We start from the raw sequence: 121,896 nt of genomic DNA, 5'->3' as shown, positions 1-121,896 counted from the left end.
GCTCACAGAACAAAAGCATCCAGGAGCGGTGAGCACTGGTCCAGCTCATCCTGTAACCACCCGCGTCCTTTCAGTGGAAGGCAGACAAGGTGTAACCTTACACAGAGAGGCAGCAAACGTCCTGGGTCCTACATTGAGGCCGCTACTATTACGGTTGCGGCTGCTCCTCCTCCAACAATGTAATCGGGTCTGCGTTCGCGCCCTGGCCCACGCCCCGCTACCTCCCCAGCCTTCAGTCCACCCATCCATCTATCCATCCATCTAGGGTCCAGCCAAGCCAACCCACAGCTTAAGGGGGGGTTGGGTGGCTTGGGGTGGGTTCGGCTGGTGGGGGAATTCACCACTGAAAGGTCCAGAAAGCTCAAGCCCAGAAATCCCAACAGAGCGGCAGCTGGAGGCGGCCCGACTTGGGCGGTCCGGGAGCGCGCGTCCCCGAGGCCGCGCAGGGTCCCCCTGTCTGGCGCTCAGGTGGCTCCGCCGCCCACTCCGCCACTCCCCTCCCCTCTCCCGCGAGGGTCGAGTTTGGCTGTTGCGCGCGGGGAAGGAGGGGCTACGAGGGATTTGAAAGTGCACAGGCTGCGGAGTGGAGCTCGCATCTGTTCCCGCCGCCCGCGACCGGATTAAATTTCTGCAAATTCAAACTGAATGGGGCTTTCTTCTGCTGCCTTCCAGAGGGCGCCTGCAGCCCGCCGCGCGCTTCTCTAGGGCGGGAGCCGCCACTGGGCGCACCGCTAGCAGCGAGCGAGCCGGACCCGAGCCCAAGCGGGCCAGACGGCGACAGCGAGGGCAGAGGCGCCCGGGCTCCGGGATCGAGGCCACCAGGCTCCGGGATCGAGGCCACCAGGCTCCGGGACCCAGCCTCCCGACCGCGCCCCTCCCGGGCCAGCGCCGCTCCTTGTGCACTCCAGCAGGGCGACTGTCATTAGCCTTCTGGACGGGACCAGGGGCGGGATCCCGGTGTCCTGAAAGGGGTCGGGCGACCCTCTGAGGAAGAACTTCTTGGGGGCGGGTCCCCGGTCTCCCGATCGCCTGGGCGGCCGCTATTGTCTGCGCGCCGCGCTCGGTGGCGCGGAAGGGGGCGTGAGCGCGGCGGTCCGGGGCGCTGGGCGCGGAGACCCGGGCCGGGCGGGGCCGGGTCCAGAGCGGCGGCGGGAGGAGCCGGGGCAGCCGGGACGCCGGAGGAGGAGGAGGAGGAGGAGCTGCGAGCCCGGGAGCCGAGCGGGAGCGGCGCGGGCTGCGGCCGATCGCGATGCCGGCGGCGGCGGGGGACGGGCTCCTGGGTGAACCCGCGGCGCCCGGGAGCGGCGGCGGCGCGGAGGACGCGGCCAGGCCGGCGGCGGCCTGCGAGGGAAGTTTCCTGCCGGCCTGGGTGAGCGGCGTGCCCCGCGAGCGGCTCCGTGACTTCCAGCACCACAAACGCGTGGGCAACTACCTCATCGGCAGCAGGAAGCTGGGCGAGGGCTCCTTCGCCAAGGTGCGCGAGGGGCTGCACGTGCTGACCGGAGAGAAGGTGGGTGAGCGGGGTTTGCGGGATCCCGGCGGGGGCGCGGGCGGCGGGACCTCCAGAGAGCGCTGCGCTGCAAGCAGCCAAACGGCGTCCCGGGCCGGGCGCCTCCCCTCCACCTGGCTTTTCGCTCTGGTTAAAGGAGCTGGGGAACCCAGCGCGCGCCCGGCCCTCCAGCGGGTCATCAGGCTCCTATTGAAAGGTGGTCTGGGGTCCGTGTCTTGGTGGTGGTGGTGGGGGGGACTGATTTAGCCGCGAAGTGGTCCCGCATAGCCTGATTTTCGAAGGGCGCCGCCTGGCGGCCGTCAGTGCGGGGGGGAGGGGGTGGGGGGGGCTCTGTTCTCTGACTGTAGGGGCTGCAGATCTTGGAGACAGGAACCAGAGCTAGAGGGCCTGAGCCCGTTTGTGTGTGTGTGTGTGTGTGTGTGTGTGTCGGGGGTGGGGGTTAGATCGGGAGGAAAGCCTTGTTGCTTAAAGTTTGATCCCTTCCTGGGTCCTGCAAATGAGTTTGTGGAGGGGGGAGGCTGAGACCCTAGGGACATTCCTCTTCTGGTGTGGGCTGGAATAGCTAGGGAGTTTTCCCTGCAGAAGACAGTTTCATGCACCCCGTCCTAGCCTCCAGCCCATCCCTTAACCCGTGCTTCTCTCCACCTACCCCTCTCACACCTTCATCACCCACCATTCTCAAGCCAACCAACCACTCTCGTCCCCCTTCTCTCCATCCCCCTTACATCTCCATTCTCTCCAGCCCTGAGATGGTGGGAGCTGCACCAAAGACCCTGCCTCTGGCAAATACAGAACTACAGGGATGCACCCAGACTTTAGAAGATGGGTGATGCCTTCTCTAGAAGAGGGAAAAGCAAAACAAAGGAGGATTCCCCACCACCACCCCATGACCTGGAGGGTCACCTCTCCAGCCTAGTTAGAAGTTAGATGGTGGGAAACCTTGCCAGGCCAGGTGCAGGTAGATCTCAGGTGTAACTCAGATCTGTTAGAAGAAACCTAGGAGACTCTTCTGACTTTTGAGGCTGGGTGGCCCCAGGCTGTGAGGCTGGCCCAGTCAGGGAGTTGCCTCACACTTAGAGCCACTCCAGGTTGCCAAATTCATGTCATCTCAAACTCAAGAATCCCCTTCCCTCCTAGGCTAGAGGTTGCTCAATTGGAGGGGGTGTAGCCCCTTTTGAAGAGACAGGAGGGGAGCTCAGGGTGTCTTAACTGAGAAAGTAGCTTGAGAACCAAAACTTCTGCCCAGCGTGGGGTTCACGGCAGGCCTGTGCTATGACCATCCTCTGGTGACAGGGCCAAGGTGCCCTGCCCTTCCCCTGGCCTCATCTTAATTTTAGTTTTCCTTCCTGTTCCCACATTGACCTGGAGACCTTTGCATTTGAGCAAGGGTCACTCACTTTGTAATTTGTCCTCTATTTCTATAGACATAAAGGAGTAGCCCTTTTTTGAGGGGGACGTAGGGTTAGAGTGACTAATTTTTAAAAGTGCCTCTTACCTGAATTTCCACGCAAGAAGGGAGTGTTCAGTATGAACTCACATGAGTAGCTCTTCAAAGAAGAAAAAAACCCTCCAGACATCTTTCTAGTCCAAGGAGAGTGAGCAGTACTTTCCTCCTGGGTGCATAGTGGGCTGTCTGCCTAACACATCGGGTCCGTGAGGGCACGAAGACGCTGTGTCAATCAGTGAGCTGTCCCTGTGGAGACCGGTGGTGGAGGTTGATTTTCATTTGAAGCCTACAGGATTCAGTCTGGTCATGCATATTTCCTCTGTAAATTAGAGGTGAATCTGTATGCTAAGAATAAAGTGGCAAACATGAGTTCGTTCATCCTGCCTGCCCTGCTCACAGCTTCCCCTGGCTTCTCTCCACTTTCTCTTGGTGGGCTGTGCCTCTGGCTCCTCACCAGTGCATTTTTGCTCCTAACGTAAAGCTCTTTGCCCTCACTGTGCCCTGGGATGTAGTCAGAGCTCAGCTGCTACCCCCCTCCACCCCCGCCCAGTGCTTCAGCTCTGGAGTCTTAGCTGGGCCCCCTGGAATGCAGGGAATTACTGCTCAGATGGGGTGCACAGGAGGAGCCCCCCTTTCCAGTTCCTTTCCATCCTCTGTCATCTTCTCTCCATCTTTCCAAGGGCAAGAGGTATTAATTGGATGCAAAATGATTTCCCTGGACCAGTTGATTTAATCTAGTTAAAGATTGGTTCCTAACAGGGTAGAGGTGGCTAGCCAGGGATGTTTATGTTGAAAAACTTGGTTTTCCTGCTGTGTTTTTCTCTAGCCTGGGGGATCTGAGCTCCAGGGATTGCAAGCATGAGGAGAAATCTGGATTTTAGCTTACTCAATTGCTGGCTTTAAAGAAACAATGGTGTCATTCATAGCAGCTATCTCCCAAATCCAACACCTTTAATGCTTAACTAATAGCTGTGGGGTTTAGCTGATGTAGCGATTAAAGTGTGTTTTTTCGGGGTTTGTGTGTGTGTGTGTGTGTGTGTGTGTGTGCATGGCTCTGCTAGGATCACTGAGTTAACGAATCCCCATCTCCACTCTTGTTTTGGGTATTGCCTTACTAAGCAAGGCCAAAACAAAGGTGAAGGAAACCCCAGGCTATTTGCGCCCTAAGTTCTTTTCATCCTGGGAAGAGGTGTTCATGAGAGCAGAACTGGGAGGCATTGACGTGAAAGGCCTGGGGGAGGCACTTACCCCCCCATCACTTCCTCCGTTCTCGGGGTACATATGGTTTGCTTCTTTCTTTCTTTCCTTTCTCCCTCCTTCCCTTCCTCCTTCCTTTCCTCCTTTCTACCTTCCTACTGGAGTTTGAACTCAGGGCCTCTCCCTTGCTAGGCAGGTGCTCTGCCACTTGCATCACACCCCTCCAGCCCTAAGGGGTACATACTTTTGGATAAAGCACTTAGCGTTTCTCTTTTCCTTTCTTTTTTAATGGACACAGCCTATTCCTGAAGTTGTGAATACTCTAGCAAGAAATAGGTGTATCCTCCCCAACCCGCTCTGAGGAAAAGGATTCAGGGCAGTGTTTCTTGGGAAATCAGTTCATGAAACAGGCTAGAGAAAAGGAAGAAGATGAGGGGCATTTCAAGTTTTGCCTGATCTAGCTGGTCACAGCTGCCATATAAAACTCTGCACTGTTTTGGGGGATTTGTGCCCAAGCCCAGAGGATTACTGGCTGAAAGCATTTGGGAGGGTATGTGTGGTGTTGTGTTTTAACTTAGTACGCATCTCCAAAGTGCTTTCGGTGAAATCCTCCATGGTTTGCTGGGAAACCAGACCGCCTGAGTTCAGTTGACAAAAGAGCCACTTTTTCCTGACTTTCATTTCAGGTTCAATTCTATCTTATCGAGAGACCCCTTTTGCTCCCACTACCCACAGGACAGCATTTGACCTGCCTGTCCTCCGAAGTTGTTTGTTTAGAAGTAATTTGAATCTAGATGGCTTTTTTACTGATTGAAAAGAAAGGACGGCTTTGGGCTGAGACCTAATTTTGTCTTCCTTTGGCTTGAGTTAATGGGATCTCTGTAAATCCGGCTTTAAAATAAATATTTACTTGATCATATGAAATCCTTAATTGGGATGTTCTCAGTCGCAGGGAATTAAGTTGATGTGTGGATCAGAAAAAATTATCAGAGAATGAGATTCTGAAAAGAATCACTTGCTTGGAGACAGAGAACAAAGTTACTGAGGATGACTGTGAGAGATTCAGAGAAGTCTCACTTGCTGTCCCTGAAAATGGTTCTTCCCCTCTTCCCCTGCCCCTCTTTTTTTGGTAGTACTGGGGACTGAACTCATGGCCTCAGCAGGCTAGGTAAGTGATCTACCCCTTGAAGGGACCCCAGTCCTTCTGTTCTTAGTTTGTTTTTCAGATAGGATTTTGTGTATTTCCCTTGGCTAGCCTTTGACTGTGATCATCTACCTCTGTCTCCTGATTAGCTGGCAATACAGACTTCACCACCATGTCTGACTCTCGCTGCAAGTGGTTCTGTTAACTATGAAATGCACAGTTTCTGGCATATGATAGGTTATAATTATATTTTCTAAAAGTTGATAAAAGACAGTTGGAAAAACTTGATGGAGGGAAGTGGCAGTATATCTTAGGAACAAAGATAGTCTGGTAGGCAAGAAAAGCAATAGTACCAGGGCAAAGAGTCAGTGCCACCATTACCTTCTTTTGTAATTTAGAGACAAAGTTGGGTACATAAAATAATTGGTTAAGATGTTTAAAAATCTTGTTCTAACCCTTGTTTTTTTTTTTTTTGTTTGTTTTTTTTAGCCTGCTTTTCACTTTCATAGAGCTATTTTTGGGCTAAAAATAAGGGTTGCCTGCTTAGTAAGTTGCCCATAATCACGCACAGAGCATGGCAGTGCCAGATACCTGGAATGAAGGAGTTACTAAAAATACCCTTCACTGTGTTTTGCAGAGCAGGAAGTATGACTAATTTTAGAGGTGGCCTTTTGGCAGATCTGTTTTTAGCAAGTATTTCTGAAACAAACAGGTGCTAAATCCTGTTTTTCTTTTTAGGTGCTAGAAATTTCAGGGGTGATCTCCGTGAGGAACAAGAAATGCCTAGAGAACTAGAAATTCCTATTAGTCGTCAGCAGGGGCTTGTTGGTAAGAAGGAGGCGTTTGCAAAAGCACCTGCCTGAGTGTCCTCTGTGAGGAGCCAGTGCCTATAATTTCCCGACTGCAGGCTGCAGTCACGAGCACATTCTTTTGAACTTCCTGCCCTGCTTCCATCTTTTTGAAGTACTTGAGAATGATGGAAATTGGTACATAGGGCCTACTTCCTAGCGTTCACTGATTCAGGTCCCGTGGACTTCAAAGGGGACTGTGAGCACACTGCAGAATGGTGCCCGCAAGGAGGGGCACAACCCTACATTTTCTCTGCAGGTGTTGACTCCAGCTGTGGGCTTAGTTCCTGTGCATACTGGTCCAACCATGAGACTAGAATCCTGCATGCTGCCAGCTGTTCACAGAAAGTGTGGCAATCAGCCATCTTAGTGGTTTTCTTCCCAGAAGGGTTGGGCGGTGACCCCTACTTTACCCAAAGAGATGAGCAGGTTGATGTTCTCTGTGGGAAGGTGACTGATTATTCATGGTATAGCTGAGAGACTTACTCTCTTGGCTACTTGCAACCCAGTTGGGGAGCGTCGTTTTAGCTAACTGCTGTGGTCTCTTCCACCGGTTGGCCCAGGCTCTGGCCAAGTTCAAGTGCTGACCTCCCTCTTGCTCTCTGCTGGGGGTGCTGCTAGCTGTGGAAAGATGACCAGCAGGAAAGGGGTAGAAGCATAGGACCAGAATACTGCCTGCATAGGCTGATCCCTCGACACACTTGAGACAGCTACTACGGCTCCTTTACCGTGGATACCAGCCCAGAGGTGCTGTGTCTTATGGTTTATTCAAGATCTTGTATGCAGTTTTCTCATTAGATGCAGGAAGCAACCTTGACAGGTGAGAACCAATTTGCTAGGGTTCTCACCTTATTGACAAAAATGGAATGCGCTGAGATTTTTCTCTTTGACTTTATTAGTTTGCTAGGGCAACTGTAACAAATGACCACAAACTAGGTAGTTAAACAACAGAAATTGTATCTCTCATGATTCTGATGTGAGGTGACTTGTGAGCAGATCCTGTGTTCCAGCCCTTGGCATCTGGCCCCATGTTTCTCTCCAGTTACCGTCCTTGGGCTCTATGGTGTTTTCTAGATCTTGTGGGGCTGGAGGCTCATGTCCTGCATTTCTCATAAGGACTTTAAGGCTACAGAGCCCGGCTAATTCATCAACTTGCCAGTCTGATCCAGAGACAGTGCTGCTTTCCTGGAAAGAGGCCTTCTCTCCCCCATCACTCTTGAATGGAGGGGGGGAGTTGCTGAGGCAATCATGGGAAATTGGATGTTTTGACAGCTAGAGTAACAGTTGGGACATTCTGATGGACTAAAAGATGACTCAAGATAGAGCCATCTCTAAATCCTTGGATCACCTCCACTGTGTCCCCTCTGCCCTGGCAGTACAATTTCTAATTGCTGGGTTCTTTTTGGATTTTAATGCTTTTTGTGTTTTTAAGATGCATTTGGTGAAGTTTTAGAATAGGTCATATAGACACTGGTCTGAAATTTAAAGGTTTTGAGAGTGTTTGCAGTGAGAAATAGCTGACTCTTGTATGTGTTCCTCAGCTCCTGGGTCCTATCTTTAGATGAGGCCCCTGTTTCTGGTTTCTTTTGATCCTGCCAGAAATGCCCTAAATATATGCAACCCACATATATATTTGCAAATGTGTGGGTATAGACAGATACATTTTTACCCTGTATGTGCTGTTCAGTATGTTGCTTTTTTCAGTTAGAAATATGTTTTGAAGTTTTTTCCCTTAATTATAGATTGCCTTTTTTTTTCTTTTTTTTTTTTTGCTGTACTGGAAATTGCACTCAGGACCTTGCTCTTGCTAGGTAAGCTCTCTGCCACTTGATCCACACCCCATCCCTTTTTGCTTTAGTTTATTGTCAGATAGGGTCTCACGCTTTTGTCCAGGCTGAAACCTCTTACCTCTGCCTCCCAAATAGCTGAAATTACAGGTGTTTGCCTAGTCTAAGAGTTTTTGGATGGATTAAATAACGCTTTGATCTTCCTAGGACAGGGGCAGCCTCTGGGTGGTACGTGTTGGTAGCTGTGGATTCACAGATTCTCTCTCTTACTCCCCTGCTTGCTGCTTGTGGGGATGCCTGAGGTTGAGCGGGTGGTTTGGCTGGCACTCTGTAGAAAAATTCTGGCACAGAAATAGCTGTTAACATAAGCACCTGGGTATCAGAGCGACAGGTGATCAACCAGAAAAAAGACAAATGGTTTGCTGTGTCACAGGATTGCTAATGGACCCTCGGCTCTTTCCTGGGAAAATGTACCAACACTGCAACAGATGGGAGAAGTTGCTATTTGCAAACATACATTTTTTTGGGCTGTCTCCCATGGAGATATATGTAGCTTTGGAGTCTGTCTCTTTGACTATCATTTTTGTACATAAGTTTATTAGTCTTCTAAGCCAAATCCTGCATGTGCTTTTCTTGTCCACTTGCTGAACCATTTGATTCACTTTGATCTCTCCCGCCTGTGTTACCTCTGCCATTGTCATCCTCTGTTTGAGTTCTGGTTGTCTGATATCCTCCCTCATGGTGTTTTGGTAAGTTATCAAGCCTTCTTTCTGCTCCTGTCTGGGTGCTTTTGTTCCATGAGGCACCTCTTTTGATCACCTGCTTGTTTATTTATTTATGCATTGGTACTAGGGTTTGGACTTAGAGCCTCTTGCTTGCTAGGTGCTTTACCACTTGAGTCGTGCCTCCAGCCCTTTTTGCTTTAGTTCTTTTCCACCTAGTGTCTCAAGCTTTTTGCCTGGGCTGACCTCAGACCACAGTTATCCAACCTCCACCTCCTACATAGCTGGGAAAATGGGCACGTGCCATCATCCCCAGCTTGGTTTTTGAGATAGGATCTTACAGTATGCACCACCACCCCCCTAGCCAATCACCAGCTCTTCCCAGATCTCTGGGTACAACACCTTGAGAATGGGGCAGCAAAAATGAGTGTTTACTAAGCACTGAGCCACCAAGGAGTTTTGCTCTGTGTTAGGGACAATGGGATGAAGGTCAGATTCCTAGCAATTCCCTTGTCTACCTGGAGCAGCACAGGGATTTTGTGTCCCCCTGAGTTACTAAAATCCTACAAGAAAGAATGAATGTTCAAAGCCCTTAGCATAACTGCGATGTTCGTTATGGGTAAAACCCTTCACGTGTGGTAAGGGACACTTTTGCACATCTGCAGTCCTGGCCTGCTATCTTTTATGGGTTCACTGTGAGGTGAAGAGTGTGAGCTAATATGTATTTGTGTGTGTGTGTAAACACACTCAAATATACACACACATAGGTATACATGTATATATACACAAATGCATATGTGCATATGTGTACATAATATTTAATATAAATTACATGATACTATGCTAAGTACAAATATAAACAAACATGCCTTCTGGCCGCCAGATTTTCTCCCTGAAGAAAGTAGTGGGGACTGGTAGCTACGTTGAACAGCTCAAGTTAGCATTCTGTGTAACTTCAGTACTTTTCTTTTTCACTGGAAGGAGAAAAATCAAGGAGAGGAGAGAGGTTTTTGAATTAAATGCAAAGTTACAGACGGATGTCTGATGTAGCACAGTGATGTGTCCTTGTTAAACCAGCCTTCTGCAAGAATGAACACAAAAGGAGGGTGCTGGTGGCTCATACCTGTAATCCTAGCTCCTTGAGACCAGGGGAATCACAGTTCAAAGCCACCCTGGGCAAATAGTTTGAGAGACCCTATCTCAAAAATACCCAACACAAGAAAGGGCTGACAGAGTGCCTCAAATGGTAAGCACCTGCCTAGCAAGTGTGAGGCTGTGAGTTCAAACTCCAGTGCCACCAAAAAAAAATTGAAAAAAGAAAGAAAGAAAGGAAAGCATGAAGACAGAGTACTTATTCAAAACCAAACAGAATACCCAGTGCTTTTGCCAAGTGTATGAGACAGACTTTCTGGAACTACACCAGTGCTTCCAAGCCTTTGCAGAGTTCTCTTTGGACTGAGAAGAAGGGACATCAGAGGCAAAAGGAATGAGGAAGTGCCTGGGGTCGACATAAAACCAGGGAAAGGTTGAGCTCAGAATATTTTAGCATTTTATCTGAGCCCTACTTCAGTGAAACCAAATGGATAAAGATAAGCATTATCAGGGTGCAATCTGGTTTCCAGTTGGAATTGCTGCTACTCTGATGTAGAAGGCTAGCTCTCTAAGCGTGTTTGTTCTTTATTCCAGGTTAAAAACTTAATTAGAGAAGCTCGCCTATGAGTCAGTTCTCAGTTGAATATTTGCATTTAATAATACTAATAAAAAAAGCTTATTTTGAAAACACTTCTCAAGGTTTGTGAAGTTTCATTCCCATAGGATGACATTTTATTCTATTAAAAACTAACATTTATGAGCAGGAGTTGCAATTTCAAGGCCAATTTGATGTAATAAAATTTGAATTTCCCGCTGGAGGGAAAACACTATGTGGCTTTTGTACTCCCACCTAATTCATTACTCAAAGAGGTTTTTCTTATGTCAGGAATGAGTGTCTCTCCTGTATTCTTTCTTTCTTTCTTTCTGTCTCTCTCTCTGTCTCTCTCTCTCTCTCTTCCTTTTATTTTGTGGTACTGGGGTTTGAACTCGGGGCTTTGGGCTTGATACACAGGTGCTCGACCACTTCACTGTGCCCCCCAGCCCTTTCTGCTCTGGCTATTTTGGAGATAGGGCCTCACTTTTGTCTAGGCTGGCCTGGACCACGATCCTTCTTCTTTATTCTTCCTGCTATCACTGTGATGGCAGGTGTGCACCACCACGCCCAGCTTTTTTCTGTTGAGATGGGATCTCACAAACATCTTTTACCAGCTTGGCCTGGAACTTTGGCCCTCCTGATCTCAGCCTCCCCAATAGCTCAGGATGACAGGGGCACGTGCCACCATGCCCAGCTTATTGGTTGAGATGGGGTCTTGCAGACTTTTTTGCCCAGGCTGGCATTGAACTGCAATCTTCCTGATCTCAGCCTCCCAAGTAGCTAGGATTACAGGCATGAGAGTCATCAGGCATTAACTTCTTTGCCTGTATTTTCTAACTTGCAGCATAGTAACTTAACCTGTTGGTGTCATGCACTAAGGCACAGACTCTGAGGGGCTAACAGCTTTGGTTTTCCATCTCTTGCTACTTAATACCTGTATGATCTTAGCTCAGATATTCAAACCCTCCTAACTTCAGTTTCTCAATGTATAAAATAGTGATCATACCTCATGGATATCCAATGGGAATTAGCATGTAGTTAGCCTGAAAATATGTTCATTAGTGTGTGTAGTGAACAAGTGAAAGTTGGTTATTCTCTTCACTTTGACTCTCACAGCTCCTTGTGCCACCTAAAGTCTGTAAATCAGCCAGATAGCAAGAAAGAGATGCTCTCTCACTTTCTCATGGGTGAAGGAGTTTCACCTTAAGGATGGGTTGGGGAGAGGGGAGAAAGCTGTGGGCACTTCTGCACCATCACCTCCCTGAGGGCTGGGATGCCTCTCAGGACAGGCAGGAGCAGGCAGGGCTGCATTCTTGGGATTCCACTTCCTTCCTATCTGCCTCTTCCTTGAGCCTCTGTGCCTGGAGAACATTCCTCTAGCAGCCCTGATCTCTGCCTTGTGGCTTCTCTGCCTCCTGGTTTTTACTTTTTTGCTTTGTTAGGCATTGTTGGGTTTTCTTGTGTTTCTAGAATTGATGACATAGTGCTAGAAGGTGTGATAATTAAACCCTGGCCTCAATTCCTTGATACCTTCTTGGCACTGAGAATCCCTTAACCATAGAGAATTATTTTCAAAATGGAAGTGAAATAAATTTATAGGTGCTTGTCCATGAGTTAGATAGGTATGGTTTGGAAAGATTTATTGGACAACTACCCCATGGTTTTGATTAGCTAGCTAGCTACCTACGTCCTTTCTCAGCAGTCAGCAAAGGGGCTATGATTTCTCTTGTGTTTATGGTTTCCGGGGTACCCTAGTTCATTTGTTAAATGACCCTTTGTTAGAAGTCCTTGTCATTTCCAGTGTAATCTAAGACCTCTATATAGAATATGGGACTGGGCTGAGAGAGTTTTGTCTTGCATTATTATTTCCAGAATTTCTGTGTTTCCATTTCCTATGACGCTCCCCAACCCTCCCTTTGCCCAAGGCTACGTTATTCTTGTACCTTTTCAGCTACATGTGGCGGCCAGTTGTCCTATGATGTGAGACCAGGGTATTGATTGTTTCCTGTTGCTTGTGGGACAGGAATGCTTCTTGAATTGGAGCTAATTTTGGAGTTTAAGTATTAAATGTCACATTTGAAAGAAAGCATGTCTAAGACTTCTTTGTTGTAGAAAGAAAGGTCATCCAAGGCCTACGGGAAGGGAATAAGTGATGATTTCTCTCTTTTCCAAATCATCCCCTCTAGACTCATGGAAAAGTCTTCCTAGTTTTGTAAGATTTAACATTTATTTCTTACCCTGAAAAGCCATTTGCTAGGTAGACTTCTGGGGAAATTTCCCTATTGTAACGAGTTAAAAACCAAATCAAACAAAACATTGTTGTTTTTATTCAAAGAGTTTTTTATTTTCCACCTGTATAGACTCTTGTACAAACTAGAAAAGCTATGCTAAGATGGACCAATTAGAAAAACGTATCACTTTGGGGGGCAGGCCAATTAGAAAAGGCATCCCTCTGAATAGGCTGATAAAAAAAAAACAAGCCTATCTTCAAGTAGACCAATTGGAAAAGGCTCCGTGTCTGGGTAGACCAGTTGGAGGAATGACTCTCGTTAGCAGAGGTGGCTGGGCCATGCGTTGTTTAGCAAGCAGCCAGCATTTCAGGAGGAATCACATACCCTTTCCTCACAGCGTTTGATGAGACGCTCAGGGTCTGGATTTCTGCCCCCACTTACTCTTCTGATGGGTGCTGTAGTTTAAGGCACCAAAGACTCTGCTACCAGGTACAAGAATCAGACCTATGCTCAGTGGATCCTGCCTTCCAGAGTTAGAACTGAACTGTGAATTACAGACCCAGAACTTCTGCTGTTACAGTGAAAAAGGAAATCTTCCCTGCAAGAGTGACAGATTAAGCATCCTTGGAGTTTGGAGAATCACAAGTAAAAACCAGCAGAATCGTCTGGATCCCTCTTTGGCAAAGTCTATTTGGTTGCTTGTTCTATGAAAGAAGGAGAAGAAAGACAAAGAGTCTGGGTGAGAAGTAAATTCAGTGTGTTTGTGTCATTCGCTGTCCAGAAGACACAAGACATGCTGTGGCAGAGGGAACAGTTAAGGCCTTCGGGAAATGCCCTATCCTGTGTGCCCCCGACCCATAACCTTTGGTTTCCTGAGTCATCACTTAACCCAATACAGAGACCCCAGGGCTCAAACTTCCTGTGTGTTAAGAGCTGAAACAGCTGTTCAACCTGGATCCGAAAGACCCCTGTCTACAAGTTCAAAGAAGAAAAAAAATCTCCCAAAGTGCTGATTGCTCATTAGCCCCCTTGAACAGTTCCTTCCTTGGATGAGTAAATAGTGTGACAATTTAATAAGGGGCCTGTGACGATTACATGCAAGTGGAAAGAATGGAAAACCAGAGCCTTTGAACAGGGATTTTTTTTTTTTTTTCTGGGAGAGGAACGTGGTGGTTTTGGGTTTCTCTGTGTGTAATCTGAGAGGGTCATCCATCTCTTTGCAATGGAGGAAAAATTCAGCATCAGGAAAGGAACTTGTGATTTATCACAAACAGCTGGGTGGGTCATGCCTCACTGGTACCCAGGCATAAGCAGCCTTTTAAATATAGTTGCCCAGCATGGCTTCTGACTCTGAAAATGAGTGTGTGAGTGTGTGTGGCGTGTGTTACGTGGAGTGAGTACTGTCATCCTGATTCTGTGCATACGGAGGCTCAGGTGGAGGATCCGTCAGTCTTGTCAAAGTGTTTGTCATAGGCTGTATTATGTTCCCCCAAAAGTCCTGTGTTGAAGTGCTATCTCTTAGTACCTCTGAATGTGACTGGGTTTGGAGCTGATAAGGTGAAGTGAGATCACATGTCTAATATGTTCCTATAAGAAGAAGAAATTTGGGCACAGATGTGCTCTCACGGACAAAAGGCCATATGAAGGCACATGGAGAAAGAGGCCATCTTGTTACAAGCCAAGGATAGAGGACTCAGGAAAAAACCAACCCTGCCAATGCTTTGAACTTCTGGCCTACAGAACTGCGAGAAAACACATTTCTAGGGTGTAAGCCACCCAGCCTGTGGTGCTTTGTGATGCTAGCAGACTGGTACTGTGTTTACCTCCAAATTCACTGACTGTCCCGAACGCCCAGGCCAGGTTCACCAGTCATGCCAAGAAACTTGAGTTGGTTATTAGACTGCTTCCTAACCAGATCCTTTTCCTTGTTCAGTAACTTTTTTCTCTCTCACACCCCTTGCCTCACTAAATTCTGCTGTGTAATGAACCTGTGTGTCTATCTGCCCCAGTCCCTGTACCTGGAAGCCACCTTCTCTGGAGTAAGAAATGTGGTCTGGCTCATCGGACCTCTCATTTGCTCTGGTTGTATGGTGCAGTTGGGTGGATGGATGGGGAAGGTTTGAAAGTTCTTAGTCCCAGTAGTGGTTTCTTAATTTCTCTGGCATATATATACAACCATCAAAACAATGAAGAGTTTTAAATTCCAATTCGAATTTCTTAAGGGACACATTTAGATATATGAAATTATTAGGATGGCCTACAAAGGCATTAATGTTTAATTGTTTGTAAGAAATTTAATGTGACTCATGAGTAATTTGCATGTGATTTTTGTGACCTATGTGACTTCTAAAGTGTTTATACTAAAAAATGTTTTTCTTGCTAATTGCATATTGTCATGTGCATTCATTTCCTGGGGCCATGAAACAAAGGACCACTGACTGAGTGGCTTAAACAGCAGAAATTTATTGTCTCATGGTTGTCATGGTCCTTCCTTGTGAGGACTGGGAGGGAGCGGTCTTCCCAGCCTTTCTCCTTGATTCTGGTAGCCCCAGGTGGTCTTGGCTTGTAAATGACACCCCCCCACACACCCCGAGTCCTCACATAGTTTTCTCTGCATGTCTGTTTCTTGTATACTGTCACATTGGGTTCGGGCTCATCCAAATGACCTCATCTTACCATGACCCTATTTCCAAATGGGGTCATATTCACAGATACTTCGGGTTAAGACTCCAACATCTTTTGACAGGACACTATTCAACCCATAACCTAATGTTAGGATATTTTTTATCTTATTAGCCTCTCCCAAAGGACTTTGGCCCCTCAAAGCAAGGAGGAAGAGACAGGCAAGGTCAAGGGGGCAGTGAAGGAGATAGGGTGGCCAAGGCCAAAAGATACACAGTTGTCCCTTGGTATCTGCAGAGGCTTGGTTCCAGGATCCTCCTTGGATACCAAAATCTGAAAGATGCTCAATTTACATACTATTTATGTGGTGCAAATAACCTGTGCATTTCTTCCTGTCTCCTTTCAGTCATCACTAGATTGCTTCCAATACCTAGGACAATGTAAATGCTAAGTAAACAATTGTGCTGTATTGTTCAAGGAGCAATGACAAGGAAAAAGTCTGTATATGTCCAGTCCATATGCAGTTTTTCCCCTGAGTATTTCCCATCTGTGGGTGGTTGGATCCATGGATGGGGTAGGTGGGTGGATGACTGTCCTGCCTGGGCCTCGGTCCTCCTTGGTTTCACGGAAGAGCGCCTCCTGTACTCCCTGTGGCTTCTTTGTCTCTGTTTTCTGTGGCACCCAGAAGCTATTCAGTGTTATGGTCACTTAGGGAGTGGCAATTAGCCTGGAGAGAGAAGCAGGGAAGCCATGTGGAGGATAGTTGTGCTGTAGAGATGAGAGCGGTTATCTGATGTTCTGTCAAAGAAGTTTCTGGACTGGTAACAGACTGGTGCTCCCAGCCCTTTGGCTGGTCTGGCTTCCCAGGTAAGACAGAGATGTGAGCAACACCAGGCAGTATTTCTCAGCCTTATTTCTCACTCACATGCCCTGTAGTGAGTCCCCATCTGCCAAAACCTTTGTATGTTTTACGGTTATTATTAGGACAAAGCTTTATACTTTGTGGGTTTTTTTTTTTTTTTAACTTAGGGTAAAAATAGCTGTCTTGAATATGCTATTTGCAACTCACTTTTCTTCTGGACTCTGAAGGCCTCACTCCTGTTTCTTGGTCATCCCGTGCATTGAATGTTGTTCTGTGGTGGGGTGGGGTTGGCGTGAGGTGGAAATGGGGTTGAAGCTCCTGGATGTGAGAATGAGCAGGATGACTGTGTCACTCTAGCTCCTCATGGAATGATGAGATTGGGAAGTTGGAGAGAAAGGGCAGCTTTTATTGGTACTAAGAGAGCTGATATAAAAGTGAAGCCTTTAATATCCACAAAGCATCTGATCTATTTGGCTGAAAACCATTTGGGAGTGTCTTCTCTTTTGTGGTTTAGTGTCATAAACATTTATAATGGATGTTATTGTGGAAGCTTTTTTAATGGTTCAAATTGCCCCTAAGTTATCACCCTTGTCTACTGTTCTTGAGAGGCAGATGAGTGTAAGAGGGGAGAAAGCCTACTGTGTACGTGGAACCTTTAAGAGAAGGATTTTGAAAGTCAAGGCTGTGACAAGAGTCCCCTTTCTTAGATTTGCCTTTTTTACATTCCTTATTACTTTCCCAGGACTTCTATGTGGCAGTACCACAAACTGGAGGGCTTAAAGCAACAGAAATTTATTCTCAACCCTCTGGGGGCATGGGTAGGAAATCAAGGTGTTGGCAGAGCCAGTTCTCTTTGTCTTGTTCTGACTTTTAGTGACTGCTCACAGTCTTTGGCCTTTTGTGACTTTTAACTACATGCTGCAGTTTGAATATGTTCCGTGGGATTCCTGTGTTGAAAAATGAGTCCCCAGTGTGGCAGTATTGACAGGTGGTGGGACCTTCAGGAGATGATAAAGTCAGGAGCACCACTGTCAGAAATGGATTAATGCTGTTCTCGCAAGACTGGATTGGTTGCCAAGAGAGGGGACTGTCCCTTGTGTTTTTTGTCTTCTGCATGCGTCCCCTTGCCCTTCTGCTTCCCTCCATGTTATGACACAGCACAAGGTCCTCATCAGAAGATAAGTGATACCAAATAGTTCCAGGCTCTTAGGTTTCCCAGCTTCCAGACCAGGAGCTAAATAGGCTTCTTTCCTTTATAACTTACCCCGTGTGATGGTTAATCTTGACTGTCAACTTGACTGGATTAAGAAGGGCCTAGAGTCAGTAAGGTGTACTTCTGGGTGTGTCTGTGAGGGTGTTTCCAGAGATGATAAACTAAGGGGGACACCTGCCCTGCCTGTGGGCAGCACTATTCAATAGGCTGGGAGGCCCAGCTAGAATAAAAGAAGGAAGTCTACCACGCTTTTCCACCCTGATGCTCTGCCTCACCACAGGCCCAGAAACAAGGGAGCTAGCTGACCATGAAATGAGACCTCTGAAACCGTGAGCCAAAAAACCCATCTTCCCTTTAAGTTGTTTTATTAAGTATTTGTCACTGGGACAAAAAAACTAATACAGCCCAAATGGATTAAGACAGTACAACACTCTGAACTCTAATCTTTGGCTTCTGTTTTCATGTGGCCTTTCCTCTGTGGGTCTGTGTCCCCTCTTCTTGTAAGGACACCAGCCATAAGAGGTCCACCTAAATGGTCCTATCTTAACTGATTCTATCTTCGATGACCCTGTTTCCAAGTGAGATTATATTTGGAGGCACTAGAAGTTAGGGCTGCAGTATTTCTTTTCTGGGGAGCACAATTTAGTCCAAGGTGTTGTAAACCAAACATGTGGTCTTCACCACTGACCGCTCTCATCCATTTCCCTCTGTTCTTTTCTGCTTCTCGAGCGTGGCATTTTGACTTGCGTCTTCCATCCTCCTCAGCCTCTGCCAGGTTATTTGGCACCTGTGAGTCCTACCTCCACGTTGCTTTCTGGCTTTTTTCCTGCTGATCAGTCTGGTTCAGTCCTTCATTCTCCCCATCTCCGGTTCCTCCTGGCATAACCATCCTGTCTAGAAACAAACCCTAATCAACCACATCCAGCTCAGAAAAACCTGGTCATCCATACAGCACATTCCACATTTGGTCCTCTGTGTTCAGGCCTCTTTGATCAGTCCCTAGGCTACATTTTGGGTTTCTCTCCCAATGCTGCTGGTGAGTTCTCTGTCCTCCGAGTGTCATTGGTGGGAGGCCCACTGGCCACCTTTGCTTTCAGCTGGCACCTTTGCCAAGGGGACCCTTCTGGGTCCGCTGAGATTCATCCATGGAGCCTACGCTCGTCCACCCAGCCTGGAGTGGCTTCTCCCACCTCTTTGCTCTGCCTCCGTGTATCACCTCTCATCCTCCACGGGGCCTCCTAAGCACTAACAGTTGTGTGTTGGCTTCTGCATCAAATGGTGGAGTTATTTAGGATACAACTGGATCTTAGTGAGTTAAGAAACCTATCTACTATGACCAGCATGACTTTTCCCAGAGTGGCTACTGGATGAGCTTGGTAGAGTGAAGCTGTCTCTGCACTTCTGAGGTTCTGTGATAGTCCAAAGGTCTCCTCTAACATCCCCTGCTCCTGTCCCCTGAGACTGTATACACAGTGACACCCAAGTTAATCAGTATCTGCAAGTCAGCCTTTATCCAGAGGTGGCTGAGCATTTATTGTGGTTTATTTTTTAACTTCCTGATGGACTGGATGCAGAGCAGTTGAAAAGTATTTTCCAGAAATGTTTCAGGATAGGCCAGGTGCAGGTAGCCCTATCAGATTCCTGAAACTGCCAGAACAGCGTCCCACAGTGCAGGGCAACAAGAACACACCAGTGCACAGTTCTGGAGGCCTCACGCCCAAGGTCAAGGTGTCAGGAGAGCTGTGTGACCTCTGAAGGTGCTGGGAAGGATTGGCTCCAGCTTCCTGTGTTTCCTTGGCTAACGGTAGCTTAACCCCAGTGTTTTCCCTGTGTGTGTCTGTGACTAAATTTCCCCATTGTTATGAGGACACCGGTCACACTAGGTTGAAATCCACCTTAATAAGCCCATTTTACCTTTAATTACATTTTAATAACCTTGGTTCCAAAGAAAGTCGCATTCTGGAGCCCTGGTGGTAGACCTTCTGAACTGTTTTAGGAGACAGCTCAATGCACATCAGGCGTTTGGGCTCTTCCCAGATATTGGGGTCCATCTGCTGGCTGATGTGGGCCGGTCACTGACATTTCTCAGGTGAGGAAGGGGAAGGGGTCACCGTCTCCATCCGCACAGTTCCCTCTTGTCCTTAAGTCGGGCCCAGGTTTGTATGCCTGGCTGTTGAGATGTTGCTGGCAGGTCTCCATGTTGAGGGTTTAGGCTGATGGCCGGCAGTGGGCAGCCTGGCCTGAGGATGGGATGGTGGTCAGCCCATCGGTTCTGCACCAGTGATTGGGGGCAGCTTTGCAGATCTGGAGGTTCAGGAGTTATTAGTGTCACTCATATCTGTGTGTAGCTAATGGTTGAAGTTGCCAGTCACCCTTTCCTCTTGCCCTGTTCCTCCTGTACTATTCTGGTGGTAACTGATGGAGTCACTTTCCCTCTGTGTGCCCGATGGTGGGGACTTGGGAAGAGGCTGTGGACATGACCAATTTGGGTAGTCAGATGTTACCGTTTTGAAAGATACAGCTGTCCACAATGGCCTAGCAGCCCCTGTGTGGTCAGGCCCAGCTCTCCTCTGTGCCAAGAGTGGCTTGAAAGTCAAGAAAGGTCTGTCTTAGGTGGATGACCTTAGAGAAAGTTTCTTTTCTCTCCCTTTTTTTTTTTTTTAGGTTGAACTGGGGTTTGAACTCAGGGCTTTGCACTTGCAAAGCAGGCACTCTACTGCTTGAGCCACACCTCCAGTCCATATTTTTCTGTGGTTATTTGAAGATGGGATATTGACCTATTTGCCTAGGCTGGCCTTGAACCAAGACCTTCCCGATCTCAGCCTGCCAAGTAGCTAGAATTATAGGTGTGAGCTGCCAGCACCCAGCTTGGACGAGTTTCTTATTCTGCACCCCTGTGTGAAGAGGGGAACCCTAGCATCTTTCTCAGACGACGTGGCGTGTGCAGGAGACATGGAAGACGGGCTGCAGGGCTGAGGGTGCTGAATGCTGCAGGAATGGGGCTGGTCCCATTGTGAGATTTCTGTGGTTGGTGGCTGTGGGCTACCTCTGTGCCTTTTTCATGCTATGCAGTTGATAAAGGGACAGCTGTCCAAGTCAATTTTACGCTTATCAGACAGCTAATCTAGATAATTGAGAGCAGTTTGAATGCAGTCATCCCTCAGTATCCACTGGGGATTGGTTCTAGAACCTGTGTCAGTACCAAGGTCTGTGGCTGCTCCCGTTCCTTATGTAAAATGGTTTAGTGTTTCTTAGAACCTGCTCGCGTCCTCCAGTATACATTCACTCATCTCTAGATTACTTCCAAAACCTAATACAATGTGCGTGCTGTGTACATAGATGGATAAGAAGAGAAGGAAGTCTGTACACGTTCAGTACAGGCACAACAATCGTAGGCCTAACTACATAGTACTTATAGTACTTGTGGAAGACTGCAGGCAAACAGTGTAGTGGGAGAGACTGCATACAGAGCTGGATTACAGGTGGGAACCACCATGCCATGCTTGTTTGTTGAGATGGGGATTTCAATAACTTTTTGACTGGCCTAGAACTGCCACCCCCTTGATCTCTGCCTCATGAGTAGCTGGAATTATAGGTGTAGATTTTTGTTGAATCAGTGTAGTGCTCACTGTCACAAATTCAAGTTTTTGCTTCTTGGAACTTTCTGGAATATTTTTTCCCCAATATCTTCCATCTCAGGTTGGTGGCATCTTTGGATGCAAAACCCATGGATCTGGAGGACTGAGAGTGTTTACAAAGCTTAAGTTGCCTGCGTTGATTGATTGACTAATTGACTGACTGACTGATTTGGGCCATGGAACCTCGCCCTGTGTGTTATTTGATTAGAACCAAATCTTGCCAGACAGATGCTCCACCACTGAATCCACACCCCCGCCCCGCTTTACTTATGTTTTAGGTAGAATCTCCTGGTTTGGAGCTGGCCTTGGACCACGATCCTCCTACTGCTGCCTCCTGTATGGCTGGGGTTACAGCTATGTACCACCATGCCTGGCTTGTTCTTTGAGATGGGGTCTTGTGAACTTTTTGCCCTGGCTGACCTCAAACTTTCATCCTTTTGATCTCTGCCTCACGAGTAGCTGGTATTATAGGTGTGGGCCTCCACACTCAGCCTACATGTTACTGTTAAGTCATGATAACATTTAAGAAAGTGAAACAAAATTAACTGGAAAAAAAAGCATCGTATTTTGGGGCAGTTGTGAGTTTATCATTTAATGACTTTAGTTACTGTAGGAGTTTTACACTTCCTTATGGGGTTGGTGCCAGCAATCATTCCTTCCTAGAATCAGCTTGTGTTCCCCCTTTCCTGTAAGCTAAACACTTAGTCACAGCTGTCTGTCCTGCACACAAACCTGGGCCACTTATCACAACAAACTGGTGTTTTTGTTCAGATATTGAAATCCTGGATGATTTGTTTATTTAATTTTAACCAGGGTTTGAACTCAGGGCCTTGAGCTTGCTGGGCAGGTGCTTTACCATTTGAGCCTAATTCTTTGACATCACAGGGTTTTTTTGTTTTTTTTGTTTTTTTTGTTTTTGCCTGACCAGCCTGGACTGAGATCCTCCTACCTATACCACCTGCATAGCTGGGATGGCAGGCACTTGCCACCATACGTGGCTTATTTGTTGAGATGGGGTCCCTTCCCCTGTTCCTCCCCTTCTCTTCCTCTCTCCCTCCCTTCTTTTCCTCCCTTCTTCCTTCCTTCTCTGTTCCTTTCTCCATCTCTCCTTCTTCCCTCCCCACCCAATACCGTCCATCTGTCTGTCCACAGCAGTCCACCCTATCCGGCTCCCAGGCATGTCACTATTGCTCTCAGTTGTAACTGCAGGAATGGATGGTCACCGTGTGCCAAGGGCATTGCATGGTTGACCTTGGCCGTTGACCCCTGGTCACTGATGGTCACCACCTGAGGTTCTTGAGCTGAGCTTTCTTGCCTGGCATTTCTCAGTGCTGGGACTCTGACCTTGATCGGATCCTAAAGGCACAATTTAGTTCTCCTGCGCGTTGCAGATGAGAAGATGGAGACTGCTTCATCCTTTCCTTCCTTCACTGGGCTTTTTCGGTCTTGGAGATCCGGACATCTCCAAAGTCAAGACGCTACAGGAGCTGCCCTCAGATGTGATTAGCAATACCCAGAATCAGGACTGAAGTCAGCTTAGCCCGTGTCCACTGCGGCTGCGCCAGCCACACGTGGAGTTTTATATTTTCTTTTATTATTCATATGTGCATACAAGGCTCGGGTCATTTCTCCCCCCTGCCCCCACCCCCTCCCTTACCACCCACTCCACCCCCTCCCTCTCCCCCCCACCCCCTCAATTCCCAGCAGAAACTATTTTGCCCTTATCTCTAATTTTGTTGTAGAGAGAGTATAAGCAATAATAGGAAGGAACAAGGGTTTTTGCTGGTTGAGATAAGGATAGCTATACAGGGAGTTGACTCACATTAATTTCCTGTGCCTGTGTGTTACCTTCTAGGTTAATTCTTTTTGATCTCACCTTTTCTCTAGTTCCTGGTCCCCTTCTCCTATTGGCCTCAGTTGCTTTAAGGTATCTGCTTTAGTTTCTCTGTGTTAAGGGCAACAAATGCTAGCTAGTTTTTTTAAGTGTCTTACCTATCCTCACCCCTCCCTTGTGTGCTCTCACTTTTATCATGTGCTCATAGTCCAATCCCCTTGTTGTGTTTGCCCTTGATCTAATGTCCACATATGAAGGAGAACATACGATTTTTGGTCTTTTGGGCCAGGCTAACCTCACTCAGAATGATGTTCTCCAATTCCATCCATTTACCAGCAAATGATAACATTTCGTTCTTCTTCATGGCTGCATAAAATTCCATTGTGTATAGATACCACATTTTCTTAATCCATTCGTCAGTGGTGGGGCATCTTGGCTGTTTCCATAACTTGGCTATTGTGAATAGTGCCGCAATAAACATGGGTGTGCAGGTGCCTCTGGAGTAACAGTCTTTTGGGTATATCCCCAAGAGTGGTATTGCTGGATCAAATGGTAGATCAATGTCTAGCTTTTTAAGTAGCCTCCAAATTTTTTGGAATTTTATATTTTCTACCAGCTACTTAAACGAGTACAAAGAAACAGGTGAAATTAAGTGACAAATTTTCTGTAACTCAATTTATCTACACTCTTATCATTTCAGTCTGTAATCCATATTTCACAGTTTTCTTTTTGAAGCAGGGTTCCCCTATATTGCCCAGGCTGGTTTCAAACTCACGATCTTTCCACTTTAGTCTTCCTTCCATACCATGACCAGCTTTTTTTTTTTCTTTTTCTGTGCTGGGGATCAAACCCCAGGACCTTGCTCTATCACTGAGCTATATCCCCAGTTCTCAAAATTCTCTTTTTTGTTATATTGAGATTTGAATTCAGGGCCTCATGCTTTTAGGCATGCCTTTACCACTTGAGCCATGCCTCCAGCCATTCTTTTGCTTAGGTTGTTTTTCAGATAAGTTCTACTTTCTTCTAGGGCTGACCTCAGATCTTGATCCTATTTTATTCCTCCCAAATATCAGGGATCACAGGTGTGTACCACCACACCTAGCTTGTTTATTGAGATGGGATCTAACTAACTTTTTGCCAGGGCTGGGCTCCACCCTGATTCTCCCAATTGCACCTCCTGAGTAACTGGGATTACAGGCGGGAGCCACCAGGCCTGCCCTCAACCCTCAAAATTCTCAATGAGCTTTTTGACATGTTCTTTGTAGGAGGATGTCTTTGAAGTTTGATGTGCGCTCTACACTTACAGCATGTCTTTTACAAAACTCAGGCCCATTTCAAGCACTGGACACCTCCTGTGCTAAGAAGCCACTGCTGTAGAAGGGCGAGTTCTGGCTGAGGGGCTTTATGCAAATCATTTACCCTCTCAGCCCAGGAGTCACCATGATGCCTGCCTGCAGTCCTAGTGACTCCACAGGGGCTCTTTCGCTGGGCTGGTAGTGTGGACAAACCCAGAAAGCAGCACTGAAAGTTGAGGTGCCCTCACCGCCATTTCAGCCTACTGAACCCCACTGAACCACACACTTAAAAATTATCAAAGATGCTGAGTTTATGTTACGTGGTTTTCACCACCATAAAAAAAAGAGGATGAATGAAATGTAAGGAGAATGTGTTCCTTTTTGACTATTGTGTAAAAGCATTTAAAGAATGAAAACTTTATTTGACCAAAAGCAATGGGGCTGAATGAAAATTGATAGACTGTAAGCCAGTCAAAATAAAATGTGTTTCAAGGAAAAAAAAAAAAAAAGTGGAAGTTGAGGGGAGAGGGACTGGTGCCAGACATGAAGGATTTTAAATTTCTCATCAAGGAGTCTGGCCTTTAATTCAAAGATTTCCTGGCTTGAAAGACGCTCGGGACCAACCTTAGAAAGACAACTCAATGTGAGAAGAATGGGAGAGGAGAGGTTCACAGGAGAGCTGGGAAGCTCCGTAGGAGGCTGGCCTTGTGAGGCTGGCCAAGAAGGAGCCTTCTGGAAGGGACATGGTTTTGCAGAGAGAGAAGAGGAAGGAATCAGCCACTCAGGCAGCAGGTGGTGATGACAGGACCTCAGCCACAGGAGCTCAGAGAGGTTTCCTAGCCAGGAATGGTGGCAGCCATGGTCTCAGGGTAGGGACACAGGCTGCCCACCTTGACATGTGTGACCGAGGGGCTTGGGGCAGCTGCTCACCTCAGTTCAGTGGGCTGGCAAGAGACAGTCATGCAAAACCAGCCATTGTCTTGGATTCCTTGAATTTGTTTGCTTTCAGATTATGTCATTTGAGAATTCCTGTCTGTTGTCACCAGTTTCCACTCCAGATAATTAAAAATGGAGCCAAGATGAAAGAGAATGGAGCAGAAAGACTGCTGGAGGGAATTGACAGGAACTTTTAACTTATTTACTTATGGATCAGCTTCAGATGGGGATAGCGACATGAAATCACAGAGGTTTGTTGGAAGCTGGGCCTTTTGGGGACTTCCAAAACTGAAGAGAAATGATGCTTGCAATACGTGTTTTAATTAATAGCTCATTTCCCCGCAAGATCCCTGGGTGTTGGTGAACTTGACTGGGCAGGAGCTCAGGTTTACTCAGGCCTTCCTTATCCCTGTGGATGATAAGAGCATCTTGGCTAAGAAGAAGCAAGAATGCATATTTAGGTAGCTGGGCTGTGCAGCCTGGCCTCCTACCTTGCTGCCTCCCAATTCACCGCTTTGCAGTTTTGCTGTCTTACAGGAGCTGGTTTCTCATTTCCCAACAGCAGGATGTGTCTCCAGGGTGACAATTTGCTCAGTGAATCCAGGGAGCACAGAACATCCCAGGGCACGTGGCCTCAGCCCTCCGAGGGGTGGGCATGGGGGGACTTCCCAGCCCTGCATGGGAAACTGCCTTTATTTTCTGCCTCACATAGGACTGAGTGTTTTGTCTTTGCCCAACTTCACCTATGTCAGTTGTCGCTGAGATCCGTCCTAATGAGCTATGTTGTTTCAACAGGGAAGGAAGTTTTTCTCCTTTTCAAAACTTGGGAAAGGACACTTGTTCCCCTCATTGACAAAAAGATGAATTTTAGCTTGCAGCAGCGGGAGAGTGGCCAGCGGGGAGCCAGGGGTCAGAAGCAGTTGAGTTCAGCTACATAAATAGCACAATTAATGGGCCCCCATAAAAGCCAGCCATGTGTGTCTGTCGTCTTGCATCCTTTCCTGTGAATTGGAGCAACACTGAAATTAATTATAAAGCCAGCAAGGGATATTTTTCTGCTTCCTGTTAAATTCGTATCATCCACACAGGAGCACGTTCCACTCGGATGCATTTACACACAGTGTTTTTTTGGAAGAAGGCGTGAAACCAATTTATTTTCAAACATCCCCCTGGTGATTGCCTGTCACTGCACTAAACTCAGGCTTGGACTAGAGGGTAGAGCCCTCAACCTCTTTCTGGCTTTTGGGAACATCTTTTTTTTTTGCCCACCCTGCTCAATTCATTTCATGTAGCATTGTCACCCAGATTTCATTGTTTATAATGAGATATTTTGTTGGACAAGCCACGCTAGTAACTTTGGTAGTCTACTTGGGCTGCCATCACAAAATACAGAGACTGAGCAGTATTTATTTTCTCACAGTTCTAGAGGTTGCAAGTCCAAGCTCAAGGTGTTGGCAGGCTTGCTGTCTCCTGAGGCCTCTTTGTCCTGCAGATGGTTGTTTTGTGCTGTGTCCTCACATGGCCTTTTCTCTGTGTGCACATCACTGGCGTGTTTCTACTTATAATCCTGTTGGGTTAAGGCCCCACTATTAAGACCTCGCTTAACTTTAATTTCTTCTTTTAAGGCTCTTTCTCCAAATAGTCACATTTAGAGTTAGGGCTTGTTGTGAGTGAGCTGTGTGAGACATGTAGATGGATACTCTGTGTTTTTCCTCAACGTCAGAATTATTGAATGACAATAAATACATATGAATATTGTTGACTTTGATTTGCCAAGCACTACTGAGTTCATTTGACAGCCAAGGCCACTGACGGCCGTGTTACTAACATTAACTCTCAAATCACATGTCACACCTCCCACGATAATCATATCCAGGGTACAGAATGTCTATGAAAGACTGAAAGGGGCACCACTCTTAAGTGGCTGGGCAGGTGGCACATGCAGAGAGCTGATATAGTTGAAAGGAAAAGTTTCTACAGGAGACCAGATAAGAAATTTTACAGGTCCAGAGTTGTCAAATGCAGGTGGCAGGAGAAACTGCACTTGAACTGGAGCCCAGGGGACAGAAGCAGAGGTCCTTCATTGTGGTGATTTTCCTGGATGAAGCTTGTGATGGGCACTGGGAGATAGGTCAGTGGTCTGCCATGTCTCAGTCTTGGGGTGCTCTTTTTGTAGACTCAGGTGAGGTGGTACATGTAGTATGATTGCTAAGTGTTTCTGAAATGATTGATATATTCAAAGGCATACTTACTTACTAGTCTAAATAAATTATCAGTTTGTGCCTCAAGGTGTGCTGGCAGATGATGGTTGTTTACTTGTATAAACAAGATGGAGTATCATTCTGTTTTGGCACTTATACTCAAAATGGAGTAGCTTAGGGCAAAACTGTTGCTTTATAAAGTGGAGTAAGTCAAGGCTAGGCCCAGCCTTAAAGCTGCCGTTCTGTACAACATAGACTAACTCAGAGCAGGCCCAGCCTGTTCTCCTTAGGGCTTCAACCTATAAATTTGGCAGGCAACACAATTCAGCCTAAACAAGTTCTAGTTAATAGAACCTTTTAAATAGAATCTTGACTTTCCACGTGCACGTGGATCCATTCATTTATTCAAGAAATACCATTGGGGGCCATCTGTGTGGGTACCGCTGGAGATGCCAAGGACAGGTGAATGAAGAGGAACAGGACTGTCCCTTCCTTCCCAGGACTTGCATGGGTCAGGTGGCTCCCATACTCAGTGAGTTTGGGAGGGTTGCAGAGATAATAAGTGCGTTATTGGAAGTAGACTAGAGAAGGTGACTGTGATTCCCTGAATAGGGTCAGGGATGCCTTTCTCAGAAGGGACATTTCCACAACCTCTTGGAGGTGAGGGAGTGAGTGTGTCACCAAGGCCCCCAGGTGCCAACACACCTGCATGGCCTGAGAACCAGTGGGGAGCTCAGCCTTGGAACTGAGGGAGGGGCCCCTGAAAGCACCATAAGGACTTTGGCTTTTCCTCTGGGGAAACAGAAATGTGGTTTTGTTTTTGTGGATCTTCTTTTTGGGACATTTTTTCCTGTCCCCCTAGATTAGCTGCTCGGACGAAGGTGGCAGATAGCCCGGACAAGTCTGGGAGGGAGAAAGGGTACCCACCGGGATTACAGCCCAGAATTAGATGTCAGGGTAGATGGGACTTTAGAGGCCCACGAGAAGGCAAGAGAGAAGGATGGGTCCCTCTATAGTGGAACCTCAGGTCACTGACAACCTGCTTTAATGCTGGCAATGCACGTTTTCCTCAACACCCCCTTCTCCCTGGTGACATATCCCTAACTCTCAGCCACACCTTTATGAAGAGAGAAACCACTTTCCACATAGGAAAGGAGGATGGTTCCTCTGTCTTGAACTTGGCAGTGATCCTGAATCTCTCTGCTCGGACTCACCCAGAACCATTCTGCTTCCTGTTACCCACGTTCCAGCATTTAGCCTAGGTGGTATGGCTGCTGTCCAGTCCAGAGTGGAGCCACCAAGCATGCACTTGGTTGGGGAGGGGTGGGTAAGAACCTTCCATCTCTCCTTCCTGTCTTCCTCTGTCCCTCCTCCCTTTCCTCTTTCTTCTCTTCATATGCACAGGCTCTGTCATTAGTTCAGAGCTTGCTTATTGAGCTCTGTTCTTAACACTGCTGGACACTTGATGTTGAAATGACCATGGGAAGGGTGCTGGGTAGGAGTCTAGAAGTGCGTTCTAGAAAACGGGTGAGCCTGGAATAAGGGCATGAAGATCCCAATAGGGCTGACCCCAGAGTCTGGGAGGAGTCTGGAGGCGGAATTCTGGGTGGTGAAGGAGACATCTTTATTGCAGCCAGTGTTAAGGGAGAAAGTAGAGTAGGGCAAGTGACCGATGAGTGCTGTGGTGGAGGATCCAGCTATAATTAGGCTGGTGGTGCCCTGTTAGAGTGTGCTGTTTCTCAGATGGGGTTCTGTGGACTGAGTATCAGTTACTTGAAAACGGAAGCTTGTCGTCGGTTGTATCACCATGCTACTGTGTGCGTGGCTGAAGAGGAAGTCTTTGCTCTGCGTGTGTTGTAATGGAGGAAGTGGAGGCCTCAAGGGGTTACACTCACTCCAGGCAGCAGTAGCCATGACCAAGAACTTTCTAACCCCCTGTGGAGGGCTGCTGGAATTTTCCATTTGTTCTTCATTTACTCTTGTCCTCCCTTGCTGTTGACAGCCAAATGCTGTGCTCGGTACTAAGAGGCCAGACAGAATCCCTGCCTTCTGGAAGGTATAGTGGAGGGTATCAAAAACAGCTAAGCAGGTGTGTGTGTGTGTGTGTGTGTGTGTGTGTGTGTGTGTGTGTGTGTGTGAGAGAGAGAGAGAGAGAGAGAGAGAGAGAATGAGAGAGAAATGTGTGTGACTGGGGAGCTTCAGGAGAACTGGAGCCAGTTCAGTAGGGAGCAAAATGTCACCTGAAGCCAGAGAGAGGACAGGGCAATGGAAGCCTGTGTGCAAGGGTCTTCTGGGTAGGGATGCATGAGAACCAGAGCAGGAGGCAGGCACATTACTAACAGGAATAACCCAAGTGTGTGTAACAGTGGGGGGGGGAGGGGAAAGGTAGGGAGAGTTTAGGAGGTGGACGTGGAGGTGACAGGCCTGGCAATCAATTAGGAGTAGAACTAGAGATGGCGTGGGTAGAGGAGAGCAGGTGTGTCAGAGTGCAGGTCAGGTATGAGCAGGATAGGTGTTGGCACTCACCACATGACCAGTCACCAGAGTCAGGGCAGTTTTGGAGGGACAAGGCCTGGGACAGAGCTTGTGGCTTGGGTGGGAGGGGCAGGCAGGAGGTAGTGAGTGAGGGGTCAGTAAGTGTGGCTTCTTGGACAAGGTGTCCACTGGAAGGGCACTGGGGACCTGAGTAGGGCAGTCACAGAGGATGGCGGGGTGGGAGTGGGATGGCAGGGGCTTCCTAGCTTCTGTTTCTACCTCCTCCTCCTGTGTAAAATGTGAAAATCCTATTGACTGCCACCTACCAAGGACTCTGATGAATGCTCGTGGTGCCACAAGGCTCTCACGGGGTCCCTTACTTATCTCTCACATCCTATGAGATAGGTGCTATTATCCCCCCTCTGTTTTTTAAACAAGTGAAGAAACCAAGGCTTAGAGAGGTCTGAGCTACAAAGTGACAGAGGTGGAGTTTGACACGATGACCACCAGCTTCAGAGCCCAAGTGCCTGTTTCTCTGGGCGCCCCTGGACCTGCCATGGAAAGCAGGGTGGGATCACGAGAGGAGCTGTGACTGTGACCTGGCCCTCCATGAATCTTTCCTGACTCTTAGTTCATACATTTCCACTCTTCTTCCGCCTGGAATCCTGTAGAATTATAGGATACTCCCGTGGTTTACAGTTGGCTCGGGCTTCCAGAACAACATATCACAGACTGAGTGACTTAAGTAAGGGACACTTATTTTCTCCTAGTCCCAGAGGCTGGAAGTCTGAGATCAGACTTCCAGAGCTGAGGGCTGTCTCCGTGGCTTACAGATGGTCTTCTTCTTGTGGGCGCCTCTCATGGCCTTTTCTGTGCACAATCGGACAAATTCTGCTAGCTCTTCTTCTCATATGGACACCCACCCTACCAGAGTAGGACCCCACTCTTACGACCTCGTTTTACCTTAATCACCTCTTTATTTATTTTTTTTTAAAATTATTTTATTATTCATATGTGCATACAAGGCTTGGGTCATTTCTCCCTCCTGCCCCCACCCCCTCCCTTACCACCCACTCCGCCCCCTCCCTCTCCCCCCCACCCCCTCAATACCCAGCAGAAACTATTTTGCCCTTATCTCTAATTTTGTTGAAGAGAGAGTATAAGCAATAATAGGAAGGAACAAGGGGTTTTCCTGGTTGAGATAAGGATAGCTATACAGGGAGTTGACTCACATTGATTTCCTGTGTGTGTGTGTTACCTTCTAGGTTAATTCTTTTTGATCTAACCTTTTCCTTAATCTCCAAATACAGCGACAGTAGGGTTTAGGGCTTCAACATGTGTGTTTTGGGGGAAGACATAACTTATTTTATGACAGATAGTAATCTGGAACCACTGCAAAGAATCTTCTTGACTCTTTTGTAGCATACACTTGTTATCTGGAACAGTATCAGGTATATTAGAAGTGCTTGATCAATGTTCATTGAAGAAGGAAAAATTAATTTCAGTCCAGCATCTAGTGTTCTTCAAGAAACCAAAGCATTCTGGAAGGAAAGTTCTTTTCTGGCTCATTTCCATGTAAAAAAGAGAATTCATCTGATCAGACCCTCTCCTTTCCTGTGCATTTTGATTAGTTCAAACATTTTGGTGCAAAAGTGGTTTGATGAGGTATGAGCTTTCTAAAATACAGCCTCCATTGTGTCATGTGTAAAATATGTATGTATATTTTTGTGATATTAAAAAGGAGTCTGTTTGATCAATACTGTTCTGGAAGTTTCTATTTTGCATCTGACTTCATTTTGGAGATTGGCTACATTGCAATTCTTGAGATGGCTCAGAGTAATGAATTTTAAAAGGCAGAGGAGGCTGATCCAGGATGAAGGGATGAATTTAAAATCCCGTTAACGCTGATCCTGTGTAGACAGTCTAAACTAAGTCAATATTTAAAGAAGATGAGAGACTAGACTGGTAGACCAGTGTCTTGGGATTTAAAAGGAATTCTATTGGAGAGAGTTCAAAACACTGAAATTCAGATCGGGCTTGCTTATATGCCACAAGTGTGGGTCAAGGAAGTCAAGGAAGTCATATTTTGTTCATCAACTGACTTTGACATTGAGGGCTTTTTCATGCTCCCTGCAGGTTGATTCATTGAAAGTGAAGTGATAATGACAATAATGGGATCGATTTAAGGAGTACTTATGAGGTGCCAGACATTGCACTGAGTGCTCTGTGTGCATTACCTCAGGGACCAGCTGCCTCATGGAAGCGTGTACCATTATTCTGCCCACAGGGTTTGGTACGTCCCGTGTATTACTCATGTGTTATTTTTTTCTCCTAATATGTGACAAAGGCATCAAGCTGAACCCTTTTCTGCTACTGCCCCCCTGTCTTCATGGCTGGGGACCCTACCTGTGTGCATCTTTTCTTCCTCTCTTGGCAGGGCAAACCCTTTTGCCTGTTATTTCAGTCCTTAGTGTTCTGATGTCACTGTTGTATCTTTTATTTCTATGTAGCTGCTGCCTAGTGACTTTCGATCTACTCATTTTTTAGCCCTGGGGGGTTTCCATTTCTTTCTTAGGAGCTTAGCTATTTTTTTAAAAGTAGATTTGCTGATTTTTATCCCTCACCAGGAGGCATCTTTTTGTAAGCAGGGAGGGGAGGAAGATGGAGAGTTACCACATTGTAAGACAGGCAACTTCTTAATTAATGATGGAAGTTGATGAATAACCTGGGTTCAACGTTCATGTATTGGAACTTCACAAGACTTTGTTGGAAATGGGGAGGGAGAGGGTGGATCTTTGAAAACAGATCCCTTTGTAAAATTTTGGGAGGCTTTTCACCTTGGATCCGTTGAAGAGCTGGAGTCTTGATTTTATCGACTTTTCACAGGAAGTTTTTTTCTCCATGGGCTCAGGACAGCATCCAGGCTTGGAGCCTCCGCTGATGTTGCCCTTCTTGTGCACGCATGTGCACACCCCCCTCAGGCCAGGTTGGGACTTTCTACACAGCATTGACCGTGGCCTTGTCCCCCAGGCAGTCAGAAAATCTGCAGCACTGGTTTCAGCTGCTGGTGTTGCCGCTCCTGATGTCTGGAACGTAGTTAACTCGCTTGTTTTCTACCATCTGATCACATATTTACTTTTTAAAACTCTCCCGCCTATCACAGTTTATTTCCAGCTAGAGATCCCTCATCACACTGGGCTTTTACCCCAATCGAGTCACTGTGAGCACTGTTTTGCCTCAACTTTCTGATCACCGTCGAGTTTAATTAGCTCTCTCCTTTGCCGATCATTGATTGCCTTTCCCTTACACTTTTTTCCCCATTTCAGCTGTTATAGATGAAATTGATTAAACGGTTTCGTGCAATCAAGGATGTCATTCCGTTTTGAGCGTTGTCAGAGTAGAGCTTGGCAGTGGTGGGGAGGGGTAGAATGAAACAAGCTAGCGAGGACCTGTCTTTGAAAGTGGAGAGAGGGCTTGACAGGCGACCTTAATCCCAGGCCAGGCGGCTTGAGTGCTCAGGGATTTCACAGGGCCTTCTGTTCTGGGCCAGCAGAACTTAAGAACCAAGACACGAAGTGATAGTGAGACACCCAGCTATTAGCTGTGTCAGCTTCCTGGGACTGTGCTAACCAATTACCCACCAACTTGGTGACTAGCAGCAACAGAAGATTATTCTCTCTTAGCTGGAGGCTGGAAGTCCAGATCAATTTCATTGGGCCAAATCAAGAGTCATTGGGAGCCCTTAGGGGACATTTGGACTTTGTCTCTTCTACTTTCGGGTGGGCGGCTGCTGGTACTACTGATGTTTGAACTCAGGGCCTTGGGCTTGGTAAGTCAGTGGTTCACTCTTCACTCTTGAGCCACACCTCCTGCTTTAAGCTGTTTTTTTTTTTTTTTTCCCCAGGATATCCTGTTTTTTGCCAAGGACTGGCCTCAGATCTTGATCCTCCTCCCTGTGCTTTCTGCATAGCTAGGATTACCACACTTGGCTTGTTTGTTGAGATAGGGTCACCCTAACTGTGTTTTCCTCAACTGGCCTCAAACTTCAATCTTCCTGGTCTCCTACTCTAAGTAGCTGGGATTACAGTAGGGATTACCACACCTGGTCTTTGTTTCTCTTTGATCTTCTTCCTCTTCTAAGGTTACCTGTGATGGTCTTTGGGGCTCACCCCATTAATGCCAGACAGTCTCCCCATTTCAGGGCCTTGAACTCCATCATGTCTGCCAAGACCTTTCCTAACTTAGTTAATGTTGCAGGTTCCAGGACTTCGGATAAGGATGTGTCTTTGGGAGCCATTTTCTAGCTTCACAGAAGCCTCTGTAAGCTGGCCCAAGGCCAGGGCTGGACTGGCTGGTGATGGGGAGGGATGGCTCTTAGATCACACCAAGGTCTTGTCCATTCACCTTTGGGAAAGGGAGGAAGACAGGCAGCACCTGGGAGACTGGAAATACAGACAGTCCCTGACTTACGATGGTTCACATTTATGGTAGAAAGTAGAAACCATCTTTTATTTGTGTGGTACTGGGGATTGAACCCAAGGCCATAGCACTCTTCTGTGCCCCCAGCCCTTTTTTGCTTTTGTGTTTTGGTTTTCAGATAGGGTCTCACTTACACCTTTTGTCTGGGCTGGCATGAAACTTGGATCCTCCTGCCTCTGCTTTCCAAGTAGCTGGGATTAAAGGCATGAACCACCATACTTTATTTTGAATTTTGTTCTTTTCTTGGGCTAGTGAGATGTGGTACAATCCTCACTTGATGCGGGGCAGTAGTAGTGGGCTCCCCAGCCCACCAGGCGATCACAAATACGGATGGTTGGTAGGTTAGGGGCACTCAGTGTATTTTCGATTTACAATATTTTCAGTTTACCGTGAGTTATTGAGACATAGTCCCATAATACATCCAAAAGCATTCCAGCAATAGGAAAGTACCAGAAAAACCACTCAAAGAAAGACCAGGTAAGCCCCCTTGGCATGTTGTAACTAAGCACCGGTTGTTATGGTTATGACAGCCTCATGGTTGTTAGTTATGTTCATCCACCTACATGGAGTGTCACCTACCTCCTTCCCTTTCTGCTCAGAGAAGTCCTTGTCCTACATAGGTGCTGACCATTCATGGGAGCTGTGTGAGATCCCACCTTGTACCTGCAGGGACCTTGGAGGTATAAAAACCCAGTCTGGTCTGCTTCAGCCCTGCCGTGAGGCTCTAGTGGCGAGCTCATGGTGACCCCAACCCCTGGGGTTCACATGGGCACAAGGGGAGCAGCAGGGATTAATTAGGAATGTCAGAAGCCCCTGAGGTTGTGATGAAGGGGAAGGGGGGGAGCAGAAAGAGGCTACAGGTAAAAGACGATGTTTCCAGCCAGGATCTCACAGTGCCTGCAAAGGTACCCCAGAGGGGCTACAGCAGTAAAGACACCTGTCTTTTTTTTCCCCTGAGAAGGTATTAGTTTCTTGTGGCTGCTGTAACAAACTTCCACACATTTGGTAGCTTAAAGTAGAAAATTAATTCTCACAGTTCTGGATGCCAGACATTTAAGATCAAATTACCAGCCAGACTTATATGCCTCCTCTGCGGGCTGCTGGGGATGAATCTGTCCTTGTAGCTTCTGGTGACTAATAGTGTCCCTTGGCTTGTGCCCTGTCACTGTAATCTCTACCTCCTCCTTCACATGGCCTTCTCCTCTGTGTATTTGGTGAGGACACTTGCGAGGATATGTAGGGCAAAGTCCTTCCCTCCACCATATCTGCAAAGTCTCTTTTCCCAAATAAAGTCACATTGATAAGATCCAGGGATTTGCACTTAGTATCCTTGGGTGGCCATTCTTCAACCCAGTACAGGCAATTAAGAGTGAAATAAATTATGCTTACAATAACTGTGTGATCTGTTTAGAAAAAAATAAAAGGCAGACGGTATTATTGCTCACTCTTGTTTATTCACAGCACTTAGATTAAGATTTCACTGCCAAAGGGTGTACTTTTTAAAGCATTGCAACACAGAGTCAAGCAGAGACTGTACTTTTCAACATCTTTTTCCCCAGCCCCTCAAGGGTGGTGGGAGGGGTTTAAGAATAAGCACAGTTTATTAAGCCGTTAGTTTAGCATCCATGGTGGAATGAGATGGGGACAAACCACAGTGGGCTGGGAACTTTGCAGGTTCCCTGATGTGAGGTGCTAGCTGGGCAGAGACTCCCCTGACCTTGCCCGGCTCACTTGGCTGACTGTCCTAGGCTGTTCTCCATATCTCTGGATTTCTTAATGAGAGAAAACTCATTCTGTGAAGTGACAGTAGATTCATCTGTGTGTAGCTACTTGATGAATGCATTGATTAGTCACTTACTGTTTATAAAGTACTGTGTGGGGTGTAGGAAGGTGGGTTCTGTGTTAAAGTGATGAGTTCCTATGTCTTACAAATGCTGTATGTGCAGGAATGTGGGGATGGGGGTTGGAGAGTTCTCTCTAGTCAGGAGATGGCTCGAGTTGGCCTCTCAGGACTGGGTGAGAAGAGTGGCAGGAGTATTTGGAGAGTGACAGAAGACATCCCTGAGGAGTGAGGAGACTGCCCACTGGAGACAGCCTGGGGACGGGGTGTGCCCATGGTGGGGCTGACAGATGATGCTGGAGTGGGTGTTCTTGGTGGCAACAGTAAGCCCTGAAGAGCTTCAGCAAGAAACCAGGGTTCTGAAGCCAGGCATGGTGGTGCATGCCTGTAATCTCAGCTGCTCAGGACATGGAGGCAGGAAGATTGGAGTTTGAGGCCAGTCTGGGCAAAAATAGGGGACCCTATTTCCAAAATGAAATATACACAAAAGGGCTGAGGGTGTAGCTCAGGTGGTTAAAGCACTCGCTTAGCAAGTACTAGGCCCTGGGTTCTATCTCCAGTACTGCAAAACAAAACAGAACAGACCAGACCAAGAAATCAAGGCTCTAGAACCATTATCTTTAAGGCCGAATGTGGATGAATTTAAGGAGCACGGGTGAGGGTTTTGGGGAAGTTAGAGCATTGATGACGTAGGCCAGACTTTTGTTAATGTAACTTCAAGTTTGCCTTTGGTTTGCACTGTTTTTAAATTTCCTTTTTCCAAGTTTTTTTTTTTGGCAGGGTAGGGGGCACTGGCAGAGTGGCTCCAGCTGTAGAGGGCCTGACTAGTAAACATGAGGCCCTGAGTTTAAAACCTAGTACTGCAAAAAAAAAAAAAAAAAAGCCCTCAATAAAGAAAAGAGTTTTTTTCATCTTAAATGAGGCTTGATTGACAGTCAAAATATGCACGTATTTACTGGGTAGTGTGTGGTGAGAACATCTAAGATCAACTCTTAGAAGTTTTCAAGTACACAATACATTATTATTACCTGTAGGCTCCATTACACCTGAGACTTTTGCTCATTTATTTTATCATGAACTATGTCCATAAAATAACATTTAAGCCTCTTGCTGCCAATATATGTTTGTTTAGTTACCGTCTACTAATATATTGAGTGCCCTGTGCAACAAGTACAAAGTATACTTGCCAAAAAAGGAAGAAATGGAAATGGAAGGTCCACTGTCTTCCTGCCGCCCTTGGTGTCTCCACAGCCAAGTAGGAGAGCATCCCTTAGAGAAGTGACTCTGGGTGCTGGGAGGCAGGAGGCTGAAGGAAAGGTGTGGGCGGCATTGGCAGACGGAATTGACATTGACTCAATGGCCAGTCGCATCACAGAGGAGAGTGAAGCCATAAGAACAAGCCATAGGTGTAAATGGTGGGGTGTGGAGGGCCAGGAAAGTGGAGAGGTGACTCCCCCAAAGAAAAAGAGATCGTTCTGGGTGGTGCAGAGTTAAGTGGAAAAGACCATCTTCCCTTCCCCTCCATTGTTCCTCCTTCCCTCCCTCCCACCCTGCCTTTTAGTACAAGTTCATTGCAGGGGAATGGGTCACGAGGAGCTTCCTGTTAGGTGGGTGAGACATGAGGCTGGGTCCTTGACACAGCAGGTGAGAGTTCACCTAAAGGTGATTCACCAAGGGAAAGAAGTCACTTTGGCGCGAGAGACAGCTTGTCTGAGGGCCTGTGCGGGATAGAGAGAGGGCTGGGGGTGGGGAGACCAGGGGAGCTGTATCCTTGGGTAGTGCCTTCCTGACCACATCCTAGAACTGAAGACTGGGGGATAGATGCTTCTGATTGCAATGTGGGGGGCTGGAGACAAGTCCTAAGAGTGAGTGGGAGAACTCTGGGCTCCAGGAGAAACCAGGACTTCACTCTCAGTCTCTTCTCTGGAGGGAACCAAGTTTGACATTGACCTTCTGCTGAAGACTGGTTATGTCAGTTCCCTTCTCTTCCTTCCTGAAGGACTTTTCCCTTGCCCCTGATGTCCTAGTTTTTCCTTTGATGCTGTTTTATTTACTTAATTATTTCTTGGTTTATTTGCAGTGCTGGGGGTAGAACCCAGGCACTGCTAGGCCAACGTTCTGGTGCTGGGCTGCACCCCCGGCCCTGATGCTGTTTTCGATCCTGTGTTTCTCCCGGCCTAGAGAAACTGCATTTCTGTTTGCATTTCGTTTATTTTTATTTCTTTTTTGCGGTACTGGGGTTTGAACTCAGGTCCTACACCTTGAGCCGCTCTGCCAGCCCCTTTTTTTGTGATGGGTTTTTTTTTGAGATAGGGTCTCATGAGCTATTTTTTCCCAGGCTGATCTCTGCCTCCTGAGTGGCTAGGGCTACAGGCGTGAGCCACCAGTGTCCAGCTGCATTTTGTATCTGTCCATCTGTGTCTTAAGAGAGTTTTTGAGAGCAGTTGAAAAATAACCGTGGCCTTCAGTGTCTGTTAACAGCCATGTTCTTGGTTTCTCCTTAGGTGGCCATCAAAGTCATCGACAAAAAGCGAGCCAAAAAGGACACGTATGTCACCAAAAACCTGAGGCGGGAGGGACAGATTCAGCAGATGATCCGCCACCCGAACGTCACCCAGCTCCTGGATATTTTGGAGACGGAGAACAGCTACTACCTGGTCATGGAGCTGTGCCCCGGGGGTAACCTCATGCACAAGATCTATGAGAAGAAGCGGCTGGACGAGGCTGAGGCCCGCAGGTACATCCGGCAGCTCATCTCCGCCGTGGAGCACCTGCACCGGGCCGGGGTGGTCCACAGGTAAGGGCGCTGCTGAGTGCGTGCTCCCCGCAGGCCGAGTGACAGTTCCGCCCTGTAACTGACCTCTCGGAACGTCAGTCTGTTCATCTGTAAAATACTGGCAACAGTGGTGCTTCTCTGTCCGGTCAGGATGGAGAGGTAAGAGCAGGGTCAGGACTATCCCACACACCAGGGAAGTGTTAGCTGCTCTTCTCGCTGCTCGGGTGCCCCAAAGAAAACTCATGGGACTGGGACCTGGGGTTTGTCTTCAGCTTGTGTGGCCGTGGCATTTTCTTTATGTTTTCTTTTATGTGGCAGCAGCTCCGTGTTTTGTTCCATGGAAGTGAGTCACCATTTGAATTCTGAACTTGCCCTTGACATTGAGCGGTGTTGCCTGTAAGCCAGACAAACCTTACAAATAATTATGAAACCAAACGTGTTTATACCAGCTTGTTCCCTCCTGGGAGGGAGCTCCACAAAGACAGTGAGTGGAAATATTGTTCTTTAGCAATATTTAGTATATTTTATATATATACTAAAATATACCATATTATATATGATATTTAGTATAAAAATAAAATATGGTAATAATATATGGTATTTAGTATAAAAATAAAATAAATTTAAGAAAATGTTCTCCTTTCCTCTAAGAAAGTATCGACTTCACCAATAATTACTCAGTTGTTGAGAAAAATTAAAAGTCATCTTTAATTCTCATTTTAAAAAGCAAAATCAAGGTGTGTAATGTGTGTGTGTATATATATATGTGTGCACATATATGTTTAAACATGTTAAAATTGAGATGTAATTCACATACTATAATCCATCATACCAAAACATATAATTCAACAGTTCTTAGTATATTCAGAGTTGTACACCCACCACCACAATCCAATCTTAGAATGTTGATTGCCCACACAAGAAACCCTGTTCCCACTAACAGTCACTCCTGTTTTCCCTTCCACTTCCTGTCGACTACTAATCCACTTCCTGTCTCTCTAGCTTTGTCTGTTCTGGACATTTCCTATTAGTGGAAATGTCATTGGTGCTTTTTGCTAGCATCCATATTATAGCATGTATCAATACCTCCTTCCTTTTCATGGCTGAGTAATGTTTCATTGTATGGACATACCACCATTTGTTCATCTCTTCCTCAATTGATGGACACTTGGCTTGCTTCCACTTTTCCCTATCATAAATAGTATTGTGATGAGCATTCATAAGCAAGGTTTTGTGTGAACATGTTTTCATTTCTCCTTCTTTTGGAGACTTCCACCGTTAGGAGTAGAATTCTTGTCTTATGATACCTGTCAGTTTAGCTATTAGAGGAAACATATTTTTAAAAAATTCAATATCTGATGGTGCCTTTTATCTGTCTGATGGCTGTTCATTTTCTGATCAGCTCCAGGAGTTTATTTAACAGAATTCTGACATTCTCCAGTGGACAGGGCTGTGTCCTCCCTAGTGAGACTGGCACTGTGGGGTGCAGTGCCCTGACTTGCCTAGTCCCAGGGACACTGTGGGATGGCTGGCTGTTCAAGGCTTTCCAGCAGCCAGCCCTGGGTAGGTACCACTGAGGCCCGTCACTTCCTCCTGGCTGAGGTGAGAAGCCTCTTCACATTGCTATCTTTAGTCACACGTATTGTCCTGCAGTCACTCTGTTAGAACTCGGAGCTTAGATCAGCAAGGAAGGGAATGTTCAGAAATTTGAAGTACATGACACTATTTTTGGCTTTTTTCAACAACACAGTGGGTAGAGCTGAGTTGTAGCTCTGCCATCATCAGGAAAATGATGGTTCCGGGGAGGGGGGTCTGGCCTGGTCATGGTTTATTAAGGTGACAGAAACTGCAACCAGAGGAATGAATCAACTTGAATCACTGACTACTCGGGTCACAGCAGAAAACAGATGCGGGGACTGCAAGTGATGATGCTTTCTGTGGGACACGGATGCTTTTGTAAGAGTTTTGTCCTGTCACAACCAGGACAAACACTGAGTTTCCCAAGATGGCGAGGACAACAAAGGATAATCAAGTGAAACCCACGTGTCACATCCTGGTCTCTCCCACAGGAAAATTCTCAACAACCCTTTTTAAGTAATTTTAACAAAACCCAATCCTTCTCAGTGCAATTACTGTCAGAATGTCAAAGGAATGATTTTAATAATGTTTTGATAGCCAAGACAGGTCCGCTCTTTCTCTCTTTCATCTCCAGCTTCCGCCTTCCTCTTTCTCCTTGGAAATAGGTTCATAAATTCCTAATCCAGTAGTAGTGAGGACTCAGATCTTTTAAAGTTAGGGGAGATTGGAAATACAGATAAACATAGATTTAGGAGGATTTCTTTGGTTTTTTGTCTCTCTATAAGTTATGTTAATTCATGTCACCACACCTGGATATCGGTAATCAGGTCATTGAGACGTCATCAGATGTTTTGGTCCATCTATTCCATTAAAATGCTTGCTTGGAATGTATTTATGGGTGACTTTTACTGAATATCTTAACTTTCAAAGATTCCATTTGACTTATTTTTAGTGTTTATAATTTAGTGACCACTGGTATATTTTTTATAATAGTCCTTTTTATATACTTTTTTACTCCAATGGTGGAGAATTTTCTTCTCCATGTCACAGAGGAGGAATGAACTTTGTTAGTTATTATAAAGTTAGATTTTTTTTTTTCCAAACGAGTAAGAGCATATCATATTTCAGAGAAGTCCTGGAGTCTCTGTTAGGAGGACATCTGGGCAGATAGATTAGATCACTCAGAAGGCTTCTGAGCCAGTGTTTCTGGCTGCTGGGACACAGTGACTTAAAGGGTTCTTGGCCCTTGTGTCAGAGGATGTTTTAAACACAGGCCACCATGTCAGCACAGCCTGATGCTAGCAGAGCCCTCATTTCCTGTGACTGTAAACCTCAATATTTAACGATGTGCCCAGAACTGCTTTAAATATCATTAAAAAAAAAAGCAAATCACTAAAAATCCTATTAATAGTACAAGTAGAAATTTTTTAAAAAAAGGAAACCAAACCTGTATAAAGTAGAATCTCAACTTCACATGCAGCCGGACCTGCCTGGCATCTTTTGCTACAATGGGGCTGTTGTAAATGTTGATGCAGGTAGAGTGTGGTCTAACTTCTTCATTACTCCATTCTAGGATTGCCTGAGATCCTCCACACTTAAAGTATAAAATATAAAAAGTTTGTTTTTCCCTTTTTTCACCTCCAACATGCTCTCCCAGCAGGAAGTCAAAATCTGATGATTTGCTATTGCATACAGAACCGTAAGGCTTAGCACGGCTCAAGCAAGAACTCTGATTTGCTGAGGAGCTAATTGGAGTTCATCTGTTCATTGAAAATAAAATCCGATCGAACTACACAGACATGGCAGGGTAACATAATGCTGTATGCCTGAGCAGGGAAAGACCAGCCCGGGGGCACAGGACTAGGAGGAGGGGACCCATGATCAAAAGGACTGGAGCCTGTGCTTGGATGTCAACATTGTGATTCCCAGGGCATGACCTTAGTCATTTGTCACGATTGCATGTAGGAGGAATTCAAGGAGGAGCAGGGCCCGTCTTTGTTCTCTTGGGCCTGACAAGAAGCAGGCACAACCTGGGCTGATGGGAGTTTAGAAGTTCTTTTAACTTTAGGGCTTATTTTTTTGGGAAGATGAGAAGGGAGTAATTCTGCTCACACCCATGAGCTGTTGGAAGCACATATCTAGTTTTAGCAAAAGTTTTGTGTTTAACTGGGTTTTGAAAATTATGCTTACAAAGATTTTCAAAGCAATAGTCCAATCATTTGACAGATTGGCTAGACAGTGGTCAGGGGTGTTGACTCTAAAACCAGACCGCCTGCGTTCATATCCAGGCCCTGCTACTTACAAGCTGTGTTGGGAAGATTACTTGGGTTTATTGCCTTTCTACACCTCTGTACAATAGGTACAAGGACCATCTCCTCTATAAGGTCATTGTGGGGCGTCAGTCAATCCATGTTAAATGCTCGCATCGAGCCTCTCTGTGAGGGCCAAGTTTCTGTAATTATTTCCGAGTCCAGCTGACTTGTGAATTCTGGAAGCTCAGGGCCCCACAGCTGTTCTCTGCTGGTGTTACCCTCGCCGTTTTTGACTGGCTGAACCCCAGGTCCATGCTCACCTTCTCCAGGAAGCCCTCCAGTTTGGGCGTCCTGGTCACAGACTCCCACAGTGGTTGCCATTTGCTTTCCAAACACTTACTCATGACTGCTTAGTTGGAGCTCTGTTTTTTGCCCAGGCCATTCAAGGCTTGGACCTGAGCCCAGTCCAGTAGGGACACAGTAAATCACTTGTGAAAGGAATGAAAGGAAATGGAATGAAAACAGCTAGTGTCAGAGTCAGCACTGCCATGGAGGCTTTCTGGTAGTCAGTCCCAGGTTCTTTCTGGAATAGTCCATATTCTCCCTGGAGGGTCAAGGGAATTTCTTCATTGACTTAGTGTCAGGTTGTTTATTTTTCAGGTCACAATTTGTAGAGTGGCATCTTTTTAGTGACTAGCTCTTTCATTTTTATAAAAGGAACTCAATAGAGGTTTTGTTTTGGAAAATGAATGAGGTCCAGGCTTAAAGAATTATTCTTATGTCTTACCAACATGCCCACCCTGTAAATAAATCAAAGATTCAAAAATCATTTGTTCTTAATGAAGTGCTTTTGAAGATAAGATCTAACCAAAAAACTCTACAAAATGCCTGTTCCTTGGGGGAGCTAGACGCTTTCTTGGACGCTTTATACTTGGCTTATTACTAAAATCCATCTTGCGGCCGTCCCCACGAGCAAACTTTCTCCTCCTGCAAACTTAATCCTGTCTGAGTTTGGTCTGACCCTCCCTGGGCCTCATCCCTCTCTGACTTTTCAGGGTGGCCCCTGGCACTGTTTACTTATCGCCAAATTAATCACCTCTTTTAAGTCTTTTCTGGAGACTTCCCTCTTCTCACCTTAGAATCATTAGCTTTCTTGTCCTCACTTCCCACCTCTCACCTCATGACTATCAGCATTAGCACTGCGCCCTCTCAGAGGGCCCACAAAGCAAGTGGAATTCATTGTCCTGTGTCCTTGACTAATGTCCCCCACCCCCACCCTAGACCATCTGCTTTCACCCCCATCCCACTGTTCTGGAAGCATGTGATACTTCCTGCATATAACCATACCCATGGTGTGTGCACACGGACACATAAATGACCCCGTGTACACGTGTGCGTGGAACACGAGTGCACATTCACACTCATACACACATGGAAGGGTGCACATGCATGCACACGCCCCCACACATGCATGCTCCTGTCTTCACTCACGTGCACACGCTTACATGAATGTGTGCTTGCAGTGCGCACAAGAAAATTCATATGCACACTGTCACCGTGAACACACGCATAGCCACACCTGCTCCCCCTCCCCAGCACAGCACCTGTGGGCTTCTCTCCCCCAACCCCCCAACTGAACACATGTCCCAGCCAGCCAGTGTCCTCCCTGACTTTCCTCCTTTATGATACTCTGTCTGGATGGGTGGTGACTAGAGGTCCTTGGGCCAGTCTCCAAACCTGTAAGATGACCATCTTTTAAAAAAATGCGGGGAAGTCTGGGTGGGTGCAGAAGAAAGGGAGGCACAGAAGTTCATCTCTGCGTGAACTCGTAATTGTTAGGAATGGCTGTTCTTTGGAAAGACCTGGAACAAAGGGTCAATGTACTCATATCAGATGATATCTGGGTGGGAGTGGAAGATTCCTTCCTCCCTTTGGTCCTTTCTGCATTGTTAGATCTCCACCATGTACCACCACCCCCCCCATTCTCCATCTCAATATTGGTCTGTGCCATTGGGCATTTCTCCCTGGAACTGCCCCATTAGCACAGAAGGGTCCAGGGGCTTTTTAGACAACAGGTCTGGGCCCACTGTCCATCTGTCTGGCTTTGCCAAAGGGTTGCTCCAGAGGCTTCTCCTCCTTGGGATCCTTTCCTCTGTCCTGAAGTCCCTCTGCCTTCCTCCAGCACCCTCCCAGCAACCTGGCTTCTGCTGCTACCTTAAACTCTGGCCTGCCCACCTTTTTCTTGATTTCCCTAAGTCCTCTTTTTTTGAGTATAAGAAAAAAAATGAGGGGGGGGGTAAGGGGGAGAAATGACCCAAACATTGTATGCACATATGAATAAATGAAAAGAAACAAAATCAAAAACAAAATGTAAAAAGAGTCAGAAAGCAACCAGAAAAAAAAAGAAAGAAAGAAAGAAAAAAAAATGCTTTTCATTTTTCTTTGCCCTTCTTTTCCAAAACTTTTTTTTTTGCTTTTTTTTTTTTTTTTGTGATACTGGGGTTTGAACTCAGGGCCTTCACCACGAGCCCTTTTTTGTGATGGGTTTTTTGAAGTAGGGTCTTGCCAACTATTTGTTCAGTCTGGCTTCAAACCACGATCTTCCTGATCTCTACTTTCTGAGTAGCTAAGATTACAGGTGTGAGCCACCAGCACCTGGCTTCAAAACTATTTTTAATTGACACCTAAGCATACACATTTATGGGGTGCAGTGTGATGTTTTGATAGATGGATACAATATGTAAAGATCAAATCAGGATAATTATCATATCCATCACCTCAGACATTTATCATTTCTTTGTGATAAGAACATTCAAAATCCCATCTTCCAGTGTTTTGAAATCTATAATAAATTATTGTTAACTGCAGTCACCCTGCTATGCAATAACACTAGACTTCTTTCTGATTTTTTTTGGTGTGTGTGGTCCTGGGGATTGAATCCAAGGCCTCCCCCATGCTAGTGCTCTACCCAGCCCTTTTGTTTGTACTTTGTTGCTGAGATGGGATCTTGCTAACTTTGCCTTGGCTGGTTTTGAACTCAAGATCTTCCTGCCTCTGCCCCTAGAGTAGCTGGAATAATAGTTGTGGCTCTAACTGTATTTTCATGCCCAATCACTAACCTCTCCTTCTCCCCTCTCCCTGAACCTTTCCAGACTCTAGTAACTCGTATTCCGTGTTCTACATCTATGAGGTCAGCTTACTCGACTTCCACAAATGATTGAGAACAAGCAGCTTTTATCTTCTAGTGTGTGCCTTAGCTCCCTGTCCCTAACATCTATCAAGAGATACATCCGAAGGAAAGAAATCAGCATGTTGAAGAGATAACTGCACTCCCATGTTTATTGTGGCACCATTCACAATAGCCAAGATTTGGAATCAACCTAGGTGTTTATCAAGAGATAGACAAAATGTGGTACATACACACAAAGGAATACTATTCAACCCTAAAAAAGAGTGAAATCCTATCATTTGTAACAACATGGAAGAGCCTAGTGGATATTGTGTTAAGTGAAGCCTTTTGGTTAAAAAAAAAAAAGCTATTTTCCATCCATCCTGGGGCCTACTCTTCTTTTTCCCTCCAGTTGTAAATTAACACTGAACTTCAAGTTTACCTGCAATGGGGAGGAACTCTTAAGATTGTAAGACTGAAGGAAGATCTTCCAAATTTCCTCTTGCCTCCAAAGAGTGGCTCATCAGCAATTAAGGACACTGATGTGAACTGAGCACTCCACCTTCCATTCCCACCTGTACACCAGTCTTCTGTCAGCACCTTCCTCCCCATAGAGCAAACCTGACTCAGAGCCCCATGTTTTGCCCTTGGGATGGAGCCAGAGTCAATGCACTAGGACCCCAGGAGGTTATCTGGTAGAGTCTGATTTCTTGGATAACAGTGACCTGCTAGTATTGTTTTTAAAGGTACATTGTAATAACAAACACCAAAGCCTATGGATAAAGTCACCCTTCTTTTCTTCTGCAAGATGGTGACTCTCACTTTCGGGATCACTTGGGATCATTGGTGGTCTCTTGATCATTGTTCAGTAGCTGGGCAGAGGGTCTGGGTGGCCCCTGTGCTGAATGGACTCTGGCTGATGATACTGTGCAGAGAGACAACACATTTTCAGCACGAATCTCTGAGGAAAGGGAAACATATCCATAAGTTACTTCTTAAAATTCATAGACTGTGTGTACAGGACAGAGCTCCCACATGTTCCTCTCCACCTGCCCACCCGCCACCTCACACGTTCTTTGCCCTATTAATGTATCTTGGGTAATTAGCATAGCATATTTGTTTCAATTGACGAACCAATATGGATTTGTTATTATTAATTAAGGTCTGCAGTTTATATTGGGGGCTCACTCTGTACTGTACATTCCTATGGGTTTTGACAAAACCGTGATGTCACGTAACCATCATACCAGCTCATTAAGAATAACTTCACCTCCCTAAAAATCCTCTTCATCCCATCTTTCCTCCTTCTCCTGCCCCAACCCTGGCGTATACTGATCTTTTTCTTGGCTCTATAGGTTTGCCTTTCCCAGAAGGTCAAGTTGATGGAGGTATACCAAAAGGGAGCATTTTCAGACCAGCTTCTTTCACAACTCTCTGAGGTTTCTCCATGTCTTCTCATGACTCCATACCTCATGCCTTCTCATTCACTGAATATTCCTGTGTACCACGGTTTGTTTTTCCATTCTCCTACTTCCAGTTTTGGGAAATTATGAATGAAGCTGTTATAAACACTGGTGTCTTACATTTTCCACTCATCTGGGTAAGCATGGTGGTCCCTCAGTATCTGCAGGGGACTGGGTCTAGGAGCCCCAAATCTACAGATACTCAGGCACCTTATGTAAAATGTTACAGTATTTACATAGAACCTGTACACATCCTTCCGTATACTTCAAACCATCTCTCTATTATTTATAACACCGATCTCATGTAAATGCTGTATAAATAGTTGTTAAACTATACTGCTTATTGATAAGGAAAAAAAAAACTTCGTATAGGTTTAGTACAGTGCAATCTTTCCCCCTCCTTTCTTGAATATTTACGATCTGAGACTGGTTGAATTTAAGGATTGAAATCTTTAAAAAACCTGGACAAAAGGGTAACCTGTGAATAAATCCTGGGCTAACCAGTTAACCAGGTTGGTTTTATCCGTTTTTCCTGGGAGTCAGAGGTTGTGTACTTTGAGATGTGGTGGGTGGGAAGATAGTGGCTTTGAACTGATGTTATTTTTCTCATTTTTGCCTAATAATCATATTTTTATACTTCCTCCCTGGTTTTGTGACATTTCCCTGGTTTCAAAAGTGTGTGGTTTTTTTTCATTTTCATTTTCTCTTATTTTTGCCTTCCATTTATATCATTGTTCTAATCATTGTAGTTGTTCTCCAGGATTTTATGGCCCCAGAATCACCAAGCTTGGTTTGATTATTCTGGGTAGTTATTTCCTTTTACTTCATCTTTTTAAGCTGGTTTTCTGCACAGTACTTGTTCTGAACCAAATTTCTCTTTAATGCTGTACTGTGACTTCCATTCTTCCCAGGCAAAGAGGCTTAATTTCACTCAAACCAAACTGTGATCTTGCTTCAGATTTTAAATGCTGGTATACAGAATCACAGTTTGGGTCATTCCCCACACACTAGTTGGTATGCGTGACCATCTGTTTTGGAATTACTGTACATGTTTGAATAGACATCTTAATTATCTTTGGAAAAAAGGAAGTGCCTTACACTGTCCTTGCAAGTCTATTATATCTTGGGGGCACAATTTTAATTCTTTTATTTTTCAACATCAAAGCACTAGTTGAAAAAACACATTGCAACCTTGATTTGACTCTGCAATGATTTTGGGAGCCCTAGAAGTCACCCAAGGAACCTGAAAGAAAGGAGGGCAAAGACATTTGAGGTGGCTTTAACAGTAACTTCCAGATGTGTGGCCTCACAATGGAGAGACCACATTGAACAGAATTCGGTGGGTGTTTAGTTTATAAAGATTTTATTTTTTATTGTTTATTCATTTATTCATATGTGCATATATTGTTTGGGCCATCACTCCCCACCCCCCCCCCGTCCCCTCCCCTTCCCCGTGTCCCCTTTGCTTCCAGGCAGAACCTGTTCCTGCCCTCTTGTTCTCCAATTTTGTTGAAGAGAAAACATAAGTGATAATAAGAAAGACATAGCAATTTTGCTAGCTTAAGATAAAGATAGCTATACAGAGAGATTCCTAGTGTTGCTTCCGTGCACATGTGTATTACAACCCGAATTGATTCATCTCTACCAGACCTCTTCACTACTTCCTGGTCACCTTCCCATAGTGGAAGATTAATTTATTCGCTTCTCTGCAGTGGACACATCAAATACTTTCAAGTTTTAGGTTTCCTTCCCTTTCCCTAGTCCTCCTGTGCACGTTCTTCCCTTAGTGTGTGACCCATGTCCAATAATATTACTGCATTTGTTTTAGATTTATAATCCACATATGAGGGAGAACATGCTATTTTAGGCCTTCTGAGCCTCGCTAACTTCACTTAAGATGATGTTCTCCAGTTCCCATCCATTTACTTGTGGATGACAAGATTTCATTCTTCTTCATGGCTGAGTAAAATGTCATTGTGTATAAATACCACATTGTCTTGATCCATTCGTCAGTACTGGGGCATCTTGGTTGTTTCCATGACTTGGCTATTGTGAATAGTGCTGCAATAAACATGGGTGTGCAGGTGCTCTGGAGTAACCTGAGTTTCATTCCTTTGGGCATATCCTTAGGAGTGGGATTGGTGGATCATGTAGCAGGTCTATGTTTAGTTTTTTAAGAAGCCTCCATATTGTTTTCCAAAGCGGTTGTACTAGGTTACATTCCTCCCAGGAGTGTATGAGTGTTCCTTTTTCCCTGCCTCTTTGCCAATATTTGTTGGTGGTGGTGTTCTTGATCTAGCTATTCTAACAGGAGTGAGGTGGAATCTTAGAGTGGTTTTGATTTGCATTTCCTTTATGGCCAGGGATGGTAAGCATTTTTTCATGTGTTTTTGTGGCCATTTGGATTTCTTCCTTTGAGAAAGTTCTGTCTAGTTCAGTTGCCCACTTATTTATTGGTTCACTGTTTTGGGGGATTTAGTTTTTTGAGTTCCCTATATATTCTGGTTATCAGTCCTTTGTCTGATGTATAGCTAGCAAATATTTTCTCCCATTCTGTGGGTGTTCTCTTCAGTTTAGAGACCATTTCTTTTCTTGTGCAGAAGCTTTTTCATTTCATGAAGTCCCATTTGTTCATTCTTTCTCTAAGTTGCTGAGCCTCTTTTTTGGAGGCTCTGGGCTTTGAACTCAGGGCCTCATGCTTTCTAGGCAGGTGCTGTGTCACTTGAGTGCTCATGGCTTGGGATAAGAGTTCTGGTAAGTGTATAATACACAGAGTCAAAAGTGCTTTACTGGCTGGGGTCATAGCTCAGTGATAGATTGCTTGCCAAGCATGTGTGAGGCCCTGGTTGTCCCAATGCTGCCACTTTACTAGAAACATGTAGTCAAGGATGTATGCACATATGAATAATAAAACAATTAAAAAAAAAAGAAACATGTAGTCAAGGGAAAGCTTCTTCCATTGAAAACACTATACAATGACTCAAAGAACCATCCTGGTTCTGCCTCTTATCAAATTGGAATAATAGTATTTTCTGAAATGTGAGGGTGTGGAAATAATACTTCTAAAATTAATTATGCTTTCATATAGCTGCACCGTAAATATGATGATAGAGCTTTGTTAATAGCAGCAATGGATATTTAATAATTCCATCGCATTCCTGAAATTATATATTTGTGTCTTCTAAAATCTCTTATCTAAGGGGCAAGATCTTCCTATTGAGAGAAAGGGGTGCAGTCACCTTATATTTGGGGTCACCTAGTATTTGGGTATATGTGATATCTATTAAAGGCACAGTTTTTTTTATGGTGAGTGTATTTTTATTATATGCTTGTAATTCCCTTTTATTGCATTTTCAATTGTTGTGCTGGGGGTACATTGTGGCTTTTAAAAAAGTTCTTACTAGAGATAAGGTTAGTTTGAGAAGAATCAATTTAGAAAGTAACACATATGTGCATGGAAGCAAAACTAGGAATCTCCCTGTATAACTATCCTTACCTCAACTAGCAAAAGCCCCTGGTCCTCCTTATTAAAGTTTATACTGTCTCTTCTACAGAATTAGAGATAAGGGCAAAACAGTTTCTGCCTGGAAGCGAGGTGTGGGGGTGGAGGTGGGGAGAGGAGGTGGAGGGAAAAGGAGGGGGTGGAAGGGGAGAGTAATGACCCAATCATTGTATGCACATATGAATAAAGGAAATTAAAAAAAAAGAAAAGAAAAAAAAGTTCTTACAATATATCAAGTATATCATAGTTGAATTCAGCCCCTATATCATTCTTCTTTATCTCCCCTTCCCCCGTTCCTGGAATAGTTTCAGCAGGTCCTATTTTTCCATTTTCATACATGTACACACAGTATTTGCACTGTATTCACCCTCCTGTACCCTTTCCCCATCTCCTTTAGTACCAACTAGTACCCAACTAGTACCAACCTCCCAGACAGGACTTGTTCAAGGCAGACAGTTTTAAAGTATTGCCGTGTGTGGTTTCATTTGAACTGAAGTGAAAGTATACAATTTTTCCCAATTGTGAGTGCATTCAGATGGGGGGGTATCTAGTTATATTTCTTAGCTGTGCTTTTAACAAGGATTCTCCTTCCCATCCAAGCATTTGGCCCTAAGGCTACAAGCAGCCTTCAGTTTGAATCCACTGAGCTTACCCGTTTTCTCCATTTGACTGCTGCATTCTTCCTGAATTGAAATCTTGCTCTTGGTTGTTCTCATGATAACAGCATCCCTGCCTCCCCACTGTTCCTTCCCAGCCCTTTGCAAGTGGCGGAGCCCCCCAGCAACCCATGCTCCTTGGTCTTTTCTCTCCCATTCTCTACCCTCTCCCTGAGAAATCTCACGTCCTTTTAAGGCTTTGGCTCCCACCCAGAGTGAGGTTGAAAATTGGTAGTCACAGACCAGATCTTGCCAGTGAGGGGTGAGGTTGGCCTGCATGGTGTTCTTATGGTTTTAAATGTGGGTTGTTGCCAGTGTATAAAGTTGAGACCAAATCCAAATTTCTGGCTTCTCTTGTAAAGTAGTATGGGTTGGCAGTACTGGGACTGAGCTTTGAGCTACCATTTTTGTTTTATCTTAATTAGATCATTCAGTTCCTTACAATAGAGATAAAGAATATTTATTTTGTTCATCTCTGTGTTTGAATGTAGAAAAATCTTTAAAGCTGAACCAAAAATGGAGTGTTTAAAAACAACAGAGGAGAATGTGTATTACATATATGTATGCATATGTACATATATACATAAAGTATTCTCCTATAATTAATATTCAAGGTGTGTCTGGGTTGATAGGCTATAATTTAATTTGACAGTTTATAGTCACGGACCTAGATGACTTTGATGACCAAATACATTCTTTTGCCCATATTCATACTTTTGTATAAATACATACTTTGCTTTTGAAATCCAAAATGATCTCTTTGGTAATATAGATTGATTGTTCTTTACTGAATACCTGGATGTGCAAAGCTACTAAGGTATGATGATGAACAAGACAGACAAGTTCCCTGCCCTCAAGGAGTTTATAGTTGGCTAATACAGATTCCACAGGCACTTCACATTTCAACCTACCCCTAGGGGTTTTTCTCCTTTTATCCCTGTCACTTCAGTGTCAATGAATGGCATTGCCTGTTATCTGATTAACAGTCTTCATTCCATCTGTGCACTCAATTTCAGGTTAACCCCAGGGATCAGGACCCTGGCCTCTCTGGAATCCATTACTCTGCATGTGTTAACGTCTGCTAAACTCTGTGTGCTAAATTGGCATATTAAAGCACCTGCCAATTTGTCATGACACTGGGGCTCCAAACATGCTGGGACTGATGAATGAAGTCAGCTTTCATTTTTGTTTTTAACCTGCTTTCCCAAATCTGTTTCTGACTGGCTGACGTTGTTCATAGTGTCACAGACTGTGGCTTCATGCATAGTTCCCTAAGCCAGGCAGCAGTGTGTTCTGCCTTGTTACCCTGGCTCTGTGGAACTTCCAGGTTCTGGTTGCAGTCCACTTCTGGAAACTTCTCATGATTCCTCTGTCCTTTGTTTTCTCTGAAATCCTCTAGCCAGTGGCAATTGATTATATCACATCTTATAAATACATGCTGGATGCTGGAGTGAGTTTTGGCAGAGAGCTTTATGGGTGGGTGGCAGGTGGTCCCTCCAGAAGCAGAATGTCATTTTTCTGTTTCCAATGCTTATCTGAAATGTTTTGTGATTTTGTTTATTTCAGAGACTTGAAGATAGAAAATTTGCTACTGGATGAAGACAATAATATCAAGCTGATTGGTATGACTTTTTTTTTAAAAAAACAAGATTATCTTTTAAGTGTTGTGTTGTTAATTCTCAACTTTGAAAATTAGCCATGATCTTTTTCTCAATCACCTTCTTTTACTTCTAATTAGTCATAGTTTCAAAAATGAAAAATTAACTTTTAATAGAATTTTATATTATTTAAGTAATAATTTAAACATAACTAGGAAGATAAAATACTGTAATCAGATTGTGAAATGAATTTCATAGTCCCAAATAAGTATTTGTTGGTTACACATTTCATTGGATTATTTAGAATTAACTTCTGAAATTCAGATGGTGTTAACTTTAATAGAGTTTATTATTTTTTTTGAAGTAACAAAGAAATGTCTTAAAAATAGTAGGAAAAAAGTTTGGCTCCGGAATGCTGCCCATGGCTTTGCCATGTTTCATTTTATTTCTTAGTGAATCTAAGGATAACCAAAATAAAGAAGAATAAAACTAGCCTTCTCTTTTTAATATGATATTTGTCTCAGCCCCATGACACAATGTGGCTGTGTAGAGAGGTGTCCTCAGAGGAAGACTCTGGACCAATTGGGAAGGAAGCTCCGGACAGTTTTGTCCTCATTGGTTCATAATTCCAGATCCGTACATGACTTAGCTCTGTGGCTCACTCTCTAGAAGAATTAAGGTGTTTCGTTTTGCCTTTATACGGCCATCATTTTTACATCCAGATATTAACACCATCTGTTATTCTTCTCTCTTCTTTCTTTTTCTAACTTACATGCAAGCAATTTCTTCCATGTCAGTGGCTTGAAAAGGCTTTGTACTAGGTGACTTATTGGATTGCGAGGAATCATAGTCACTTACCAATCCAGGAACAGGCAGATGGCTGCAGGGACCCCAGCCCCCTTGGCTGGGTGATGAAGTACCACTGACAGGTGTTAATGGATTTACCCATCACAGAACAGTAAGGATTAAGAGGAACCCAATTCCCTGCTCCAAAAGCATTTTAAAAGATCTCTTCTTAGACCATTCACAAGATTTTCTTTTTGATAAATTGTTTTTCTATTGCATTTCAGTCGTCCTGGGGGGTCACATACAGAAACAGTGAAACGAGGCAGTGCAGAAAGGCCTGCAGGATGTCTTTCTGGCCCAGCTTTCTGGGCTCTTTGCCTTTACCAAAGAAACCTCCTGGTAGGGGGTAAGGAACTTAAGGAACTGAGGAAAGGAGTCTTTTTTAGGTTTTCCTGATGGGAATGACCTGTAATTTGTCTTTGGAAAACATGGGGGTGACAATGGCAGAGTTGTCCTAACAGCACAGATTTTAAGAGAACAAGCTTGGTAAAGGCCAGATTTACCTTAGGGTAAAAGTTATAATAATTCATTTCCCATCATGCAGACAGAGCCAGTGGGTCAAATGAAGAGCCAGCTCACAGACTGGCTGAGTAATAGAACCTCTTAGAGGAGACTTGTATAAGTATTCCGAAGAAATTATAAACTAAGTTAGAGCCTGCAGTTCCTGCTTTGAGTGAGTGTGATGACTGCCTTTGGAGAACAGAAAGTACTTTATTCAAATCCCTGAGTCCTGCCTCTTAGCTGGCAACCACTGGGTTGGCACATAGCAGGTATTCCAGATCACTGGGACTTTTAAAAAGACAAACTTGCAATAATTACAGTTTTTCACATCTTATTTATTTTTTATTTTTGGTGGTACTGGAGTTTGAACTTAGGGCCTCATGCTTGCTTGCTAGGCAGGTGCTCTACCCCTTGAGCCACTCCTCCAGCCTTTTTTGCACTGGTTATTTTGGAGGTAGAGGTCTTGCTTTTTGCCCAGGTTGCTCTGGACCATGATCCTCTGAATTTTATACTTCTCTCTGTCCCTAGGATGACAGTTCTGTGCCATCTCACCCAGCTTTTTTCCATGGAGATGGGGTCTTGTGAGCCTTTTTTTGGGTGGGCTGATTTTATTTAGCTTTATTTGTGATTCTAGAAATGGGCACCAGTCCTGACTAAAAGTGGTTCAAAATGCCGGGCCCACCATCTGGCAAGGTTGTATGTATAGCCAGAGAAAAGGAAATGACATACCAAAACGGAAATGAGACACAGAGAACCTGATTAGTTGCAACTCAGAACTTTCTTCCAGGAACATGGTTTGAACAGTTGGCCACTTGTGATTGGCTGAGACTCTTGTTATAAGAGTAGGTTACAAGTCTGTTTACCTATCAAGTTAGGTTACAGTTCATAGTGTACAGAGAAAGCTTTAGGCCATACTCAGTTCCTCAGTACAAAATAGGCCCAGTCTATTGAAAGATGACCAGGTGTAAGAAGCCACGATTTCCCCAAACTACTAGAAAGAATACTCTGGTATTTGGATTTCCCTGTTAGAATTCTTTCATTAGCAACCCATTTCCTCAGAACCTGTCAAAGCTACCAAGATCTAATTTATACCTATAAATGAAAGACATACTGTACCACCCTACAAGGCAACTGAGGATTGCATTTTGCTTAGCAGTCCCTCAATTTCCAGGGAAGAAGGCCCAGGGTGTTGGGGGTTTCCTTGCTGCTGGGCTGGGCAGTGCAGATCAAAGGTCCTCACTAAGTCTTCTTGTAACTTGAAAGACTTTCAGCCTCTTTTTCTTCAAAGGAATTACCTAGTTGTTTTCCAAGGTGATTATAGCCATTAGCATTTCCTCTTAATAGTTTCTCTTTCTTTGAGAGAATTTGGCTTAAATACATTTACCTCAGCCATGTTTCAAATTAATTAGAATTACTAGTAATAATATTTGATTTAATCAGGATTTTTCCCCTTTAAAAAAATAAATAAAAGCTGTCTGATATTTGATAAGTTTAATATAATCTCAAAATGGAAGAGCCACAAGTTAGAACAGTTTTGTGCATATTCCAAGCAGCATTTACTTAAGTATTCTTTTGAGGTTCATTTTGCAGCTCTAAAAAAAAAAAGAGAGAGAGATAATTAGCTTATGTATTTACCAAATCTCATTGAGGCAGACCTATGTGACATTACTGGGAGTCGAATCTCTCTCTAGTTTCACCATTCTAATTATAGGTCTATGTGTAAAATTTTTAATAATTGCAATTATGAATTGCAAATCATGACATATGCTAGTTATTTCTCTACGATGTATTTTAAATCGAGTTCTTTTGGTTAGAGTAATACAAGCCACTTCAAATGCAGTTCTGTCCCTTCCATGAACCCCCCTACACCCCCCCCACCCCTCCCATCCCCTGCCCCGCCAAATCCTCTGCTAATTTATCTTCTTGAAATGTGCTTAAGATAAAGCCAGGCTCTGTTCCCTTACTTGCCTGGGACAACAGAGGGTGAGCTGGTCTCTTATCTCGCCTTTCCCTGCCTTTCTTGATAGATCCAGATCAGGGGAGTTGAACTGAAAGAGGCTGTGCTATTGAGAAACCCTGCTGACCTCAGAAATTTACAGGCACATTTTTCTGGAACTCTTAGGAGATTAGGCCTCTAGCATGACAGTTCAAAAGGCTTTCCTTAAAATGTCACCCCTAACGTAATGTCATGTTTATGCTATGGCATAAAGATATACCAGTTTCTCCCTGGTAGGTGCAGCGAAACCAATCCTCCAAGGTTAAACACCACACGATCTTTCTTCTTAGAAAGATACTCACCCTTCACCAAGTATGGTAGTACATGCATATAATTCCAGCTACTCAGGAGGTGGAGATTGGGAGGATCAAAGTTTGAGGCCAGCCCAGAGGAGGGGTAGGGGAATTAGTGTGACCCCACCTCAACCAATAAGCTGGGTGTGATGGTGCATACCTGTCATCCCAGCTACAGAGGTGTAGATAGGAGGATTGTGGTCTGAGCCTGGTGAGGCAAAAGTGCGAGATCTTAGCTGAAAAATAACTAAAGCAAAAAAAAGGCTGGGGTGTGGTTCAAGTAATAGAACACCTGCCTAGCAAGTGGGAGCTCCTGAGTTCAAACCTCAGTACCAAGTGGAGGCTGAGGGAAAGAACCCTTTTCCTTCCCTTTTCATCAGTGATACTGCAGTCTGAGCTACTGGGGTCTGAGAACAAGGTCCCTCAGGTTTTTCACAACAGATACCTCATATGATGGGACCCAGAGACCCTTTGTGTGTCCTGGAGGGCTTTTAGGGGCAGGGCATGTGGGATCTGCTGGGGTTGTTTGGCCACTGGGAAAGGAAATGGGGAGTGAGTAAGGGTGCGGTGGGAAAAGGAATGGAGCCCAGGAGGACAGGAGAAGGGGAGGATACGGCAGAAAAATCACAGCAAAACAAAACCAAAGCCGGGTTCAGCATGCAAGCGTACAGTGTTCCTGGTAGGTGGATTTAGTCAACCTCATCTCAGGGTCTGACTCTGCCAGGATCCTGAGCTGAAGAATTTAGTGATCTTCAGAGCCTGAGAAGTTTTGGAGCTCTGCCTGGGTGGGGTCTCGGTAGAAAGTCTGTTCCATTGCCCAGCTCCATGCTGTTGGGAAACCCAGTGGTGTCATCTTGAACCACGGTGTGCCAGTAGCTTCACAGCTCCCAGCTTTCCCCTGTGCTGTTTCTCCTTTCCTGGGGCTTTCATAATAGCCACGCACGTTGCAGGTGGAGACTTGTGGAGTGAAGGGAACAGCAGTAATGAAAGGAGGCAGAAATAGGGCTGATCAGAAAGTACAGGGTTTGGTTCCAGACTTGGAGCCAGTCTCTAAGTGAGCCCAGCAGCCTGGGCGGCTCCTGTCTGGGGGCAGGACCACAATATTTACACTGGAGTTCAAAGGATGACCTGGGATCTTAATTCTGAGATCCCTGATGATTGAGGAAAGATAGCAGAGGAGGGCATAAAGCTAACAGCTCTCTAATTACCTGTCAGGAGCAGTATCTTTGAGATCAAAAGTAAACACATCACAAAAGGCCTAATCCACCCCAAGTAGCTGCAGTTGCCTCCATCATCCAAGAACAAAGCAACAACCAACGCCATGAGGCCACTTAGTCTAGGTAGCATCGCCATCTTCCCCTGTTTTTTTTCCAGCTAACACACAAGGCTGTTTCAATTGTTGGGCATATTTTTTTCCCCTCTTCAGTTTGTCCAATGTGCCACGTACATTTGGGAAACACTTTTAAAAAGCTTTTATGAAATGAAACATTGAGATGAAGAAGTTACCCGTAAGCGATGGGATTGCATGTCACCGAGGTTAGTGACAAGAACAACCAGCAAAGACTCAGCCTTCCTTCATTTTTTTTCCCCCACTTGTCCATGAGGAAGCCAGAAGGTGGACTCCCAGCCTCTGCATGTTCCCTGTTCCTGCTTCAGTCCTAGAAAGCCCAGCCACTTCTCTCCCTGATGACTCATTTCCAAAAGTTGATGGAAATATGTTTTGGTTCAGCGGCCTGTTAGCTCAAGCTGGATTTTACAGGGAGGCTTGATGTCAAATGTTCCAGTTAAAACCACCACCTGACATGCCTTTGTCTCAGGCCTCATATCCAGAGGTTATGGCTTGCAGCTGCTGGCTTGCCTTGGATGCTAAATTATGTGTTAGCCTGACCCAATGTTTCCTGTTGTTTTTTTTTTCCCCCTCCCTTTTTTTCCTCCAATGTTTTCTAATCCAGAGTCAATTTTGTCCTCTCTTCTTTTGCAGACTTTGGTTTGAGCAACTGTGCTGGGATCCTGGGCTACTCAGACCCGTTCAGCACACAGTGTGGCAGCCCCGCCTATGCTGCACCCGAACTGCTGGCCAGGAAGAAGTATGGCCCCAAAATCGATGTCTGGTCCATGTGAGTTATCAAGCTTATAAAAGTCCATCTTCACCACCACCCCCCGGTCCCCCACTGTCTCCACTGCTCTTTTCTTAGGAAATAATTCTTCAGTATTTGATGAGAGTGTATTTAGGACTGGCTCTGGAATCTGTCACCTGTGATTCCTTTTATCCTGGCTTGCTTTCTCCACTTTCCAGGCTTTTCTGCATAAACTGGGAAGAAAAGAAAACCAAACCCTGCCTTCACAGACCTCACATTTGGGTTCCACAACCCACTAGTATTCCTACCTGAGATCCCATCATCATTTCTAAAGCATCAGCATAAAACTCCATTGCTCCCTCCCGTCTGTCCCACCTCTGCATGCCTACCTTGTCCCACCATGGCTCTTCAGGCTCGCTGACCTCCCCTCCACCTTCCCCACCTCTAGGTTTTTACCTGCTCCTTCCTTTGCCTGGAATGCCATCCCCAGCCCTTTCCTGACTCCAGCTTTAATCCAAGGATTCCCTGCCAAGGGGTTCCATACTCTGTCTGCATTACCTCCTGTCACTGTGGGCCATTATCCTCTTCATAAACCTCTTATTGTCTCCCCCTGTAAGAAAGACCAGTTCTGGAACAATTGGGGAACTCATAGATGCTAAGTGGAAAGCTATGCTAAGGTGAATTTGTGCATAAGTCAATAAAAAGGTCTTTGGGAGTCTGAGGTACCGAGAGACCCTCCAAGGATGTCACATGACTGTGGTGATAGGGCAGAATATGTGATGACCAGAGAAAAAGAATTGGTAGTTTGGGGAACAGGTGGCAGTTTGCTCCTGAGGGCCTACTTTCAACGGGGCAGACAGTACTGTGTGGTCCCAGCTGTCAGCATGAGGCTCAGCCTGGGACAGGGACTCTTTCCAGACCATGTCAGGTGAAGCAGGGGTTTTCTTTAAGTTTAGGATGTAAGTAGAGGGAGCTGTGGAGTATAATCAGAGCTGTGGAAGGGAACCCAGGCTCAGGCTCCCAACGAGTGTCACAGCATGGCCCTTCTCTCTTCTCCTTCCTGACTGGGAAGTGAAATCACTTACCTGTGTGGAGAGATAGAAAGGGAAAGAAAAGGTTCAGGCTGCAGAAAGGCTGGGCCTGGTTTTTGCTCCTTCTGCCAAGCCCCTTGACCAGGGAAAAAGAATTCATATTTAGTAAACACAGATGCTCTATTTCTCAGTTTTAGGCTCCATGATTAAAATAAAGAGCCCTGCTCCTCCGGGAAGTTTCTTTCCAATCTACCTGGGCCCTGCCACCTGTTCTGTGTATATGCATTAGGCAAAAGCAAGGATTCCAACTGGAGGGAGTGACAGCAGGTGGAATCTGAGGGGAGGGATGGAAATGATGCCAGATGAGACTGCTTGGACACAGCAGGGGCTGCTGCCTCCAGCCAGCCAGCAGCTTGCTTTCCTCCCCTGGCCTGGATCCTGGTGTAGTTGGGCTGCTCCTGGGGCAGCTGACACTTGTGACAACTTCCACTTAATTGCATTTTTGTCTCAGGCTATGCACAGCTGCAGGTGTTCTGAGAAGCTGTAATGAGGCCACTTTCTTAGTCTTGATCAATGACAAACTCCATGTTGACACTGGCCTTTCAGTTCATGGTGGCACATGGAGCTTATTGGGAACAGACACAGAGAAACACACTAAAGATGTTGAATTTACTCACACGATGGTGGAAGAACCTTCTGGAGTAAGAGTAGGCAAGTGCTAGTGCACAAGGCCTTTCCAGGTGCCTCTGTGTCACCTTTGCTCATATCTCATTGGTCCATCCTGGAGTCGTGAGATGTGGCCAGAAGTTGTGACTTTTTTTGTTTGTACTGTGACTCATTTACCTACTGCTGTGGACTGAGTTGTGATTCCTCACCCCAGTTAATATACCCTGATGTCAACGCTCACCCTCCAGAACTGAGAAAATAAATGCCTGTTTGTGAGAGTCACTCAGTCTGTAATACTTTCTTATGGTAGCCTGTGTTAGCTAGCTTTTTGTCACTTCAACAAAATATCTGAGATAATTAACTTATAAAGAGAAAAGGTTAATTTTGACTCACAGTTTTGGAGTTGCCAGTCCGTGATCCATTGGCCCTGGAGTCCCACAATCCCCTCCAAGGGCACACTCCCAGTGACTTAAGAACCTCCCACTAGGTCCTACCTCCTAAAGGTTCTACCTCTACCAGTAGTACCATCCTGGGGACCAAGCCATTAGCACACAGCCCCTTCAGGGGACATTTATCCTAAACATTGTATAGCCTGAATTAAGACAATTGCTTACTTACAAGCCTCACCTGTAAACAAATACAGTGTGTCAGGTGGAGTGGAGGATGCAGGTACGATGGCATACGAGGGATGATGGGGGAGAGGTGGGAAAGCTTTCCAGGCAGAGGTACAGCATGTGCAAAAGCCAGGAGGGTGAAACATCTGAGTCCCATCACTTCTGGTCTGGGAGAAAACATAAAACTTCAGAGCCTCTTTGAGATTAATTTTCCACTGCTTTGGAGTTTTGTGTCTGAGATATGGGTTAGGGTTCTGTTTGGTACCCACAGTTTTGCTGGCAGAATTGGAAATGGAAAACCCGAAGAGAATTTAATTTAAAAGGCTGCTTAAGATGAGAGTGAAAATGGAACCAATCTTCTCCCTGGCTTAGACACTGTTATTATAAAATGTCTTTTCTTTTTATTGCTCTGAAACAACACAATAAAGAATTCACTTCCAAAATCAAAAGAAAACTCCTGTCTCCAGAGGGTTTTGACCCTGTAGGCTGATACGGATTTGCTCCAAGACTTTTGAGCATGGCTGAAGAAAAAACCCAGCCTGTCTTGCAAGGAAACCTTGAGAAATTCTCCCCCAGAGATAAGCCCCAGTGAAGCAGGAATTGACTACGGAAAAGTATTGGGGTCTTAGGGTTTGCCATTATTTACAATGGCTATTATTTTCAGCACCATATAAACTATCCTTAAAATCACCCACTTCTTTCCTTTACCTCAGATGACTGAAACACTCACACACACACACACGTACACACACACTTATCTCCAGTGAACTTTGAAATTTCAGACACAATACCAAAATGTTCGTTCTGGTGCATCAAACATTTATTATTGCTCATTGACTTTTTTCTAAAAACTTAAAAAAAAAACCTTTTAATTCAGATATACTTTTTCATTGGAAAGAATTTAAGTTAACTTTATTTTCAAAAATATTATAAGGCTATTTTGGGAACTCCAGTGAGTCCCTACAAGGAAGGAAAGTCAACATTGAAGATTCTGTCCCCAAAGAATTGAGGATGCAACATTTTTTTCCACTATAGTTGCTCTTTGCTCTCATGGTGACCTCTGGGACAGGTGAAGTATGGGTGCATAGTGGAGAGTCATGCACAATATACCAGGCCACCTCCACAGCTCACTGAATTTGTTTTTACCAAGTGGGGAAACAAAATCTTTGCTCTCAATGTCTTTGAATAGACAAGTTGGCCAAGAGGCACCATCTTGTCTCCAGCCCTCCTCCTGTCACTATAGTGTTTAGGAGGGAGGGTGAGAGAATTCTTTCTGGTCTCAGACTCAGTGTTTTGTGAAAATGCTACAAAATAACCATTAGTTACTGTAAGGGTCAAACACAGAAGGATTTTCTCTCCGTTCCAAGTCCCCATGAAAGATGGCAGAATGTGGTAGAAAGAGATCTATGTTCCTTCTGGGACGTTCAGGGCTTTGGATTTTAAAAAAAAGAAGCTTCCTTCAGTTTCTGAGATTTTTAATTTATAAAATCAAAGATTATGGGTTTTTTTTTTGATAGCTAGCACATGCATTTCAAATAGAAGAAGGGAAGGAAAAGAAACAAATGTTTTGAAGTCTATAAGAAAATAATTTCTTACCAAACACTGACTGTTTAATGGAGGAGGTTAAAGATGGAGACTTTTTTAAATGGATGGCTGGGTTTCTGTTCTACTTTTATGACCTTAAATTGGAAGTTGTATTACTGAAAGCTGCTACTGAAAGATGAAAGGATATCACTTTCTCAAGGAAAGTTAGGTTAAATTTTCCAAGGCAGTTCCTTCCTTGAAGAACCGTAAAGTGTGTTTGAGAAGGTCCTCTTGGCTGCACTTTGGTGTAAGTCAGGTGGTTCCGAGATTCTTGGGAGAGAATTGCTCAGGAATTGCTGGGAGGACAAGCAATTTCATCTTCTTCCTGCTGGTTTCCTTGTCCCTGACCTCTCGGTAAAGTTTCTTGTGACTTCTGCACAGAGCAGTGACTCTGTGTCTTTCCTCTCTGGGATGACAGGTGACACCCCAACTTTTCCTCCATGGAATATTTTTGTGTATTAGACTCTATATCAGGACCACCATTTGGCTTCTAACTTAATTCCAGAGATTCACTTTATGGCCCCTTTTCTTTTTCCAGCTGCCCTTTCACTGCTCTTTCAGCATCACTCTTTCTTTCTCTTTTGACATCAGAGGATTTCACACCACCCAGTATTGTTTAGGTTTTCTTCTACCCAACAATCACTCACCCTTACTTCTTTCTGCTTGGAAAAACACCAGTAGTATTTGTTCCTCTCCCTGATCCCTGTCTTTAATCCCTGTGTTTCTTTAAAACTATCTTGATTCCTAGGGGTCTGTGTCTGCCACAGAGAACCTAAAATGCCCCTGGGCCATATTTCAAAAGACCCATCAGGAAATTCTGAGCATGTTTTGAAACTCCTCGTAATGCTAAGAGATTACAGAGGCTTAGAAACCACATTCCACATTTCCCCTCGGTATTCTTGCATACTCGTGAAATGTCAAAGGGACGAGATTTCTCTTTATCCAGGTATTAAACATGTATGAAACGTTAGGGGAGAGGAATTAAAATGTCCAGTCTGATTTCCCTTTTAAAATGTCCTAGGACTCCCTCACTATTCATGTAGCTTTCCACTATTATGCAGTAGAGCACAAATATAATTGAAACTTTTTCCTGTTATTTTCTTAAAGGTCTTTTATGAAACAATAGGTCACATTTATTGAGTACTTAGTTTAGGCCAGGCACAGCCTTTCTCTGGTTTCTCTTTCTCTGGTTTCACTGCTATTTATGTCTTATAGATGAATGGTCTTGGGATGAGAGAGCTAGGTTCTCTTTAAGGATTTGTGGCTGGTTTTGGTGATGATGAACTCCAAAAGAACTAGAATTCTGGGTCAATCTGGTAGAGTAACCAAGAGTTTCTACATACACCACCTGCTGGATCCTGGTTGGGCCAGAGTTCCCTTAGAGCCATCTTTAAGATGAGCTACATAGTGGTGCTTGTCTGTAATATCAGTACCCAGGCCAGCTGGAATACACAGTAAGACCCTGTCTCAAAAAACAAACAAACAAACAAACAAAACCCCCCCACAAGTACCTATCTCTCTTATTTGTGGTCCAAGTCAGATAATGGAAAGAGGCAAAGACCAGTGTAATACGAAGTGCCTTGAGGAGACTTTTGTCATCTTTTGCAGCTATTCAATGATAAGAAGACAAGCCATTTGGTATCTCCAGGTTTCCTTGAAGGAAGAAGCTTTTAGAAGAATTTTAGAGTTGGTCTTCCCCTACACTACCACAGCCTCCTGCTTCCTGGAGGTGTTTTGTAACATTTAATGCACCTGTCTTGTTAAAGTATGTCATGTGTCCCTTAAAGATAAAAGGGATGATAAAAGGTCACAGAGCATTATTCTTCCAACTTGAGTCTTGTATATTGTCTGTTGAAAGGAACACCATTATTGATAATCTCACATGGTGTGTTTGGTTGTTTTTATTTAAATGTTACTTATAAGTGCATGAATCCAGAATTAAACTCCTTTAATTTACAGCCCTATAAACCTAAAAAACAAAAATTAATTTACAAGTCACTTTCTGAGACTAAAAGAACTCCAACATATTCCAGTGGAGCACATGAATTTAACACAGTGGCTGGTGTGGTGGGGGAACAGAACTGCTGTCTACCATGTGAACAGGGTCCTTTCTGCTGAGCACAGGTTCTTTGAGCTCACCTGGCCTGTAAGGTGATGGATCGACTCCACCACCACTGGCTTCTCATCCTTTCAGTGCCTTGCAAACTCAGGTGTGCATCACCCAGAGGGCTTGTCAAGCCAGACACAGGGCCTTGCCTCAAAATTTCTGATTTGCTGTGTGTGCAGTGGGACCCAAGAATGTGCATTTTCACCTAGTGTCAGGTGGTCTTGATCCTTCTGGACTAAGGAGCACACTTGGGAAGCACCACATTCTTCTAATTAGCAGGGGATGTGCGTTTATACAGATATAAACTCAAATGCTCCATGGACAAGTGAATTCCCTGTCTTCTTTTTCATTAGGCTCTGATAATAAAAGAACAGGCATTGATAAACACCAGCACCAAAGCAGACATGACAATTGAGTTTGTGTACAGTGGAGGAGATCCTTAGTCAGATGGTGGTCTCCCTCATGTCCTGGTTCTAGTTTGTAAAATAGTTTTACGTTGCCAAAAGGAAAATCAAACTTTGAACTGCTGAACCCTAGAGAACATGGCTGTGTACCTCAATTTGAGAAACACTGCATGGGTGGAATATTATACAACCCTTATATGGGGTAAGTGATATTGTATCAGTACCAGGCTCCACAGTTTTATGTGTGAAGGTCAGAGACAAGGTGGGAGGCACACAGAAGTGAGCAGAGACAGAATCTTTTTTTTTTTTGACTATGAGCTCGAATCACTCAAATTCTATTGAGATGTTAGGTCTTTGTTACATAGCATGAAAACTTTAGGACACATTAGCTACACAAGCCAGCTGTTGTGTATTTAGGGCAGACAGACAGGTTGTTGAGGGGACTCTGAGCCATGTCACATGAAGCACAGACATAGAACCCAAGGTAGAGAGGTCCTGACTCCAGTTTTCAAATATGCAAGATGCTGGCTAGGGTGGAGCAACTGGTCTTGTTCCAGAAGCTTCTACATGCTGTGTAGGAGATATAGATTTTGGCTTAGCATTGGGAAGCCCTTCTTTACGAACTGCCTTGGAGTTTGGAAGCAGCTTGTTTTGGAGGCTGTTCATCCGTCTCTACCAACTTTGTGGGATGTGCCACAGGGTTTTCATCTGTTAAAGCCATGTACCCAGGCCTCTTTGTATATAGAAATTTTACAGTTTTGAGCCCATCTTAGCTTTCCTTCCTACCAATCTCCAAAAGTCCTCCAAAAACAAAGTAGGTCCTCAAACATGTTACCACGCCACAGACTCCTTCCTTTCACCACCAAACTTCTTCTTCCAGCTTTGTCACTTTTGTCTCTGTTGCCAGCAGTGGTCCAGCTTTCCAAGTTTACAGCTTGGTGCATCTCCTTCAAATATCTCTTTTGCCTGTTTGCCTTCTCTTGCCATCATACTCCATTGCTTCCATCCAGACATTAATAGCAACACAGTTCCTTTGCTATCACAGTCTACCGTTCCCACTTCTGAGCCCTTTCCATCCACTTCTATGAGACGAGTATTTCCCAACTCATTTGGCCTTAGAACTGTTGCTCACTTCACGTCTACCTGTGTCCTGGGGATGTTCTCCACTAAACACACACTGAGAACTGGTGCTCTAATCAGCTCTTCGTGCACTTTTATATTTCTTATTAATACAGTTCATCCCTTCATTCTCAGATCCAGACAGCCAAAGACACATAAGTTCATATGCACAATACTCACACCCGAGAGGCCTTCCCATCTTCAGGTGCTTGTTTAGAGTTCTTTGGCATCCTTCATTCAGCATTTTCTTACTCCTTTTGTACTCATTATCATTTGAAAGGAGTGGTGCTTATTTATTTGTATATTTGTTCATTGCCTGTTTCTCCCCAACTTTAAATCCAAGGTGAAGGTCCCCATCTTGGTACTCAGTACTTATAACCCTGTGTGGGTCAGAAAGGCATCCAGCTAGTATTTGTGGAATGAATGTTTTTGTATCTGTGAGTTCAGGGAGGGAGCTGGTCTTAGCCTATGTCTGAAATTTGAGAATGATTTAAGCCAGAGTCTCTGGGCTCCAGTACCTGTCATTGTCTAGAATACCACAATTCAGATTAAAAGTGGATTAAAAGTCTTAACTTCAATCAGTCTCATTGGATTTGTTTTGACTGGAAATCCTATTGCCTATTTTAAAAACATATTCCCCTGGGTACTTTTGAACATGGCGACCTCTTGGCAGGAAGGCATTTCACCTCCATCAGGAAAGCTCTTCCAAACGATAGTAGGTTTGCACATCAGGAAAATAAAATCTTCTAGGAAGACTTCACTGTTTTCTAAATCAGCCTTGGATATAAGCAGTTAAACCCACTCAGAAGTTTTCTCAACAACACCTGCAGTATTAGACCAGGGCTGAATGGCGAGTCTCACAATAAATAATAAAATAAGCAATAAGGGAGAGAAGGAATTTCTCTGGTGACAAGCCAGAACAGAATTTAAGAAAAGAGCAGAACAAACTGGTTCTTGGTGTGAGGCTTTGGTTTCAAAGGGCTAAGTAGTCACCTGCTGGACAGGTTGGCCTGGGTCTGGTCCTCCTAGGTGGGTCTTGCTCCGTGTCTTCTGGTCTGACCTCTTTCCTGTTCTTCCTCATAAACCAGACCTGGAAAACCACATAGTGACAGGGTCACTCTTACTTGAGGCTCCTGGCGAACTCCAGGCATTTTTCGTATAACTCGGCCTGGAATTCCTTTGACTTTTTTCAACTACAAGTTGAGTCTCTCTTAATCAAAATGCCTGGGACCAAAATTGTTTTGAATTTTTCAGATTTTGGAATATTTGCGTATACATGAAATATCTTGTGGAGGGAAGCTAAGTCTCATTACAAAATTGATTGATGCACACGTTATACACGTGGCCTGAAGGTAATTTTATACAGCACTTTCCGTGCCTGTGTTTGACCTCTGTTTGAGGTCAGAGGTGGATTTGCCCCTGTGGCTCAGAGATTCTCAGAATTTGTGAATTTTCACAATTCAGAGAGAGGAAAGGGGCACAGCTTCCCCCTGTGAGTACCTAGCTCTGGAAGCCCTTTTTGCTCCTGCTTATCTCTGAGTCTGCCATGTGAAGTCTAACCATTACATGTCCTCATCCAGCCTTTCGACGTCAGTGCCTCACCATGATACTGAGGCGCTAGGAAGATGCCTCAGAAGGAGGCCTGGTGGGGTCGGTGCAGCACCGAAGTTTCAGCTGAGCCTGTGTTCTCCTTGTCCTCCCCACCCTGGGGCTTCTTTCTGGTCTCATGGTTTGGTGTGTCTCTTTTCAGAGGTGTGAACATGTATGCTATGTTGACTGGGACGCTGCCTTTCACAGTGGAGCCTTTCAGCCTGAGGGCTTTGTACCAGAAGATGGTGGACAAAGAAATGAACCCTCTCCCCACCCAGCTCTCCACAGGTAACGTACCTGTTGCTCCGGATTCAGGCTTTCAGCCTCTTTGTTCTGACCAGTTGGGTTCATTTATGAAGCAGTATTTGGTTTTGCAGCAATGTTACTGTGACTGTCTCATGACTCCATTTCTTCCTGTGGTTCAAATGTCAGTTGGGTTTCCATCTTTATCATCTCACCTGCGTCCTTTCTTTTTCCATGGTAATTCCACAACCCTAACTTCCTCCTTCTGCACAAAATACATTACAAAAGGGCTTTCTATTGCTGCCTTAATTGTTTTAAAACTCACCCTATTACAGTGCCGGCTGGGAGAACAGGGTTTATAATCACACATCTATTGTATTTTCTTTAGTCAGTCCACTGTAAAGAAATACTCGTTTCATTCAAGTTGGATCTGTGATTTGTTTTGTTGTATGAGTTTTTGAACCTATGCAAAAGCTTTTACATGTCTATAGGTTCAGTGGCTTCGTTAGACAGAAACCATCAGGTGTGTTTGAGAAGTGCTCTGGAGTGGCTTTACATTTCAGTAAACAGAGTGTGCCGAGGTTTGCTTTCAGATGTGGTGAGTTAGTTGAATTTGATCTTTTGTTTGGTTCCTTATTCACATCAAGTTTCTGGCCGGAGCTTGGCTCTGATGATCATTTAATTGTCATCTTAGAATGAACTCAGCTTCACTGAGATGAGACTTTTGACCAAAAAAAAAAAAAGATAGATTATTTAGCTTCAGTTCCTGGCACATGGTTAAAATATAGCATTTCACTCCAACATTGTTAGGTATTTTTCTCTTGAGTAGAAAAGCAACCATGAAGCAGACCCCAAGTTTATGCTTTTCCATGGAGTCCAAGCTGGAATGAGTTCTTGTATGTAATTATCTACTTCTGGCCATATGTTCACCTTTGTGAGGGAGGGTGGGCTCTGGAGTCTGAAGGCAAGGGAGACATGTCCTTGAAAGATCTGATACAGTTCTGTCTCCTAAGTGAGATAGTTCTGCCCTGAGAGCCATAACTCTTAGAGTTAGAAAATTTGTAAAATGTTGAAGGAATTCTTATATTTAGGCTTTAGGGCCGTCAGAAGTATTGGAAGTGCTGCAAAGCACTGTGAGGAGGTTCCATTCATTCATTCATCCGTATTTCATATTGATTCACGTATTCCGTGAACAACCAGTCATGTACTGGATGTGTTCTAGGAGCCAGGGAGACAGGGGACAAGCCAGCCATGGTCTCTACTCTTGTAGAGCTTATAGGTAATGGGAAAGGCAAAAAATAAACATTGTCAGGTAGTTGGTAGTGTGAGTGTTCTAAATAAAATAAAATAAGTCAGAGTAAGGGATAGAAAGTAAACATAGTTTTTTTTTTTTTTTAACAAATAAGATGGGTTATTTTGGGGAGGGGTGTGTGTAGGCACACACCTGTAATCACAGCACTTGGAAGGTGGAGTTAGGAGAATGGTGAGTTGGAGACCAACCTGGGCTACATAGCAAGACCCTGTCTAAACAAAATAAAATAAAACAAAAGAAATTTTAAAAACTCACTTGACAATTCTGTAGATGTACACATAGCTGTAAGAGATAATAGAGAGATATCCATGTATCTGTCTTCATCCCATTTTCCCCAGTGGTAGTATCTTGTATAACTGTGGTCTGATCACCATTAGAAAATTAACATGGACTAACTCTGTGTGTGGGTTGTGTTTAGTTCTATGCAATTCTGTCACATGTGGTCAAGGTACAGTTCTACCACAAGACTCCCTTGTGCTTTACCTCTCTAGCCATAGCCACGCCTGCTCTCCACTCCCCCTAACATCTACTTGCCACTATCTCTATAGCATTTTTTTTTTTGGTGGGGAGTGGAACTGGGGTTTGAACTCAGGACGTTGTGCTTGCAAAGCAGACACCCTAGCACTTGAGCCACATCTCCAGTCTATTTTGCTCTGGTTATTTTGGAGATGGGGTCTTGTGTATTATTTTCCTTTTCCTGGATGGCCTCAAAATGTGATCCTCCCAACCTCAGCCTCTCAAGCAGCTAGAATTTATAGGCATGAGCCATCAGGGTCCAGCTCTATAGCATTTTTGAAATGTCAAAATTATAAAGATAGAAAACATATGTAAATGGCTTGTTTCATTCACCATAATTCCCGTGAGATCCATCCAAGTTCTTGTGTGCCTCAGGACTTTGTCTCTCTTTATTGTTGACTGGTATTCCATGGTATAGATATAGCATAGTTTGTTTAACTATTTACCCATTGAAGGATCATTGGGTTGTCTCGAGTTTGGAGTTACGATGAATAAAACTGCTGTGACCATTCATGTGCAGGCATTTTTATGAACGTGGTTTCATTTCTCAGGGACAAATGCCTAAAAGTGAAATTTCTGGGTCAAATGGTAAGCACATATGTAGTTTCGCAGAAAGTTACCATACTCATGTTCAGAGTGGCTGTGCCATTTGGTATCCCCTCTGGCAAATTACACTTGTAGCAGCTTTAGATAGTCCTAAATATTGCCATCTCTCAGTGATTCTGTTGTGGCCTAAATGACCCATCACTTAGGAAAGTAGAATATTTATGCCTGCATACCTGAAAAAGGCAAACAGTGTTCACTGTTAATCCTACCACGACTGCAAGAAGCTGGAGAATGGCTGGTCTGTTGCCTTCTCATTTGTATTAGTCAGGACCAGCTGGGTTGAGTTGCAGTAACAATTAGCCCCCAATGCTTAGTGGTTTGAGACTACAAAAGTTTACTTCTTTCTCATGCTATGTTTGATTGTACATTGGATACAGGATTAAAGGGTTCTGCCCATCCCAGGGCCCCAGGATGATGGAACAGTCATCATCCCAACATTGTTGATCCATGTGGAAGAAAGAAGAGAAAGAGAAAGAGGAGGTCTCTCACCAGTATTGAAATCTCCAACTCCATCTCTTAGCTTTCTAAAACATGGCACACAGCTTCCCTCGAGTAATAGAGATGGATCATGCAGCCCTACTGTGGGGAGTGGATTATGAGAAGCCTGTGAAAACTTGACATAAGCACAGCTGTGCCCAATAATCAGCAGGCTCAGTTTGGCACAGCCCCAGCCACAGAAGAGAGCAAAATGCAGCACAGCTGTGTTTCTCCACCTCCTTGTTTATAAAAGACTCCCTGAAGGAGGACTCGGAGGATTGATGGGATTGGATTAAAGGATGGATTGATTGATTGGCTGCTGGAGAGGGGTGGAAGCTACTGTAGGGGTAGGGGGTGGAGGGGGAGGTTGGGGGGGTGGCTTGTGAGGTGGGATGCTTGCAAGAATGATGCTCCTGCTGGCTGTTCTGGGTCTGTGAGTCTGAGGACCAAGACTTTAAGAGAGAACACAGGACAGTGCAAGTCTGAGGGCCAAGATTTTAAGAGAGATTAAAGGGAACATGGGAAAGTATGAGTCTAAGGAAGGAGACTTTAAAGAATAGAAAAGAAGCAAGGTTTTAAAGAATAGTAAAGAAGTAAGGCCTTAAAGAATAGAGAAGAAAAGAAGCAAAGTAAAAGAAGAGTTAACAGAGAAAAGAAGTGAAGAGGCTGTTGTGCGTCTCCATCTGAGCGCCCAGCACACCTGACCCCAACTTTCTGCATGTCTGTCTTCTATCCTTTGTTCTTTCTGCATCTCCAGTCTCCCCCAGTTAGACTGGTAGAACAGAGCTCGAGAAAGCTCTCAATGCCCTACCATGTATATGGAAAGGATTTGTGATATTTGAGAACAGATTTATGAATGGCTCTAACATGTGGTAGGAGGATCAGACAATGTGCTCTGCATTTCTCACGAGCCTGGGTTGGGCAGTCAAGCACAGTGGGTAAGTTAATAATACAAGAAAGTCAGTCTTATCACTTCAGAGCCATACCTTATTTTTTACTCCAAATAATCTTACCCATCCTCTGCAAGCTGGGCTCTCTTTCTCTATTGGGAAAATTAAATTTATTCTTGAAGAAGTAAAATATGGGTGCCTTAAAATTTTAGGCAGTAGTCCAAAGGTCATTGCAGAGAAGGAGTGGTAAAAATATTGCACACAATTTCAGCACCCCTGGAGTTGGTGTCTGACTTCACATAGCTCCTGGTCTGAGCAGAGAGCTTAAACTTTGGCCTCACTCTGTGTGTTTGTTAAGATCATCACACTCCTACAGACTTCCTTGTTTTGACTTGTCAAGCATGAATTGCATTTCTAGATCTGATTTTTCCAATTAAGGAATCTGCCCCTTAACTAGTGGGATATATAAATATCTCTCCTCATTTAGAACTTCATAATCCTCTATGCCAGGTATGGAGTGTAGTGTTTGCACACGATCAATGCCCAGGGAATCTATGCTGCTGACTCTGCTGTTAAAGTGTGTGTGTGGCCTGGGAAGGCTGCCCATCGATTCATTTCATTACCCAGGGTTGGGAATTGGCCTCACGTAGGAGGGGCCAGAGCTGTGTGCCAGCTGCTATGGTGGCCCAGGACATCATATCTTGTTTATAGTCAGAATGATTTCAGGGTTTGGGATCAGCTGCTACCCTTCTGAACACCCTAACTCTTTGTACCTCACTAAGCTTATCTCTTCCCTTCTAATCAGCCTAGTCCACCTTTATATTCCCTTATGATAGGGTCTGCTTACATCCAAAAATAGTAGTGCTTTACCAGTAACGAGAGAAGCTGCATTTCTTGAACGACTACGTGTAGCTGTTTCTCATGTTGTCTTGTTTCTGTGCAACCATGCAGGTAAGTACCCTTGCTCTCAGTTTACCAGTGGGTAACTGAGTCTTGGAAGGATTAAGTCTTGGAAGGATTAAGTCTGCTTGACTAAAACCTTGAATTTTCCTACTGTACCGTGCTACTTCTCTCCCTTTATTTTATTGAGTATAAGATACTCCCTACCCCCAATTTGGGAGTATTATCTGTTGGCTTTAGGTCCTTGTGTTTTGAGTAATGTCAGTCCAAATTGAAAAGATGCCAACTTTACTCTATCTCACTAACACATCTTTATTAATTTAATGATTCAATCAGTCCTATTTGTAATGATTATATCAGTTATATCTTAGTGCTTGTTTAGACTAAGTTCAAAGAAGTTTTAGTAAATTTGAGTGGAAGAAAATCTAGCATTATTGCCCTTGTGGATAGAACATGTTTCCAGAAAATTGTCCCTTGTTTGGGTCATATAGTTGGAAAATGGAAGCTCTGAGAGTCTCTCCAGTTCTCTGTTCTGTGGAAGACAGTTTCCTCTTTCTGCAAGTTGGCACTTGTATGTCACCGAGTCATGAATGTCTTTCAAGGCTTGGAGATTTTTCAGATGTTTGCTCTTTCATCACTGTATCTCAACGATCGTACCTACAAGACATTCCAAGGAGTCACTTGCAATTAAGATGAGGTCAAGTGAAGTAAGCTGAAGAAGTCCTAGCATTGGGAACGGTTGAGCCAGGGCTTTCACGAAGGGTTAGCTATCAGACTCAAAGAATTCTGTTGGTGGGAGGTAATGAGTATGCAGGCTCCAGCAGGAATGGGCCTCCACTTGTACCCAGTGGACTGATGGCTTCATCTTTCACCTGCAGCTCTTGCCCTGGGCATGGCGTCAAGTCTCATACAAGCAAGCCCAGACTTGGGAAGCTGACAGCTTGCACCACTGCAGTGTGTACCTTGTGTTAGGTTGAAGATGACGTAGCACCCCACGTGGCCTCATCCCGGCCCTCCCAGCTGGAATGGACAGGTCAAGGATTAGCTCAGAGAGGTAGAGGGTGATGTGTGACCATGCTAGGCAGGACCTTCTGGGATAGTGGGGAGTGCTTTAGTCTCTTTTGTCCCAAAGACATAGGGACTTTCAAGACTACTGCAAACTAAGGATGTTCTCAAAGTCCCTTCAGAATAGTAATGCAATGTTTGTGATATCCACAGATATCAAATTCATCAGCAGAGACTTGAACTAAAATTATTTGTGCTCATCAGCAATTTGTGAAGACACAGAGGCTTGGTTGTGAAAATAGAACAAAAACATACATCCAGTTTATCTTTAGCCCTTCTGGTTAATCATCTCCAGAAAGGCCTGGTCCTGGGTAGTGGTTCAGGTCTTTGGAGAGTGAGCAACAGAGAAGTCTCAGGAAAGACCTAATGCAGCAGCCACCCCAGTCTGATTCATTAAGCCCACATCTTTTTCCTTTACACAGTAGATACCCTTACTTAAGATCCAAGTGACTCTTGCAATATCAAGGTGTTAAGGGAAGGGACATAGAAGTTCCAAATCCAGGAACCTTTGCCTTGGGAGATCAGTTTATTTTCTGTTCCATTGGAGAATATTTTAGGGAAGTTTTATTTGGAGACCTAGCTATAAAACTTAGAGTACTAAAGGTACCTCATGACTGTGATGACCTTGGTACACGTTTTTGTCCACTATATTCTAATAGGGAGATAACCTTCTATGACCTCATTAGCTGCCTGCGGACCTTCCCTGGAAGAATTACTTCCTTGCATGACCTAGCAAGGATTGTCTCTCTGGAGTCGATTCAGGCTTCATAACTGGCTCCTCTATTTTTTTTTTTTTTTGTAGTACTGGAGATCGAACTCAGGGCCTTATGAGCTTGAGCTTGGTAGGCAGACATTCTCCCACTTGAACCAAGTCCCCAGTTCTTTGCTTTTAGTTTAGTTTTTTTTTTTTTCAGATATGGTCTTGTACTAACCTTGCCTTGGCTGACCTTTTCCACAGTCCTCCTACCTCTGTCTCCCAGGTAGTTGTGATTACAGTATATACTACCATATCTGCAGCCCCCCCATCATTCTTTTAAAAACAATATTAAAATGACAATTTAAACCCAATAAGAAAGTGAAAATTTTTAGAAGTTTTTCTCAGAAAGCTAGATTCTCTTACAAAACCATAAACTAGCTTTGGAGAAAAGGATAGAAAAGTTTGGACTCAAGCCAAATTAAGATTATCTTCCAGGACTTACTATTTGTTACATTGGAAATTGGATGCCATGTACAAAGCTATATGAAAGAATGTTTTTATATTGCAAGATGTTTTAATAGCCTTCTACAAAATGAGGAATATAGAATAAGAAAATACGACAGTGCCAGAACTCAAGCAAGAAAGAATATCTTCATTTTGATGGAATCCCTGGAATTTTCTGTCTGTGTGTAGATGATATTCTGTAGCCTGTGACCTTCATGCTTGTAATTTTACATGTTCTACAATTGTCTCCCTTCTTATAATCTTTCTTTTTTTTTTTTTTTGATGGGATTGGAGTTTGAACTCAAGGCTTTGTGTCTGAAAGCGCTAATACTTGAGCCACACATCCAGCCTATTGCTCTGGTTATTTTGGAAATGGAGTCCCTCAAACTATTTGCCTGGCCTGACCTTGAGCCCTGATCCTCCGAATCTCAGCCTCCCAAGGTAGCTAGGATTGTAGGCATGAGCCAGGGATGACCAGCTTCTCTTGTTATAGTCTTAAAGGATGCAAATATTCTGTTTCCAGATGAACTAGCTCCCTGTCTCTGGTTCTTGGGTAGACAGCAGGTGAGCTGTAAATGTTTGTTTACTAGGAGACCCAGAACATTTAAAAAAATGACTTTTGAAAAGGTATTATTGGTATTTCATAGTTTTGTCAGTGGTTTCTCTTATCCTTCTTTATACACCATGCTGAGCATGACTGACATCACTGCCCTAACTCTTCAGGCTAAAAGATAAGGACAAAATCAATTACTCTGTGTCCAGTCACTCTCCAGTCTGAGGGACAGCACAGAGATGGGAAGCCCACTGCAGACATGGGTTTGCAATGTGGGGCTTGCTAGAACTTTGTTCACAAACTAGGATTTTAAGACCTGAGTCACTATTACATAGTTTACCTAACGCTAACAAAAACACATGACTCTCTAGTGTCACGTGAGCCTGATCTGCTTGACTTGGTGGACCTGGGCTCTGTCTGTTTGGTACTACAGCAGCTGTTCACAGAGTTCCAGGAAGAAGTGGGCAGCAATGGAGAATGACTTTAAAAGAATGGACCAGAAAGAGCCTTCTGGACATGGTATCCCACGTAGAGGCCAAGGTCCAAAGTCTAATTCGAATGCCTTAATCCTTTTGGCTTCTTCCTGAGTGTTCAGCTGCCCACTTTGGGAGCAGGCATTTTCTGTTTTTTGTCTTTCTTCCTACCAGTGTGTAAATAGTTCATCTCTTTGGCTTATCTCTAAGTAACAAGACAAGACCCCAGGTTGTACTGGGAAGTACCTGGCCTGGGAGACCAGTTATATTTCCAGGACACATACCTTAAGCACTTTGTATATGCAGTACCTCTTTTTAGAAAAAGAGAAAAAATAAGGCTTAAAACCCCACCTGTCTGGAGGGAGTTGAGCTAAATTCACACTCGATGAATCACTGACTCGAAGCCCCATCCAGACCAGACACACAGAGAATAGATCACCACAGCAGAGGCTCAGGAGGGGCAGGTAGGGCAGCGGGGTCACTCTCCGTGACTGCCTGCAGCGTCTGCACTTGTGTTCAGTCTATAACATGGGTGTGTGTGTTCTTTGCCAAATGTCTTCCAGGGGCCATCAACTTCCTGCGCTCCCTCCTGGAACCAGATCCTGTGAAGAGGCCAAATATTCAGCAAGCACTGGCGAATCGCTGGCTGAATGAGAATTACACAGGCAAAGTGCCCTGTAATGTCACCTATCCCAACAGGTAATTTAGTGCACACAGAGGGACTCTTTCTCAGGTAAGATGGGGCCTGCCCTCTGAGCCCTGAATAATTTTGGATAGGAAACTGCCTGATTCAAGACAAAGCTATATTCTTTCTTGTCTGTCCTTCCCTGCCTCTGCAGCCACACATCATACCAACGCAGTTCAGTGCCCAAGAGAAAGGGTGGGAAGTGTGCCCTGAAGGGGGCACCTGGCTGAGGGCTGAGTGGAGGCTGAAATCCCTTGCCAAGTCTTGCTCTGAAATGCTGCATCCGCCCCATGGGCACTTTTCCCCACAACGGGATCATTTAGAGAAACTGTGGCCTGAGCGTGGGTGGTTTGTGTTTGTGACCATGTGTGTGTCTGCCTGGATCTATGTATAAATGTGTGTTTGTGTGTTTATGGGTGTATATGTCTGTGTGACTCACTCAAGAGCCTACCAACATTAGGCATGAGGGCTGTGGAATTGACTCTTTCAAACCACCCGGTAGATTCTTCTTCTGTTTGGTTCTAGATGTTTCTTTCAGCCCCAAGTTTCCTGCCTTAAAGTGCTTAAAGGGCAGTGAGAGGCAAAGGGGATCCCATCATTTGCTCCTGACTGGGCTTCCCTGTGAACTTCCTGCGAGGGCTTGGCCTACCAGTGTCCAAGAGAAGGGACCTAGGAGGGAGGGTTGCAGACAGAACCCACAGTATGGGGACACTGCACGTGGCCACACTTCTCCACGCTGGGATACTGACTACAGATTTGAAAACAAGTATAAGAAAGCATTTCCTTGTGTGTTTTCCCCCTTCATTTGTCGTACTGTTAGCCAAATTGAGTAAGGGAACGAGGGTCCCCCCTTGGCTGCATCCAGCACCTTCCAGGACTGGGTCCCCCTTCCTCTTTCCTTTAGACCTACAGAGGCCTGCATATCCAGCCAAGATTGGATGAGGACCAGAGAACCACTGATCAAAAGGAAGATGGGAGACTGAAAGGGTAGAGAAGAGCTGTGTCCTTTGTGGTCATAGCTCCAGAATATTCCAGGAAGTTCTAGAAATATCCACCAAGCCTTATCAAAGCAGAGCTCTGTCTGTGAGTGGAAGTTCTAGAAGAACTTAAAGGGGCAAGGGTGGACATTCCTGGAATCTGTGTCTGTGCTCCTGGGCCAAATTCACCCTCCTGTGGGCCTTGGAGAGGATGCTTTTGCTCAGCTGCCAGCTAGAATTCTAGCATTTGGCTCATGGGTGGTAATTTAGACAAAGTCTAGATTACTTAGGTTACCAAGGGAACTTGGAAATAGATGCTGTTTTCCAACACCTGCTCAATTTGGGCCAGTTTCTGAAATAGATACCAGAAATATTATCCCAACATGAGATAGGAAATAGAGCCGAGGGCCCACCCTCATTACCAACGACAAGTAGCACGGGGGTTTGCTTTCTGTTAAGGGAGGGGCCTGTGGCAGCCAGGGTCATTACGCTAATGTAGTCGCCATCTAAATGAGCATAATCAACCCATTCAACATGGCAGCCGTGGGAGGTGGTAGAGCTGGTGTTAGAAATACGGTTACCCCACGCCCTGCCACCACCATTGGCCACGTCTCCGTTGGCAGAGGCATGATGTGTTGTGTCAGTTCTTAGACTTCCACAGCTGGTAGACACGCTTCAGAGGTCAAAACTTAAAATTCAGTCTCCTACACTTTTTTTTTTTTTGCCAGATTGCACTTGAACTTGGTCAGAAACAGAAAAACTAAACGTAGAACTAGTTAGATAGATTGTAAAAATGGGGAAGGTCTTGTGTATTAGAGAAAACAGCCACTCAATGTCTTCTGTTTATGTAAGTCATAGATATCCAGAGACAAGTCCGTGTTTGGTTTTTAAGACAGGAAGCCAGAATTCTAAGCTTCTGGAGGAGGTACATGTTATTTACAGTCTTAATTTTGAAAAGCATTTCTCTTTAATGCAAAAATGTATTTTTTTGATAATTATATTTCTGGTTTTACCAGCACCTAGATAAAAGAAGAAAGAACATGCAAGCAAAGAAAGGAATATTTTCTTTATAAAGTATGTTTTATAACTTCCCAAAAGTCCTAGCCCTAGATTTAATAATTTTAAACGTTGTCAATGTTTTCCCTTTGAGAAAGTAATGAAAACAAAGACCCCAAGCTTCCCCACTCTTTTATAAAGATTTCTTCTATGAAGTCGTCTGAATCTCCAAATTGATCTTCGAAAAGGCAAGATGAAATAACATTAGAATTAAAATTTGTATAATGAATGTTCATGCCAGTCAGTTAAGAGATGTTTGCTGGGTACCTGGTTGGTTTTCCTCGGCTCAAATATTTTGACAGCTGGTGTTGCTACTTCTTTCTGTCTCCCTGTAGAGCCTGGACAGTGCCCCAGCCCTCCAGTTAGCTCTGGAGATGGGTGGAAGGAAAGGAGGTTTCAGGTAATGCAGGACAGAATTAGACCAAAATGGTATAAAAATGGATTTCATGTGAATTTACTTAGTTCAAATTATACCTCATGTTTTGGATCACTTTACCATTTCCTGTATCATGCAGGTATAATATAAATTCAATAACATATTGGAGAGCACCAAATTATTTATTGGAAAATGTTTAGAATATGTATTACACTCAGTCAAGAGTCAGTTGACAGCCTACATTTTGGCAGGGCTGGTTCTCCTGGTTTTGAAGACAATAGACACAAAGGACAGAGATGGGATGGCTGCCTCTGCTCTGTCCCTCCTCTTACCTCCATCCCCCTGCCATGGTGGCACCCTACACTCTTCCATCCCCTCTGAGGCACTTGTTATAGACAGCAGGGAGGACCATGCAAATTTGGCTGTGATTTAATTGGCCAGCCCTGGGGTTACAGATGGAGTCTGATTGGCCAGGCTGGGCTACACCCACATTGGTGGTTCCAGAGATTTTCAAACAGCCATGCCCTCATGTATTAGATGCTTTGGCAAGTGTAGTTGTAATTCAAGGAATTGTAGGGCTGGGGTGTGTGGCTTGAGTGGTAGAGCACTAAAGCCCAAGACCCTGCATTCAATCCTAAGTAAGTAGGAAGGAATGGAAGGAGGCAGGGAGGGAAGGAAGGAAGAAAGGGAGGGAGGAAGGAAGGAAGGAAGGGGGAGGGAGGAGGGAGGGAAAGAAGGAAGGGATGGAGGAAGGGAAAGAAGGAAGGAGGGAGGGAAGGAAGGAAGGAGGGAGGGAGGGAAAGAAGGAAGGAAGGAAGGAAGGAAGGAAGGAAGGAAGGAAGGAAGGAAGGAAGGATGAAACCCAGAGCCTCCTGCATGTTACACAAGCACTAAGCTGCACTCCAAGCCATGTGTTCCTTAAAAAACAAAGAACAAAAAACCCCAAACATGTATTCTGTTCTACTCATTATCTAGAATTTGTAATCTTGTGGCAAACAGGAGTGAGGAAGGCTGATTGCGGTTTCTCCTTGGACAGCACTTGTCCAGTGTAGTGGAGGGCGAGCTGATACGAGCTGCCATGTAGGTGGGTGATGGTCAGGATCCTTAGTTTGACCTTTGCCCCCCCCCCCAACCTGCCACACGTACTGGACAAGCCAGGCTCCTCTTCTGTACCATTGCGGGCCACACTGTGAGGTTTCTCTGGACCTTCTGGTTCTGAGGTCTGAAAATCTTCAGACTCTGTGGTGGTGGCTCCAGAGGTCTCCAGCCGACATGCTTGCTCTCGCAAAGCACCCTGTTAGGGTCTGTCTTAAGGAATTTCCATGTCCTATCCCAAGGTGTACCCCATCACCAGTGCACATTCAGCCTGATTCTTGTTCTCTTCAGCCATTCCCTTGTCTTTCGGGTGACACTGAGTGCACAGGTTGTGTCCAGACTCAGCCAGGCTGCATGGGTTTTCATTCTGGGACTCCCACTTCCTCCCCACCACTGTGGGCCTCAGTTTCTCCGTCCATAAAATGGGGATAAGGACAGTACCTGTCACAGGGCTGTCAGGAGGACTGAGTGGATTTGTATTATCTCTTCCCCCCTTGAACATCAGCTTCACCAGGCAGGGTGAATGGATGAGTGTGTAAATGAATGTTGAGTTATTTCTTTGGTATTTTAGCCCAAGAAGTTTATCTTCACAGCACTCCTGTGAAGAAACTTCAGCCTCTCTTTCTCTGACACTGCCCACTTTGCTGCTGAGCTTCAGGCTTCCCAAGTGTGAACTTGTGAGCAATCTCTGGTCCCTAATCGGAGCTGACTAGTTTCTGAACACCTTCCTTTCTGAACACCTGTCACCCAAAGACAAGTGACATGTGAGCTCCACCGACAGCCAAGAATGACATTTTGTGGAGAGAATGTCTAACTGTAAAGATTTGGGGCATGGTTGGGGAATTGGACTGTAATTGGGATATTGCTGTATTAAGGGCTTATTAAAATTTTCTTATGAGTCGCTTCTGTAGAGGATGTTTTTGGGCTTTAAAAATGCATGCTGAAATGTGCATTAGAAGTAAAATGTCATGATGTCTATAATTTAAAATACTTTAGTGAAAAAATAGATGGCCAAGTGTTCATTGGTACGTCCAGATGTCAGTACACAAGGTGATTACAGTTTCCACTTGGTACCTGTGGGAGGTGGTTTCCAAGAAACCTCCAAGGATACCAAAATTCACAAGTCCTCAAGTCCCTGACATAAAGTGGCGTAGTACTTTGCACAGAACCTGTGCACATCCTCCTCCTTACTTTAAATCACTTCTAGATTACGTATAACACCTATAAATAGTTGTTATGCTTTATTGTTTAGGGAATAATGACAAGAAGAAGTCTTTACATGTTCAGTGCAGATACAGTTTTTAAAAAATATTTTCCATCTGAGGTTGGTTGAATTCTGGGGATGGGGACCCATGGATATGGGGGCTGGGTTGACTGTGTACTGTTTCTTCCACCTTTCAGTGTACATTTTTCATGATGAACAGAAAAGCGAATGGGTAAACCCAACTGTCCACTGGGGGCCTGTGTGGGTAACTGTGTGCTGCCATATTTGTGAGCCTGTCTATGAAGCTGGCGAGGTGACTGGTTCTCTGTGTCTCCACCTTGCAGGATTTCTCTGGAAGACCTGAGCCCAAGTGTGGTGCTGCACATGACTGAGAAGCTGGGCTACAAAAACAGTGATGTGATCAACACCGTGCTGTCCAACCGCGCCTGCCACATCCTCGCCATCTACTTCCTCTTAAACAAGAAACTCGAGCGCTACTTGTCAGGAGTAAGCCCTTTGAGGAGGTTTCTTCTGTCCTGTTTGCCCAGTTGCTGACACTTAATCCAGGCTGATAATTTAACCTAATGTGAGATGGGGTGAAGTAGTAGCCAAACCTGCTTCTCAGGTAGTGCTTTCTGGGATGTTTTTCAAATGGTCCCCTCTAGAATTAAGCCCTAGACAGCCCAAGTTTCATTTTCCTTCAACTTCTCAGTTGCCTGGTTTTGTTCTGCCACCTTCTAGCTCTTTGGGTTCCTCACATTAGGGACTTTGGGGGCTTCTCTGCTCTTAAAAGTTGGGGAGCAGCAGCTTACAGGTAGACACTCATCTCTAAAGTGTGGTGTTTGAGAAAGCCACTGCAGCCAGTCCTCTGTATCTGAGAGTTTCATATCCCTGATTCAACCAACAACAGATCAAAAATATTTAAAAAAAAAATTGCATCTGAACTGGACATGTACCAGTTTTTTTCTTGTCACTATTCCCTAAACTACTTAAAGCATTTATGTTGTATTAGATATTAAAGGTAGTCAGAGATTTAAAGTCTGTTATGGGGACATGCATTGTTTATATGCAAATGCTCTACCATTTTTAATAAGGGTCTTGAGCATCCGTGAACTTGGTATCCATGGGTTTCCTGGAGCCAATCACCCAAGGATATCAAGGGATGATGGTGTTTACATTTATTTTTCCAGAAAATTGAGCTTCACTAGCTTGAACCTGGCACCGTCACAGTTTGGGCATCAGAAAGTCCAAGTGTATTGTGTTACAGATGAGGTGCCATTGGGAGGACCACTATGTGGAACCCCAACATCTTGATCCCCTTCATCTTTTTGGTCACAAGTAGTTCATATGTGCCTGGGAAAGGACATTGACACACTTCAGTTTCTAGTGTTGACTGAGTCATCCATCTCCAAATGGATAATGACTTAGGAAAGAATTCCACAAAGAGAAGTAGATTCAGAACAGCATGAAGTTCTGCACACAGCTACTCCTGCTTCTCCCCAGCATGTGAGCACAGACCAGCTCTAACAGGAAGTTAGGTGGCAGGCAGCACATCTGATGTTCAGTCGAGTATTCAGTGACCTTTTTATATGACACCTTGAGATCCCACGATGCATAGTTGTCTCTGTTAGGAAGACATTTTGAATTTAGATGGTAAAAACAAACCTTTGGAGTTTTTTTGGTGCTATTTAAAGTCAAGTGATAGCTCAATATGTCACAAAACTTCACCAAGCAATAGGTTTAGAAATCCTTTTTGAGGTTTCTATAGAAGAACAAAAAAGAAAAGTCCACCTGCATTTGGAGAAATGATACTCACTCTGCCATAGCAAAAATAAGCAGTATAATAGCATAGTCGGAGTGTGTCACTTGTTAACAGTTAGAAAACATTGCTCAATAGATTAAGAAACTTGACAAGAAGTTTGTTAAACAGTTGGAAAGTACAGATGTTTCTGAGCTGATTCAGCTGAGAACATTTGCTAGCTTTTGCTTCCATAGGAAATTATCCACAGAACTTTTTTTTTTAATCTGATGAACTAGCAGAGGAAGGATGTACATGAGCAGAAACACTGTCAATAGCAACAGGCTTTTCAGTAAGAATGTTTATGGGAGGAAAAATACTCTGGGTAAGCAGTGATGACGTGGTATTTCCGATGGGGGCAGATTCATAGTTTTGAGGTTACATTTCAGAGAGGTTTCACTGTGGCTGCATCACTCATAGGAAAGCTACTGAAGGAGAACTGTCACACCCAGAAACACAGGACTTTTGACACATAGTGTATGTATTGGTCCATTTTCTATTGCTGTAACAAAATGCCTGAGGCTGACATGTTAGCTTCCCTTAGCTGTGATCAAAATACCTGAGGGAACAACTTGAAGGTAGGAATTAGTTATTTTTGTCTCACGGTTTCAGTTCATAGTGCTTGGCTCTGTTGACTCTGGACCCTTGGTGAGGCAGAACATTACTGTGGTTGGAGCATACGGCAGAAGCTATGACCTCATGGTGGACAGGAAAGAGAGAGAGAGAGAGAGAGAGAGAGAGAGAGAGAGAGAGAGAGAGAGAGAGACAGAGAGAGACAGAGAGAGACAGAGAGAGACAGAGAGCGAGAATGCCTGTTTGCCTGTGGTAGCACTAGTGGACTTTCTCCTTTACCCCTTTTATTCCATCTGGGTCCCTAGCATATGGGATGATGCTTGTCATATTTAGGGCGGGTCTTCTTCCTTGGTTAATCCTTTCTGGAAACGCCCAACAGACACACCCTGAGCTGTACTTCACTAATCTCTTAGGCCATCTCAATCCAGTCAAGGTGGCAATCAAGTTTAACCATCACAGCAGGGTACTTCACAAAGAAAAGAGGCTTAATTTAGCTGCAGTTTTGGAGCCTGCAAGTCCAACATCACGCATCCTCTTCTCTTTGACCTCTGATGACAGCTTGCACCACTCCCCCCCATTGTGTTACAACACGGCAGACAAAGGGATAGGTAAATAACACATACAGAAGGGCCAAGTTCGTGGAGTGGTCTCATTTTATAACTCCCTCTGCAAGACCATCTGAGGCCCATGCTCTGATCACCTAATTATCTTGCACCAGGCCCTGCCTCTTAAAGGACCCACCACTTCTTAACATTGCAAACTTTGGAGCAGGCTTCTAGCCCATGAGCTTTTGGGGGGTCACACTCAAACCAAAGCATTATACCTATTATTATGTGATAAGAGAAGATGAAGAAAATGTCTGTACCACCCAGTAGTTCTCTGTTGTCATCACAGACAACTTAAAGACATAGCGGATTTAAAGCTGTTTTATAAGACAACATGTTTCAAATTTCTTTCTGATCTTATCCTTTTAAACTCTATCTTTTATGTATTTTATAATACAGAGGCTGTATTAACACAGTGCTACATGATTACAATTTATAAATATGCAGTTACAGTTGGTGCCTGCAGACTACTTTTTCATAGGGTTCAAGGTCATACCATTTGGGCTACCATGCTATAGAGGATAAAAATTAAGCTTTCAAATGGGTCTCAATTAAGGAAAGAGAGTTAATAAACTCATTTTTTTTCTTTTCTCTTTCTTTCCCTTCCTTCCTTCCTTCCTTTCTACCTTCCTTCCTTTTGCAATACTAGGGATTAAACTCAGGCTGTTATGCTTGCTAGGCAGGTGTTCTTTCTCTTGAGCCACTCCACTGGCCCTCATTTTCTTTTTAAAATGATAAACATTATTCAAAACTTCAAAAGTATTTTCATGAAACTAACCCTATTATAAAGTTCATGGTATCACATATTACTGAATGACATTCCCAGTTTCCTAAGGTAACAGACTTAAACATTCTAATTCTTTGGGTGCTTAACCAAGTAAGGAAGAGGGTTTATTTTTAAAAGTTTCCTTTTACTTTTTCCACATCTACAGATAGAAATTTTGATCATGCACACTCTTCTTAAACACTTATATAGGTCATCTGAAGCATGGGAGATGCTGTGTTGGAAGCTCCTTGGCTGTGTCTTGGCTTGTCTTGCTTTTTTTTTCTGCCCCTCCACTTTGCCTAGCATCAGAGTTTCAAGGGCTGTTTAGCTAAGCAAGGAAAACATTTCCCAGAAACTCCCCTGGATACGGTTTGAACTGGAGAAAGTTTTTATTTTCCTGAGTCTGTTTTACATTTCAGTCTTTTATCACAGAACATAGCTGGGGTGAGAATCCAAACTCCAGGCGAGTGAATTACCTTGAGAGAATTAATCTCCACAGATAACTACAGCTGGACTGCTCAGTAATTTCCAGACATAGCTAATTTAATTGCACTATAGTCACTGTCCCAGTTATTAATCTTATCAGCCAATTTCTAACAACTCGTGTATAATTTTGAAATCCAATCTCGTGAGCTAAAAAGTAAAACATTCTTCCATAATTATTTGTCATTTCTCTTGGTTTACTCTTTTTAAAACCAAGACACATGTGTTTTAAGTGGAAGAACCTGTAAGGACACTCATTAATGATTTGTTGGTTGATACATTAATTAACCAGTCACTTAATTTTCTCTGTCTCCAGCCAGGATTGTGTGTCTATCATCTTAGGTCACCAGAAGCACCTTAACCTCTATTATGAATTGCTGTGGCTTTTCTTTGGGGTGGTATGTTTGTGTACTGTTTTAAAATGAGCAAACAAGCAAGATCCATGTCCTCCTTAGTGATTGGATGAGGTAGGCTGTTCTTCCCAGATTACCCATTGGTTTCTGCTTTCCTGTGTTAGAGTGGCCTCCATGGCACAGATGAAAGGACTGAGGCCCGGCAAAGAACGTGACCAGTCCGATGTCACCTGGCCCTTTGCTGCAGAGCCCACAGCAGAGGTAGACTGCCAGATTCTAAGTCCAGGGCTGTCCCTCTTGCTGCATCCTGAGATGAGATTTTGCATTGTAATTGCCTGGCTTGCCCGCCATTTGGGGCATTTGTCAGCCAAGAACCAGTTTAAAATTTCATGACTGCCTAATGGACATTTCTATTTCCCGAGACTGAGGCTTAAACTGAACATCTTATTCTTTCCTCCTCGTTAGAAAACCGACATCCAGGACAGCGTCTGCTACAAGACCCAGCTGTACCAGATAGAGAAATGCAGGGCCACCAAGGAGTCCTATGAGGTGAGTGACCCTGAGGCAAACTCAGGGGCTCTTAGGGGGAGGAAGTTTCCATTTTGAAGGGAGAGTGGAATTTACCCAATTACTGTGGGACACAAACACCAAAAGACAAATGATCTTGTAACTGAGCCTGGACAATTGGTTTGCAATGAAGCCATCATTGCTGTCCCCAAATCATGGTTCAAGAGCAGAGAAAGTTCCAGATGAAAGCAAACTTTTCCATTCTGCTATGGCTGATGACTTGTGGTTACCTAGAACATACCAAGAGGAAAACATCAAGGTCTTTTGATTCCAGAGTAAAAACTAGTGTCCTATGGCAGATTGTCATAGCCCCAAGTGTACATTTGTGAGGAGATTGTGTCTGTGAGTTCCAGATCTGGTACCAGAAGCACAGGGCGTTCCACTCAGTGGTCAGATGAACTCTTCTTCTTGGTGGCTTTCCATCACCTTCTGGAGCCTGTCATATCCCCAAAATCCCCTCCCACAGGAACCTGTCCTGGGGCACTGAGGAATTCCTTCATTGGAGGAAAGATGAGAAAGAGCTCCTCCTCCATGTCATGGCCACTGCCCTTTTTCCTTTTCCTATGCCACATTTTCTTCCTGAACCACGAGTCATACATGCCACTAGGGAAGGTGGCATCTTCCATCCCTGTCCAGAGAATGTAGTGACTTTGGGTGCTGAGCGTGAAGCACCTCATTTATAGATGATGGGAGTTCAGGAAAAGGGCCAGTCCCGAGAGTCAAGACCAGAGACAGTGGCATGGCTGCCCATTCTAGACAGAGCCTGGGACAGAGGAAGACCCAGCAAAAAGATAACAAGGAGTAGTCAGGGAGGGGGCAGGACAGCCAGAAAGGAGGGACACCAGGGAGACCTGGGGAGCAGAGGAAAAGGTTACATGCAAAACTCAGCAACCAGGAGTTGGTGAAGTGGCTCAAGTGGCAGAGTGGCTCAAGTGGTAGAGTGCCTGTCTTGCAAGCGTAGGTCCTGAGTTCAAACCTCAGTACATCCAAATAAAAACACAAAAAAGAAAAAAACAGAGTTCAAGCCCCAGTGCCACCCAACAAACAAACAAAAAAAGTCAGCAATCACCTGAGAAGTTCGTGGTCCTGATGATGCTGGGTGAGCAGCACTGTGGAAGTAGAGAAGGCTGAGGACAGATTGCCCAGATTTGGGGGTGCAAAGAGGGAAGTGACAACAGTGGACACCAGCCTTTCTGTCACTGATGCTCAAGTGAGAGGAGAGAGGACATGGTCTCCACTGAAGGACACGTAGGCTGGGGGAGGAGGTGGGGTGGGGGGATGGGATTCAGAGCAGCTATGGAGTGAGGGGTTAGCCTTGACCTCAGGCTGTATGCCTCCTCCTTCAGCCCAGCTGTGGGGCACCAGGGTGACAAGATGGAGATGAGCTCTTTGGAGGGTGGGTTGTCTCTGGCAGTAACTTGCTGGTCAGAGATAGGAAAATGGTGTAGTATGGGACCCAGATGCCCCTTGACCTCCAGGGCCCTCTGACCAGTTCTGACTGTGTTAACCTCCTTTTGCGTGAGCAAACGTCTCCAGTCTAGCATGCCCAGAACCAAACTTTCTCCCACTTACAGTTAGTAGTGGCCCTGTCCACCCCGCCCCCACCCCCCACCCCAAGGAACCCAGGTGTCCTTCTTAAAGCTTACCATTCGTCAGAGCCAGCCCCTTCCAAGTCTTGCTGACTTGATTCCTAAGCCCCTTAAGCCCTCTGCTGTCTCCAGCCCCAACCCCTACTGGTCCCAGCTTCATCCCCTCTCACTCAGGCTGCTGCTACAGCCTCCTGACTGGCCCCCCTGCTTCCCCAATGGCCACCGCTACTCTTTCTGCATTGGAGTCAGAGCGAGTTGCTACTTTTCAGTCACATCAGATCACTTCCCTGCCTAGCACACACCCAGCCTTGCTTCTTGCTTTGTGTCCATTCCCATAGGCCTTTGCGCTTACTCTGCTCCTCTTCCTGCCAGGGCTGTGCATACACTGTTCCCTCTTCTAGGCTGTTCTCTCCATCTGCCTTTACCTGGTCAATGTCTGTGTGCCTTCAGATCCCAAGGCAAGGTCAGCTCTCCATGGACCCCTGTTAGTCCCTGACCTCTGTCTGCCATTATATCCCATCCCTTCAGAACAGCTGTCACACCATCTTCTGCAGTTTCTCATTTAGGAACTATTTGATTAATATTTCCTATGCTGAGCTATGAGTTCTATAAGAACCGAGTGAGTATCTCTAGAGTCTTTGGGATGCCTGGTACAAAAATGTTTGCTAAATGGACAAATGAAAGAATCGAGTGGACTTTGTCCTGAATCTCAGAAAATGGGTAGAAGTAGGGAAGACAGGACATTCCAGATGGGACAACTGGCTTGATTAAAGGAGATACCCGAAGCATCGCACATAGGAGGCATGATTGCTGGATGGCAATGATTTATGTGTGACAGGGAATCGCCTGCCCTGAGGGTGGTCACCCCACTGGAATCCAGGGAATTCAAAATTTGTGGTTAGGCTCCTCGCCTCTTGGCTTGTGTGTGACTCATAGAATAATGCCCTCTGCTGCAGTGGGTGCCCAGTGTGTTTTCTGGGTGGTCACTAAGCCTCTTTGCTGACAGCCTTGTGTTCACCTCTCTGCTGCTCTCACACCCAACTCCCTGTGGCTGTGTGGCCAAAAGGGCCAGAGCCCTGATGTAAAAGGGACATTCATTCGGATTCTTTTTCTCTAACAGTTATTTCACTTGGCTTGAAAACACATGGTAAATGTTTTAAGCATTTGTTGAAATATTGAACAGTTAGGATTTAACTAGGAACTTTAATGGGCAAACAGCAGCTCAGTGTTCTATGATCCATTTGTTTTCTGCAAACTTCAGTGGTACTTCTGCTAATTGAATTACAGGCTGTTACTAGAATGCCCAGCTTGTCTCTGTTGGAACCTAGAAAGTAGAATAGGGCTAGTTAGACAAAGCACTAGAGCCAGGCATGGTGGTACACGCCTGTAATTCCAGCCCTTGGGAGGGCTTTAAAGACAGAGAATATACTTACAAAAGTGGGACTCACACCTCACCTGAAAACACCTCTACTTGTACCCAAGGGACCCTCTTCCTGAAAAGAGACCCTTGGGATCCATGAGGGTAGAGGCAAGGCAACTATTTTAGGCACATAGGGCCCCAAACCATTTTTGTTAAAGTCTTTTTTAAAAGTAACATTGGTTTGTACAAAAATGTGAAACAGAAATAAGAGGTCTCTAAGACATAAAGAAATACTGAGTTTTAGAGGAACCCTTGTCTAGTAGGTGGCAGAAGACTTGGATTAGTTTGATCAGTTTGCTGTTCCAAACACCACAACTGGACAGGAATCTGTGGTCTCAGAGACTTTGTTTTCCAAGGTCAAGGTGTCAGCAAGACTAGTTCCTCTCTTGACTGTAAGGGGCGATGTGCTGCAGGCCTCCTCTTAGCTTCTGTTGGTTGTTGGTGATCCTTGGTTTGTACTGCATCGTTCTCGTCCTTCTCGTTTGCACATCTGTGTCCAAATTTCCCTCTTTGTCAGGACAGCAGTCTGTTAGATTAAGGCCCACCCTAACGTCCTCATTTTAACTTGATCATCTCTGTAAAGACCCTGTCTCCAAATAAGGTCAAATTCTGAGATCCTGGGGGCTAGAATTTCAACATACAAGTTTTGAGAGAATCTGATTCAACCACACCAGGGAATATAAGTTTAAAAGTCAATGTCAGGTGTGCATTTTGTGTCTTATTTAAAAATCTCTACAACTTTTTAAAATAAAGTGTGGAATCAGGTCAGACAATCTGTGCTTCTGGTGGTTTCTTTCGGGGATGAAAAGATGCAGAAGACACAAGGAGAACTTTGCAGGTGCCAGCTGGGTTCTGTGTCTTGATGTGGGTGCTGTTTCCATGGTCATTTTTGCTGTTTAAGAAACATATCGAACTGCTTGCTTGGTGCACTCCTGTGCTCTGAGTCTTCGTTTTTAATAAAATGTTTCCCTAGGAAATCTCTCTGGCCTATGCATTAGGACATTGGCTGTCTACTTCCACTATGATTTAAGGGCTTGATATTTTTGTCTATAAACATTGAAATGAATAATTTTCGATCAGAGCTGCAGGGGAAGTAGGAGGTGGTAGACTCTGGGGAATAAATAGCAGGTGTAGCTTCTTGAATTATTGAATAATCTACTTTCCACAGGCCTCCCTGGACACCTGGACAAGAGACTTTGAACTCCATGCTGCTGTACAGGTGAGACTTTGGGGGGTTCTGGTATGTTAGTCAGGGTCTCCAAAGAAACAAACACATACTCTCTATCTTTCTCACTCACAGATATGGAAAGAGAGATTTGTATGGAATAAGCTCCCATGATTCTGGGGGCTGGCAAGTCCAAAATCTCTAGAGCGTACCAGTAAGCCCAAGACCCAGGAAAGGGTTGATCCTATAGTTTCAAGTCCAAAACCCATCTAGAGGCAGAATTTATTTTTCCAGAAGAACATTTTTTTTTTTCTTAAGGCTTTCAACTGATTGGGTAAGACCCACCACATTATTGGAGGAGAATCTACTTAATATCTGCAGATGTAACTGTTAATGATATCTACAAACTCCCTTCACAGTAACAGATAGACTGGTGGTTGACCAAACAAATGGCCCAGCCAATCAACACATGAAATTAACCATCACACAGGATCCTAAGGATTGGCCTGTCTTTCCCCCACCCATGAGGTGTTACACACCCCTGTCCTCATCCTGAATTAAAACATGTAGAATCCTGCTGTGAGTGGGCTGGTCTGAGTCTCCTCAGGTCAGACCAGTGCTTTCTGTGTTGAGTTCACTGTGTCTCTGTGTTATAGGATGCTGTAACTTCTTGGCTATGCGTTCCTGTTTCTGCCTGTATGAGAAACTAGGTTTGCAGCAGTCCAGGGTTTCCTGACTCGGTAGTCTAACTTATGAACCAAGCCCTCTTTCTTTAAATTTATACACAGTTTTCCCTCCCCTCACCCTGTGGTAAAATCAGGCTTTCTCTTATATGATGGGCAACAAGGAACCAAAACCAACCAGCCAATGACACCTGGGCACCTGCCAGGTAGTGGGGTCAGTACCTGGTTCTGATGTTCCAAACAACTGGGGAGGCTTCCTGACCATCAGGCTAGCCAGTCAACTCCAGAAAAGCCCCCAGTGAGCTGAACTTGATACAGTAACTCAAATGAAAAAGCTTCAGCTGCCTTCGGCCCCCAGGACCCTCTGCTGCCAGAGTCACTTTCTGCCTCCATTTTTCATTGAGTGATGGGAAGGTAGTGGTTTTTCTTCAGCCTGGGATGGTGGTGAGTCTCAGAGCATCCATCCTTGTTAAATCACTGCATTTGCTGTTCAGACAAGGAATAGGGCAGTGTGGATTTTTGTTTATCCTCACAGAACTGGGAAGGATCCCCAGTTTTGGTTAATAAATGGGAGAACACTTGCCCGAGGTCACCATCAAGTTACAGAGAAAGGCAGGAATGGAGTCTGAATTTCCAGACTGCTAAGCTATCACCACACAGCCATGGATGTCCCAGGACCTCCAGGAGCCTGGAGTCATCCTTCAGTGACTATCATACCCCCAGTGGCACAGCCAGCAGGGGAGACTCTGAGGAGGGCTCAGAGTCTGAGCTCCAACTGGAGCCTGGTGCTTATCCCCCTGGCTCTTTTCCATCAAATGATACAAGACAGAAAGAGTTTGGGTAGCTAATCCTTCATGTGGCCACATTTTCTGAATGTCCAGTTTTGTAAATGTCCATGCACAACTCCCGTGGGTGGAAACAGTTGACAGAGATCAAGAAGCTATATTGTGTACAGCTTGCACCCTGGACCTCGTATGTCTTTTCTCGTATCTGACCTGAGAGTGAAAGACTGTGCTGCTGGGATGCAAAGAAGTACTTAGAGCCAAAAATCCGAATTCCTTCACCAGCTATTGGGTCCTTATGGGTGTGGGGACACTGGGTGAGGAGATTCAGTGTCCTGGTGAGGAAGCCAGGTCTCTGCAGGTAGCAGCATTGATGGGTGGGGAGGGAGGCCAAGCATCCTGGAGCGGGATCAGTCCCTTGGAAGATCTTTTCTGTTACATAAGGTGTAAGGCAGTTGAGCATCCTGCTCCCTGGGAAATTTCTTTTGGAGAAAATAGGCCATGCAGACAAAAAGGTATAATCAGGTGATCATTTGCGTTTGATAGCACGTGCTTGGAGGGCAATGATGTCAGCTGGTTCAGCAGATTTCCTCTGAGCTGCTGACCCTCTTCGTGGACTGGGCCAACATTTTCCCTCCTAGAGGATGGTCAGCTACGAATTCTTGCTTGCTCCTTGGAAACTGGTTACTGTTAAATCACTGCTTCCTTTTTTTTTTTGGCAGGACTGAGGTTTGAACTCAGGGCTTCATGCTTGCAAAGCAGGTGCTCTACTGCTTGAGCCACACCTCCAATTCATTTTACTGTGGTTTTTTTTGGAGATGGGATCTTGTGAACTCTTTGCTGGGGCTGGCCTCGAACCTTGATCCTCCTGATCTCCCAAGTAGCTAGGTTTACAGGCATGAATCATTGTCACCTGGCCGAAGTCACTGCTTATTCTTGTCAATCTAGCCTGGAGAAACTGGTGCTGGGGAAGGACATGCTAGGTGCAGCATTCTGGAATTCAGCTCAACAAGGGTGATCTCAACAGAGTTCCCTGGAATTGTAGATCCAGCAGTGAAATTTCCCTTTCTTTGCTCCCATAAAGGGCTTTCTGCTCTTTGCCAAATATCCCTCTGTTGGAACATTTGGTTTTACAGGCCAATCTCAGTCTCCTTTCGTAGCAAACTCTTGTGGAGCAAGCTTTTTCTCACTTCTGGTTATTACTGAACCTAACTGGGCCTAACTAGGACAATGAGAGCTGCAGAAAGAACACAGGATAGACAGACAGACAGAAAGTTGGGGCCAGGTGTGTTGGGCACTTGGTTGGAGACACACAACAGCCTCATTGCTTCTTATCTCTATTAATCTCTTCTTTTTACTCTGCTTCTTTTCTCTTTCTTTATGCTTTAAGGACTTACTCCTTTAAATTCTTTAAAACCTTGATTATAAAGTCTTTCCTTAAAACCTTGCTTCTAAAGTCTTCTTTTCTGTTCTTTAAAGTCTCTTTTTCTTAGACTCGCTCTGTCCCATGTTTTCTCTTAGCTTTTCTTTAGCATAATCTCTCTTAAAGTCTTTGCCCTCAGACTTGCACTGTCTCATGTTATCTTTTTAGCTTTAGCAATTCCCCTTTAGCAATTCTCCTTCAGCAATCCTTTTCCCTTCAGCAATTTCCCTTCAGCCAAAAACCCTCCATCAAAAAGCCTCCCTTCAATCCAAAAGCCTCCCACATCCAAAACCCTTCCCCATCAAAAAGCCAAAAGCCAAATGCCTCCCATCCTCCTTCAGTGAGTCTTTTATACCCAGAGGTAAACAGAGTGGAGCAGCAGTTCTCCAGGAGGGGCGTGACATTGTAACAAGAGGAACCTGCGATCTACCTTTCTGGTTGTAAACAACTTAGGAAAAGTAGCTGTCCTGCATTTTTCCTTTTCTGCTGCTGGAGCTGTGCCAAACTCAGACTGCAGAACACTGAATGAGCTGTGCTTACGTTCGGTTTTCATAGGCTTCTCATAGTCTGCTCCCCACACTCTTGAGCCTTATACAACTCTTGTTGCTACTGAATTCAGTCTGGGCGGTGATGCTGGCCCCAGAAATTTTGTTACTTGATTTTTAAGCTTTCAAGACCCCCAAGGAGGGTTGGGAAGGAGCAGAAGTGGACCCCTCCAGCTGCTGGCAGCTCTGTAAGCATTGGGATCACAGACAAGTTGAAGGAGCATTTGCTGGTCACTAAAAACATCCTGAAAAGGTCTGAAGGCAGTTTGATCTTTTCTATCCAGTATTGTTTTAAAATACATCACAAAAGTACATTTTGTTTTCCTGTTTTAGGTATTAACAGGTAGAAATGGTGACTTTCACATCAAAACACAGATTGAAAACTAAGCAAAAGGAAGGAATTCTGCCAGACTTTTCAGGACAGACTGATCATATCCCTTTTGATGCTAGACACTGTGTGTTTGTGTGCTGTAAAGCTTGTTTTCCTTTGCCTTAGACAAGGTGGCCTGTTAGTTTCATGGAAACAAAGGAGTGAAAAGCAATGGAAAATTTTTATTGTCCCCTCCTGACCTTGGCCAAAGTGACCTGGAGCACATGGTCCCTTTTGGAGCATCCTGGATGTCTTAGTTCATGTTTTGCTGCTGTAACAGATTGCCTGAGACTGGGTAATTTATAAAGAGCAGAGATTTATTTCCTTAGACTTCCTGCTGGGAAGTCTAGTAGCACAGCCCTGGCACCTGAGGATGGCTTTCTTGCCACATCATCGTGACAGACAGCATCACAAGGCTGGGAACCATGTCAGAGAGTCAGAGGGAAAAATATGGCCAAACTCATCCTTTTTCAGGAGCCCACTCTTGTGATAACAGTGTTTGTCCTTCCAGGAGGGCAGTGCCCTTGTGACTCAGTCACCTTTTAAAAATCTCACCTTTTTTTTTTTTTTTTTTTTTTCTGTTTGGAGACAGGGTCTTGGTATTTCACGCAAGCTGGCCTGGATCTCTTAATTCTCCTGCCTCAGCTTCTTGAGTGCTGAGGTAAAAGGTGTGTACCATCACATCTGGCTTTAAAGGGCCCACTTCCTCAGCTGGGCACCAATGGCTTACACTTGTAATCCTAGCTACTTGGGAGACTGAGATCAGAAGGTTGAGGTTCCAGGACAGCCCAGGCAAATATTTCACAAGACCCTGTTGCCAAAATAACCAGAGCAAAACTGACTGGAAGTGTGGCTCAAGTGATAGAGTGTCTGCTGTGCAACCACAAAACCCTGAGTTCAAACCCCAGTCCCACCAAAAAAAGGGTCCACTTTTTTTTTAATGACTCCTTACTTAATAGCAGGCCCACTTCTTTTCTTTTTTTAATTTTTATTTTTTATTATTCATATGTGCATACAATGCTTGGGTCATTTCTCCCCCTGCCCCCACCCCCTCCCTTACCACCCACTCCCTTACCACTCCCCTCCCTCTCCCCCCAACCCCCTCGATACCCAGCAGAAACTATTTTGCCCTTATCTCTAATTTTGTTGAAGAGACGGTATAAGCAATAATAGGAAGGAACAAGGGTTTTTGCTGGTTGAGATAAGGATAGCTATACAGGGAGTTGACTCACATTAATTTCCTGTGCGTGGGTGTTACCTTCTAGGTTAATTCTTCTTGATCTAACCTTTTCTCTAGTTCCTGGTCCCCTTTTCCTATTGGCCTCAGTTGCTTTTAAGGTATCTGCTTTAGTTTCTCTGCGTTAAGGGCAACAAATGCTAGCTAGTTTTTTAGGTGTCTTACCTATCCTCACCCCTCCCTTGTGTGCTCTCGCTTTTATCATGTGCTCAAAGTCCAATCCCATTGTTGTGTTTGCCCTTGATCTAATGTCCACATATAAGGGAGAACATATGATTTTTGGTCTTTTGGGCCAGGCTAACCTCACTCAGAATGATGTTCTCCAATTCCATCCATTTACCAGCGAATGATAACATTTCGTTCTTCTTCATGGCTGCATAAAATTCCATTGTGTATAGATACCACATTTTCTTAATCCATTCGTCAGTAGTGGGGCATCTTGGCTGTTTCTATAACTTGGCTATTGTGAATAGTGCTGCAATAAACATGGGTGTGCAGGTGCCTCTGGAGTAACCTGTGTCACAGTCTTTTGGGTATATCCCCAAGAGTGGTATTGCTGGATCAAATGGTAGATCAATGTTGAGCTTTTTAAGTAGCCTCCAAATTGTTTTCCAGAGTGGTTGTACTAGTTTACATTCCCACCAACAGTGTAAGAGGGTTCCTTTTTCCCCGCATCCTCGCCAACACCTGTTGTTGGTGGTGTTGCTGATGATGGCTATTCTAACAGGGGTGAGGTGGAATCTTAGTGTGGTTTTAATTTGCATTTCCTTTATTGCTAGAGATGGTGAGCATTTTTTTCATGTGTTTTTTGGCCATTTGAATTTCTTCTTTTGAGAAAGTTCTGTTTAGTTCACTTGCCCATTTCTTTATTGGTTCATTGGTTTTGGGAGAATTTTGTTTTTTAAGTTCCCTGTATATTCTGGTTATCAGTCCTTTGTCTGATGTGTAGCTGGCAAATATTTTCTCCCACTCTGTGGGTGTTCTCTTCAGTTTAGAGACCATTTCTTTTGATGAACAGAAGCTTTTTAGTTTTATGAGGTCCCATTTATCTATGCTATCTCTTAGTTGCTGTGCTGCTGGGGTTTCGTTGAGAAAGTTCTTACCTATACCTACTAATTCCAGAGTATTTCCTACTCTTTCCTGTACCAACTTTAGAATTTGGGGTGTGATATTAAGATCCTTGATCCATTTTTAGTTAATCTTGGTATAGGGTGATAAACATGGATGTAGTTTCAGTTTTTTGCAGACTGCTAACCAGTTTTCCCAGCAGTTTTTGTTGAAGAGGCTGCTTTTTCTCCATTGTATATTTTTAGCGAGCAGGCCCACTTCTTAATGCAATCACAATGATACTTAAATCTTGACACAGGTATTGGACAGGGCAGGTAAAACATAGCACCAAATGGTGACCTGAAGGCCAAGGCCTCCAACATTGCATTCAGATAAACTTTCAGGAGCCGACTACAGCATGCTTCTAGCTGTGTCTTCCCTTTCTCTCCCCCAGTTGCCATCTCCTGACATCCTCCCACCCCCCAGGCTTTAAGAGGGTCATGTAAAGGGTTCGCAGCACTGACTTCAGGACTGTGGAAATCTGAGTTTTCACCCTGCCCCTGGTGAATCATCCCAGGGTATGTGCTCATTTGTAAAGGGGGCTAAATGGCTGGCATATCCTATTCTTAATGTAGCGACAGCTCCCTGTGTCCTCATGAAGGCTACTAGGGTGTAGGGGAGGAGATTGTAGAGGCTTTTCCTCTGCTTTCTTCCCACTTCACCCCTCCAGTGGGGACAAGCCACTGGCTAAGGGTTAGACGCCCCAGAAACTACTTCTCCCCAAAGTGGCTCCAAAGGCCTGAATTCCCACTCTCATCCCTTCCCCACTAGAAAGCTGGACATGGTGAACCCCATTCTTCAAAGGCACTGGGCACCCTTGTTTTAAAAGTGCAAAGAGGTGTTTCTTTGAGAATCTTTTCAGCAACACAAATAAAAAATAGATGAACTCTCCTGAATTGCAAATGCTCTTCAAGTAGAAGGCAAAACTGTGGGCACTGCCTTTGCCCCTCCCCCAGGGCAAGGTCAGGATGCTGTCTATGTTTAACAGTGAGTGCCAAGTGCACTCTTTAGGCCCTGCCCAGAAGCCTGAACTCAATTACTTTTAACTCTGTTTGGTTGCCACTGGCCTTTTTTCCTTTCTTTTAAAAAAATATTCAAATCGCTATTTATTACACGTTCTAAGTGCCTGGCTTTATGCCGGTGGGCTGTGGGGTTGACAGCACCTCAAATAGCCATGTTCACTCAATGAGAGGGATTATCACCTTGTTCTATAAAGATGGAATTTATAGCAAAACTGGCTGCAGATATGCGAGTTTTAGGTTCATAAGTAAGTGCTCCCATGCATAGAGGGTGGGAAGGGCAGGAAACCCAATCAGGACTGTTTAGGATTCTGGACTTCTTATCCAGTTGTGTTGGGCACCTTGGCCTGGTTGAGCTCATGGGGGGTGTTGTTAAGATGGAAGCAGTTAGGTCTCAAGCTGCAAAGCCTCTTTGTGGGTAGGAGCACAGAGCATCACTTTATTGTTTAAACTAATTAATTATTGTTTTATATATTTGAAGCAGTTTCTCACTGTATATCTCAAGCTAGCCTTGAACTCACAATCCTCCTGCCTCAGCTTCCTGAGTGCTGGGATTACAGGTATGCACCACCAGGCCTAACTAGGGGAGCATTTTAAATGCACACAGTAGGTTTCCAGAAGTCCTGATCTGCTTTTCCATACTTCATTCAGCTTGTTCTAAAATAACTGACTTTCTGGAGGTGGCCTTGGCCTTGTTAGAACAACTTGAAACAGCATAGCATATGGGATCAAGCTAGACAGGTGAGGTCTGGTTGGCCAGGCAGAGGGAGACAAAGCCCTGGCCAGACCTTATCTGACACATGCTAGAGAGCATGTAGAATTGAAATGCTGGAGTTTCTCTAATCTACTTGGCTGACTTTTGATGCAGGATTCTCATCTCATCTTCTCGTGTGTATCTGAGTGTGTATGTTTGCTTCTGATTTGAAGGATAAAAAGCCCAAAGAACAAGAAAAAAGAGGGGATTTTCTTCATCGACCATTTTCCAAGAAGTTGGACAAGAACCTGCCCTCACACAAACAGCCCTCGGTCTCACTCATCACGCAGATTCAGAACACAAAAGCTCTTCTGAAGGACCGGAAGGCGTCCAAGTCCAGCTTCCCAGACAAAGGTGGGTCAGCTCCAGGGACCCTCTCAGTTCACGTCTGTGAAACTGTGTGTCTGCTGTTAACTCTCTGAGGGGTACATGGCCTTGTAGGAGCAGAGGTTGGGGTGCATGGCCTTTTAGGAGCAGAGGTTGGGGTTCATGGCCTTGTAGGAGCAGAGGTTGGGGGTGCATGGTTTTGTAGGAGCAGAGGGTGGAGGTGCATGGTTTTGTAGGAGCAGAGGTTGGGGTGCATGGCCTTTTAGGAGCAGAGGTGGGGTGCATGGCCTTTTAGGAGCAGAGGTTGGGGTGCATGGTTTTGTAGGAGCAGAGGTTGGGGTACATGGTTTTGTAGGAGCAGAGGTTGGGGTGCATGGCCTTGTAGGAGCAGAGGTTGGGGTGCATGGCCTACTAGGAGCAGAGGTTGGCATGCATTGTATCTTGGGAACAGAGGTTGGCATGCATTGTATCATGGGAGCAGAGGTTGGTGTGCATTGTATCCTGGGTGCAGAGGTTGGGGTGTAAGGTATTATAGGAGTAAAGTTGGGTATAGGAATACAGTTAAGTGTGCAGGATCCCACACTGAGACCCACAGAGTTCACAGTCATGAATGGGTGCCTTGCATTACAGAGATAGGGACTAGGCTATGGGAATAGAAATCAGGGTTCAAGGGCCCAGCATGGTAGACCATAGATTGGGCATGGTTTTATTGAAGCCTTCCCTAGAAACATGGCTTCTGTGAGGCATTGAAGTATAACTGAGTCTGGGCTCTAGGGTGGGAGTAAGGTACTCAGACCCAAGTTCAAATCCCATCTCTACTGCTCATTGTGGGTCTTCCTTGTTTCCTTTACTTGTAACAGTCCTTACCTGGTAGAGCTGGCAAGTGGATGCAATGACATACAAATGTAGGCTCCTCCCCTAAATGTGATTGTCCCTCCTCTGAGACAGACAGGGAGGATGTGGACAGGAGAGCTCACCAGGCATCATCTCAACACAGAGAGGAGAAACACCAAGAGAGGGGACACAGGACCAAGGGGTGTCCTGACATAGAACTGCGTGGCAGAGGCGTTACTGAGGGACTGGGAGATATTCTAGTCTCTCTGTTTTAAGCATGAAGAAACCAGAGTTCTTCACATAGAGGGCCATGGCAATCTGAGGTCAACTCAGGATTGCTGGACAGTTCGTGAGACTTCAGGACAAGGGCCACTGTCCCCACGTGGCCCAAAGCAGCCTGCCTTCCTTGGTATAGCAGACCTCAGGGCGGCAATGCTCTCGTGCCAGCTGGAGCATTGGAGACATTAGCCATTAATGAACTTTTACTTCTTGCTGATGTTGGATCTCAGGCATCTGCCGCCTGAGGAGTTTATTTCAGTGTCTGTGTATTTATTTATATAGCAGGGAGGTACTCAGACCCAAGCAGCCCTCAGCTGCTCCTGAAATCACTCCCAGTGGGCAACTGTGTGTTCCTGTAGCTGGGCCTCGGCGGGCCTCTAAAATGTTACATAGAGAAAAGAATCTAAGCCAGAGCTTAATCCACGTGAACTTGGCTTTATTTCCCTCAGCTCCAAACCTGTAGTGATTTCTTCTCTTTCCTATTATATAGTTTGCAAACCTAGATTCTAGTCTGTGCCAACTTGAGATGGAAAATCATGGAGGCTGGCTGGTTGCCTTAACTGTGCACATGAACCAGCCCTGTTCAGAAGTAGATAAGTGTCCATCAAGTTCAAAGGCATGAAGGAACTTTAAAAGGAAGAGAAATCTTGACACCTGCTGCAACATGTGAGGACACAGAGGAAGCCATTTTGCCAAGTGAAATAAGCCAGTCACAAAATTACAGATACTGTATGATCCCATTTATATGAGATCCCCAGAAAGGTCAAATTCATAGAGGCTGGAAATGGAGTGGTGGTTGTCCTGGTGGCAGGGAGAGGGGAATGGGAGTGAGGATTTAATGGGGCACAGAGTAGTTTATCTATCAGATGAAAATAACTATGAAGATTGATTACACAATGTGCATGTACCTTACTGAACTATTTACTGAATAATAGTTAAGATGATAAATTTCCTGCTATGTATTTTTTACCATGATGAATTATAAACAAAATGAAAACTCAAAAATGTTCCTAAGGTATAAGCCTTTCCAGGGTCAGATTTGCAGGTGAGTAGTAGGAAGTCAGACTCAGTGTATTTGCTGGAGTTTAGTAGATGACCTGTTCAACATATGTACCTTTTAATTGTCCAAAGTGAGGGGTTTCATTGTGACATTTCCATATATGCGTTTAATGTACTGTGATTGTATTCATCCTCTCCATAGAGTCTAGAATTTTAAGCAACTGAAAGGGGACCAGATGTTAAGCTGGGGCCTCCTTTCCAGCCTTCTGTCCCCTCCCTCCTAGAAAGTCTGTCAGAACCTCTCTGGGGTCATGGGTTGCTGTGTTTGACTCCTTTCCCAAGTAACTAAGGCTGTTCTGTTTCTCAATTCCTCCTGCCCTCTGCAGGGTCACTGTCTCAGCCAATCTAGGGGCTGGCACAGGCAGGGGAAGGGCCAGGTACACTGTTGCTGTGGCTGTCATGAGGTCTTTGGTTTTGTTTTCTTGATGTGCAGATTCCTTCGGCTGCCGCAATATTTTCCGCAAAACTTCTGATTCCAATTGTGTGGCTTCTTCTTCCATGGAGTTCATCTCTGTCCCACCTCCCAGGACCCCCAGGATTATAAAGAAACCAGAACCCCATCAGCAAGTGTCTGGGAGCATCGGCGTCCTCCCCAAGGAAGACCCTCTGATACTGGACATGGTGCGCTCCTTTGAGTCTGTGGATCGCGATGACCACGTAGAACTCCTGTCCCCGTCCCCTGTCCACTATAGGATTCTGAACTCCCCCGTGAGCTTGGCTCGCAGGAATTCTAGTGAGAGGACGCTGTCTGCAGGTCTGCTGTCTGGAAGCCTGTCACCTCTCCAAACTCCTTTGCATTCCACTCTGCTCTCCTTGGCTCATGAAGACAAGAACAGCCCCGCAAAAGAGGAGGGTGTGTGTTCCCCACCTCCGGTTCCTAGCAGTGGCCCAACACAGCCTCTGGGGAGCCCCAATTGTGTGAAGAGCCGGGGCAGGTTCCCCATGATGGGCATTGGGCAGATGCTAAGGAAGCGTCAGAGCCTGCAACCCACTGCAGAGAGGCCCCTGGAGGCCAGCTTGCCACCATTACAGCCCACGGCCCCCAGCAGCCTTTCCTTTGACATTGCTGATGGGGTCAAGGGTCAATGTTAATCTGTGCCGGCTGTGAGGTTCTGGTGTTAACAGTCAGTGGAGCATCCTTTATGGCCACATCGGCTCCTGTCATGCAACCTCCCAAGTATGGATCAGTCGGAATCCACAGACCCAAAGCCTGCACAAATCAACCTCACGTGGGGACCCCCATGCTCCTCGTGGTCACTAGGGGGCTAGCTACGGAGACAGCCAATTCTAATCTGAGACCCACCTTACTCTCATCCTGCTCCTTCCCTTGTCCCCCTGCCTTCTGGACCACTCAGATTTACAGACTGTTACCAGGTCTTTCTTTACTCTGTGCACGTGTGTGCCTCTCTGTGGATTGTTCTGTTCTGCAGTTGGTCACAGGGGCTAACAGTACCACAGTGTCATTCATCTGGGCCAGGGTTTCTTCTGAGGAAGGAAGTGGCCCTTTTTTTCCTAACTGAATCCCTGCAGCCAGGCAGGAGCAGTGACCCACAGTGCTGAGCCCCAGGGACCCCAGAGGAAGACAGAGCAGAACCTTGGACAAAGATGGAACCAAACAGTGAGGACCCCCATGAAAGAAAAGACTGTAGGAAATACTCATTCCAGGCCAGGTTTTGGCCAATGTATTTTTGGTTGAAATTTGCTGATGGTTGAATAATCTCGTCCAAAGAGATTGTTTACTTTCTGTGATGTCATTAAAATGGGGAAATGAGAAGCAGTTCACCACATTCATGTTTTCACAAGAGGATATAACATGAATGGCCAAAAAACTGGCTCAAGTAGTGTTTTTAATGGCCTTGGACCACAGTGGCCTGTGGGAGGGCCAGGATCCCTGCCACCCTATGTTTACATCACTGTATCAACAGAGCCTTGATCCTTCTGGGAGGTGTAAAACATGGTTGCAGTTGATTCTGTAGAAAGAAAGAAAGAATGGTCACGGCAGAATTTGGATGGCAGGAAGATGACATCTGTGTATAACGCCATTTTCCAGCTGCCCAGAGACAAGTGCATGTTTGCAGTGGGCTGTGATCAGGCTTGCCTGGTGGGGAACGGGTTCAAGAACAGCACAGCGTCTTCCTCCAGGAAAGCAGTGTACCCCAAACAGGCTTTCAGTCCATGTTGTGTTTCCATACCTTTTGCCAAGGATTGAACCAAAGATGTGTCTCTGGTTTTGTGACTGTGACGTCCCTACGTGTGCGTTTTGTGGACCTCAGTGTTGTCTGACTGTGTGCAGTTGGAACCTGTTGGGGATTGCCTCCATGTGGGGCCTGACCCCTGGCACCTGGCAGGGGATACTTCGTCATGAGCAGAATTGTAAGAAGGGCAAGAATTGGCACAGGTTGGATAGTAGTTAGTTTAGGAGACAGTTTCCAGAACAGTCTGGAATCTTCAACATTGGCCTAATGTGGATGTGACCTGAGACCACGACTCTAGCCACCCCAGAGTAGTTATCTTAGTCTGTTGATTCCAAAGTGGGCATGTCCCTCAAAATTGTAAAGCCAGCCTCATTTCTTCCAGTAGCTAGCCCTTCACGAGAGAGAAGTCAGGTGGGTTTTTACCATGTCTCATTAGTAGAGACGTCCTTTGGTCTCTCACAGCTCTAACTGAGCAAGGAGAGAACAGCTCTTTGGCTGACCCTGGAAGCCATTAAGACCTTGGCATGACCTGGGCTGTTTAAACCCTCTGGAGGGTATCCCCCCAGCCCTACAGCACAGCAGGAGAAACTCAATCTCCCAGCTGCTGGTGTGGCTTTGTGTGGCTTTGGTCTGTGTTCCAGAATTTACCATTGACAACAGCTTTTTCAGCAGAGAGAAGAAAAGAATCATCTCTCCAGATGACATGGCATGTTTTGATTTTTTGATGGGTGAAGAATCTTTTTTTAAAGATGGTTTCCACCTGCAGCTGGCTCACTCTGCTAGTTAGCAGGATGTGTACCTGTGCCATGTGACCTTTTGGTACTCCCTATGTCTTTTTCTTGCATCTTACTTTCCTCACAAATCTGTGTAGTTTTGTGTTGCTGTTGGCTCATGGAGAGCGTGTTTCCTGTTCTTTGTACACTCAAGAACAGCTGCACATTTTGTACCACTAGCTGACTGTGTTGCCATGGATAACTTGGAATCTGAACTCAGGTGTATTGTGAACCCAGTGAGAGGCACAGGGGAGTGGGGTAAGGGAAGAAGCTGTGTTTTTGGTGTGTGTGAGCACCTGGCAGACAAATCTATAAAATCAAGTGAAAGAAAGAAATGTTAAAGTCTTTATTATTTTATTATATTTATATGGAAAACTTGATTATCCCTTTGATAAGTACAAAGTGTGTTGTTTGTTTGACCCATGACTGTCCATCAGTCTGTGCCTGTGATTTCAGCCAGCCTGTAGCTACCGACAGAAATGACCAAACTGTCATCGTGTGAAGTTCAGGAGGAAAAGTCCGTTTTAGTTGTATGATTTGGTCATAAGTAAGGATGATATTTATGTCACCATTATTAAATATATGTACTTTTATAATGACTGTGAAATATACTTCTTCCTCACTATGTCTGCTTAGTTATTTGATGACAAATCTGAAAACATCAAGTATGTTGTAAATAATACCATTGTTTACTTAAAATTCTTGACCCAGTAACTGATTGGATTGGATACAAGTGGGAGTTGATTTGTGGGGTATTTGGAGGAATTTTCTACTCCAGTATCCCAGCTGTGTTTCACCTGCAGCAGGTATGTCTAGGAAAGTCCATCTGGAGGGACTTGCTCACTAGACAATAGAATACTTGTTGTAACCACTGCCTGCATTTCTGCTCACCAGGCACCCAATCTTGCAAGGTCGACATGAAGTCTTGCTTTCACTGTAAAAAAAAAAAAAAGCCTATCTGACTGACATACTGCAAATGGTGGTTCAAGATGAATCAGTGTTTTTTCAGTTGTCTCAACAGTTAGCTTTGAAGTTCCTACAAGGACGAAGACTTTGCATTTTTAAGTTATTCTCAAAATTGTACAGCTTCTTGAAATTCTGATGGTTCTGGGCCATCGCTTGAACTCAGGGCCTTGCACTTGCTAGGCAGCAGTTCTACCACTTGAGCTATGCCCCAGCACTTTTGCTGGGTCAGCTTAGAGCCTTGATTCTCCTATCTCCACCTCCCGAGTAGCTGGGACCACAGGCACTTGCCACCATACCTGGCCCAGTTGCACATAATTTTGAGACTAACTTTACCAGCACTCCTTCCACCACTATCAAAGCTGGAGGGTCCCTGTCTTCCTCCACAGATCTCCAACCGTCAATAGTCTTATTATCTACTTTAGCTATTAAAAGTCTATCGGGTTTTATTGAATTAAATCAATAAAACAATTTTCATAGATCCATCTCATAAAGTGAGACAAGTTCAGAAAGAATTCAAGACTGATTATTATTATTTTGGTGGGACTGGGGTTTGAACTCAGGGCTTTGTGCTTACAAAGCAGGGGCTCTACTACTTAAGCCACACCCCGAGTCCATTTTGCTCTGGTTATTTTGGAGATAGGGTCTCAAGAACTATTTACCTGGGCTGCCCTTGAACCACAATTCTCTAAATCTCAGTTTCTCAAGTAGCTAGGATGACAGGCGTGAGCCACCAGAACCCAACAAGACTGAATATTTTTTAGGGGGATCCAGAAGATTCTCGGCTACTGTATTTGCTTTCTTTGTACAATCCTGTGTGCTATGGGGACAGTGAGACTAACTCAGAGCATTACTGGGAGCTGGTTCAATTTAATGTCATCACTTTTCGATGAAAGGCGTGTGTTTCCTGAGTAGTAAATGAGTGTATTATTTGTGGCAGCTTTTTCTGTCAAGGGAGCTTTTCAGGCATCTGGTTCCAAAGACAAACGGGGTACATATTTGTACTTCTTTTCTGTGGACGTGTTTCTGCCACACATGGTTAGGTGGAAGACTAGATATTTGGGGCAAGCAGGAGGGGCTGAGGAGGGTGGGCAGCAGGCTTTGAAGGAAAGAGGCCTGTGACCCCTCCTCCCACAGGTACCCACGTTGGAACTGAGTGCAAATAATGAGGCATTTTGACAAACTATCTCCAGGAGCATAGAACAGCCTGATGTTGAAGCAAACTCAACATCAGGGATCAACTCCAGTTGACCCCCGAAAAGATGGCATGTGGCAGAGAGGACAATGCCAGGGAACTTATTCACAGGTGAAATGCATAAATGACTCAGGGCCTGAACCACTCATATTCTCTACTCAGAGCAAATGCTTTGACCCGGAATTAAACTGTTGTAACCCAAACATTTTTTCTAGACCTGTTCCCACAGCCAGCTGGAAAAGGACAGACTGTAGTCGTGTATGGGGACTGAGACTTCTTGTCCAGTGTTGGGTGAGGGTTCACAGAGAGGTCTAAGGTGACTGACCCCTCCATCAGTGTTCTGTCTTCTGCGGTCACTGTGTGAGATAGGTTAGACTTTGCTGTCATCACACACTATACCCCAAACCTCAGTGACCTTCCCAATAAAGATTTGTTTCCTATGCAAAATTTAACAAGGCTCCTGACTCTTCTACATGGTGAGTCCACGCTGCTTCCAATATATGACTCCATGCCCTCAAAATTTAGCTTTTCTGGCTGCTACAGCTAGGAGGGGAAAACAAGAATATCCAACAACTCTATTAGTCTTTGACCTTGCCTATGGGCATGAGGCTGAGAGATGGGGGAGCATGTGACTATTTGGGGTGCACTTACGTTTCTGCTACCTCAGGAAAGTTACAGATGACTGCCATTTAAAGGTCCTCTAGAACCCCATGCTGAGGCTCACTCCTGTAATGCTAGCTACTTAGGAGACAAAGATCAGGAAGATTGTGGTTCAAGGCAGGCCAAGCCAAAAAGAGAGAGAAAGAGACCTCATCTCAACCAGTCAAACCTGGGCATGGTAGTATGTGCCTGTCATCCTGGCACAAAGGAGGCTGAGACAGGAGGACCTCAAGTTCAAGGCCAGTCTGGACTTTTATTTTTTTCCTAAAATTAGACTGGTCTTTCCCCATTGTTACACAATTATACTGCCTCTTAAAAGATAAAGGTTACTTTTTCTTGTAAAGGGAATGAGCATTGGTAATTTTAATCTCATTTAATTAAAGAAGAGCATTAAGGCTGAACCGTGTCCAGCCCCAATGCATATGGTCAAAGCCCTCATCCCAGGACCTCAGAACGAGACCCTATTTGAAGATAGGGCATTTTAAAAAGCAAGTTAAAATGAGGACTAATATTAGGGTAAAACCTAATTTAATCTGACCAGTGTGCATATTAGGAAAAGTGACAGAGAGGGACACCAGACCAAGGAAAGACCATGTGAGGACACAGAGAGAAGGTGGTCATCTCCCAACCGAGGAGAGAGGCCAACACCTTGATCTAACACTTCAGCCTCCAGAACTTGAGAAAATGGATGTCTGTTGTTGAAGCTGTCCAGTCTGGTGTTTTATTATGGCAGCCCTGGTATAATAAGAAGGCCAAATAGTAATATTTACAAATTCTGCAGTGTTACCGTGTCCCATCTGCTGAATTCATTTAACCTCTCCTTACAACTAAATGGCTTCCAGAAAGCTCCCTGTCAGGGGAGAGAGATTCCCCTTTTCCATGTGTTCCTGTATGCTCAGCACAGTGGGTCAGTTATTTTCAAGGTATTTCTTCCTTTAATCCAGAGATTTCCACAAACTTATTCTGGAAAGGACCAGAGAGTCAACGTTAGAAATTTGGATGATTACCATACAGTCTGTTGCATATTCTTCTTTGTTTTGTTTTTTAGTTGAGATCGGTTTTGTTTTTGTTTCATAATCATTTAAAAATGTGAAATCCATTCTTATCTGGTGGACATGCAAAAACAGGCCACAGCAGAGTTCAGCCCTCAGGCCACGGCCTGCTAAGCTCTGATCTAATCTTCTTAAGAACCCTGTGAAATGTCATATTTTCTTTATTTTGAAGATAAATTTAGTGAGTTCTGCCCTGTTCTAACAACCAGCTGTAGTCACCCACCACAAATGGAGAGAGAGAGAGAGAGAAAGAATATTACTGGAACCAGAGAAGTCTCAAAAGAAGAGAGGCCTCCTCCTGACCCTTGGGTACTAAGTTTGTGACATTGTTTCAGAAAAGGATTTTAGGTCACATCAAGGTAGAGACCAAGAACGTTTATGAATAAAGCAAAGCAAAGAAAGGATAATATACAACCCAGATGTGTGTGGGAGCACATCTGATAACAGGTGCAATGAATACTCTAACTTTAGGGTATTTGTGGTGAAAAAGTGAGTTAAGGTTTGGCTTGATTTCCCTTTAGGATAAAGCTCCACTTTGTACTGGACCTGGCAGAATTCATCATTCTTGCTGTTACTCTGTTTTATCAGTCGGGCCCAGAGATGTCAAAGGTTGGTTCACTTATTAATTAAATTTGGGTCATTATAACAGAGTTTGAGCATCTCTTTAAACAAAGGATGGATTCTGCTAGATGCTTCCTTCAGGATAGGTGTTCATCTCACAGATAAATATTTTCCTTTTCAAACAACTTCTGTGCCCAGAGGAGTCATTTTCCCTTTTCAAACAACTTCTGTGCTCAGAGGAGTCATTTTCCCAAATGTTTTTTCTCCCCAGGTAAGTGTCTTTCTTTAAGATATCATTGGGCAAGTGGGCAGGTCAAAGGGAAAGAGCTTCTTTTTCCTTTTTTTTTTTTTTTCCCTTTGTTACTAAGTGTTGCAGCCTGTTGAAGGAGTGTGAGGCTAAAAGCAAAGAAAGTAGTGTCTGTGTATTTTTCATCAACTATTCAAGGATATAGTGTTTATCTCTGAATTCCTGGCTATCATTCCCATACTTCATTCTCCCTGATTTACCCTGTCTCAACTCCTTTTGTGGTGTCCAGGCCAGTGAACTCTCTGGGCTGTCCAAAGGGTCTATGATAATGGTAATGAACTGGTTAAGAATTTGAAAATGATTTGACCTAATGGAAAGGAGAGGTGGAGAGAGAGCCCAGCTTTTCTTTTTTGCTACTCCTTGTGTTGCTTTTGGTAGATATAGCATCTATTTTCCACTAGTGTAATCACATACCCAAGGCTGGATCACTTTATAAAGATAAGAAGTCCATTCAATATAAACTTAAGGTTCTAGTCCAAGGTCAAGATGGCCTTCTTGATGAACTTAGCAAGTTCAGCCTCGTTCTCACAACAAAGACTTCTAGAGTTGCCCATCACAAATGCTCACGGTAGGAATTCACCACCTGAAAGAGAGTCCCATGGCAGCACATGGGGTCATGCCATGAGACAGTGAGTATGCATGTGTGTCCGTATCATGTGGCCTCTCTTTTTCCATAAAGCCACTAGGATTCAATTATGAACTTTCAGCTTGATGACTTTATCTAATCCTAATCACCTCCTCAAAGCCCCACTTCTAAACACCATAGTGAGATTAAGTTTCCACTCCCTTAATCCCTCGCAGTGGGGATTAAATTTCGACACATGAAGCCAAAGCCTACGCAAACCATAGCAGTGGAATTGCTGGGCTGTTTGCCACCCATGGGCACAGCCATGCTTTGGAGAGCCATCCCGTCACCAATCTGCCGTTACCATTTAGTTCCCACTCTCGGATTCATTCCTGCCTCTTCTCTGCAGAACAGAGCCTGACTGTGGTCATCAAATTGACCGTTTCTCATTTCTTTTTTTGTGAATGGCTTCTCAAAAGTGGGCTCTTGTTTGCATCTAAAAAGAGAACTTTCTCAAAGTTAGGGAACAGGTCTAAATGTAGAGCAGATATGAATGATACTTGTAGACGAATCATGACCATTACTCACAACTGGATGACGTGGGGCATGGGTTGGACAAACGTCCCCACTCCACTGAAAGACGAATTGTGTCATCTGAGTCAGAGAGTTCCAAATAGCCCATTCAGTGTCCTTCCCACCCACAGCCACTTCAATTATATGAGCCATTCTCTCTGAGCATTCGGGCCACGTCAGAGCATCACAGGGGCCTTGGAATTGACCTTCCTCTGGCCTTGGATACCCGGGAGTTTGGAACATCACCAAGAAACATATGGATGCTCAAGATAAGCACAATGCAGCAGAACAGAACAATTTGACTGAAAACTAACATGTATGCAGATGCAAAATCAGCGTGAATTTTGTGAATATAACTGTCTGCTTTGGGACCTTTCAGGAAATCATTTTAAAAAGCAGAGGTCAAGCTCAACCTCTCTCATTTAGAGCTGGCGCATTTGAGGCCAGAATGGAGAAATGAAGCACTGAAGAGCTCGTGGCCTGTTGGTGGTAACACCTGCCTCCAAGCTCAGTCCTCCTACCCAGAAGAGCCTAGGATTGAGTGGGAATGCAGTGGGACGCCATGATATCTGGAGTCTACTTTTGGGCCTCAAAGAGTCTCCATGGTGCTGACCATAGTAGAAAGAAAGAAGTTTATTCCTGAGGAGTGTTTGAAGGAAAAGAGTACATGTGAGTATTCTCTCCAGCATGATTTGTGTTTCCCTCCTCTGAACCCTCCTACATGTGTATGCCGCAACACTGAAGTATACTGTGTGGCAATTGTTAACTTGCTTACTGTGTCTCCTGGCACTCTGGGGTACCTTCTTACTTTGTATATATGCTCAGTGGTTCAAACACATGATGGATGGATGGATGGATGGATGGATGGATGGATGGATGGATGAAAGGATGCTTGAGTGGCTGGATGAGTAGATGCATAGATTGGTGGATAGAAGGATGGGTAAGTGAATGGATGGATAGATGGATGGATTGGTGGATGGACAGATGGGTGAGTGGATGAGTAAATAGATAAGAAGATGGTTGAGTGGACAGATGAGTGGATGAGTGTGTGCGTGCATGAACGGATTGGTGAAATAGTAGGGTTGAGAGTAAATGTCAAGAGAAAATTATATGACTTAAATTGTGGGTTTCTGGTGGGTAGTTAATGGAAAGAAAAATACTCCCCTAATTCAAGTGAGTCCTTTTTTTTAATATATGATTTTTCTTTTTTTAAAGCAGAAGGAAAGGAAGCCTGGGAAGTAAATGACAGGGCTGTGACTTGGGTCACTGACATCCTTTCCAGAAGGTAACAAAGCCTCCCTGCTCCTACAATAGATCCAGTCCCTACTCTGGAAGCAAGGAATTGGACTTCAGTCACATGGTGAAGCCTTGTTTCCAGTTATCAAATGCATGTGTGTCCATTTGATTGTTTTCTTTTGGTGACCTCACAGAGACTTGCAAGAGGATAAGGCAACTATCATATAAGCAGGGACAGTTTACCTTGTCACTCCCTGTACCCACACCATTATTGGACCAACATACAGAGGCCCAAACTCCTCAGTAGGGTAAAAGCAAATACTGAAATAGTGTGTTATCCTCGCTTTCATGTCTGGTCACCCCAAGCTTCCAGCTGTGCTGTGCTCAAGCCATCTGAAAGCCCTAATCAGCTAGACAGTGCATTTTCACAAGGACATGTGCCTAATCCGGGTGGCATTCACACAACCCTTGGTCTTACCCCAGCTGACCTGGCCATTTCTCCACTGTTACAGCTTAAGTTGTGTCCCCCCACATCCATGCTGAAACCGTAATACCCAGTCAGAATGGGACTGTATTAAAAAGCAGGGCCTTTAAAGAGGCATTTTCCCTGTTAAAAGGAGGTCCTTAGGGTGGGCTCTAATGTAGTCTGACTGGTGTCTTTCTAAGAAGAGGAAATCTGGACACATAGAGAGGCACCAGCAATTCAAGGACAAAGAGAAAAGAAAAGACCCTGTGATGATCCCGGGAAAAGGCGGCCATCAGCCAGCCACGCAGAGAGGCCTCAGAAGAAATTCACCCAACTAACACCTTGATCTTGGGCTTGTAGTCTCCAGAACTCTGAGAAAATAAACTTGTTTAAGCTACTCAGGGTCCACCTTATTCCAGTATGACCTCATCTTAACTAATTACATTTGCAAAACAACTATGGCACTTTCCCAGGGAAATGAATTTTGGGGATATACTACTCAATTCAGTCCACTGGTTAAGTGTCCTTCTGCTGTCACCAAGGCCAAAATCTCTCCCCCACTTCACCCCACCTCGGGCCCTGGGGGGACCTGGCACAGAACCTTTGGCATCATAGAGGAGTCAACTCTGTGATATCTTGAGATGTCCAAGTAGGGGATATTAGGAAGTAGCCTCTTGTGTGGAAACTTTGGGACCCTTAAAATATGGGAGGAGAAGAATCCACATCCGGTCATGTGGAGTGATTGGCAGACCCACTCCAATGAGGTAGACTCTGGGGTCAGGAGATCTGGTGACCTGACAAACCAGAGAGACAGCTGGGATACTGGGGGCACACTTAACTGTAGGAGTGCTGGACCGAGGTTTTATGAAATCTTGATTTGACCTGTGATTTCCTCAAAGCATAGATATTGACCCAAAACTGTATCTCCAGAGCAGAATACACTCTACAGCATCAGGTATGTTTATTGAATCTCAGAGGTTGCCCACATTTAATTCAGTGTGTCAAATCCAGTGATCCCGTCCCTTCTCCTGTCTCTTCTGCTTTCTGACCATAAGGAGAGAAGCTTTGTTGCACCACACACTCCCACCATCCTGTGCTACGTCAGGCCCAAAGCAATGGGGCTGAATTATCATGGACTGAAACTTCCAAAACTGTGAGCCAAAATAAACCTTTGTTCTTCATAAGATGATTATCTTAGAGACTTGTTATATATCAGTGGAAAGCTGACTTAACACAGAATTCCTCATTTTATTATTTTTTTAAACAAATATCAACTATTTTAGAATAATTTCAGATTTACAGAACAGTTGCAAAGATAAAACAGAAAGTTCTCAATTACCCCCTTGTTCACTTGATAACATCTCACAGAATCATAGCACATTTGTCAAAACCAAGACACTGACATCAAGGCATTCCTACAAACTAAATTCCATATCTTATCTAGCATTCACCAGTTTTCCATGAATGTCCTCTGTCCCAGGATCCAATCCATTGCCTTTAGCTGCCATGTCTGCCTGTCTTTTATGGTCTGAGTCAGCTGGTCAGTCTTTATGCTGTTTCTCATGACCTTGGGGGCATGATCTTGAGGACTGGCCAGCATCCTGTTGAATGTTCCCCAGTCTGGGATTCTCATAAGTAAACTGGAGGGATGCATTTTGTAAAGAATGCCACACAGGTGAAGTGCCCTTGTCACTACCTCCAGTGATACTCACATACAATCACTTAGGACCTGAGCCCTTGTCCCTGGGTTAAGGTAAAGTTTGTCACCTTTTTCCATTGGAAAGCTTTTGTTTTTCCCTTTCTCTACTCTAGTTATTGGAAGTAAGTAACTAAGTCTAGCCCATTCTTAAGGTGAGGGTGAGGAGGAAGGCGCTCTGCATCCTAGAGAGGGAGTATTTACATATATTATGTAAAACTCCTCTTTAAGGGAAGTGGTCTCTTTTCCCCCATTATGTTATTTACATATACATTTATAGCCTCATGGACCCATGGATATTTATTTTATACTTTGGGTTATAATCCAACATTCTTTATTTTGCTGTTCAAATTATTCCAGCTTTGACCACTGGAGCTCTTTCCAGATGGCTTCTGGGTCCTTTTGATGTGCTGTGCTTCCTTCCCTTGTTTTTAGCACCTCCTTACCTCCTGGCACTATCAGATGCTCCAGGATCATGTAGTATTTTCCAGGTTGGGGCCCCAGAGTCAACTATTTCTTCTAGAAGCCTTAGTTCATCATGTTCTATTACCAGACTATTACCAGAGGTGGCAAATCCAATTCTTTAGTGAATGGATTTTAAAAACATATTAATCAAATCAGAGCAAAACACTGCCAAGTTTCTTTGTAAACAAACAAACAAACAAACAATTTAACATTGGCCAATCACTTCAGTATTTGTGCATAAAATAATCTGACTAGCTCCCTGCTTTTGTAGGATGAGCTGAACAAACTCTTTTGGTTTGGGCAGCACTGGGGTTTGAATTCAGGGCTTCACAATTCCTAGGCAGGTGCTTTACCCCCGGAGCCACTCTGCCAGCCCCTCCCTTTCAGTTTTGAAATGGGGATTTTCCTAAGGCTCAGGATATGTTGACGGTTTCTATGGCAAACATTCATGCTTTGCTTCTGGATCCTTCTAGGAACACTGTGTCCCATGATCATTTACACTCTTTTTTCAAAAACACGTGTGCTTTTTATGTTTTCAAACCTCCCTTACAGAATCAGAGCACATACCAAGGCTCCTTAGATGAGGTTCATGATTCAAAAGTCCTTGGCAACTTTTCACAGAAATTTCTCTTGTGTTGAAGTTCTCTTCCATCTGAATGTAACCCGTCAGCCACCACCCTGACAATTCATTGTCCAAAAACATTTCCTTTTCAACATTTCCCCCGAGCTTCAAGTGACCAGGCTGAAGCATCTCCTTCCCTTCCTGAGCCGTCTGTGACAATCACCAACTCTTGTGTTTGCCATCTGTTTTTGACTTTTTCTCCAAATGTTCCCTTTGAACATGTCAAATGTCCTGCTTGTGTGTCATTTCATTTTGTGTGAAATTTCAGACTCTTTGCTCCCAAAACTGCTATCTTTTTAAGGAAGGCAGTTTTAGTAATGTGCTGTTTTAGTCTCTGCCACAAATTCCTGTTAAAATAATTCTTGATGTCCACCCCTCTGGGCACACAGAAAGCCACGGAAGTGGATAAACAAATATTCATGGTACAAAGAGTTAGAAACATTGAGTCTGTTCTTAGAAGGACTACATGTCACCTAGCAAAGAACGCCCCACCCCCCAAACTCATTCTAATCCCAATTTACCAAACTTACTGAAAACACGGAAATTGAAACATAAGTCAAAATTGCCACCTCTATTTCTTAGCCTTATTCAGTTCCTCTTTTACGCTGCATTCTGGGTTCTTCTACCACTTCATCGGAGTTGTTCTCTAGCATTGCCAGGAATGTCCTCATTGCCTAATGCAATGGACCTTGTTTGTTTCTTTCACAGCACTCTTTCTGTAGTGGACTGAATTGTGCATCCGTCCACCTGTTCATATGTCAAAGCCTTGACTTCTCATGTGACTCTGTTCGGTTCTTTAAGGAAGTCATTAAGCTTAAGTGAAGTCACAAAAGTAAGGCCTTAATCCAATGGGACTGGTGTCCTTATAAGAACACAGAGAGAGAGAGAAAGAGAGAGAGGATGCGTGCACAGAAAGCCGTGTGAGAAGCCAGTCATGTGCAAGGATTGAGGATTGAGGCCTGAGGAGAAAACAGACTGCGGTGCCTTGATCTTGGACTTCCAGAATTGTAAGAAAATGAAAGTGTGTTCTTCAAGCAGAGGTTGTATTTGTCATGGCACTCTAAGCAGACCAGCACTCTCTTTCCAGAAATGCTCTACTCCCCTGTGCTGGGACTTTCCTCTTCTGCCTTCCATGACTCCTTGGGACTCCCTTTCACACTAAGTGTTCTGAGCATTGGTATCTCTGTTGGTGTCCTAGGCCAGCTCTCTCTCATTCTTTCATCTCCTACCTACAATCCAAAGATCTCTGTCCCTTTGAACTTCAGACTTGCCCATTTCCCATCCAAATCTACTCTCACCTACTGCATTCTCTGCTGCATCTCCCAGGGACACCTGAGTCAGAATTCTGGCCAACACACTGTGTCCTCTTTTTGCTGAGAACTCCATGCAAACTCAGGACTCTGTTTTTTTTCTGTGTCTGTGCTAAAGCATCTCCCTCCACTGTCATCACAAGCCCTTTGTCATCCCTGTCAAACCTGAGACAATACCCACCTGATTGGTCTCCTTAGATACATCCTTTGGAACTAGCCACTACACTTGGTAACATAGACGCTGGCCTCACCATTTTCCTGTTTAATGGCCTCAGTGGCCCCTCAGGGCAGCAGCCTCAGCCCTTAGCAAGAACACAGGTCCTGTACAATCTGGCTTCTATCCCAAGCTGAACTTGTTCCACTTCTTGTCTACAACATGCATATATACCATCTCTGCTGGCCTTCTCTGTCCGCCCACCACTCTTGAGGATGTTAGCATTATAGGTTTTTCATATTGCTGAGATGCATAGAGTTGGAGCTCATGACATCATACATACCCACCAGCCACCTCCCTATGTGACAAATGGGCTGAGACATTCCATAACTATGGACTAAACCACAAATTGTGGATTTGGGGTAACATCCAGGCCTCCCAGAGCGAAACCTGGCACCCAAATTTGGGGCCATGCAAGGCTGTGTAACCAACTGTTTGGAAAAATGCCCCACAGGGTAACATGTCCTTCTGCTCTTGGGTCCTTAAGGTATTTGAGTGCCATGGTCTCTGCTGCAGGTATTAGGGAATAGAATTGGGGGAGATTGATAAGAAATCCACAAAGGAGTTGGAGGAGTACAGATGACAAATTTGTATCTTTAAAGTACAAATGAAAAAATGTCTATTTCAGACTTGGGCTTGGGAAGAGACTTGAAAGTAACAAGGGCTGAATCCAAAGCCATGAAGCAGCTCTCCAGGGGCCAGAAACGATTTTTCAGGAAGCAGCTGGTCTGGAAGATGCCATAAAAACTGTTTGCTACTGTTGCAGAAACAAGTTAGCATGATCTGAGGGCTTAAGCAGTAGAACTGTATTGGTTTACGGTTCTGGAGGCTGGAAGTCCAAAGTCAATGTGTTAGCAGGGTCAGTTCCTCCCTATAGGGCACTGTGAGGAGAATGTGTTGCAGGCTCTCTCCTGGCTCCTGGTAGCTTTGGATGTTCCTTTGGCTTGCTGATGGCATTCTCTCTGCAGCCTCAACTCCTCTTTCTTCCGTGAATATCAGCTCTGGGTCCAAATTTCTCTTTTTTTCTTTTCTTTTCTTTTTTTTTTTTTCCTTTTTCTTAAATTTCTCTTTTTTTAAGAACATCATTGGATTAGGGTCCATCTGAAAAACCTCATCTTATAGAATAACCTTTATAATAAAACCTCACTTCAGTCAGGTTGGCTGCTCTGAAAAATACCATAGACTGGGTAGAGAACAAGAAATTTGTGGGAGTTAGCATTGGCAGGTTCTGGTGATGACCCTCCTCCTGACCTGCAAATAGCCACCTTCTCCCAGTGTCCTCAGAGGGTAGAGACAGAGGAAGCTTTGATCTCTCCCTCTTCTCATAAAGATGCTAATCTCATCCTCATGACATCTGAACCTAATTTCTTCCTCTGTGAGTCACACTTTTCACCACTGACAAATACCTGGTGATAAATACCTGAGAGAGACAATTCAAGGAAACAAAAGATTTGGTTTGGCTTATCATTTCAGAAGCTTCAGTCCCTAATCTGCTGATTTCTTTGCTTTGGGCCTGAGGCAAGGCAAGTATTATAGTGGTGGGAGTGTGGTCAAGCAAAGTAGCTGACCTCGTGGCGGACAGTAAGTAGAGAGAGACAGAGGAAGGTGTCATGACAAGATAGAGTCCCCAAGAATACACCCACAGTGATCTCCTTCCTCCAACTAGGCCTTTCCTCCTAACAGCCATTCAGCTATGAATTCATCAATAGGTTAATTCATCAATGAAGTTATTGCCCCCATGATCTAATCACCACTTAACATCACCAAATCTTCAACCCATGAGCCTTTTGGGGGGATACTTCATATCCAAACCGTAACACCTCCCAAAGGTCCACCTCCTAACACCATCACCTTAGGGGGTAGGGCTTCAAAATATGAATTTTGATGGCAGTCGGGGACGCAAACATTCGATCTGTAACCCCCATCTCCAAACAAGGTCTCTCATTCTGAGCTGTAAGTTGGGACTCCAATACACCTTTTCTTACAGAGGTAGAGGACAGGGCAATCCAACCCCAAACTGCCAGCTAGCTGACAGAGTAAGTTTTTTTCTAGAGAAATCCTTTCTTTGTAGTTCTGGGGTGGGTTGCAGAGGGTATGGAAAGTGATGGTGACAAGGCCATGACTGTTCATTGCAGTGACAATCTTCCCCATCCAGCATCAGCTGTGACAGGTCTATTGATTCTTTCACTAGCAATTGGTATATCTGGTTTTTGTCTTATTGCTGATTATGGAAAGGATGATTATAATTTCTTCAACAAAAATTTATTTGCATTTGTACAGATTGTTGGAGATCTTACGATAAGACTGCTTTTGTCCTTGAATGTTAAAAAGAGAATCATACTTCTAAATATTACAAGAAAAGTAGTAACGACTTTCTAAAAGTAAGTTTTTCCCTAATTACTGCCTTTTGCAAGTTCAGTAGAGTCAAAAAGGGTTTCAAACCTTTTCTTCTTTTCTCTTTTTAATTACTGATGCATCTTTTTTGCTCTCCCAGATTTACTTACTTACACACACACACACACACACCATGCAGCATTTGGCACTGTCACTAAGACCTCTCCATGAATAACATTTTGCCTGGCAGCATCAATGTCCCTCCAAGAGCCGTGACTTCCCTCCCTGAAGACACGTTGTAAAGAGCAGGGAGGAGGCTTTAAAGTCACCTAGAGGCATTCCCTGTTCCTGGGCTGTGAGCCCAGCCTGCTGCTGGGTTTCTTATGTCTTGGGTGACTCCCCAAGCCTGCTGGTGTGGAATGGGGTGCCATGTTGGGGGCCAGAGACTTCCTGGAGCATGCTTGGCATTTCAAATCCCCTTTTCAGCTTATTGTTACAATAATCTACTAGACTTGGAAACACCATGAAAGGAGGCCGATGGGGAGCACTGGTTCCTATTATGTGCTCTTGAGGTTCAAAGGGAAGAAGCAACTTGGAGTTTGCTCAGGCAGCGAAGTTCCAGCTCACTACGGCTGATTGCAGAGCTGCTCCAGTGGTAGCTGCTTGACCTTGGCACCAGTACACCAGGGCATTTGGACCTCTGCACCTCACTAGCTACCTTTGCTATCCCAATGGCTAAAACTCCTCTCGACTGCCAAGGCCCTCACAGCCACTCCCTCAAGTCTATAATCAGATCTAGGCTGTAAGTCTCCTGTGGCTACAGCCTCAAAGGTCCACACACTGGAGGGTCTAGAGGCAAACACACATGCCCTCTCGAGGTCCCTTAGGCCAGAAGTCAAGGTGTCCAAAACCAAAGCTCTTTAACTTTGAGCAAGTTGATCGCTGACACCTGTGCTCCTCTGCAAAGTAGGATGGTAATGACCCCAAAGGGATACTCTTGGTGCCACTGCCAGACCCATTCTGTGCTCTCCTTCTATCTGCTTGTACCTGTGACCTTCTTCAGAAGGCTGCTTCTGGCCCCGCTTCCCCTGCCAGTGCTGGGGGTTCACACCTGCTGGAGTGGTCCATAGCCCAGGGGCGATCGGTGCTCTTCAGAGATAATGTGAAGACAACTGGCCTTCCCATAATGGAAGAGGGACTCACTGTATTCACACCTGGGTTTCACGGGAAGGATCATTAAGGGCATGGGGACTTCTAGGTAGGATGACCAATTTGTCCCAGTTTTCTGGGAACTTTCCCATGTTTACCATATGATGACCAGTGACAGACACATTAGCAAGATGCCACAGCCTAGAGGGCAATCTTCTGGGCTATCATCTTCCTCTGGCATCAGGTTAACACCTCCATGCTTGCATGGATTAATGGGGAAAACCTAGAAACCTTGCTTTGTCTACTTCAGAGAGGCCTGCTGTGGGAGGGACTCTGGGTCTCCAGGGTGACTTCTTTGACTGCTGACTGCAGTGATTTTTAGCCAGGGACACGGGTGCCAGGTGACCCAGGCATTGCCCCCTTCAGCTTGTCTGGTGGGAATATTCCCAGAGGGATTCACACTGGCAAAGCCCAGGGAAGCCGTGATGAAGGGCAGCTGCCAAGAGACATCATAACCCACAGCTGGCAACAGGCATGTGGCACTGGCACCCAGCCTGTGCCATCCATGTGCAGCCAAATAGCTCCTGGCTGGACGCAAATGGGAGTTTCAAGGCAAGGCTTATGTTTGCAGTCCTCCCTGCTGGTCATAAATCCCAGCCTGTAACTTTCAAAGGCCTGAAGCAAAATACACCTCTCCAGTTTGTAAAAGAAGTTCAAGATAGGAGATTTGGCCTATGTTTCTGCCTCACATGGTTCTGTGGTTTGGTTTCATGGCCAGTGAAATCCTACAAACCCTTTTGCCCTAATTCCACCCAGAAAGTGGTTTCAGAATCCCTGAGGATCACAGCTTAAGTGTTTCCCTCCTTCATGTTTAGAATTCTTGCCAAGGATTCATCAGATATCCTGGGGAAGGGTGACCCTCACTTTTCCTGCATCCCTGACACACTTGAGAGATGCCACTTTTGGAGGTAGGACATGAACAACCAAAGCACAAGACCAATGGCTTATTGTGTTTCTGAAATGTGGAAGCTTCAAGTTCAAGTCTCAACTGTTATGTCTGTCTTTTCTAGTGGAATCAGAGAAGCCCAAGGAAGGGAGAGAAAAAGAAAATTCCTTCCAGCATTGAGAATAAAATCTGTCCTTTAACAAGTGAAGGGTGAAGGGGTCATGTGAACATTCCATCTTCAAGATTTCCATTAGATGATGGCAAGCTGTTCATTTTGGAAGGAACCCAGCCTCTTAGTTGTACCTCCAACCCCAGTTTTCTCTGGTGAGGAAAAAAGAGTTGCTAATAAGGAAGGTACCTGGATTTGGACAGCTTATCGGTTCTCTCTTTCCGACTCTGATGGCCATGCTAATAGCAGGGCTAGGTGGGACAGTGGGACTGAAAGGAAGTCTGAGCGTGACGCAAAGAAGAGTCCAGACAACAGAGGGACTGGATAGTTTCCTTGGGCAAAACCCAATGCCAGTCAGCTATGATTTCTCCGAATTTAAAGGAAAAGGACTGTCATGTCACAAGAGTGAGATTACAATTTCAGTACATCCTGGCTACTGTGCCTTTATTGAGTTTCCAAATACCTGCAACTTTTGTTGTATAATAATATCATTTTGTTAACTGCCCTGGGGCAGTCTGTGATCAGCAGACTTCCAAATTCATTGTGTCCCATGAGACGATCATCGTAGGACACATGGGTGTAAAGAGCATTTATTAAAAGTTAGGAAAGGAAAACACAAAGGGGAACATGGTGGGGCCCAGTGGAATCTGGAGGCTGAGAGAGCTTGCTTCTGCTCTTCACATGCTTTCAAAACCTATGCTCACCTATGGGAAGGGGAGAACCAGGTGATTCCCATCCAATAGTCAGTAAGAAGGGGACTAGGTGGTTCCCAAGTCAGGTGAGGGCGGTTCCTGAGCCAAAGCATGGTTAATCTGAGATGTGGTATTTTTCTATGTGTCCCAAACTTTCCTAATTTAGCCTGCCTCCAATTCCCCCTGAGAGACAATATTCCAAAAAATTCTTTTTTGGGGATTGCTGAAGGGGGGCAGTCCATCTTCAGTATCTGCTTTGAGCTGACAAACGGCAGCAGACCTACCTACAAGGGGAAATTGTCTCTCCTATTTCATTCCCTGGGGCTTATTTGGACAAAAGGTGTCTGAATTATCGTCCAGCCCAGTCAAGGTTCCTCATAGAGATCTGGGTTGCTCATGGAGATCTCGTTCATCTGCAGAGATCATTAGCCTGGTTGCCTTATGATTTGGATCCTAAAGGCTTTTATTCTGGAAGAGATAAATCTGGTTTGGAAGGCATGACCCAAACATTAGCAATGATAGGAGCTAATGAAGGGGCCTGCCAGGTGTGGCAGGAAGGATAAAGAATCTTTTTTTTTTTTTTTTTTTTAAGTGA

The 121,896-nt window shown here is 44.7% G+C and overlaps 1 protein-coding gene across 3 annotated transcripts; it reads left to right on the top strand.

Annotated features, from left to right (window-relative positions):
- The first annotated feature begins 443 nt into the window (after positions 1 to 443).
- Hunk (hormonally up-regulated Neu-associated kinase) lies at positions 444 to 112,890 on the top strand. 3 transcript variants are annotated; one of them, XM_020153990.2, is made up of 12 exons: positions 444 to 1,510; positions 38,473 to 38,765; positions 52,931 to 52,986; positions 58,580 to 58,715; positions 67,952 to 68,079; positions 76,591 to 76,726; positions 81,765 to 81,927; positions 86,464 to 86,547; positions 90,743 to 90,793; positions 98,833 to 99,013; positions 101,592 to 110,671; positions 111,221 to 112,890. In XM_020153990.2, exons 1-11 carry the CDS (start codon positions 1,250 to 1,252, stop codon positions 102,248 to 102,250), a joined length of 2,148 nt encoding a protein of 715 aa, XP_020009579.1. In that variant the 5' UTR covers positions 444 to 1,249; the 3' UTR covers positions 102,251 to 110,671; positions 111,221 to 112,890. The 3 variants fall into 3 exon arrangements, with proteins under 3 accessions (XP_020009579.1, XP_073928914.1, XP_073928915.1); XM_074072813.1 differs by having other exon boundaries at positions 111,218 to 112,890; XM_074072814.1 differs by lacking the exon at positions 444 to 1,510 and adding an exon at positions 26,740 to 27,104 and having other exon boundaries at positions 111,218 to 112,890.
- The last annotated feature ends 9,006 nt before the right edge of the window (positions 112,891 to 121,896 follow it).

The sequence above is a fragment of the Castor canadensis genome, chromosome 5, assembly GCF_047511655.1.
Source record: "Castor canadensis chromosome 5, mCasCan1.hap1v2, whole genome shotgun sequence".
NCBI classification, from domain to species: Eukaryota; Metazoa; Chordata; class Mammalia; order Rodentia; family Castoridae; genus Castor; species Castor canadensis.
This window is presented reverse-complemented; position numbering and strand designations above follow the sequence as displayed.

What these genes read in the sequence shown, in the direction of transcription:
- Hunk (XM_020153990.2), top strand. Translation starts at nt 1,250, where the DNA reads ATGCCGGCGGCGGCGGGGGACGGGCTCCTGGGTGAACCCGCGGCGCCC. An exon ending in CCCCACCCAGCTCTCCACAG is followed by an intron (nt 68,080 to 76,590) that starts GTAACGTACCTG and finishes AATGTCTTCCAG; the next exon opens with GGGCCATCAACTTCCTGCGC. An exon ending in AACTCCATGCTGCTGTACAG is followed by an intron (nt 90,794 to 98,832) that starts GTGAGACTTTGG and finishes TCTGATTTGAAG; the next exon opens with GATAAAAAGCCCAAAGAACA.